The following is a 144,179-nucleotide window of genomic DNA, read 5'->3' as shown; positions in this document are numbered from 1 at the left end:
CACTACAGTCTCGATGGCGGCTGGTCGAGACACAAAAGCAAACATCTACCAGTATCCCAACAGGGGATCTTCCTGCACCCCATTCTTGCTGGCGGCTGGGTGAGACACAGGAAATAGGATCCATACGATCCGCAATCCACCATCCATGCTTGCTAACCCCACTTGCTAGCTGCAATCCACTGACCACTTCTCTGCCAACCAACCAACCACCTAGCCTAGCCACGGCAGTTATATTAGTGGCTAATGGCTAACTGGTCACAGCTGGTTGCCAGCTAGTTACAGCTGGTGGCCATCTACTACCCAAGTCAGCACCTTTCCGTGTGAGGCAGAGAGCCTGGAAACTGCTCTCTGGGCCTCTGTCCCCACACCATACATGCTTAAAAAGTTCACAAGGACCAAGAAAGAAAATCTGTGAAAGTGTTTGGCAATCTGAAAAAAACACATTGAATTATCACCACTAGTGGGGACAGAGTCCCCAGAGAGCAGTTTCTAGGCTCTCGCTGGCCTCCTGTAGGGAGGTGCTGGCTCGGGTAGTGAATGACCATCGGCTGTGATTGGTTGGCCATCAGCGGTAACCGGTTGGTTAGCCAATTGGCTACTGATGTAACTGCAGGGCTGCGTTGATTGGTTGGTTGGTTGGCAGGCAGAGAAGTGAATGGAGGACTGCGGATCATGCGGCTACTACTGCGTGTGTCTCCCCGGCTGCCAGAGAGTATATAGTGGTGTGACTCCCCTACCTATGGCGCCGTGGGTGTTCCTTATTGGCCTCACCATATCCTGCGTTCTTATGTGGGGACGGGGACCAGAGGCCCCGCAGGCCACCCCGCACGACAAATGGCGGAGCGAGCAGGGTCCCCTGCACAACACCACCATCATCTTCTTTCTCTTCCTCTTGTAATTTTACCTTTCTCTTGGTTCTTTCTTGTCAATTAGGGTTTTTTCCCCCTATCCAAAGTCCTATGCCTGCCTTGGTAACTGTTTCTTTCTTTCCTCAATTAGCACCTGAGCTACACTCTTCTCACTGAATTCGTCAGCTATGTGGTGCCAGATACATGCCCCCCTGTGTCTGAATCAGTTCAGACACATGATTCCATTGTATTGAACTTGCTAAGAAGAAATTATTTGCTGTGTTCATATTCTCTCCTACACCCAAGTTTGGAAGCTGGCATTTCCCTAAAGGAAAAGAGGAAAACCAGGAGGAGGACAAGTACTAGAAGAAAAGGAAGGGAAGAGAAGGAGAAACCAATGTTTGTAAGACCGTTCCCTGAATGCTAAAGTTATTTGAATAAATGGGCTGCTCTGTCACAAGGAATGACACATGCAACTGTACCTGAGTTCAGACTGATTCTCAGAAAACACAGAAGCCAAGACAGTGTGCAGAGATCTTGGTGAGGAACAGTATCCTACAGAGGCGGGTGTCAAAATTATTCTGCTGCAACCATCTTTTCTCATGTATCACTCTGTTCAAGAAAAATCCCCAAAAGATGGGGTAGGGCTAAGCTTGGGACATGGACTCTTCCCTTGACCAAGGAGCAGGAACGGGAGGTAGGGGAGAAGAGAACTATCACTGACGTTGTCACTAGAATCACAGAGAATGAACAAGGGTAGGTAGTTCCATAAAGGAAAATAAGGTGCTATTATCAAGAGAGAGGAAGAGAAAGAGAGAGAGAGAGAGAGAGAGAGAGAGAGAGAGAGAGAGAGAGAGAGAGAGAGAGAGAATATAAAGGAACAGATGCTGAACTGCCAAAAACACAAATTTCTACTTTGCCACACAAAAGACCTCCACCTCTGATCAATTTAGTGGTCTCTCTGTTTCCTTAGAAAAATAAATTGATTTAATTATTTTCTAATTAGTTCCAATTATGATCTAACATGTCTAAAATGCAGTGGGACTCATCTACCTTGTTTTGGCTTGTGCCTAAAATTGCATAAGCTTTTTTGACCACCACTTTACATTATTTGTTCACAAAGTCAGCAGAAGCCCCTAAGTCTGTTTCATATGAATTGTATTTAAGCCAGGACTTACTAGCATCCTTATATGTGCACAACTGATCTTTAACTTGAATGTAGAATTTTACTTTTATCCTTATTATTATGTTGCATCATTAGAGTCAGTCCACTAAGACCTTTTCAAAATCCTAACCCTGTCATTCAGTAATTTGCCACCTCTCCAAATGTGGAATGATCATGTGCTGATTTACAAGCTTCCGCAAAGGGTGGTGGTTTAGAAAAGGCTGGGAGGCAGATGGCCTTGATTTGTATCCACACTTCAGCCCTTACTAACTGTGCAAACTTGGGCACGTTTCTTAATCCTTTTGTGTCTCAGTTTTCTTATCTGTAAATTAGCGAAATTACTTGCCTTGTAGAGTCTTTTTTTAAAGAAGATTAAATGAGTTAATTCATGTAAAAAGCTAAGCACATAATTCATGCGTAGTAATTCTCAGTTACTATAATGTTGTCTATGTACACCTAAGTCAGTGATGAAAATGTACAGATTAGAGTCCTGGCAGAGCCTTCCTTCTATAGGGAATATTCTTTGCTTATCACTGAAAATTATTGACACATCATCCTCTGCTTTGTCAACTATAATCTAAAAACAGTATAATATTCAGCCAAGTTTTCCCATGTCTTTTTAATAGGATACTGGTCTGTGTATCTGATTCCGTTGCATCCAGGGCAATCTCTCCAATGGCTGTTTACAGACACAGTCAGAAGTCGCTGTTTCCAGTCCTCACCCTTCACCTCTTAGCTGAATGATTACAGGCCAGTCGCCTAATCTCTCCGGACCCCATGGGCCTCACTTAAAAAAAATGGAATGGTTGGATCAGATTTGATTTTCTTTTAAGTCCAGGTTACTTCTTAAATTCTTCATAAAATTCCTTCATATCTAAATGTAGTCCACAATACTCTTAAATCCCCGTGGCTGTGTATCCCTGAGCAGGACGTTTCTGGCTAGCCTTCTGTGGGGTTTTGCCATCATTTGTGTCACTGATGGGGGCCACTGAGACTCATGTGGCCATTGTGATTGAGTGATTTTCAGTGACGAATTTGCACTGTCCACACAGCACTTAAAACAGTGGTGTTAGGGAACCTAGGGTGTTTGTGAACATCTGGTATGAGAATCAGATTCCTAAACATGGCCCCAGATTTGCTGAATCAGTATTTCTGGGGACTGAATGGCAAAATTGGTGATTTCATCAGCTCCCGGATGATTCTCATGCACACCAAAGTTTGAGAACCACTGACTGACACAGGGTACATATCCCTCACAAAGGCTTGTGAGATGAGCTCATCCTCTGCCTGTGAAAAGGAAGCCTGCCAGATATGTTGTTAGGAATTGGACATGATCACTTTGTGTCTGCTTACTCAGAGCCACACAAAGTGGATAACACATGAATATCCATTCGCTCCTCAGACTATGCATCTGTGATACCTTCAGCAGAGACACTCAAACCACAGAATCTACTCTTAGAAATTAGCCTTGGAAAACACTTTCCAAAATAGAGATGAACGTCCCCATCAGGGATTTCATAAGTCACTTCTGCTTTAGAAAATAGATTATCTTTTCCCCTCTGGCTCCTGAAGGTACATTAGAGACCCCGCAACTAAAGCGAAACCATTTTCCAAAACCTCAGCCAAAGCACCATACAACAGTGAGTTAGTTACCCACATGCTGTACATGAAAGCAAGCACCCCAGGGGATGATGAAGGGGCTGAAGGAGAGACCCCTCCCAGAAAAGAACTGGTAGTTTGGGGAGGCGGGGTGGGGGGTGGGGAGGAAAGCATGGAGAAACTCTACAAAAGCCTAGTCAAAAGCTGAGAGTTGTAAAAACCCTATTGTTTATCCAATCTCTCATTTCCCCCACTTTGATGATCTGTTTCCTCATTTTATAATCAACACTCGAATATCATGAAAGGATGCTAAGTGTGCTACCTAATTGCTTTCCAGTGCTATGAATGCTGAGTTCTACTGTACATTTTTTTTTATACTTTTGAGCCTGTTCTATAGAGTGATGTCATATTTTCAGAGCTGTCAAAAGGACATTTCCATTCACATTACATTTCATTTTTTAAAAATTGCTTAGTAAAATTTTGTGAGCCTTTCCAATAGGTAAGAGAGGAAAAATGTTTATTAGTAGTTACGTCTTAATTCAGTCTGGGTAGGCAACAATGAAAGAAAACTGAACTCAGGGCACTCTCCTTTTAATGTTTTATTTTTTTTTATCATGCTAGTTAATCTTTACCAACACCCTCAAGTTCTTATATGCCTTTTCTCAAGGCAGATTGCTCTCTACTCAAATTCTAATTTTTGCTAGCATGCAGTCATGCCACTGGAAATAAAAAAGGGGCATTTTTTTTAAAGATGTTTGCATAATGAAACTTTGACTCTATTGTTGAGTGGTATACAAAATTGAAATAATTGAGTGGATTACCTAATCTTAATTGTTAAGTTTTTAGGAAAATATTTAATTTTATTGCTTTCAAGTAGATATGAGCTATATTTAACATATAGGCATACTTCAATGAATAGATGTTAGATGTTCATCATGTCTTCCTCTCTTTTAATAGTTGTTTGTATTCTTAAAAGGGTTTTAAATGGCACTCTCTGATCCTGTTTATACTATCAATTTTCTTGTTAAACACTTAATTCATTGATAATATAAAGACAAATTTAACCCCATGTATAATTATCATAAGTTACAAATAATTGGAGGAAATTTTTGAGAGAAATTTTGGAGATTTCTAAGCCTTATCATCTATGTATGAGGATACATATTATAACAAATTATTAGGTAAAATGTGTCAAAAGTTTAGATTTAGAGTCTTAAAAAGCTCAGAGACGGAAAGAAACTTAGAAATCCACAAAATTGACTGTGCTTCTTCACAAATGAGAAAAGGAAAGCTCAGACAGGTGAAACTAAGTGTACGAAGTATAATAAGCAGGTTCCAAGTGACAAAGGCCCAACTGAAACTATGGGGAGGTGCAGCCTAGCATGAAAAGGTATGTCCAGAATGACCAACTCCAGGGATTCAAAGGTGTGTCAGCCAGATCTGCTTCTCTCCAGGTGTTTCTCAGGTCAGCCTTCCTCCGGGTTGCCGTTATGTGGCAAAGATAGACTAGCGGCTATCACTGTTGATTACACTTTTGATTCATAATCCCATTGAAAAGCAAGTGCCTCTTTGCTGATAGTTTCAGCAAAATCCCACTCAAGACCCTAACTGGTCTTGCTTGGTCATATATTCATATTTGAGTCAATCACTGAGGCCAGAGAGGTAAGAGACTAACTCATGTGCCATAAATTTGGAGCCCAGCCAAGTGGAGGTGGGGTTAGGGGACTATTCCCTAAAAAATAGGTGCTGTCCAGGCAAAAAGTAACAAACACCCATCACCCACGGTCACACGGTTAGCTAGTGACAGTCAACAGTCCACTGTGTCCCTGACTTCTGGCGTTTCCTGCCACAAAGTTTTTGTTTCATTTTGTTTTGTTTTGCTTTGCTTTACTTGTAGAGTTCATTTGGCTGCTGTTTCTTTTGGCTTAATTTAGGGACTAGAAAACGGGTACGTCTTAACATCATCTTGTGCTTGGCAATATTTCTCATTTTTATTTTGAAAGAGTCAAACTGCCTCTCTCTCTGAGCCTTGCAGAAATAGATGCTCCTTTGAAGATGGAATGTCTCATGGGAGAGACGTTCAAGAGAAGATTCTTAATGTCTGTTTTTCTGGTTTTCAACATATGGTCCAACATGTGGCCAAAGAAATGCTGAGGGTGTCTGGTTCCCGACTGTGGCCTGCTGCCTAAAGTGGGGGAAAACACTGATATATGTCCCAAGTGACCCAAACCTTTAGAACCTTTTAACTCTTCTTCCAAGAGCCTCTCACAAAAGAGCCCATATTTGCCCTAAATGGGGCCTGTTTGAAAAGGGCCACCTCTGAGATCTGGCTGGTTTTCCCTGAGGCTGGCACACCGACTATTCACTAAGAGTAAAAGGGAGTAAGTGCTCTCCATCAGCCTTCGTCTCTTTTCTATCAAATGGAAGTGGTGTTATAATATTGATATGATCAAGACTAATGAGCCATTAATTCTAATTCAAAAAAAATGAGGTAACTGAACATGATCTTTTACAGTGCATTGATCTGATACGCTAGATGAAGGCAAGGTTACATTTCCTCTTGGAAATATGCCTGCTCTTCACAAGCAATTTTGAAATGTTCCCCATATGGATGTGTTTTTCTGCATGCCCAAAATAACTCTAATAGAGGGAGACAAATATAATGTCTGAGGAGAAAATATGCCCACCTTTTAGCATTTCTTCATCCTTCTCCTCCTTCCTCTAAGGGTCAGGCCTTGTGGCAAGTCACTTTGTGAGTTACCAAAATGTATTTGGGGGCGGCACTGATTTCTTAATGAACAAAAGTATATGCAAAAGTCAGAAAACGTGCGCACCTCTCCCCGCCCCCACCCCCCCATACCTACAACAGTGAACATGGGAGAATTGAGTTTTAATTAGTGACCGATAATACCATTTGGGGGATAACTTCACATGCCTGTGATTTAGTGTGGAGCTGACAAAAAAGACATTTTATTCTGCTGTGTTTAAGAGGCAATTTGCTATGCCAACTTGAGGCTGCAAAACAGATTTGGGGGGCATTTTCTTCTTTTGAAGGAACTAATAGTTATTTTTGAAGGAAAAAATATTTTTTAAGGAAAATGTTTTAAGGAAAACAACAAAATATGGTGTATACATTTGAAGATATTAGTTCTAATAACTAAAACAAGTAGAATGCTGAATGTTAATCCCATAAAAAACAATATTTTCAATGACAGTCACACTCTGACCTCCCAAGGCACTCTGATCAAACTACCTCGCACATACTTGAATAGCAACTTGAATATGTATACGTTATGAGCTGAACTGTGTCTCCCAAAAATTCAAATGTTGAAGTCCCAACCCCCAATACTTAGAATATGACTGTATTTGGAGATAGTGTCTTGAAAGAGGTAACTGAGTTAAAATGAGATCATTAGGGTGGGACCTAATCCAATTTAACTGGTGTTCTCATAAGAAGAGGAGATTAGGACACAGACGTGCACAGAGGAAAGACCATGTGAAGACAGGCAGAAAGTGGCGCTCTACAAGCCAAGGAGAGAGACCTCAGCAGATTCAACCCTGCAGACACCTTGATCTTGGACGTCTAGCCTTCAGAACTGTGAGGAAATAAATGTCTGTTGTTAAGCCACCCAGTTTGCAGTACTTTGTTATGGCAGTCCAGGCAAACTAATACACTAACAGAACTTTACTATAGCCCTAAATTTCTTACTATCTTTGGAAAGTGGATAAAACATTTTAAAAGAACCAAAAATGAATTATGTCAACAATACAGTGATCAGAATTATCTCTAAAAGTAGAAGAATCTAGTCTTCAAATGTCAACTCTACTTTTAAGAGCAAAGTCATTTAAAATACAGAAATGGATCACCCATGAATGTTTGAAAGAAAATTTTAAAGAACCAAAGCTTAACAGTAATACGGTCATCTACTAGACACTAATATTGGGGAAATATAATTAAAAACAAAATTTCCCAACCCAGAAATCCTTTCCACAAAGGTAGTAGAGAAAGAAAACGCTTCCATTATTGAATAAGCATAAAACCAGAAAGTGATCAATATCACAGGCAATCTGCTAAGACACTGCAAAGGCAGAAAGAAATCTCACCCTTTTACATAGTTGCACAGATACAACCCATGACATACATGTTCACAAAATAAACAATAACTAGTCCTCAAATCAGAGGACTTGATAGCACCATTTGTCACATATAAACCATCCTAACTTTACCTGGTAATTCGGGTGACTATCTGTGCTAGCTCATTGGCTTTATCCATTGGAAAAATTAATTTCTTACATCTTTATGGCAGAAGGTAATTTTTTTTATTAGTTTCAAGTGTACAAAACAATGTAATAATTAGACACTTACACCCTCACAAAGTGATAACCCTCCACCCCCAATCTATTGTATATCTATTACAATTCCATTGACTCCATTCCCTAAGCTATACTCCATATCCCGTGACTATGGAGGTAATTTTTAAAGTTTGAGCAATGCCCCCACTAGAAGTTAGGCTCCTACCCTCCCACAGAAACTGAAAGATTGGGGCACTAGCTCTCCTGATGTTTACATTTCAAAGAGATGGCTCTCAAGTCCTTGAGAAAGATATTCCCAGGTCAAAAAGCTGACGAAATACCAATTAAGTCTTCAAAAGGATTTATAGACATTTCAAAAGGAGGAGAAAGCATGTACAATTATAAGTTTTCTAAAGTAAATGCTGGAAGAAAAAGGAAGGGGGGATATCTTTTCAGCAGGGGGAATTAAGCCTCTTGTTTTTAATTTGTGTTTACCCTTACACTATCATTTGATAGATAAAATATAAAGAAATAACTCATGTTTTCACTGTTTCCCAGAAAGCACAATTTTTAGTGCATAGAAGTATTCAAACACTTATTTTAAAAATTCCACATGGATGTGGCTATCATCTTCCAAGCCTAAACAAAGCTTGGATTTAGAGACTCCATAATTGAAAGAACCAAGAATTCGACTTGAAAACAAGAGAACCCATGTTATGGCAAAATCATCTTTACTCTGAAATTCTGCTAATTCAAAATGTTACATCAACAACATAGTAGAAGACACACTCTGGATCCATTAAACATTGTATGTATATATTATTCAATGTAGGGGATTCCTCAAAATTCATAGATGGGTCTCAGTCACTTAAGATCATTTTTTTTTTATCCTGGTGTTAACTATTCACACAGTTTCAGGAATCAGTGAATACTATTGCCTGATAATAGAACCAGAGATTGGTTTAAAAATAAATAAAATGAGTGAAATCGAACCAAATCAGCCTTGAGGGAAGGAGAGGCTCACAAGACAGAACATCTAGGAGCCTGTCTCCACACCTTCTGGAAAGGAAGCTGGGTGATGACGTCCCCAGGACCTAACACTCTCTTGGAAATCTCACCGAACACCAGAGCTTTAAATGCCCCCTGCTCAATGTATATCTCTAGGACAGACCTTGCCCCAAACTACAGACTTCTATATCTAATGGTTTGCTTGACATCTCCGCTGGCACACCTCATCTTTCAAATGCCCAAAATTGAACTCCTGATAGTCCCCCCAAAACTACTCCATTTGCAGCTTTCCCCATCTCAGTTAACGGCAACCCCCAAACATCCAATTGTTCAGGCCAGAAACTGGAATCCTTTTTTACTTCTATGTTCCTCCCACATCATGATCTCCTTTGATCGTATCCAGATTCTGACCTCTTCTTATCACAGTTACCACGTCATCCAAGCCACCTCTCTCTCGGATTGTTGAGTAGCTTCCTAAATGTTCTCCTTGTTGTGACTTTTAATCCTCTATAGTCTATTCTTAACACAAGAGACAGAGTGATCCCCCAAGAACATAACTACTTTTAAAACAAATAATTCCTCTACTCAATTCACTATTCTTCATTTCACTCAGAGTTTAAGCGCCGAAATTCTCATAGTGCCTCATAAATGGGACCCTTTCCTTTTATTCTATTACTCCCTCTCTCTCACTTACTACAGTCCAGCCACATTAGCCTTTTGTTCTGTCCAAACTAAGTTTGTTCCTGCCACAGGGACTTTGCACTTGCTGTTCTGAGTACCTAGATGACTTCTCCTAAATCTTCACATGGCTAGTTCCTTTTCCCCCTCAGATTTCGCTCAAAAGGCATCTGTAAGAGAGAAATTCCCTAACCACCCTGTCTACATTTGTCCCCTACCCATCCTTTGTCACATCATCCTATTTAATTCTCTTTATAGCATATTTTTATTTAATGATTTGCCTGGTTATGGTCGTTTCACCCTGCTCACCTCACTCAACTAGAATTGAAGCTCCATGAGACTAGAGATCTTGCCTGTCTTTTTCACCACTGTACCCAACACATCACAGGCCCTCAGTGAATACTTCCTGAACTGCTTTGTGATGCCCTTTTGTGATACTAACCTGAAGCATTGACCCATATAGCACAACTAGTCTGTGGTATCATAAAAAAAGAAAATCTGGTTGCCTAACTATACATGCAAGGTGTTATATGAGGTCTGACAATTAAGTTCGCGAACTTGTTGCAACGATGTTGCTAACCTTTTTTTGATATCAGAGGGATTCTTCATTAGGAATTTGTACCTTTAGGACAAACAGTTAGCCAAGTTTACTATTTGGAAGAGCTGAAAAGGCTGTGTGATGAAGTTAGACGACCTGAACTTTTTGCCAACAATTCATGTCTCTTGCATCAGGACAATGCACCAGCTCACACGGCACTGTCTTTGAGGGAGTTTTTAGCCAGTAAACAAATAACTATTGGAACACCCTCCCTCCTCACCTGAGCTGGTCCCCAATGACTTCTTTCTTTACCCAAACATAAAGGAAATATTGAAAGGAAGACATTTTGATGACATTCGGGTCATCAAGGGTAATATGATGACAGCTCTGATGACCATTCCAGAAAAAGAGTTCCAAAATTGCTTTGAAGGGTGGACTAGGCACGGCGTCGGTGCATAGCTTCCCAAGGGGAGTACTTCAAAGGTGACAATAGTGATATTCAGCAATGAGGTATGGAGCACCTTTTCTAGGATAAGTTTGTGAACTTAATTGTCAGACCTCGTAGTTTCTTTAAATTTTTACCTAATTCATGTGTCTTCTTCTCCTAATTATCAAACTTAGGAAAATTCCCAAGAAGTTCCATCAATCCTCAATAAACACTCCTAAGAATAAAAATTTCAGTTTCCCCCTGGATTTCACTTGCAAAGAGGACATGGCCGAGCACAGGGGTATCAGCCTCACTACACAGCTTGTCAGAGATTTTTTGCCTCTCCCACCAGCAGACCAGAAGCAAGTCACTGATCTACTTTCTCCAGGTTTCCCACTGGAGAAATTCAAATTAAAGCACCTGGCTCTGTTTCATGTATGTTTGGATAAATTATACAGCCTAAATAGTTTTAACCATTCAATTAACAAAGAATTTAAGGGAAATTAGCATTGCTGTTATTTTTAACATGTTTTTGTTACCACTAGATTATAAACCCCTTAAAGGCAAAACCCGTTCATTACTCAGACACTACATGTTCATGATACCTATATACTGACATGTTTGACTGGATTCCGGAAGTAACCTGATATTTACAAACAACGCACTGCTCTTAAGGTGGCAGGCATATTTTGCCTCAAAATCTTTACCGAGATCTGTGAAGGGCAATAGGACAATCCATCTCCTTGAGACAGAGTCTGATAAATGAAACTTAAATAGGAATGATGGTAATGCAGAAATCATCCCCAAGTCAAAAAATGAAAAGATATTTCTACAAGTTCTAATTAATATATTTGGGACACTAGAAAGCTAAAACAAAAGCAGATATCTCAACTATACTGCTTGTGGTAGCCAGAATCAGGGATATTTATCAGAGCCGCATACAATACATCCTTAATAGCGTTTGAAAGACTTTAAATCATGTCACTTGGTGAAGGGAAGCCTAGAGCGTGTGATATACGAACAGTGGGAAAACATGGGTTTGGGAATCAAGTACAGGTAGAAACTGTAGTTCTACCACTTACCAGCTGTGTGCATTGGCCAAATTATTTAATATCTCTGTTCCTCAAGTTTCTCCTTCACATGAGGATAAGGACCCTGTGTTGATACCGTGACTGAACAGAGTGAGGGAATTAGAGACACTAGGGGCCTTCACAAGTGACAAGTAGTAGATGTGTCAGGCTGGATTTGGCTGTCCTGGGAAAAAGGGTAATTAGATTATGGAGTTGGAGGCTTGTTTTGTACCCAAAGCTAGAAAATCTATTTTGATGGGAATGAAAGCTAAGGTAGGATCTTAGGAGTCACAATATCAGCGTAATACCTTGAGAAGATAACACCTTGCCCATAGGAGAGGCTGAAGTACCTAGAGGCTGCAGGAAAGGGACTAATGTGGTGCAGAAGCCTGGATACATAATGATAATGGTGATGATAGCCCATGACTAATAGGATATGGCTATTTATATCACAGTGTTTTAGAGCAGCTAACTCGTGTCAGTCCCAGGGAGTCTTGGCACAGATTTTTATTGATGTGCTCAAGTTTGGGCACTTATGAGACACCATTTGTCTTTAGCTTTTAGTGACTTTTCTCTCACAATAGGAAAACATCACATTCAATAGCCAAAATAAAATCCCTGGCTAACACAAAGTCTTACTCAAAAAAAAAAAAAAAAGCCAGGATTTTCCATCAGGTAACCCATTTCAGCCAGCTCCTGAGTGAGGCCAAGGATGGATACAAGCCCACCGGTCTCCCTCAGCCCTTGTGTTCATGCCATTTCAAGCCAATACTTTTCTCATAAGATAAATTTCTCCTCAAAGGCAGTAAGACTTTCCTCTGAAAGTTTGGTAAGGCCTCATTATGCCTCAGACCTATTCTATATAAAATAACATCCCTTCATGCAGTCTTTTATGGTTTAGAATTTCAAATATAGATCCTACTTTTCCAGAGTTTTGAAAAAGCTTCATGGGCATTCTCTTATAAGGAGACCCACTTTTTCATAGATTAGGGATTTCAGAAAATACAAACATAATGACTAACTTTTGTCAACTGCTCACTATAAGCCAAACAGCTATATTAAATGGATTCGCTAAAGCGCCACACACACACACACACACACACACACACACACACACACACATACACTGAAGTATATTCCCTATACCCTAGATGAGGAAGCTTATCTTAGAACAGCAGCTCATCATTTTGGCTGCACAGTGTGATCACTTGAATGGTTTCTTACTTATAGCTCCATGCCTGGCTGCACGTCAGACCACTGACGGAGAATCTCTCAGGGAGAGTCCTAGCCATCAGTTCCTTTTAAAACGCTGCAGTCCAAGTTGAGCACCACTTTCATAATATCTCACCCAGGGTCATGCAGGTTGAAAGTTCTAGAGGACAGTCATTCTAGTCCGACGCCCATGACCCATACAATTATACTTGCCGTTCTTGAAACCCTGGCAGCACAGTTAGAATCATACGGGGAGACTTGTAAAACTGTCAGCAAAGAGCCCCAGCCCCAGGCATTCTGAGTCTATTGGTATAGACTGGGCTCAGCCGTGGTATTTTTTTAAAGTCTTCCCAAACTATTTTAATATGTAGCCAGGTTTTAGAATCATTGCTTTATATTATTCTTATCGGTTTAATAAAAAACAAACAAACAAAAAAAACCCTGTAATGTTTATTTTCCTACATACCTTGAAGGTTTTCCCAAACCAATCTATATTTCTACAAGGTCTCTCATTGGTCTTTTCTTGCCCTAAGGGAACATATTTAGAGTTTTTGACCTCCATCTGCTAATTAATATGATCAATGACTTTAATAATCAGTACCAATATATATTGAATATACCCAATGTAATACATATATCCGAACATCAGAAAGTGCCTCAAAATGTGGAAGCTTATAATATAAATATTTCACTTTTTTTTTTTTAATAATATACAGGTCTAAAAAAACAAAGTGAAAGAAATAGCCTAGGCCCAGTCTAAATTATTTCTGGAAGTGACCAGCATTAAAGAGAACCCTCAAAACAGAAATGTAAATAAAAGACAAATGTCACATATCTAGAGGGTCTCATAGAGGACCACTGGAGGTCATTAAGGCACTTTTATAAATGGAAAACATAACAGAAAGAAATCCTAAAATGGGGACAAGATTCTTAGTTGGAAAAATATGAATAAGCTTATAAAGTGCTAAACAACTGAAAATACTATGATATTTTTCAAAAAATTATTTTCTTGTTAATTTTTAGCCTTCTTTATACTTTTGTTTGGGGAGGTTAATGGCTTTATTGAGGTATTATTAACATATAATAAAGTGTACATAGTTAGAATTTATAACTTGATATAAATTTGATGTATCTATAGTCTGATGAAACCATAACCACAGTTAAGTTTCTTCAAGAAACCCCCAGAAGTTTCCTCATGCCCTGTTATAATTCCCCTCAAGACAGCTGTTGATCTGATTTCTATTAGTATGGTTTAAAAACTTCTAAAGTTTTAAATAAATGGAATCATATAGTATGTTCTATTGCATGGAATCATTCAGTATGTACTCTTTTTGATGGGGGAGTTTATTTCACTCAACGTAATTATTTTGAGGTTTACCCATTTTGCTACATATACAAATAGTTTATTCCTATGCTTTGCTGAGTACTAGTCCATTATATGGCCATTACCATCACTTGTTTATTCATTCATCTGTTGATAGATATTTGGGTTGTTTCCAGGTTTTTGCTATTACAGATAAAGCTACTATGAATGTTTGTATGAAAGTCTTCATATAGTCATGTTATTTTCTCTTAGGTAAATATATGAAACGTAAATGGCTAGGTTATATGGAAAGCATGTGTTTAACTTTTTAAGAAACTGCCAAACTCTTTCAAATGGTTGTACCACTTTACATTCTCACCTGCAGTGTGTGGAAGTTTCTGTTCCTCCACATGATATGGTCAATTAACTTGAGTTTTTAAAACATGAAATACAGCCATAAAAGTTTATGCTAATGTCCTTGTCTGTTATTCTAACATTTGTGTGAGTTCTGGGTTGGTTTTGATTCATTGACTTTTTTCTCCTCATTAATGGTTGTATTTTCCTGCCTCGTTCCATGCTTGGTGATCTTTGATTAGATGTCAGACATCGTGAATTTCCCCTTGTTGGATGTTGGATGTTTTGTTCTCCTATAAATATTAAATACTCTTGAACTTTGTTTTGGAATAAAGCTAAATCATGTGGAAACTGTCTGATCTTTTCAGGTCTTGCTTTTTAACATTTGTTAGTTGAGATCAGAGCTCTGTTTAGTGTAAGGCTAATTTTTCCCCACTCCTGAAGTAATCCCTTCTGAGTAGTCTACCGATATCTCATGAATTATAATGTTTTCCAGTCTGGCTGATGGAAACAGGCACTATTTCTAGCCCTGTGGGTGTACAAAGCATTTTTCCCTCTAAATCTTTCAGATGGTCCTTTCCCACTTGTGAGTAGTTTCTTCATATGCAATGATCAGTAGTCAGCTGAACAGTCAAAGAGGACACTCTGCAGATCTTGGGTCTTTCTCAAATACTCTGTCCTGTGAACTCCAGCTGCCTTGGTCTCTCCAGACTCACAGTTCTGTCTCCTCAATTCAGGGGGTCTGCCAGTTACAATCTGAGTTCCTCTTTTCTGAACCATAGCTTGGAAACTCTCTCCAAGCAGTTAGCTGGAGCAATCACAGAACTCATCTAATTTGTTTCCTGTCTCGTAGGAATTGTGTTGTCCTTTGTTATTTCAGACATTCTGTCTGGTTTATTTGGTTTCAGGTGGGAGGATAAAACTGATCCCTGTTATTCTATATTGGCTGAAATCAGAAGTATTATCTGGTTATATAAAATTCCCAATTCTAGATGTTTCAAGCAATCATGGAACTAGGATTGCATCGAGGAGATGGCAAATGCAAAATACATAAATAGAAGCACAATTCCTCTCGTAGTATGCAGCATCCACATAGACCATTTGGTCTATGCAGCTGCCTTATAAGTACCACAATGATAAAAATTTTGTCTTGCATTCTTCACGAATCCTTCCATTGTCCCTTGCTGTACCCTGAAGAAGCAGGATAAATGGTGGTAATTACTAATTTGCATTCTCCTTTCACAGTTTAAGTCTGTTTCTTTTGCCTTAGCTAAGACAATGTACCATCACAGAAGTTCACTAATGTGCCTTACTACATATATTTTGAAAGAATTTCTTCTTTAGCCTTTCTTAATAGGCAGAAATAAATCTTAATAAAAGATCCCACGTTTGGCTCCTTTTTAACCCATATGAAAGGACAGGAGCTAACTCAAATGCCTTTAAAATTCTCACTGTTGATCTGAGAAATGTTAGTATATAATGGTTGATTGGAGGACTTAAACATTGGTAATACATTGTGAGGTTTCTTTTGGAAGCCAGGGGAAAGGACATTGAGGCACCGTGGAGTTTCAGTGCAGCCTTGGGAGGAGGTGTGCCTCAGTTCCAATCCTGGTACCACAAACTGTGATGTTGAGCAAGGCTCTGAACCCCACTAAGCTTTGCTTGGATCGTCTCTAAATGAAAAGAGCAACACTACCTTGCAGAATTGGTGTGAGACTCAGAGAATTTCATAAAACACTTAGCAATGGCCCTGCCACCTAGTAGGACACATTTCAGAATTTGGAATCAGACTGTGTTGTTAATCAGCTATGGGGTGAATAGTCTTTTCAACATGAGGTTTAGTTCCTACTCATAGAGTTGGTGTGAGGATGATATAGGATAATAAGGTGAAAAGCACTTCGTAAATTGTCTGTAATAAATACTTGTTGATTAATCCCTGACTAGTACCAAGCACTTCGACAACCCATAAAACCTCTGTGGGATTCTTGAAGAAAATTAAAACACTTGGGGGTGAGAGGAGGTGACAGCTGATATTTCAGTCTCCCTCCAACCAAGTCTTCATTTCTCCCAAATCAACAGTACATTCTCCCCAGTACCAAAACACAGTTATTCAAGGACTGTCAAAATGAACACCCCAGTATTCATCAGACCTAATTAATTTTTGCATTATTATTTTTTAAATATTTTATGCATTTTCAATACAAATTGATACAATAAAAACCAAGCAAGCATACAGCATTTTGCATTATTATTTTATCAGGTCTCACATTTTGGCATTAAATAATGATATAAATCAACCAGAAAACAGCATGAAAACACCAATAAAGACAAATATTATCTTAACTTTTTCATATTGTTCTCTTATAATGTCTTGTGTTAGAAATGGTTAGGAGGAAAAGAAAAATACCTCTTAAAATGATCCCTACCATAAATATTTAAATTTTGATGCTGTTCACACTAGACCAAAAAAAAAAAAAGAAAAAAAAAATCTAGGAAAGGAAAATGCAATACTGTCTTCAGCAGTGATGTAGAGATAAACAGGAATAACAGCAGTGAGGCACCACATAATACATAGAGAAATAAAATTGATAAAGAATCAGAAAATAAAAGTCCCTCAAGAAACCTTTTCATAGAGTACATATAAACAGAGATTCCGGAACAGTTAGAAATCTTCTTTTATTTAATCCCATGTTGACTATACTCAGAACTGTCGTGAATGTGAAAGAACAAATCGTTTTTTTCTCTCACAATAGCAGTCACAGAATAAAATAACCCAAATATACTAAGTATTACAAATACCAATTTCAAAATGCAATTTTAAGGTATTAAGATAGTCTGCTACTAATTCTTGCGAAAGAGCCTCTGACACAACCAAACCTAGGTACACAGAGCTAAATGCATTCAGAGATTTTAAACCAAAAAGAAATCATTTGATAATTTTCCAATAATTTACAAAAAAATTGAAAATATTTGTGTTAAAAATACAGACTGAGACACACACCAGCATTTCTACTTCTTATTCTTTGAGTGTTGACACTGTGTCGGGGTGGAGGGGAGGGAATGTCAGAATTCTTGGGGGAACAGGATGGTCAGTGTTTAGAAAAAACAAACAAACAACAAACCAAAAACTTATTTGAAAGATCCTAATTTCCACCTACGTAATTATGGGCTCCTTCTAAGTAACTGTTAATATAATTGCTTTAGCCAAGTTAATTATTTACACTTTGACTTTGAAATGTTCCATATTAGAGAATGAACCCCCCCTCCCTTCCAAGAAAAAAGCTCTGTGCATGGGCTGGAGGGAGGTGGGGGGACGGGTGGCTGAGCAGGGTGAGCTGAAATCCTGGGCAAGCACAACTTCAGAGTAAAAAACAAGACAGTGATGCTCAGAACCTGAGTGTCTTGAAGCAGAAAGGGAATACCAAAGTGAGAGGAGGATGAAGGGGAAAGCGAGGAGGACCGGTTAGATGGGACTGTCCATGCTTAGGCATCAGAACTACAACGAAGAGTTCTCAGCCTCCCTCCTTCTCTTCCTTCCCTCAACATATTCTCCCATCTCCAAAAAAACTAGCATTTCCTAATAAGACAGAATCTATTCACGTTCTAAAAGAGAATCTGTATTTAATAAAATGACTACTATTGGGTCAGTCTTTAAACAACAGATAGAGAGGAAGAAAGGGAACTATCAAAGAATATTCTGCCCTAGAAGGCAGGAAAACAAGGATGATATAGCCTGATAGTCAACATACATCTTTGAGGATCTGCTATATCCAGAAACTGAGCTTGATTTTTTTTCTTAACGTGAATAACATTTATGGAACATGCTGGCATGTTCCATAAAAGTTCCTATAAGTTCTTGAACCATCTCATTTATCTACACAACCCTATAAGGAATGACTTTATCATTATTCCCATTTTATAGATTGAGTATCTAAGGCTCCGGAAACAAGCAACTCGCCTGATGTCACACAGCTGTTAGTGATGGAAGGCAAATTTATACCCATATAATCTGACTCCGGAGCTCTGTCTTTATCCACTATGGTATAGTGCAAACTAATGCTTTATTACAGAGCTTGATAAGGCTTGGGAGGATTGGATGGGTAATACTGACATCTTCCTCCATGTATGTGCTTTACTGTGGCCCTTATGCTGCCCTTCTGATTTTCTATAGCTTCATAGACTAGATGTAGGTTAAGTTTCAGTGTCCTTCATGTGGTGTTTCTCTGTATGTATCTGTTGCACACACATGCTCAACTTTCACATAGCTATGCTAATGAGGCCGAGGTGATTCAGAAGAAGGGATCTGAGTGTACTGTGCAAGATAGCATCAGTAGTTTCCCTCCTAATTAGGTATTCTTTATGGTATTGGTAAAAAGAACTTGATTCCCTAAGGCCATAGCAACTGATTATCAAGGAAGCCGCATGAGCACCCCACTAGGCAGCAAAGAGAAACCAGCACAGGGCACCATGCAGGGAGCCGGGGTGTAGTGTTTTGAATCTCAATTCTGTCGCTTAATTCCTGGGTGATCTCCAGACAGTCACAAACCTCTCTGAGGTTATTCGCCCATGCATAATAGGAAAGTAAGACACCTGCCCCCCTAAAAGTGGGAACTAAGTGGAACAATATATATAAAAGAATCTTAATGACGCTATGAGCCTGTTAGCCTGATTATTTCTTTTCCTCTTAAATTAAATGCAAAGACTGTTTGCAATGTGAAAATTCTATACTGGTAGATCTGATATTTTACTGTACATGAGTATCAAGTAGGGATATTGTTAAAAGATTCACTAAGATCTACTCAGAGATTCTGATTCAGAAAGTCTATGGTGGCGCCCAGGAATTTGCATATTTGGCAAGTCTGCTTAGAAAAATATACTTTGAACATTTACGGGTATATCAACATATATTATATATCATCTATGTCTTTAAAGTCCTCCATACGACGGACGTTATTTATTCAGTGTACACTGGTGCTGCAGTTGCTGCTAAGCCTCTTGTTGAGACTCTATCTTTAATTTCTTGATGACAGTTGAGAAGGCAGGCCACAGTGCCCATTAAAATGCAAACTATACTAACAAAGGATTTCTGAAACTTAATCTTGAAATAAAATATGATGAAATGCGGACAGTATCGTTGGGAATCTGTCGATGTATAGGAAAGTGTCAAAAAGTAGCTACCTAGATTATCACAGCATTTTTTTCCTTGAATGTGCTTTGGAAAAGGGACATAGGTATAACTCCGAAGGAAGCTTACACAGAGGGAAACCTTTTATTCATAAAAGATGTCAATGAAATTATAAAAGGAAGGCCAAGGAACCAGTCACTTGAAAGAAATTCTCAGTCCTTAACTATGTTTGGAAGTCTCTAAAAACACTTAGGTATGATCCTTCATTTTCAACAAGTATTGGCAGAATTTGTTAGCATTTCCATTATAGTTTTTCTGGACAGCTTTAGCATTCTGCAATTTTCCTTGGACTATGCAAAGATGTGTCTGTGTGGAAGTCACCAACGTTCATTAGAAAAAGATTTTACTTGTATCAAAGGAAATTATATTGAATAAATGATGAAAAAAGTATCAAGTTCTACTAAATAAATCTGTCCACATGGAGCCAAGTGCATGAGCAATACTTACAGAAGGTTTGGCCATAGATAGAAACTATCCCAAGAGTTCAAAAACTTGAAATTTAAGCGGAGTCAATACAAGCGTGTTAATTTCCTTGGCACAGAAAATCAGCCTTCAAACCATCAGTACCTTTTCAGTATTCCTACAGACATGATGTTCTGAGAGAATCCCCACTGAAATTCATCACTAAATTGTCCCATAAATTACAGAATAGACAGAGATTCATTATGTAACGCTGAGAAACTCTGCACCAAAATGTTTGCATTACATCCCCACGTCAGTCCCGTGATTTGCATCATTCACTGTCCCCCCAGAGTTGTCATTCCTATCCAACTCTTCCATTGGAAACCTGGCCTGATATGCCAGCCCATGGAGACCACTCTGGTGTCCTGTAACCCTGGATATCTGTGACTCTCATTCAGAATTTAGTCATTTAGCTTAGACTTTACCCTTATTTTTCTCCCTAACAAAATTGTACGGCCCTCTGAGGGCAGAAACTGTATCTTTCCTCTCTTCCGAATCCCCCATAATGCCTAGCCCACATCTTTGCACATAACAGCACTCAGTAAAGCTCTGTTGACAGGAATTGAACATGCTTAATATGGGTACCCCCCAAAGCGGCACGCTATTCCTGAAAGCCACCAGCCCCATTTGCTGGTACTGAGAGCCACCATGACTATGTAAGCTCAGGAGAGTGGTTTGGCATTATTGGAATCCTGCATTTTGTATGACGGAAATCCAGACCTGAGTCTGGACCCAATTTTATCCACATGTATCTGTAGGTAGTAGGGGAAAGAGAGAAAAATATCCTGCAGCCACTGTTGGTCTTTATTTTCCTCGGCATGGCTCCCACGAAGTATAGGCTAGTACTGCTGCCAGGCAGACAAACACCTGTATTTTCAATACATAAAAAATATGACCCAAAAAGCAATCTTCCATATTATTAAAACTTTAAAGTGAAAATAAGTAGAGTCTATCAAATGTGGAATATCAATTCACCCACTCATCATTAATAAAGCACAAGACCCAGTAGATCAAAGAAATAGGGAAGCAAGCCTCTCCTTTCTCAGGGCTTCATGGTACCTACATTCTCTCACCAGTAAAATCACAAGAGAAATTCATATTACCACCACTCACTGTAGCATGACATTATGTAAAGAGAAGTGTGTGTGTGTGTGTGTGTGTGTGTGTTTTGGCCCCATTCAAAAGGATTGGTTGTTTAACAGTTGACTGGGCTTATTATAAAGTTGTTTTGCCTACAAACGCTCTCCTACACCAAGAAAGCACAGGAAGAAATCATTGAGGAAAGCACCTGTTTTCTAAAATCAAAACTTGCTTTTTGTTCAGTATCTCAGACTTTCAAAGAAACAAACTTGGGGAAAAAAAAAGAAAAGAAACAAACTTGCTTGAGCCCATATGACAAGAAGAATTAAAAGGACAGTAAAACAGCGCTGTCTTGCATCAAGCAGTAGAGGCTTGAAACAGACAAATAAAAAGTTCCCTGGTAGCATCAATCAAGTTGAGTATTTGTTTTCTTTTTGACTAAACAATGAGACAGTGATTGCAATAATGAGAAACAACGCTGAAAAACAATAGAGATTTGCTGGCTCCCGCCCCCACCCCCCTCACAGCCACTTCCAAATAATAGCTATAATTCAGTAAAGATCATAGAGGCTGGCATTTATGTTGAACATCACTTCCTACCAGCCTTTTATTTACTAAATTCCTCCTAAATGAATATCTAGCTAAGGGGAGTAAATTGTATGTGAACATTCCTGTCAATAGCAAGCTAAAATATATTGGCATGATATCGAATAAATAGGGTGGATAAATATATTAGTCTGGTACAGGATTGCACATGGTGAGCTGTTTTATAGGCTTGCGGCAAAGGACTAGAAGACGTATTACAAATAAATGTATTGTCCTTAATATTACTGTCTCATGTGAGAAGGCTCAATCTCACTAAACCAAATAAGAACGTAAAGGAACTATTTGAGCCATACTCCTAAGTTTTTAAATCAGAAGGTAGCTCTCTTTCTAAGGAGGCAGGATTTCATATGTGAATGAAGAAGTTGAGTTGATACCGGCTGAAATAATGAAAGCTGAATCCAAAAGAAAGAGTTGTAGATTCTCTACAGAGAGACGTGGAAATGTTTGCTGATGAATAAATTTAAATTCATTATTGAAAACTAAAACAGCACAAAGCTGTTAACAAATAGCATTTATTAAAATTAGCCTACATCTTTGAATTGGTGGAGAAACTTTGTGCTCTATAGGGGAAAGGTGCTAATTTGTGCATTATTGACATTTTAACTCTCTCTTTACATGGTATGTCTTCAAAATCTGCAATAGATATAGAAATATGAGTCGTTTTTTCTTATTAATGTTTCCAGAAAGGAAGTCAGACAGAAGGAAAACATTTTTTCCTCAATTCAGAAGGCTTTTAAGTCTTTTTTCCTGAATTTCACCCATGCCTCATTTTGCCAAATCAATCATGTTGCTCTAGTATTGTATTAAAATATACTTCAATAACAAATGTTTGAAATCAGAAGTGACATTTTTCCTAAGATGCATTACTAATAAAGTAACACGCATTTTCATCCTGCGTGAAACAGCTGGACCATGACGAGATCACATTAGCACTAATTAAAATGATATTTTTTGTGCAGTTTTTGCTAACCCAGCTTCATTGGACTCAAAAGGATTTTTGAAATCCATAATAAAGGCTATTATGTAATCTTACCATGATTCTCTTGAATCAGGCTACTGTCTAATTTCTCTTTAACGATATTTTCTTAAAACTCTCAATAAAATCAATATTAAGTTTTTACTCTTATAGCTCTTTTTTCAATATATGATCCTCATTTAATTAAAAAAAATTAAAGCTTTAATTTATTTTGCTTGATGAACAAGAAAAATATAATATTAAAGGCAACATTTTGCAATGTTTCTCTTTTTCCTCACTTTACTGGGTCCCTGTTGTTCCCAACGTATAATTTGCAAAACATATTGCTTCAATACTTACAATGAGAGAGGCGGCCCAGCTGTGGGAGGGAGAGGACAGCAGTCTCCAATATTACCATAATAATCTGCCTAGAGTCCCATGAGCCCTCTGGTATATACAATTCTCTGTACTGCAGGCCCCAGCTGGAGAACATTCTCTTGACATGTATGCCAACCTTTGCCTGCAGGCAAAATAGAAAAAGGCAGAGAAGTAATCATGAAAATAAAAAATCTTGTCAACTGCATTAGGATGCAGTTCCCATGTTTTTGCTCACGTAGGCAGGCATTGTGCTAACAAAATGATACGAGACTTTAAAAGACTGCAGCTGGTATGTATTTGGATCTTTTTTAAAAATGGGCTACGTTAATTCTGCAATCCTAAAATTGAGGGGGGGAGGGGCTTGTGGGCAGTGATAGTTTAGTTATTACTGTCAATGTATATGACAACTTTATTTACCAACTATTACTCAGAAGATTGCTTATTACAGAAATTGAACAAGAAGGAGTAGCCTTCCGGTATTGAGGTTAACCATGGATGAAACTTTCAAACAAATATTATTTATACTCCTTGGCAAACGAATAGAAGAGGGACGTAAGCAGTTGTTGATTAATATCCTTTACAAATAATCCCACAAAAATGAATGCTATTATGTCTGCCCCGAAAAATTCAATCTCAAGCCAAAGAAATTACATTCACCTTTAAAATAATAAGGTAAAACAATCCAAAGAACATCTCGAAGAGAACGTATATGTTTTGAAACTGAAAATTCAGATTGGGTTGTTAAATTTTACTTTAAAAAAGCCAATAAAACTTACTGGGCTTAAAATAGTCCACAGTTAACATTGAAAGATCTGATATCCTTGTTATCACACTAAAAGTTCCCAAACTTATTTGTTGAAATAAGCAAGACCTCTGAAAACAAATTAATCCAGAATATTTGTGTAGTGACACACATGCTATGCACTTTAATCTGGGTGACATCTCACTGAATAAATATTCTGAACAGGTAATAAAATGCTTTTATAAATATAGGATCTTACCCTCTTTGTCAAATCCATTTTTCCAAATACTAGACAGACTAAAAGAGGGCAGCATAATGTTCTATTAGCTCTTAAACAGGTCTGTTTGCCAGGAAACGTTCAATTTTATTGTTTTTACCAATATGGTTTTGATAAGTCTCTCTACTTTGCAGATTAAGAGACAGATTTAGACAATTAAGAGTTTAAACGGTAAAGTGGGTTGTTAGTAGTTGTTGATCACTTACAAGGACAGGATACAGGCATAGGGTTTGTAATCACATATTTATGTGACTCTTTGATTAATATAATCAAATGTAAACTCACTTCAAATATGAACTACATGAGGGCAGGATCATGGAAATTTTATCCACCATTTCATCCCTAGTGCATGGCACTACTACCGTGTTTCCCCGAAAATAAGCCCTAGCATGATTTTTCAGGATGACATCCCCTGAACATAAGCCCTAATGTGTCTCTTGGAGCAAAAATTAATATAAGACCCGGTCTTATTTTGGGGAAATATGGTAGGTATTTGTTGAAAGAATGAGTGGAAGCATTTAATTATTCATTCATTCATTCATTCAACAAATATTTACTGAGAGACGGGATACAGCAATGAATGAAGCTAACAAAAATCCCTGCCTTCATCGCATAGGCAAAGAGAGATAATAGTTAAGAAAAATAAGTAAAATATATACTGTGTTTGATGATGATGGATATTAAAAAGAAAATTTAGCCGAGAAAGAGAGCAGAGAGTGCATCTGGGTGGGAAGCTGTTATTTTAGAAATAGTAGCCAGGGCATGTTTCCCCTAGAATGAAAGTGTGAAATGAACTAGTTCTCTCCACTGGGTAAAATTCAATAGGTTCCAGGTAAGAATCCAGGAAAAAAGCAAAGAAAGAAAAAACTCAAAATGCTGACCCTTTCATCATTTATGTAAATACCTGTATAACGCTCAAAATTAAAGCCCTCAAAACAAAGAGAGCAACTCTTTTTTAATCTTATCTATAGCACTTGGTACAGTGTCATATATATGTAGGTAGGTAGATAGATAGAGAGTAAATTCTCTACCAATTATGCTGAATTGACTTGGATTCCTATTAGAATAAAAGGACAACAGTAGAAATGTCTTCTCTGCCCCAGGATGTGGTAAAATAGCCAAGGATGGAGGAGAACCACACAGCACATTCTGGGGGGCTAGAGAGCAGTACAATGAGGCTGAGCAAGCACCATTGTGAAGTGTTTAGTGTGGTGCTGCCTGAAGCTTTCTACACTTAGCTGCCCAGCCCAGAGATGACCACCTTTGATCCCAAGAGAAAAACATGCAAATTTATAAAGAGTTTTGCACCTGTACCATTACAACTAGGAAGAATTATTCAATGCCCTTGCCCTACTATTGAGGGCTCACATTGGGTTCATTTTCATCTAAGAAAGAGAGCACACCTACGTCCCTCTTATGAAAGTGGTCCTGAAGTGGAAGTTCACGCTCCTTTGTATCTGGACATACGTGAGTAGCAAATCACATAGGCACTTGGGTAGATGCTGCCTGGAGAGGTCAAATGCTGCAGTGTCATAAAATATGAGTTAAAAAGCATTGCCTTTTCCCCACAATTAGGAAAATGTATTACTGGAAACAGAATGTGGGCTCTAGGGAAAACAAGTAACAGTAAGAAACAGATGCAAGAAGCACTGGCATAAAAAGAGGATGACACAAGTACAGGCCAAAGTTGTAGAAGAATGTGCAGATGGCCAAGCAAGAAAAAGTTATGACTAATACAATACTATGGAAGAAAGTTGTAATATCATGTTCTTCCTTCACCTCTCGCTGAATGCACAGGTTTTTCCTCATCTCCGGCCCATTGCATATGCTCCCATTGTCTCCTATTGTCTAGTACTGAAGGTTGAGGCTTTTCCATCACAGTGCTGGGGTTCACAGGTCTTTCCCATTGGATCCCAGAATCCTGGAAAGTGTCTGGGAAATGTAGCAACTCAACAAATATTTGTTGCTGGGAAGAAAGTCTTTGATTACATTGACCATTGACCTGGGTCTTTATTAAGTCACAACACTCACATGTATCAAGGGTAGGAAAAAACACACATCCAGTAAGTAACTTTTGAAAGTAGATGTTGGTTAACAGTGAAGAGAAACCATTAAGCTAATTCAGTAATATGTGCTTTGTTATTACCAGGAAAGTATAGATTGGCAGGTCACATCATTGCAGAGAATAATGCAAAACAGGGTAAGTGCATATAGTAAGTATAGTGAACAAGAAGTGAGTTAATTATAAGTTAGAAATTTGTTTGTTATTCTAATGGGGCTAAAATATTCACACAGGCCCCCAAGGCTCCATTCCTAGTGAATTACCACATAGGAGGTAACCGGATGTCCACATCGGTGTTGTTACTGCTCTTGATTTTCCTCTACTCTTTCTGGGTGTCCCAACCACACCCATGGCTATAAACAACTTCTCTCGACTGAGGTCCCCCATCTCCCTCCAGCTCACATGACTCTTCTGAGCTCCACATAGCCTGCCTCCTGGACATCTCCAGTTATGATCCGTAGACCTTCAAATTCAACACACTCATTATCCTCCCCCATCCGCCAAAACCTTTCTCTATATTCTTATCTTAGTAATGGGACGACTGATTACCCAAGCCAGAAACATGGAATTGATCTTTGACTTTCCTATCTCTCAAATTCTCTCCCCACAATATCATCAGCCCCCAAGTCCTAAAGAATTGTCCTCCTAAGTAACTTACACTTATCCCGTTATGGACAACTCATTATTAGTACCTCGTCTCAAAAACTCTATCTCAACTGGATTGCTACACATCTCCTGACTGATATTATCAAAGGAAGAACTTCCTTCCACCCCAATCAACACACACTCCTCAGCCGTACCTGAGTGACCTTTGGAAAATGCAAATATCTCCTCACTCACCTATTTAAAATGCTTCAATGCCCGCTAGTTTGGGTTAAAGTCCTCCTTCCTTTGGATTAAGTCCACATTCTCATCACGCAAGGCCAAGATGATGATTCTTTTCCATCTCATCTTCCCTGACCTCATGTTCCGCCAATGCTTCAGCCATACATAATGACCTTCCCTCATGTCACCTGCCTCTACCCCTTTGCTGATGTTCCACTGCTGACCTAAAATATGCTGTCCAGTCTTCTCCACCTTCACTAAATCTCCCTCATCCTTTAAGAATTCAGCTGAATTACGACTTCTTTCTTTCCTGACCCCCTCCCTCCCTTGGCTAAGTTATATGGCTCTTTCCTTATGTTCATGAAGCACTCAGTGCACGCATCGGGCATAGTACTTAACACACTGAATTGAGATTTCTGGTTTCTTGTCGTAGGCCCCATTTGACTATGGTTTCCACGAGCAACAGAGAGCATTTTTCATGTCTATACTTGCTATGTGTAACACAATGCTTATTGCATTATAGATGTTTAATCAATGTTTGTTTAGCATATGAATAAGAGAATGAGCTTCCAGGGCTAGGACTAGATTAGTGAAAGGAAAATACACCACCTATTTCTACATTAAAAATAATTTGTGAGAAAAGTTAAGTATATTAATATTTCCTGTGTAAAAAAAATGTATACAAGTGGACACTTTGGTCAATGTTACTGAAGCAGTAGTTCACCATAATCAGAAGAGTCTGGATGCTGATGGCAACCACTTTGAGCACCTCTTGTAATTGCAGAAGTCAAATGTGACTTGTGTTCACCTTTAGTTATCAGTATATATTGAGTATTATAATTTTAATACACTGTTCCTTACTTAAACTGTGTATACATTTTTCTGGCACCCTCTGTGTTTATACCCAGCACTGGATCTATTGTTTAGGAACTAAGGTGAGAGAAAGACATAGAGAGATAGAGAAATAGATAGATGATAGATAGATAGATAGATAGATAGATAGATAGATAGATAGATAGATAGATAGATAGATAGATCTATTTGTACCTCATCATTTGTTTACATGTTCCAGAAGTCTCGTGTACAAGACAAGATGGTTAAGAACAAATCCAGTAGACAAGGGCTTCATGGAGTGAGTGCTGCTTAGAACCCAAAATCAGCAGATTTTAAAGTGGAGCAGAAATCTGTGATTAAAAAAGAAACTGAACTGAGTACCAAAACAAATTCTCTAAAGGCCAATATGCACTTGCTAAAACTACCTGGTGTTAAGTGACATATTTTCAAGGTGCTATTTTAGAAAAATAATTCAGGTTTAGTCTATGATAAAGTATGTAACCTTGCCAATTTTTTAAAGGAAAAATAGAAACCGAACTAAAATATTACTTGTTTAGTCAAAGAAACATATCACATACGAGTACGTGTTGAAATCAAGATTGGTTCTAAAGCATTTGCAGAGTCTAATTGCAGAGCTAAAATTGTTCGAGTCAAACATTTTTAAATAAAGCCAATTCAGCCCCATCCCCAGAATCCCTTGCAGAATCCCGGCCCTTTTTGAAGTCCACCTGACAGACCCTTATGCTTATATGCTGCCAACTGCTTTTCATGAAGATACTCCATTAAGTCCTGCCTTCCTGGATAGAATCTTCCAATTCAGATCGCAGTCACACTGTCAAAACGGACCAGTTTTGTGTTCCATTGCCTCAGGCTGTTCTAACTAATGGTTTCTAAGAAAAATTCAGTGGACTTCAAATCATAATTTGTAAGTAGCAGCTCTCTCTACCCTGTTTAATTTCTTAATGATTAAGCTAGCTTTGCTCTTTCATCTTTTTCCACAGCCATTCTCTTCTAACCGAACTCATTCTCAATTCAGCCACGCAGGCATCTTTGAATGAGCACGTTAGTGCTCTGTCCACTGCGCTTGTTCCTAGGCACTCTACCTAACCTGAGCTACTCGTGTGTTCACACGACTGTATCCGTATTTCTGTTTGATCAGACCTAGGTGAACCCAGCAAGGGTAGACGAAAATAGCAGAATAGGACAGTTTTAAAGAGTAAGCCAATTAATTGAGTCTGATTTCATATTTGGAAACTATTTGGGGTACCTTAACATGGGGCCCCCGGACTTCATGGTAGCAATATGCCTCTAGACAGTTACTGTTTTCCCAATTTTAGTCTTTAGATCATGTTATCTCTCAAATATATCAAATAACTGGAAATTACAAACGCTACGTGATATTTACAAGCTGGTTTTACTATCTATAGCTTTCCTCCACTTTCTCAGAATAATGAATGTTTGTTTTTCTCTGGTTTTGCCTTTCAAGTAAAGAAAGGCAAATATTTCCTGTCACTCTTCTTTCTGATCACTTCACTCTCCTAAGAAATCTTTAAGAAGCTACTATTACAATACACCAGGCAAACTTGTTTTGGTTTTATAGGTTGAGTTTTTAAAAAATCTCTGAGGACTTCTTTTTTGAATTTTTCCAGAAGCAAAAGATCATCAGTAGAGTTGGAACACGAGAGCAATCATTTGCCTAAGGAAACGAAAGGTCCAAACTCTATTTGAAATTATAACATCCTAGTTTCCAAGTATCTCAGGCCCAGAAGGTTGGCAGCTCATGGACTCAGCCTGCAGACTTTGGAAGAAAAATTACACTTACAAGCACTGAATAAGATAAAAATTTTAAATTAAAAAAAGGAAGAATACCATAAAATGCTTTCAGTGTCAACTTAGATTTTTTTCCTTAAAAAATATTGCCTACATTTTTGTCATGTTAATTTTTGTGTTCATGATTTGAACAATTCGTTTCATTTTCAGTTTTATTTAAATATTATTATATTTATATGAATCACATATCCACATTTCATTATCTATAGAGAAAGTGGTCAATTAAATGGGCTCATATTATAATGTTACTGAGGAATAAACTTGACCTAAATTAGGCTAACTCATCTATACCATTTTTTCATTATAAAGATAGATATTTCATATTGTTTCTGAGTAGGAATTTAAAAATTGTAACAAATAATTTTTCCATGTTTTCTGCATTCCTTCCTTTTCTACCAAAAAAAAAGTGACTTGAAATGATAGAGGAAATATGTGAAAGGAAAACTAAGTAAAAGCTGATAAAGATGAGTACCTAAGAATCTACATGGCCTTCAGTATGACCCATCTTCTTCCAATTCAAAAGAAAAAAAAGGTAGGTTTATCCTCTATATGGGTCCCCTATTTAACTTGCGTCCTTCTGAAGACATGGCAGTGTCTGCATTATAATGCTAAAATCTAAATAAATCCTAGTGGCTGTGGCAGCCAGTGCCAGCACTACCCCTCAGTTTCCCTATGGGCAACAATGTCTCAGCACGTTTCCTGGCTGCACAGCTTTGGAAGCTGGCAGAGTCCCCATGAGTGAACAGCTGCAAAGGGAAGTTTAAGCTGAGGAAGACTCACTCTCTCTGCACTGGGAACAAAAAAAAGAGATATGTGGGAGCTCTTTTACTGCTCAATTTCTTAGTTTATCTTAGACTGTTTGTACATTCTTTGGAAAATATATTTGCACGTTCAGATTATTATACTGCAAGAATATCATGTATTCATAACATGATGATCTGATTGAATACTGAGAGGGAAGTGCTAGTGATTCTACAAAAAAAAAAAATCGTTGAAGCCAATCACTCAATTAACACTCACTCATTCAATCACGAGTTGTCCAAATGCTTGGTTATGTGCTGAGTGTATAGTTTTGAATAAGACAAAGAGCTTATGGTCTAATGGGGGAAATGAACAATTATGCAATTTAACAAAAACGTGTGACAAGATATTACAAAACGACTTTAAAAATGTGGAAAGGGGAAGGAAAGAGACTAACAATACTATCACGAGAGAGGATACAAAATGAAGAATCAAGTGAAGCAAAGCAAAGAATCTCTCTTGGTGTTTTCAAAATCTGTTTAAGTGAAAGAGGACAAGAGAATTACAAGAAACACTTCTCACTTGGATGTAGTTTTCCATCTACTGTAAACCACAGCCGCTGTCACTGGGCAACAGTAAACTTCCTGCTGTACTTGAATGTATGTTCTCTGCAAAGCTAACAGGTGATGCAGCAATAATATGTAAATTAACCAAGAGAAATGGAATACAAAGGCTATATTTGAAATTCTATGTGCAGAGCTAGTCGCCCAGTGACCTAACTGAAAAAAAAAGCAAACATTTCCTCCTCAGAGAAGGAACAATGCACAAACCAAAATAATCCATGCTACTCCGTCTTTTTTTGATCTGGAAGAAAGCCCTCAGAGGGAGGTAGACTGTACAGTCAACGCTACACCAGAAAGTCAAAACGGCATCATGAATAGGAACATCAAAGCATGCGATGTGTGTAAAGATAAACTCCCTCACACATTTTAGATTATGCAACATGATGACTCTGAAATGCTTTTATCCTTTAATAAAGAAACGCCATTTGCTATTGTATGGAGCAAGCCAATCCCATTTTTTTTTTTCATTAAATAACTTTTCCAGGGGCTCAAACCTAGCTATTTCATGTTTCATATCACTTCTACATTTTTAACCAAGTTTTGAATTAGCTGTATGAGTTGAAGTGAAGAAAGTGAGAGCCTCCATTCTTTCCTCTACACAATGGCCAACATAACTTTTACACCCCTAGCCAATGTACAAACCAAGGAGAAAGAAATGGGCTTTGTAGTTAGATAGACATGGGTGTAAAGCCAACTTCTATTACTTATTACCATGTAATCTTGAGCATGATGCTTCAGTTTCTTAATCCATAAAATGGGACGGAAAATAACTACCTAATTCAGTAGTTGCGAGAATTAACTGAGATAATGCAGGGGATGTACCAAGCACAGTGCACGGCGTAGGGTACACATTTAGTACGTGGTGGCGACACTTACACTGCTGGTGCTTCCAGTTCTTTTTCTTTATCCCTTTTTGGACTGCTTCTTCTTCCTCTTTCTAAGGCTGCTCTTACTTATGTTCATCATCAGATAATTGGATTTCATAATCTATTCATCTACTACTGCTACTAGTGTAATAAGTACCCAAACTACTTTTCTTTTAAGGTTGAGCTAAATCCTTTAACATTTTATCAACGTTATTTTAAAAGGTCTTTCTACATTCTTTATGAATAAGGTTAAGAGAATGTTACTTAGAAGACTAAATTTAAATTTGGAGTTCATCGAATTATCACAAAGTAAGAAATAAAATGGCTGCAGTTTTTCAGAAAAGAACACAACTAAAATAGCTCAGGAATTAATCAATCAATCATTTTAATACTCAGAAATTGTCTCTTCTATCAGGGACCAGGTGAGAGCGTGTTATAAATGGGGTTTATCAGATCCTTGGAAAGAGAACAAACTAAACAAGAAGCAATCTGAATTTGGCAGTAGAAAGACATAGTGAGGCTCTGGGTAAATCCTACAATTTCCTGACAACACAGAAAGGAGGTATTCAGATCATATGATTGGCATATGAACTAGGAAACCTAGAATATATTCCTAAAAATAAGTTTTGACCTTAAAAAAAGCAACCTCTGGAATTAAAAACCTATAAATCTATATAAAGCAACAAGGATGTTATTATGTTTTACTTCCTGGTCATTGAGGCCAGTTCAAACCCAAATAAAAGTCTATTTTGTCACATCAGAATCACATCTCAATCATCATAAAAAATCTAGGCATCTATTTTGTTACCAATTTTACCCAATAGATTTAATTGCCAAAAATGTTGGCTATTTCCAGAAATCAAAGCCATCCGAAAAGGAATTATTCCTGAGACTCCATGGAAGAGATGTAGAATAATATAATGAAGGCATGTCTGAAAGAAATCTCTCAAGAAAAGTTAGAAAGTCATGTAAAGTCTACCTAGATGATTGACTATCTTCAAGAGCACAACCCTTGGTTATATGCATTCCAGGGTATTTGTTTAAAAAAAAATAATAAATCTGTCAGATAAACTTTGCTCCTGATGTTATCCTGCTCTCCTTCCGACACCTGTAGATGGGAAGGAATTTTACGTATCCTGTGATAGATGTCCCTTTGTGCTCTGCTCCAGGCTTGCTCTCATCAGAATCCTGGTTACACTGTAGTTTCTGTGGTTGTGGAGCCAAATCAGCTTTCTGAGGGAACAGCAGCCAGCTGAGGAACAGAGGTAGCCATCTGCAAAAAGCTTATCTGTCTGGGGGAATGAATATTTATTGTCAGTCGAGTCGGGAATGAATCACAACATACATCAGTGGTGGTGGCAATGTTATTCATATAATATTTAATAAGTTTATGTAATTGGACCAAGTTTCATCAGGACTTGTTGCAATAAAACAACAAACATTTCTGAAAAAGCAGGGCATCCAGCTGGAGGATGTAGACTGTTTATTTAACGTTGGTGAATACATAGCCACAAGAGACTAGAAGGCAAAACAAAAATAAGCTAGAGCAGTAAAAAGTGCAGCAGCCAAAAGAGGGGCTGAGTGGGCAACAACAAAAACAGGAAACCTAGTAAAAACGCATCTTGCATTCAGTCATTTAATTCACAGAGGTCCACTGAGCAATCCCTATTAGCAAAACAGTTGTGCTGATCTCTTTCACTGTTTTTTTTTTTTTGCCCCCACCAAATGTTCATTGTTTTTTAATTAATTGTATGTGTCTTTGACTTGGTTTTTCTCACAAAATATGTCTTGAATACAAAGACAAGTTCTCCCAATATTGTTTCTCTGTTATAACACCTGACACAGTGTTTTATATTCCAGTTCTTATCAGGTTTTTTTCAGGTTTTTGCCAAATGTTGGAAAGTGTTTAAATGGAAAGAATACTGTCTTTAAGTAAAAAGACATGGGTGCAAATCTTGTTTTTCCACTCCATTGTGCAATTTGGGTTGGGCATCTAACAATTCCAACCTAAGTTCGTCAAATCTAATGTGAGGATAAATGTGCAAAGATACACCAGCAATAACCAATTTGAAGATACAAGGGGAAAAAAAGATATCAAAACTTTAAATAATCATTAGTTACCATGAAATAATCCAAATAAAAATATGTGTGATTTATGTAGATAAAATCTATAAGCACCTATTAAGAAATAAATATAAAGAATTAAAAGAAAAGATAATTACTTTTTCTGTTTGGGAACATCTGTTCTTTGTAAATTATTTTATGGATCATCAAAATTCTAAAAAACTCTCAATGAATTTTTAGGGCAACTTAACAAAATATTTTAAAGTTCACTCAAAGAATAAAGTAAAAATAGGTAGAAATTTTTATGAAGAAAAGATGTTAAGAGAAAGTTTCCCTACCAGTTATGATAAAATATTATAAAGCCAAAATCACTAAAATAATTTTGTACCAATGCAAATATGAAATATGTTAATGTTAATTCTGGGTAGTGGGACTATGAATATTATAATATTCTTTGGCTTTTTTATTTTAAATTTTCAAATATAATTTAAAGAAACTAAAAAATACATAATTATCATTTAGAAAATAAATGGATGAATCAATATAGATAGCCTATATAAACCTTAATATACTTAAAAATTTGATATGTGAAATATCATAAAACAATGGAGAAAAAAAGAAATATTCAAATTATGTCCCTGAGAATACTTAGTATTTAGAAACAGTTATTTAGATTCCTCATATCATACACTGAAATACATTTTAAGTTGCTTTCCAAATTCTATGTAAAAATGAAACTATTTTAAAATATAAGAAAATTAAAAAGAATATCTCATTTCTGCAAGAAGAAATGCTTCCTAACCATAAAACTAATGGGAGAACTAAAAAAATTTCAATATATTTTAAATAATTTTATACTTAGAACTTCTGTTTATCAAAAATATAAAGTTAAAAGACAAAGAACATATTCAGAAAAATATATGCCATGATATTGTAAAGAAGGAGTATTCTCAAAATGTAAACAATTCATGAAAATTGAATAATGAAATCATTCTCTAAGAGTCAACAATAACATGAGAAGTGAATATTGTGAAGTAATTAAATAAGGCCATTAAACTGAGGTGGCTCGAATGCCTTGGCAGGCTATGTAAGCAAACTGAATGAAAGCTAAGTCAGAGTCAATTCCTATAAATGCCTCAAGGTCAAGAAATCAAAACTTAAGAGCAACCAATCACAAACAGTCAAACAGGTTTTCCCAGATGAGGTAACCTTAAGCTAGCGCCAATTAAGTCATTTTCTTGCTTTGTTTCCATGTCATCTCTAGCCTTTCCCTTAGCTCCTGCTGGTGGGGCATTCCTGACACTTTCTGTTTGGCATTGCCCAATTTGAATCAATGTTTGTTCAAATAAACTCTTCAAAATTTAATGTGCCTCAGTTTATCTTTTTACAATACAAATAGCCAATTTATGGAAGAAGAATTTCATGTGTATGATAAAAATGAGAAAAATGATTCCATCTCATTAGTGATTTTTAAAAATGCAAATTGAAATAACAATATATTATTTTCACATAGTGAATAACAAATGTTAATTATCTTGGTAAGGGGGCAGGAACACACATTTTCCTACAGTGTCTGTGGACATATAATTAATATAACTTCATGGAAGCAATTTGTCAGTTTTAAGAGCCTTATGCTCCTGCTCAAATAATAACTTATTCTAGTAATCCATTCCTAAAGCAAAGGTCAGAAATGTGGTGAAAGATTTATATACAAAGATGTTCACTGCAGTACTACCTACCATAGCAAAAACCATTCAACAGTGAGAAAATGGCAAATTAAATCATGATAAAGGTATAATGGAATACTAGTCATTATTTTAAAATGTAATCATAGATGTACATCTTTTGACAAAGAAAGGCAATCACATACAAAAGTGAAAATAAGAGTATAATCTCAACCATATAAAGATATCCATATAGAAAAATGACGCAAAGTGCTGTCCCAAAATATGAATAGTGCTTATCTCTTGATTGGCAGAGTCACAGGTGAGGATACAAGTTCAACTTCTGCATAAAGCCCCAAAACTGAGCATAAACAGTTTTTGGCTGGTATAGTGGCTTTACACTTCAGGGACCCCAGCTCCTTACATCTGTTTCTCCAATATCCGTACCGTTGCTCACATCTTCTTGATGTGAATGAAAAGTGTTGCCTCCATTCACATCGAAATGGGCTCAGCCCCACAATCACATTCCAAATAGCAGGAAGAAAAACGGGAAACATGATGGCGACACTCCTTCCTTTAAGGGTACAACTCCAAGATTCCATACATCACATTCAGTTTTATCCTATTGGCCAGAGCTTCACCACAAGGCCATATTTAGGCGGAAGTGAGGCTGGAAAATAAAGTCATAAATTGGATGATTTTGTGACTAATTGAAAAATCTTATTGTTGTGTAAAGAGGAATAACTGAATACTAGGCGACAATTTCTGCCAAGGCCCACCTCTTTGGCTACTCAAAGATCCAGGTGCTCTTTCTTCACATACATAGAACATGTTCACCCACTTACCAAAAAAGACAACCCCAAAATTTCATCTAGTTTTTAAATGTAGTATAAAGTCCAGAAATTCTGGGATATTCCCAGTTTTTTCCATCACATTGATATGAAGTTCCTCTTAGTCTGACATCCTATAAATAAAACACAAGCTCTCTGCCCCCTCCACCCAACACACATAATATACAATGACGGGATAGAAACACGAAACTTCACTAAAAAATCCTGTTTATACAATTTCTCCAAAGAAAGTAAAATCCTTTGGTATAAACTTAACAATACATGTATACAATCTGCAAGCCGAAAATGACATGTTCATGACAGAAATAAAAGGAGATGTAAATAAATAAATAGACTGTGTTCATGGATTGAAAGACTCAACATAACAAAGATGTCAACTCTCCCTGGATTGATGTATAAGCTTAATGCTCCTATCAAAATTCCAGCAAGGGGATTTTGCCTATGTTTTCATGGACATAGACAAGCTTATTCTAACATTTATATGGAAAGGCACAGGCGCTAGAATAGCTAATACGAGTCAGACAATTAAGTTTGTAAACTCACCCTAGAAAAAGTGCTACACACCTCATTGCTGAATATCACTATGGTCACCTTCGAAGTATTCCCTTTGGGAAGCTATGCACCAATGCCAGCACCTAGTCCACCCTTCAAAGCAATTTTGGAACTCTTTTTCTGGAATGGTCATCAGACCTGTCATCATATTACCCTTGATGTCCTGAATGTCATCAAAATGTGTTCCTTTCAATATTTCCTTTATCTTCTGGGTAAAGGAAGAAGTCATGGGGGGCCATATCAGGTGAGTAGGGAGGGTGTTCCAATACAGTTATTTGTTTACTGATTAAAAACTCCCTCACAGACAGTGCCGTGTGAGCTGGTGCACTGTCGTGATGCAAGAGCCATGAATTGTTGGCAAAAAGTTCAGGTCATCTAACTTTTTCACACAGCCTTTTCAGCACTTCCAAATAATAAATGAGTCAACTGTTTGCCCAGTTGGTACAAATTCACAATGAATAATCCCTCTAATAACAAAAACAGGTAACAACAGCCTTGCAACAAGTTTGCGAAATTAATTGTCAGACCTCATACATTCTTAAAAAATAAGAATAAAATGGGAAGAATCACTCTGTCCAATATTATGGCTGACAATATGGCCATATCATCAATTTATGTGGTGTTGGTGGAGGGATAGACACAGATCAATGGAATAGAATATAGAACTTAGAAATAAACCCACACAAATATGCCCAATTCATTATTGACAAAGACACAAAAGCAACTCAGTGAAAAAAAAGGTATCCTTTCAACAAATGGTGCTAGAACAACTGGACATCCATAGACAAAGAAGAAAAGAAAGAAAGAGCTTTGACTTAAACCTCACACTTTACACAAAAACTAACTCAAAAATGGATCATAGATTTAAATGTATAACATCAAACTATAAAACTTAGGATAAAAAGTTAGATAGATAAAAAGTTAGTTAGATTAAAAAAAAAACTTAGGTAAAAGCTTAGAAAACATAGGATAAAAATTTCAAGATCTAGGGTTAGGCAAAGAGTTCTTAAACTTGACACCAAACCATTATCGCTAAAAAGAAAACCTGGTTTTAGACTTCAATGAAATGTTTGCTCTGTGAAAGGCCTTGTTAAGAGGATACAAAGACAAACTGCAACCTGGGAAAAAATGTTTGCAAAACACATTAAATCCTACAAAGGACTAGTCTCTAGAATATATAAGAAACACTCAAAACTGAACAGCCAAAAGACCAATCAGAAAATGGGCAAAAAACATGAACAAATATCTCACCAAAGAGAATATATATGCATATATGACAAATAAACACCTGAAAAGAAGTTCAATATCACTAACCATTAGAGAAGTACAAATTAATATCTCAAACTACAATCAGATATTACTACATATTTATCAAAATGTCTAAAATAAAAAATAATCACAACACCAAATGCTTAAGAGGCTATAGAAAAACTGTATTAGTCACACATTGTTAGTGGGAATGTAAAACAGCACAGTTACTCTGGAAAATGATTGAGGAGTTTCTTATAAAACTAAACTTGCAATGAAACTACATACAACCCGGCAAGTGTACTCTTGAGCATCTATCCCAGAGAAATGAAAGTTTATGCTCAAATAAAAGCCTGTGCACAAATGTTTGTAGCAGCTTTGTTTATAACAGCCAAAAAAAGGAATCAGCCCAGATATCCTATAGCAGGTGAATGGTTAAACAAGTTATGGTATCTCCATACCATGGACTACTCAGCAATAAAAAGGAACAGATCATTGAAACATGAGAAAATTGGATGACTCTCCAGATAATTATGCTCAGTGAATAAAGCCAATCCCATTACATTTTGTTTTTGATAATAGCTGAAAATCTGAAAACAACCCAAATGTCTATCAACAGAAGAATGAATGAACAAATTGAGGTATCATCCATACAAATAGAATACTACTCCAAAATGAAAAAAAGGACTACTGATACACACAACATAGATGGACCTCAAAAATACTGTTAAGTGAAAGAAGTCACACATCTACCTGTATGAAATAGAAACCAGATTCCATTTACGTGAAATCTAATTAATCTGTAGAAGAGTCCAGGAGAGTCCAGAGTGGGCATGGGGTGGGGTAGACAGAGTAGAAAGGGGTATGCGAGAACTTTCTGAAATGATTAAATTATCTATATCTTTTGGGGACAGTGGTTACATAGGTCTACCGAATGTCAAACTTACTGAACGCTGAATAGCTATGCTTTTATATCATATTAATTATAAATCCATTTTAAAAAACGTAACAGGTTAGATTGAACACAGTCTTTATATAACTCACCTTGGTGTGTACATGGTCGCGCTAAGAGCCTGGGATTGCTGCCTTCTTAAGCTTCCAATTGCATTTAGATATTTCCATGTTCATCTCACAGCCCCTGAGTTATTCATTTACTCAGTAAACATTACTTGAATCCCTACTGTGTGCCAGGCACTATTGCTGGCATTTTCTCCCCTCTCCCGATATTTCAAGATTGGTGGAATCTGGAGAGAGAACTTGTTCAGGAACAGTGTCCTGGCTGTCCTGACACAAATTAGTCATCCTCCCAAATCCAGAAAGAAACACTGAAGACATCAAAAGAGCATGCGTTGCTTTATGTCCTTTTGTTGTGACTAGTGACTGACTTAGAAGCATGTCACTAAATATATTACCACCTTCTGTAGCATATGCAATGGCTGAGCACATCCACTGGCCTTGTGGGCTGTTTAAAAACACAACAGAGATTCTGCACAGGATGCCCAGGCTGGAGAAGAATGCCAAAGATACCCAGTCTTGCAGAAACACAGAATGAAGTTTTCAAAATCTTCTTTGCCTCTTCTCTCTCTCTTTTATTTTCCTTTCATTGTTCGCTTTTGATATTTTTTTCCCCTTTACAAAACAATTTTGCTCCCAGCCTCTCATTTCCTGTTTTGAATTTAAAACATTTTAAGTATCATAAAATAGAAGATGGTGGATTAGGTCAATGCTATGCTTACTACATCCCAGAATCACACCAAAATTACAAATAAATTATAGAGCAATGAACCTCAAGAATCATCAGGAGACAAGCTGAACAGAGCCCCTATAACTAAGGATATAAAGAAGAGGCTACATCGAGACTGAAAAGAAAATAAATAAATAAATAAATAAATAAATAAATAAATAAATATCATAAAATAGAAAAATTTTTTAAAGTTGTAAATGTCCTTTACACAGCTTTACTCCTCTAAAAGGAAGCACTGATATCTGAACACATTTTCTTAGTAAATACAACCATATGAGAAGGGTCTCGACATGAAAAGAAAGCACAAAATACAAATTTTGACAATAAGACAAATTGGGGAAAGTATAGGTGAGGAGAAATGGTGACTTTCTGTCAAAGGTTAAAAATGAGAAGTTAAAAGGGTAAAACTAAGCAAGGCCTTCCATAGCTCAGTTGGTAGAGCGGAGGACTGTAGTGGGTAAAAGGATAAAACTATTAACATCATTGCAAACAAAAAGTCATGTTCTGGAACTGTAGCAACAATGACACATTGCATAAAATGTAATAATACTAAGTTTTAAAAGTAGAGGTAATGTTTAACGACAACAAAAGGCCAATGAAAACTATGAGCCTCATATTGTCAGTAATTTCAATAGGTAGACGTGAAATCAGATACAATTAAAGTTTCAAGAAACAAACTTCAGGAAAAAAAAACATGCCAAGACATTGCTATAAATAGTAATTTCTTAATACTTTGCTTATTTGCATATTTGGAAGGTAAGCATTCCCATAGAAAATGGCACAGGGTCTTAATGACTTGCTTTCATGATTAGACAATAAGTGAATCATGAATAGAACCTAGACTTTCCAGCTCGTGCAGTAATGGCCTGGCAGCAAACCAAAGAAATATACCTGGTATTTTAAAAGATACTTTTGCATTTAAGAGTTCTCCAAATTATTTCATGGATCACCTCTAGCTAACAGCAATTTAAATATTACTTCCCATTGTATCAAACTAGCAGCTCTTCTAAGCAATACATGTTTAATAGTTGTTGTTCATTTCTCATTTGACTCAAAGGAGATCATTTAATATTGAATTTTAAAAATAATTTTATGCTGTTAGGATTCCTGTCATGAATTCAAGAAAGATAAATCAGCACATTATTTTTTTAAAAAAATCAGAAGCTTGTGTTTTAATATGTAGAATACAATAAAGCCATTCTCAGATCATAATATCAGTATTGATTTATGGATTAGTTGTTGTAGATAATCATCCAAAGAGCTCAGAGACCTCCAAATCATTCTATAGGAGGCAAACTGTCGGTTTCTTTAGAATCCACTCGTTCTTGCCCAGCAGGAAATCATGCCCTAAATAGGGACAGAAAGCTTGCCTTAATAAACGCAATATTTCATATAAGCCAAAGATGGGATTATTTAATTTAACAGGAAACAAGTGTTACAATAATATAGGAAGCTAGCACAATCTGCGATATTGAGAGTGTTACCATTCATATTAATAAACAGAATTTTGGCCCACGTCAAACAGTGCCAGCCTGTAACAATGGTGGCATAATTTTGAAACTGATATACAATGGAGGACGCCACTTCATGGGAAGTCTTGCCCAGGTGAATTTCATCTGTCCTTAAAGGTTTTTATTTTTCTCTCTTATCTGGAAACACAGTAAGTATTAAGAACTATCATCCAGAAGTTGGTTTACTAGCATTTGTGAGAGAAATCCACATAATTATCAACAAAGTACATAAATCCATCAAAGGTATCGATGTGGGTGACTTAGGAAGAAAGAAGGAGCTATAACCATCATTCATATAGATGTGAATCAGTTCAATTCTATCCCATTTTGCCTTAAGAGTGAATAAACTATTTTTATGGATTATTAGGGAATAATCTATTTCTTAGTAATATTCTACTTTAAAAGTCCATATTTTGTAAAGTGTTAATAAGAATCGAAAAATATGGCTACATAAGAATGGCCAGAAATTGAAAGTGCTTTTTTACATCCATAATTTCAGAAAAATGAATATACTTCAGCTTTGTTAGTAAATTAGCATGGACATCTACCAGGCAGAAGATAGAATAACAACATTGCCAGGCAGAGGAGGGCAAAGGTAACACATATAAGATGCTTAAAACACCCTGTCCAAGAAGTATTCCTGGAGTAACTCTAACTCAGGTTAATTTTTCTAGAATCCCATCAAGATTTACATATTAGTCTATAAAAGCTGTGACTATGGCAAAATGTCTAAATGTACTAGTATGCTTTCTTTCTAATGGAAAAGGTTTTGATACAAGAGACCTGAGTTTGAATCCTGGTTTGCCTCTAATAAGCTATGCAATTTTGAATGACTTTTATGAGGTTCAGCTTTTCCATCTATAAACAGAAATAATAATTCCTACTTCAGAGGCTTGTTGTATGGCTTATTTGGGATAACATGAATATAACCTACTGCTAAGTGGAAAGTAGATAATTCATAAATGGTAGTTCTCTCTCTGTTCCCCTCAGGCTAGGCATCAAGGTTTCTTTAATTTTTATGATTCCTCCACAACTTAAAGAATTCTACATACAATGGACACTCAATAATTACTAATGACTAATTACTCATCAAAATATCTCAGCTATGAATACACAGGTTTTAGTCACCACTCACTCCATGTAAACTGGATTTCTACCTGATTGCAACTATCCACATAAAAGATTAACAATCAAATTAAAGAGCAGTAGATATTTATGGCTTATATTGAAATAAATTTTAATGGTTCTAGAAAAAAAATCTCTGAATTGGTTATATAAGATCAAGAGCTCTCTTCCCATTATATGTAAGTTAAATAATGTCCAAATATACAAGCATACAGTAGACTAACAATAGAATTCCATATTGATTTGTTTGTCCAAAACACATGAAAAGCAAATAATATGGAGAGCTTTATGATGTTAATAGTTTGCCTAATCACATCATTTGGAATACAACACTTTCTCTTTCTACTTTAAAATGAGTGTTAAAAAAAAAAAAATCAATATTCTCTCCCTGCACTATCTGTATGCTGTCACCACACGATGCCCTCATAATTTTCTAACAGTAAATTCAAATCAAAATTGCACCAAAGTGCCACTTACATTGGCTTCATTCGGACCTGTCATGAGATTATTGTTACAATATGAACTATATTTGCATACATTAAAATACAGCAGAAAAAGTTGCCACTATGCATGCTAAATAGTTGTTTCTCCTAAACTTAAATATCTCAGGTGGCTCACTGTTATTCCCCAAGTCCCTAAGGGCATTTTTCTACATTAAAAATTGCCTGCATCGAGGCAATTATTTGCAAAAACTCAAATCAACAATACCTTTGCTTATTTGTGATATTGTCTCTATTTTTCTATGTCTGTTTTCAAGCTGCAAGGCTGCCATGAAAGCTGAATCTTTATGAGTTCATACTCTCCTGCTGTTTCCCTTTCACCTCAAGTCAGCCTCCCCTGTTGCAAAGGGCATGTGCTAATGATCCAAGTCACATGTGAGTATATAAAAGAAAAAAATGAAAAGGCTGTTATCACATTAATGAAATGAACAAGGGAGGTTTTAGACAGAAAAGCTACCAGGCTTTGAGCAGTAGCCCTGTTATCCTTCACAGTAACTCTTCTGCTCCTTACCTCTACCTGTCTTCTATCTGCAGCCTGGTTGATTCATGACCACGAGCTTGTAGATGCTGCTAGCCTGAGAGAGCACCAAAACCCACATGTGGAAGTTGTTATTCATAAAATATGCAGTTCTATTTTAAACCACACCTCTGACTGGAGGCGGGTATTTGCCTGAAGGTAGGTCATTGAGAGTCAGTGCAAATGAAGGCAGTTCCCCAGCAGGGAAAAAAAAAAAAAATTAGCTTAGGGATCTTTGTGGACATAGGTCTTTCCCAAAGCAGCACCAATGGTGCTCTTCATGATGGAGTCCCATCAGCCGGGTGCTGAGCCAACGCCTCCACACTGATTACAGAGCGGAGGTTCTCAGTAGACAGTTCACCTGCCTTCCACTGACTCTGGGCTGCCATCCTTGTAAATGAAAATAAGGGTTACAGTGAGAGACACAGGATACACCGTACAATGTGGTAATTACATTGCTAGTTACTCTTCTACCTACAGTAACATTCACTAGAAACTCTCAAACACAAATCACATTAGAGGAGATACCATCTCTAACTTACCCTAGCTTATGAGTATTTTAAAATCATGGAAAATACTTTAAAATCACAGAAAGTGTTGAATGCCTGAGTCTCTGGGGAACCTGGGTCTTAAGTTCCATACAGAATGGCACCTCTTTTCTCTAGTCTTGGTGGCTTCCAGCTAAGATACTGCCCTTGCTCACAAACTCCAACTTGAAAATGGTGGTGGTAGGGGGTGGGGGTTAGGGAGTGTTTGTCTTTGAAGATTTCTCAGCTGGCTCTAGACCACTGGTTCTCAAACTCTGCTGGAATCACATAAGGAGTTTTCAAAAATACAGAGGTCTTGGGTTCCACCTTCAGAGAATCTGGTTTACTTGGTATGGGGTTGGCTAGGCAAAGACTTACTAGATGATTCGATTGTACAGAAAAGTTGTTCAAGAGCCATTGCACTAGACCAGTGGTTCTCAAAATGTAATGCACATGTGACTCACCTAGGGATCTTATTAAAATGCAGGTTTGTTTCAGTAGGTTTTGGTAGGGGTTAGAGACTCCACTTTACTGTTGAGATCCCAAGTAATGCCAATATTCCTGATATGCAGACCAAGCTTTAAGTAGAAAGACTTTAGACCTATGGGTAATACAGGCAATGAGATCATAAATCAATAACCTGAGAATTTACCTTTGATGAGAGCAGCAACCCATTCTGGTGAATGCATAGTAATGGTATATGCAAATTATATGTATTTCCATTTACATGCACTTGAAAAAGATACTGGATCATCATTGCGAGTCACTACATCTGGCGCTGGGTGTCATCTGAACCTAAATATGATTCTGTTCTTCATCCAAATTGACATATAAAAGAAAAGTATTTATTTTGATATCAGGCAATCAAGAATTGTCCCTCTAGGTACAAGTGTTTTATATATATATATATATATATATATATATATATATATATATATATATAATATATATATAAAATCAAATTGTGTGCCTGCTTCCCCACCTCCAGGTTTTCTGATTCCTATAGAACCCTTCAATTCCAAGTGGAGAGGAATCAGAAAGGATTTAGTTGGCTACAGGATTTCTAAAACAATTGGTATCAACAGTTCCCAGATTACTGGAAGTGCGAAGAAGAGTGGCCCTTGGGTCCTGAAAAGCAATAGAATAATTGTTCTCAGAGATTCTTAATCCAAGGGAAGGGAAGAGAGTCAAGGCAGGAGTACGTGGTTCTCAGGTGTTCTGCCAAATGACAGAAATAGTAGAAGCCTCTAATAATTGAGGGACTTCATTTTCTCTGGAGCCTCTGGTGAATGTAGAATTTTCAGCAGCTAAAGACTGGATTGATTTTTGTGGTCTGGATATACTGCTGAAGAGTACAAAAATACCAGAGAGAGATGCCAAGTTAATGGCTGCTTCCAGCAAAAATTCTAAGACATGCTTAGAAAATTAAACTTAATGCTTGAAGACCTATCCTGGTATCTAGGTGCTGAAATTTATCAGAATCAAAGATTAGTGGTATTCCTATTCAAATCAGGAAACAGCCATTCCGAACAATAATTCACTGTAACCTACAAATAGAAAGAAGCACTCTCACCGAGTTAAAAGTTTATTTTAGGAGCTAAGGATAAAAATCATTCTAAATGATAAAACACTAGACCCTTGGTAATTAAACACAAACTAGAGAAATGCTAACTATCATTGCTATTTTTAACAGTGTGCTGGAAATCTTAGCTAACATAAAAACATAATAAAAAAACATAAAAACATAATAAAAAAAACACTGCAAAGGAAAGAAATAGGGAAAGAGAAAACTGTCCTCATTTGAAGATGACAAGATGATGAGAAGGAATCTATAAATCAATAGAAAAACTCTTGAAATTATTCAGAGATTTCAGTGAGTGATAATATTTACTAAATAAAATGTTAAAATCTGTGTATGCTGCAAACTATACAAATAGCAGATTAGAGGAAAACAGACAAAAAGGTATTATAAGCCTTAATATATAAAAAGCTTTTACAAATGAATAACACAAATAAAAGCATTTTGATAGCATAGGCCAAGTGAATAAACATAAACAATCCAATTGAGTATATAAGAATCTCTTAAATAGAAATAAAAATGTAAATTTTAAAATAGGAGACAGATTTCTGGTCAGGATGGCAAAGTACGTCAATGATGTGCTCACTTCCTTTCAGGACCACATCAATTACAACTAAACAGAACAACCATCATTGAGAATCAGCTGAAGTCTAGCTAAACCGAAGCCCTACATCTATGGACATAGAGAAGGAGCCACCTCGAGACTGGTAGAAGGGGCAGGGACTCAGAACGAGCTGGTCCCACACCTGCATGTGACCATTAAAAATTGGGAGAGATATCTTGGCTGAGGAGTTCCCCCCTTGAAGAACAAGGGGTCCCAGCCCCACACCAGAATCCCTAGACTAGGGTTACAGTGCCAGAGAGAGAAGTTCCCATAAATTCTGGCTATGAAAACCAGCAGAGGCTGTGGCTGAGTGAGACAAAGGACGGCTGTATTCCTAAGCACTTCTCTTTAAAAGCCCACAAACAGATTTACTCCCCGCTATGAACTCCAGCGCTGGGGCAGCAGCTCGAAAGTCACCAGGGACAGACAGGGAGGAGTTGAATTATCTAGCTTCAGATTGAGAGTTAGAGGGGCAGCTTTTTCTGGGATGGAGTTGCTGGTGGAATCCATTGTTTCTTTGTTGAGCCCTTCCCCTCCCGGTGTGCAGATGCACGCAAACACCAATCTGAGTCTCCATCAAACTGGCTATCACCTTTCATCTGCCCCACCCTACGGATTTCCTGAGACCCCTCCCCACCCAACTTTTGGGAACACCCAAGCTGCTTCCAGTGGCTTTTCTGTGCAAACAATCTGTCTTAGCTCATGGTGTGGACTTTCATAAAATCTCTCCAAAGTTCACAAAACCAAAACAAGCAGCATCTGGCTCCAACGTGTCCCATACGTCTGGCTGAACAAACCTAAGCCCAGCACTAGTGACAGCTGGCCTTGATTCACAGATTGGCCTCTTGAGGCAACTACAAGCCCAGTGCAGGTGGTGGTCATCTGTGAATTGCTTTACAGCTCATACCAGCTGACCCCAGGCAGGACACAGATTGTGGCTAAACTTGGCCTTCAGTGTGGCCCCTCTCAGCTGGCTCCAGGGCTTGCATGCCTGGTGGCCAGTTTTGGACCAAGCCGGAGCATTACCAAGCCTCCTCCAAGGACTAGATACCCAAAGTGCAGATGGGGCAGGTTCCAGAGCCCCAGTAAAGTGAACCCTGCTCTACAGGGTCAGTCCCTGAAACACAGATCCTCCACTGTCGTCACAGCCAGTCCTCAAACCAATCAGCATGAGGGTGAATACCTCCCATTGATGCGCAAACAGCTACCAAGACTGAACTACAATAGGAGGGCACACACACGCCACACAAGGGACACACTTGGAGCACCTGATTCTGATGACCAGGGAGACTACACCCCTGGGTTGCACAGAACACCTACTACATAAGGCTACTCTACTAAGATGGGGAGGCACAGTAGCTCTACCTAATACACAGAAACAAACACAGGGAGGCAGCCAAAATAGGGAGACAAAGAAATGTGTCCCAAATAAGAAAACAAAACTCCAGAAAAAGGACTAAACAAAATGGAGACAAACAACCTACCAGATACAGAGTTCCAAACACTGGTTATAAGGATGCTCAGTGATCTCAGGGAGAACTTCAACAAAGAGATAGGAAACATAAAAATGAAGATAGACAACCCAAAAAAGAACCAGTCAGAAATGAAAAATACAATAACTGAAATGAAGAATACATTAGAGGGAATCAACAGTAGATTAGATGAAGGAGAGGATTGAATCAGCAATTTAGAAGATAAGGTAGCAAAAAACACCCAATCAGAACAGCAAAAAGAAAAAAAGAATACAAAAAAATGAGATTAGTTTAAGGGGTCTCTGGGACAACATCAAGCATGTCAACATTTGTATTGTGGGGATACCAGAAGGATAAGAGAGAGAACAAGCAATTGAAAACCTATTTGAAGAAATAATGACTCAAAACTTCCCTAATCTGGTGAAAGAAACAGATATACAAGCCCAGGAAGAAGAGAGAGTCCCAAAAAAGATGAACCCAAACAGGCCAACACCAAGACACATAACAATTAAAATGCCAAAGGTTAAAGACAAAGAAAGAATCCTAAAAGCAGCAAGAGAAAAGCAGTTGGTTACCTACAGGAGAGCTCCTCTAAGACTGCCAGCTGATTTCTCAACAGAAACTTTGTAGACCAGAAAGGACTGTCAGGAAATATTCGATCAAAGCGATGGAAAGCAAGAACTTACACCCAAGATTACTCTACCCCGCAAAACTATCATTTAGAATCGAAGGACACACAAAGAGCTTCCCAGACAAGAAAAAGCTAAAGCAGTTCCTCACCACCAAACCAGTATTATAAGGAATATTAGAGGGTCTTCTTTAAGATGAAAATAAAAAAAATAAAAAATATGAATAATAAAATGGCAATAACTACATATCTATCAACAATTACTCTACACGTAAATGGATTAAATGCTCAAATCAAAAGACACAGTGTGGCTGATGGATAAAGAAAACAAGACTCTTACATATGCTGCCTACAAGAGGCACACAAGGACAGAAAATAAAGAGATGGGAAAAAGATATTTCATGAAAATGGAAACAAACAAACAAGCAAAGCTAAAGTAACAATACTTATATCAGACAAAATAGACTTTAAAACAAAGGCTATAACAAGAGACAAAGAAGGGCCCAGTAATCCCACTTCTGGGTATTTACCCAAAGAAACTGAAAATGCTACTTCGAGGGGATCTGTGCATCCATATGTTCATTGCCTCATTATTTACAATGGCCAAGATGTGGAAGCAGCCTGGGTGTCCTTTGATGGATGAATGGATAAAATGGAGATGGTACATTTATAGAGTGGGATATTGCTTGGCCATGGATGGGAGGGGGTTCTTGCCATCAGCGGTGACAGGGATGGATTTGGAAGTATTGTACTAAGTGGAGTATACCAGACAGAGAAAGACAGATGCAATGTGATTTCGCTTATATGTGGAATCTAAAGAACAAAATAAACAAACAAAATAGAAGCAAATTCATAGATACAGAAAATATTTTAATGGATGCCAGATGGAAGGGGGGTGGGAGGGTGAGTGGAAAGTGGGAAGGAATTAAGAAGTACAAATTGATTCTTACAAAGTAATCATGGGGGTGTAAGGTATAGCATAAGAAATATAGTCAATAATTTGTAATAACTATGTATGATGTCAAATGGGTACTAGATTTATCAGGGTGATAGATGGGATGGGCATTGGGTGACGGTGAAAAAGGTGAAAGAATTAAATTAAATTAAAGAATACAAATTGGTAATTACAAATTAGTCATGGGAATGTAAAGTAAAGCAGAGAGAATATAGTGAATAATATGGTAATAAATATGCATAGTGCCAGGTGGGTACTAGAGTAGTCAGGGAGATCACTTAAATTATATAAATATCGAATCACTATGCTGTACACCTGAAATTAATATAAAATAACATTGAATGTCAAAATAAATAAAGTATAAAAAATAGGAGACAGTAATACCAATTTGATACAAAAATATTTTTTAAAATATAACATTTGTCAACAACTATAGACAGTACAGCATGAAGAGTACACCCTAACATAAACTATGGACTTTGGTGATAATTATGATTCAATACATGTTCATTGATTGTAACAAATGTACCACTGTGGTGCAGGATGTTGACAGTGGAGGAGATTATGGGTGTATGAGGACAAGGGGCATGTGAGAACTCTGTGCTTTCCCTGCTTCCCACTCATTTCCATGTGAACTTAAAAGAGCTCTAAGAAAAGTTTACTGATTAAAAGAAGAGATCATGACAAAAACACTCTTATACACTGATAAAGAGTGATTTGGCATCAGCAATTTGAAAGATATTGATACACTAGGATACTATCATTTGCTTCTAGGAATGAATTTAATTTGTTAAGAATTAGCAAACACTTATGTATGAGAATGTTTAATATGACTTAAAAATAAACAACAAACAAACAAAACAAAACAGAACCTAATTGCCAATGAGTATTCCAAACTAAAGGAAGTGCAAAGTCGCTGAGGCAATAGCATGCCTGGAATATTTAACAATTTAAAATGGTCAAGGTAAAATATAACATAAAAAAGGAAGATGATATGGTTTTAATCTTAACTCTATAAAAATATAAATATATAAACTCTTCTTAAAATGGATCGAAGACCCTCAAAAAATTAAAAATAGAACCACCATATTAGTCAGTAATTCCACTTCTAGGAATATATCCAAAGGAAACAAAAACACTAACTCAAAAAGATATCTCACCCCTATGTTCATAGCAGCATTGTTTACAATAGCCAATACATGAAAACAACCTAAGTGTCCATCAATGGATGAATTGATAAAGGAATTATGATATATATACCTTGACCATTTTAAATATAATATATATTATATATATAAAATATTATATATTATTTTATATATATATATGTTTCCCTTGAAGGCACTACGCTAAGTGAAATAAGTCAGACAGAAAAAGACAAATACTGTATGATCTCATTTACATGTGGAATCTTAAAAAAAAAAAAAAAAAAAACATAGAAAAGGAGATCAGTCTAGTGATTACCAGAGGTGGAGGGTGGAGGAAGGGGAGGAAGGTGGTCCAAAGTACAAGCTTCTGGTATAAGATAAATAAGTACTAAGGACGCAATACAGCTAATAGTGCTGTATGATATATAGGAACGTTGTTAAGAGAATAAATCTTAAGAGTTCTCATCACTAGGAGAATATTTTTCTACTTTTTAATTTTCTTCTTTCTTTTCTTTTTATTGGACCCATATGAGAAGATGAAAGTTAGCTGAACCTGTTGCAGCAATATCCTCGTATGTTAATTAAACATCATGTTGTATGCTTTAAATCTGCACAGTAATGTATGTCAATTATTTCTCAATAAAACAGGGGGGTGGGGTAGGGAATAGAGAGTCCTGGACAGGTGCTATAAAAAAAAACGTATAGCATTGTACAAATATAGTAACAATACTATTTCTGGGTGGTAAGATTTTGAGTGATTTTTACATTTTTTTTTCTTTTTTCCAAATGTTCTTCAATAAACACATATTACATACAGAATTTAAACACAAAATAAATATTATTAAAAATTATTACTCAAGGCTAGCTCAATATTTTTAAAGTTGATCTATCTAATTATCACATTAGCAGTCCATAAAAAAAATAACTACATGCTTATATCAATTCATGCAGAAAAAGTATTTTACAAAATTCAGCATTTCTTCATTGTTAAAACTCTCAGCAAACTATGAATAGAAGGGAACTTCTTTAACTTAATAAAAGGTATTTACAAAATAACTACAGCTAACATCATACTTCATGGTGGAAGACTGAATACTTCCCCCTAAGTTCAGGAAGAAGGCAACTTAAGACTTCTACCATATGTGTTAAGGGAAACAACGTAATACCTTGCTACTCAAAGTGTGTTCCAGGAAGCAATACTATGGGCAACACCTGGAAATATGTCAGAAGTGCAGAATTTCAGGCCAAGTCCAAGACTTACTGAACCAGACTCTACAGCTTCAAGGTACCCAGACAGTCCATACGCACATTACGGTGGGAGAAACCCTGTGTGTACCAGAGCAAGCTTTGGAGCTAGACAACCTTGGGTTTCAATCTCATCTCCACTAATGCGTGGCTTTGGGCAGGTCACCTAATCTATCTGGGTTTCAGATTCCTTCCTCCTCTAAAAAAAATGGAGAAAACATCTGCCCTGCCAGGTTGTCATAAGGGTAAAGATAATGGACCCGGTGAAATCATGCTCAAAATGTGCTAGTGTTATCAAGAATGTTCCTTTAAGAAGCCTGAGACATATCTGCTACTCCTTTATAATAACCATAGCTTGCTAGTGAATAACAAGTGCAGAGGTGTAAATGCAGAGACAGAAAGCTATCATTACCCAAACTGATAGAGGAAAAGCAAAAACAAGAGCTCAGCTCTCCTGAGTGCCAGACTATCTATCACACACTGTGTTTTACTTGGCTGGGCCCTTATCACGAAGCTCACACTTCCCGCACCCCCAAGCTGTTTCCAGAATTGCTGAGTTGTGTATTCCTATGATATACAATATCACAGTCATAGGTAATATTAGCCTGTGTGTATAGAGACGTAGTATTGCTGTCATTTCTAAAGGCCAAATTGAGACGTAGGTAGGACATCTCCCTTCTCAATCTACCGTGTGTTTCCAAACTTTAAAAAAAGGAAGTTCCTTATTTCAATCTTATAGATAGCTTGTTTGGTTTGCAAACTGGCCTCCTTACACACAGAGGGCAAGGAGAGACTGAAGAAAGAGGCAGACCACTCCAGATTGGTAGATGACAGTTTAAATAAGCAAGGGAACTTATGAGGATCGTCTTCTGGCCCCCGCTGCCAGAACCTTAAATGTTTATATAGGGGCTCAGTCATATACATAGCCCAAACGGTCGCAAAAACACCTTACTCTCTCAAGGCTAAGTCTTTGAAACAGCTCCTAGTGTGGGAATGGTGGGCAGAATGTGCATTCCAAGAATGGGGACAAGGTGAGAAGCTTCCAGTTGCCTGGGTCCAGCTCTCGAATCAACCAGTGGTCAGATCCCCTGGATGACCTCTTCCAACAATAGCTCTGGAAAAGAAAACGTAAAAATAGTCCATCGGAGTGAAAAATGTAAAGTGGAAGTGTTAAAGACATGTGCGAGAACTCGTTTTAGCTCTAAATAGCAATGAGAAGATCAGAAAAATGAATTCCATCCTTCATATTGGTCAACAGCAAAGAGTTAATGAGGCTGAGTCAGAACAGGGCTTCTTACTCCTAATTCCAATATTTCAGAACCTGACTGTCATCATGTGCTCATGTCTGATTTATTGCCTTCCTGCTGCTATTTTAGCCAATGTCCCCTTTCTGTCCTTAATGAGGATATAGAACATTTGGTCACCAGTTATCTTTGCAAAAAGTTCCCGTGTCCTTATTCAATCATCGCTCACGTTTGTCTTCATCAGCTTTGCTAAATTTTATCTCATGAACAAACCATTTTTCCTGTTGCCTTTCACTCAAACAAGATACCAAATCCATCTCTTCTCTTCGTAGTTGCTTTAAATTCCTTTCATCCCTTGTCGTCTGTGCTCTGGGCGTTTGAATAATGGTGGTTCTAGGAAGAGCTGTATAGTTCTCATCAGCTACTCAAATTCTGTGTCTGTCTATAATCCTGGAGCATGTCCTCCTGTAGGGCCTGACCCCACATCCTGAGCAGGGCCACTAGGTACCAGGGCTCTTTATCCTTTCTCAGAACTGCCATGTTGCCACACAGCAATCCCAGACCCATGCACATCAGACACCACCCACTGTAACAGGAGAAAAATGAGGGCACTACAGCGAGTTTTCATAAAACTGCATTTATGTCCCTAGAAATAGTTGCCCTGTATTCTAAGATTACATCTTTCTGACTTCTGTGTTTTTTTTCAAATATCTTCTGTTGGAATAACATTGCCCTCCTTTTCAGTCTTACTTTGCAAAACTAAATTTGTGGCAGCCCTCAGTCAAGCTCTTCATCTCTGCTATTTTTGTTGTTGTTTATAAGGTTGTGAAGAGCACACACCTCCATCTCTATGGTCAGAGCTGGATTCTTTCTGCCCTGCTTTCTGTTGATGAAGTAACCATAGACAAGTTGCTAAAGCTCTCTAAGCTTTTGTTTATTTGTATTACAATGGAGATAACAGTACCTACATTGTCAAAAAGGTAATAAATAAGATAGTATATGCTAAGTGCATAACATAGTACCTAGTTCAGAGTAACGAATCAATAAATAGTAAGTATGATTATTACTTACTAACCCCTTGAGGGTTATTTGGCCAAACATTTAAAATAAGCTCCCATCTGTTGTCAAGATCTCATTTTTCCTTCTGAGAGAAAGACCAACATCCAACCAACCTCAGAACCTCACCTTGCATTGCAGGTCAGACCTACAGAACAGAGCTGTATGACTGAAGCAGAGCCAGTGTATTAATCATGGTTTTTATTTTCTATATTTTAACATCCGTTGGCATCTGGGAGGCTTTGTGGACCAGAGAAGGACCTACCTTTTGCAGAATTTGCCAATTCTTATGCAAACCAACCAATTCAAAACCCATAACTCCAACCACCTCCTTTAACTAACTCTCCACCACCAAGCCAATATTTGCCCTGAATCACCCCGGGGCCAGGTACCCAAACATTAGACCACCCTTACAGCCTCAAGCCATTGAAAGTATTCGAAGTAGCCAACCTTAAACTGCTTACCTTGCCCTGCCTTGTCATTCTTGCAGAAACGACAATAAACGCTTGCTCCTTCGGGCTCCTGACAGACCCAGGTGCTTCCACATGTGGCCCTGTGGGCTATACCTCCTTTTTCTAGGGAATTGTTGAGTAAAAGCTTCTTCCTTCTTGACAGTTGTCTCCTGATCTGTTGGCCTCATCATACCTGATTAAAACAAATCTAGGGTATATTTTAAAACAGTCAGCAAATCAGATGATTTGGGGTGGTGATGAATAAACACCCCCTTAAATTTGTATAAACCAAGGTATCACTATCAGAGTGCTACTATATTCCTTACTGATAGATCCCTCCCATCTCCACTCCAAATCCACTTGGTACTAGATGTGAATATCCAGAATGGCTAGAGAATTGATTTGGCTTCCCAAGGATGACTTCCAGGATTGAATATCATCCACGTGATATGTGAGGCCAGGTTCAGACCCACTTCTAAATTGCAGGAATAGGGTATTCACTTCAGAGAATTTTTAAAAACCAGGCCTCAGTTATCTTACAACTGTCCCTTTATTTTCTTGGAATCAATAACAGGGCAGAACAAGCAGTATATAATTAAGAAGAAGCCTGGCCACTGTTTTAAATACAAGCTACAATGGAGCAAAAATCACGTTTTGCTTGTTTCCTGGGAAGAAATTAATTTCTTATTATTTACTTTCAATGCTTTGATGATAGTAAAGTTTCCTTTCTTTCAGTTCTTAAGTTATATGATTTTATATGTATTCCCATCATTTTATTTTCTCACCAATTTTGATATAGTTCACTGAGATACTAGGACACATGAATTATTATTGTTAACTAACAGATGAGACTAAATAAAGTACGTGTATTTGTTCCATACAAGAAATAACTCTGTGAAGTTCAGAAACTTAAAGCTTTGTTTCTTCTTATACCACCGACTCGCCTAGAAAAACGTCTTCTTGGCCAAAAAAAAAGTTCCTCGCAATCACCTAAGAAATTGCTCATTCTCCAGAGGGTCAAATATCCCCACCCTGCATCACCATTGAGGATGATAAAATGGAGCATAGACTTTTAGTGGCTCTGAATTCCTGACTTTCTTGATTCATTCTGGACATTGACCAGAATAACCTGCTGGGAGACCCCAATAAAAAGACTGCCTTTACAAACACTTTGCCTTTCCCTTCATTTATAATTGAGGTTGAGCTTGTCAATAAAGCTTTCCAAAGGCCATTCACCACAATACTCTTAGACAAGTATTTACATTCTTTCCTCCTCCCCTATCGAAAGCAAGACGATTTCTGCTACCTTAAAAAAAAAAAAAAAAAAAGAATAGGAGTAGAAGGCAATTGGAAGCAGAGCTTAGCTTTTCTATCCCGGTATTGGCTTTTAAAGCTTCCCACTATAACAGAAATACATCTTGGACAATGAGAACTTGTCCCACTTTTTATCCCTACTGTAGCTCTTAGGATGTGGTCTAAAGGAATTTCTAAAACAGGGTCCTGAAGTCCTTTGCTCCTTGCTTCTCCCGCTGTGGCTATTCTGTTGAGCATTCCACGGCTTTCTTGTTCTTCTTCTTCTTCTCTTTTTTTTCCTTCTTTTTCTTTTTCTTTTTCTTTTTTCTTTTTTTGGTAACAAATGAAATGAGAAATTACTGGACATAGACCAGCTATGTTCCAAACATCCATTTTTCTTATTGGGTTTCTGTGCTTGTGTTTACATTTCTGAAAATGATCCTTTGTAGACGCCTGTAAAAAAAAAAAAAAAAAAGGTAAAGTAAAAGAGAAAACAGCTACACTATTGAGACCATTCCTTGCCTCCATCTTGTCAGTCATTATCACCATTTCCCACTGCATGCCTAATCACCAAATACCAAAAGTAGCTCTTTTCTCTACTTGTAATATTTACTTTATTTTACCTCACAACTTATGCAAATAAAGATTAATTGTACCCAGACTATGTAGATCATTTTTTAATTAGCAGAGTTCACTGTGCTTAGAGAATATGGTGATTAAATTGGACAGCAAAATGGTTAATTCATCATAAAATTTATAAGTTCCTCGCCCCCAAAAATTTCAACTTAAGATGCTTTTATTCATTTGAACAACTCAGCCTTGCAGTAAAAGACACGAAGGCAACTAATGTGAGCTAAAGCTGCATATTTGCATTAGCATCAGTCAATGGAAGAAAACAACACAACCTATGTTTAATTACATCCAAGGTGTTTGTCCTATTAATCTGAACATTAAACATGCAAAAGTAAATTTCACTGATGAAACATTACTTTCCAGTATATTAGAAAAAGAAATAAAATCACACTGGATATAAAGCAATGTGTGGTGAACCCTTCTTACAAACTCTTGCATGGTGGTTTCCCGGGAAACCAAAACTCTGCAGATGTACAAACTGAAATGCAGAGGTGCACATTTCAAAGAACTAAATCCAGTTTTCATTCCTAATGAAGCCAATTCATTTTCCGTTTTACACAGAATACCGTGTCCCTCAAAATTAGAATAAAAGTCTGATCTCCTAAATATGAACATTGATGCTGTTTGAAGATTAACATTTATTCAATCAAATTTGATTTTTAAACCCATATAATATATGGGTTAATATATTATCTATGTAATATATAATATATGATCTCCATAGACTGGCAACTAGTGAACTACTAGGTAACCTTGCTCTTTCGTATCTCACCAGGGGCCCTGCTGAATCATCACCTTACAGGTTGTGTGCCAACTCTGGCACAAACACAAATGTGTATTTCCTCTCCAAATGCTCCACTTCTGCCAGGAAACTAACAGATGCACCAACAAATGTTGCAAGTCTGCCTATTAAACGTGGAGCTCATTGAATTTCTATTGCATTTCTCCAGCACAAGTGCATTTGGAGCAAAGAAAGAAATTAAAATGAAGTCAGGTGTCATTCAAGAAAATTACAGTCCCACGGAGGATAGTTTTGAGTTGCAGCTTTGAGTTGCCATGCTGTGCCTTTCACAGCTGCCTACCGTTCTTGTCATTAATAATCAGTAAATAAGATCTGCAGGTGGGCCTGGAAGGCACCCCAGCCAAGAAGATGATAGTTAGGGCTTCTGTCTCTAAGATGGGTGGCCAGACTCATTTGCACAACCCAGCTTATGTTTCCACACAAAAGTGCAACCCTACTTAGCATAGCTTCAGGGAAGCTGCCACAATATAGGGAATGCTAATTACTGTAACCAACTGGCAACGATGCATCCAAAATTAAATGGCCTGTGACTGAGCAGATGAACAATTTTTATGGCCCAAAGATCAGGGAACAGGGATAGTTTGTTAAATTAACTGACAGCCTCTTTGGTCTAAGTAGGTGAGTTGAAGTCATTTGAAAGCTGTGTTTGCGTGCAGTTACATACCAGAGTCTCTCCTGTGTAAGTACAGTTCCCCCTGCAGTTTTATGTGGGAGTATGGCTACATTTAGTACATAAAATTCAAAAAGTTCCCCAGTTCAATTCATAACTGACCAGGAGAAGCCATTCTGAATCTCTGTGGGATTGATTTTTTACACACAAAGGCTTGATCTTTTAAAATTTACCTGAAACGAATTCAAATAGTTGCAGAGAGAGGTTTTTAGTAAGCCTACAGAACCCTGCATGAACAAAAGCTTTTAACTTCTAATTTCCAACATTGATCACACTTAGGAACCACGCCGTTTCACTAGCATATCAGAAGTTGCCGTTATTATAAGTTCATTCCCAACTGTTAATGCATATCTAAGTCTTCCTGAACAAATAAATCACAGATGAGAGCATAGGCTTGAAAATTTCCGAAGCATTGCTTTTAGCAAATAATACTTCTCTGTACCACAATTTAAGCCAATATTTCTCAACTTCAGCATTATCAACATTTTGAAGTGGATAATTATTTGTTCTGAGATGCGGGGGTGTGGGGGGGAAGACTGTCCAGTGCATTATAAAGTGTTTATCAGCATCCCCGACCTCTACCCACCAGATACCAGTAGCAACCCCCTTCCCCAATTGGGGACAATCAAAAATCTTTTCAAGCACTGTTAAATGAACCCTGAAGAACAAAATCACCCCCTGGCTAAAACAGAAGTATGGACAGGGTGCTCTGGAAACACAGAGGAGAGGCAAGTCAACTCCTACTGGTTCTGATGAGATTTCCTAGAGGAAACTGTGAGCTGGAGCTTCAGGAATGAATTAAAGCGGCCAAGTCATGAAAGAAAGAGCATTCCAGAGGGCCCTGCATGAGCGAAAACACAGACACGTGAAACAGCAGGGGGTATGTGTGGTACCACATCCTGTTCTAAGCAGTTCCATCCACTGACACTAGTTTTAAAAGTATGATGAAAAACAAAAGAAAAGAATGTTCAGAGGTAGGAATGGAGTATATCATGTTTTCTTGATGTTATAAGAAAGTTCCTAATCATTAATTCAGCAAACATTAGTCTACTGTCAACTAGAAATTCAAAGATATATGTGAGACTCTTTGCCCTCTACATGCTCACCATCTGGTGAGATATGAGAAGCACAGGTATGATTCAAATATGTTCTACATTGCAGATTAGAATATAACTCTGTGTGTAACTCCAGCCTCTAGAAACTTCTCTTCGTATATTTAATTTCACTAGGAAACATTAGAATTGCCAGATTTCTATGACAGCTTTATGGGGTCATGTGAAGAAGTAGAAGACATAACCTGCAAGAAGCTTACAATTTGGTTGGGAAGATAAAGCTCATGAAAAGATAATGAACCATGCAAATTATGAAAAATGCCAATGAAGAGGTACAGACTCCTACAGTTGCAGAAGAGGCAGATAATGGTAGACTTCCCTGGCCAGGCAAGAACTTCAGAAAGACATGAGATTTATTCTGGATCTTAAAATATAGGTTGTATTAAAATAGCAGAAGAGGGAAAAACCATTTTAGACAATGGGAAAAATAGCAAATCTAAGAAAACAGATGTTGGCCAGTGCCTGGCATTATAAGGACAGTGATGAGACGTACCTGGGCAAAGGAATGAGTTCCCGCAGGAAGAAAGAGCTCAAAGTAGACAGTAGCAAGCTGTGGAGAATCTTTAAGCTGGAGGATGGAGGAGAGGAATAGGGATGAGGTTAGATAGTACCCGGTGTTTATGACTACCATTGAAAGATGGATAGAATGTCCATAAGAATTAGAGGAATATACATAGACAAGGGCAAAGAGTTGGGGAATTGCAGTGTATCTCCAATATGGCTGCAAAGTTCCACTGGCTTTGGATGGTCTCACGCGGTGGACGAAAGGGATGTCTTACTTGCCCACAGTTTTTCGTATTTCATGGCAAACACCATTTCTTTTTGAGCATTGTGCTAACATACTAATTACCACAAACAATTACAAGGTTTGTATTTTGTTAGGGAAAAAAATGTAAAAGTCACGCTTCAATATGTGTTATACCTCTGCAACCCAATGCCAAAGCTCTCGGAAGTGACTTCTGCCATTCTCCCCCCACATTCGGACTTCAATAAAATGACATCCACTTTTCTCAGCCCCACAGAATAGGCAGTAAATAATGCCTCCCAACCACAGATGCCTCTGTCCCACGCCCCTTAGGGACTCCGTTGCCTGCAGCCAATAGACTTAGGTGCATTCCTGCCTAGAGCAGGTAATAATCTAGCCCTGCTAGTTAGCACCCTGGAAGTTAACTCCTCCTCTCCCAGAGGCAGGCATGTTTCCCTGACGTGTTGTTTGGAAGCACATAATTCTGATTGTAAAAGGCAAGAGATATGCTATAAATTCTGCCTTCCAATGATCCTTTGGCCCCAGCACAGAGACCAGCATTAGTATTATATTACTGATTGAACATATAAAACAGACATTTCTGGCCATGGTTCTCAAATTTGGGTGTACATAAGAATCACACAGAGACTGGCTGCTAGACATTGTGATTCAGTAAGCGTGGGGTTGGAAACAAATATCAACTTAGTTGGTTCTGACACAGGAACACATTTTTATTATTAGAAGAGCATGAAGTATACTTTTTTAAAGGATATTTCAGATATCTTTCTGGAAATTAAGGCCAGTTGCTCTTAGCTTTGAATTTTTATCACAAGGCTCAGAATCAAATCCTCCATTTCTATATTAGTCACATTTCTCAAGAGATACAAGAGACTCCAAAAAGACACTTGTCAAGAAATCTGCTTTCGTTGAATAGAAAATCCTCAAAATCTTTTGGAGTGGGTTGAGTGCCAGTCTTAGGTAAACTTAAGATCTGATGATAGTTCCCATAAAACCTCCACCTTCCCCAGTCATCTTTTACTCTATCCCTCCATTCTTTGCCACAGAAACCATGGAGTTACAAACTATAGAAAACGGAATGTTGAACTAAATTTGGAAACAAGTTGGCATGGCCCTGCTTGAACATCAGCCAAGATGGGCCAAAAGAATCTGCCTCACTCCTGGACTTGAAAACATCAGAGAGATCAGGGAAAGAGACAGAAAAATCTTCATGAAAATTAAAAGTGTTTCTTCTTAAAAGACACTGTTATAAAAATAAAAAGAGAAATCACAAACTGGGGGGAAAAATATTTGCGAAGCATAAGTCTGACCACAGACTTGTATCTAGAATATATAAAAACTCTTACAACTAAAAAAAAAGGAGACACCTTTAAATACGGGCAAGAGATTAGAGCAGATACTTCACCAAAAAAGATGTATGATGGCAAATAAGCACATGAAACGATCCCTTAGGGAAATGCAAATTAACACCATAACAGACACCCCTACATACCTATTAGAATGACTAAACTTATAAAAGCTTAACCATACCAACTGCTGGAGAGCATATGGAGCAACTGGAATTCCAATACACTGCTGGTGGGAATGTAAAATGATAAACCACCATAGACAACATTGTGGCAATTTCGTAAACAAAAGCACTAACAAACCAAAAACTGTCCATGGCAGGAGGGTTGCTGTGTACATAGCAATGGCATATAAGACCTAAGAAACTCAAAATGAAGCCTCCTAATCTTCTTTTGAAACAAGAAGGATAATCTGCTGGCATTTTTCCTTCCTGGGCAAGTGAAATACAATAAGTCAACCAGCAGAGAGGTCTGCCTCTAATGTGTGTCTCGGGATTGGCCTGCAAGGCTCAGTGGCCCAGTGCTTAGCCTTGCAGATTTCATGTCACTTCTGCTGGTACTGAGCAGGCCTGTCACTAGCAGCAGCATGCCAGCGGGGGCTGTCAGTTGCAGCTGTTTCCCAGCTGTTTACAGCAGATCTACATTGCTTCAGGCAGAGCGTCTGTGCTTTGTCCAGCCACCTGGTCTGATTTCTTCTACCTATTCTCTATACATCTAATGATGATTGTTTAAGTTTCGATGCTATTGGGAACACCATAAAGTCTGATATTCTCATTAAGAGTTGAATTACAGTGTCGCGGCCCCAGAGTGGTGCTAGGCATCCCCCCATGGCTTAAACTTACCCTAAGATTAGGTCATGCAGCCCAGGAAGCATACCTGGCCCCTAACTCTGCATCCTGGGTTGATTGCAGAGCTTTCTGCACCGTTGGATTCACTCTGGGGGCACTCCTGTTTATTCACTTTGCTGTTCAAAGAGTATAAGTCTTTTTATTCCTAAAATGACCAGAGCCTTGATGAGAGTGAATGCTAAAATCTCACTCATCCTCATCCTCATCTACCAAAACCTCCGTTTAGCAAATTTGACCATTCCTCCAAGCCCAGACCAAGTCATCCCTGCTCTAAGAAATCTTTCAATATTCTAGCCTATAAAGATTCATCTCTCTTATTCCCGCTGCATGCAGCATGCATAATAGTCTGCCCTTCTTATTCCGCAATCCAATCCAGTTTATATACGGTTGATAGGTCAGATTTTCTGAAGCATAACTGATCACGCACACTCTTGGTCAGAAATTTCCATTGGCTCCCAAGAGCTTACAGAGCAAAGTTCAACAGCCTGGGGAACTCGACCACTGGCCTCAGCCCACCTGACGGACGGGCATCTGTACGGCTGCCCTTACCCAGCTAAACTGCGCTGCGGGCTGTTTCCGAGTGCTTCCCTATTTGTATAATTTAGCGTATGCTATCACTTCCACCTAGAATTCCCTTCCTCCTACTCCACACATCTATATATGACAAGCTCAAATGGTGTTTTCCTATGAAGTCTTCCCTTTTATGCCCATTTAAAATAACCTTTTCCACTAACCGCTTCCCATTGTCACATATTTGAATCTCTCTTAAGACTCTTGCCATTTTCTTTCTATTTAGGAGTTCTCTGTGTATAAGTATTCTCCGTCCCCCTGCTGATCTACAAGTGCTTTAGGAACAGTTGGACCCACGTTCCATGTGTCTTTGTTCATAGTGTCTTGAATATAGTAAGAGGTTAATAAACAACTCTTTCCAAGACAAGCTCAACCGTGTCCTCCAAATAGAGACAGCTGGGCCAGAATTTGTGAGAATTTGAGTCTTTGTCCCAATGTTTGTAGTTCCGTGTCCTAGCGCAGCCACTGAGCTTCAGTGTCTTCAAATGTAAAACTGAAATAATGGCATCTCTTCAGTCTGCTCACTGGGTCATGATGATGAGCTAATCAGATAATATGTTAACAGAGCTGTGAAAACTATAAAATTCTAGACAAGGCTTACATTCCCCAAAGTCAGCATCTGGTATATGCTTTTGGAGTGCATACATTTTTATACACTGCATCTTAAAGTTGTAGGCACATAAAACTATTATGACATTAGAGTGACTCAGTGACATCTCATCCAGTAGCTGTAAGGCCAGAGAAGCTTGGGAACTCGCCCCTAAATAGTGTCAGAAACACAACTAAAGGTTGCCTAACTCTCAGTCTTGTGCTATTTCCATTAAGCCATGTACAATAGACACCCAGAAACACTTACTGAACCATAAATTCTGAAACATAAATTCTGTGACATTTTGACTTAAAAGCTCAAAAGGCACTATAGATTGAAGTTCTCCTTAGAACTTCCATGACTGAGAAAATAATGCTGGAACAGTAGTTAGGAGCACATGCTCTACGTCCCACCCCACAATAAATGTCCTATTTTTGAACAAGGTCTCAAAACCTCTCTGAGCCTCCACGGGAACATACTCATAAACTCTAAGAGTATGGGGACTTTATGTCTATTTTATGCGTTGCTCTGTACTCAAACCTAGTTCAGTCCCTGGCACATAATATGTGTTTGATCTATATTTGTAAAATGAATGAATGAATCTCCATTTTCTCAGAAGTAAAATAGTAACAATCTCACTGGGATGTACTGTGAATTAAATGAACAGAAGCACTTACAGCTCTTAACAGTGACTGGAGTCCAGTAAGTGGAATCCAGTAAACTGATCATTTATTACTCACCTGAAAACAAATCTCTCATCATTCCTTCCAATTGGGGATGGGAAAAAGGAGAGGGCTCCAAAAGAATGGGTTCTCTAATCTGAACACTCAATCTTGGTTACCAGGGATGGCAAATCCAGAGAGAATTAAAAAGCACATCCTGGCCAATGTTGATTGCCTAGAGATGCCTCTACCAAACCAAGCATGATCACTGAAGATCAGAACTTGGAACAACTAGAGACAAATAGAGTTACAGAACAAAATCTAGAGAACGAAACACTACACTGGAGAATGAAAAGGGCTCACTGATGCCATACACTAACATTCTATGTCAACATTTTTCATAAAGCAAAAAAAGATCTTTTTTCTACCAAATACCTCAAAAATTAAATGTAGAAGCAAACATATAAATGAGGCAGCAGTGAGGCATGTAGATTATGTTGTTTTTATATTAAAGGGATATTTTATTAAATGCCACATTTGTACTGACAGCTAAAGACCAGTTATGAAATCAAATGTGCATGTTAGCTCACTTTTTCACAAATACTCACATACAGAAAATTAAAACATAGTCAATTAACTGTTTAGGTCAAATGACAGCAACAATGTATCACACAGAGGGATAACCAATATCCAAATCATATAGCAAAATTGAATTAACAATAATATTGACCTTGACATAATTTAATATACCCTTTGGGATGCCACAAGCATCTCAAGATCCTTCAGAGTGACAGAATCATCATTAAAAATTTCAATTATAATCATGTAATATAGATTCTGGTTATCCAAGCTTTCCAGTTATTTGAATTTTGTACAATAGATATTTGTTATATGGGTATATAAAAGCAGGCATGTGGATGGGGGTGTGTATACATACAGCATAAATACAGTGTGAATGCAGAATGTGTACATTTCCTTAATGCCTTGCTTTCCTTTTCTAGAACATTGCCTCCATTTTTCCATAAAAAGCACAGCATATTCTAAATAAAACATTTTCATCAGTTTAAAAGAGGCGTTTAGGCAGTACTTCAAAATTTTCCCATTTAGCACATGCTTTGACTCTTAAAAACTTGTGCTTTCATACTTCTTTTAAAAAGTTTATTTTAAAACAATGATGTTTTATCCTTTGTAGATCCACCCAAATAATGGTCAAAAATGACAAAATAATGACTGAGCTACAGAAAGATCAATGAATTCAAAATGTACTTTTAACAGTATCCTGTTATCACTCAACAAGATTGCATTTTCTGGTGATCACCTATCCATTATCCACACACTGCATTGGTTTCTCGTACCTATATAAACATTCTAAATCTGAACTCTCCTATTTCACTAATTTTTAGGCATAGATTTTAAATCGAGTCCTTCATGAAAAGATTTGCATATTGAAGTATACTGAGATATATTCTGGTTTTCCAAGATAAATTCCTGCAACAAAAAAATACCTGATTTTAATTCAGTCATCTTTTCCCACAACTTAGTTATTTATGACAAATCTAAACTTAACAGTTTAGAAAGTGTTCATTCTTCCAGACAGAAAGTATCTATGTTAAAATCACAATTCTGAATCTTGAGTGAACTTATAAAATTCAGTCATTGCCTGTCTGTCCCATACCACCCCCTTGCTGTCCAAGCTACAAATTCTGGAATATTTCTGCTTCTCTTTCCCCCCTCCCACAGCCAAACTCTTGCACCCATCCTGATAACAGAAGACTCTCTTTCACCTAGTCGGTTCCTCTGCACACACACACCACTGTTCTAAGGGGCTTTGCTGTCCCCTCTGGTTGCTGGATATTCTAACTATCCTTTCTCCATGATGGAAAAACCTAGCTGATCCCTCTCTGAAAGCAACTTTCTCCTTTGGGTCCCCAAAGAACGGTGCAGACCTCACACCTAACCCAGAATAAGTGTTCCATAAGTGGTGGCTATTATGGCTATATTGTCTTGCTATAATGATCACGTTTTAAGTGTATCTCTAGCCCCAGAGTGATTCAAGCTCCTTGAGAGCAGACACCGTGTCTTGTTCACTTTAATATCCTCCAGGTATAATACATGTTTTCTGGAACATAGTGTAGTCTTGACAAGTGATTGTTGAATGAACAGCCACTGGAACACAAGTTAGAAAATCCATTACAGCATCTAATAGCTATGGAGTTTTGCTACCTCTCTGACCTTCAACTTTCTAACTATAAAACAGGAAGAATGGCGGGCTATGGGGGTTGTTGTAAGGAACACATAGTACACACTCCAGAAAAGTCTGCTGAGCTGATTACTATTTTTATTGGGTTACCTTTTACAGCTCTGCTAGAGTTACGTGTCTGAGAAAGAAATTCCCATAAAAGTTAGACCCTTCCCTTTCGCTTCCCCTTAGTTTTTGCAAAGCCAGAGCTATGTTGATATTATTTTTTGAAAACATAAGATGTTTAACTGTATGCTTTGGTGAATGAGGTAAGAAGAGGAGGGAATGAGGGCAGAGAAGGAAAGCATTCATCAAAGCCCCTTTGGGTTGGTAATATCCCTTCTTGCTTAGCATGGGAGTCTGGGGGAGGACTAGAAGACTCTTTTGGCCCAAGTCTTAAGTTTATCATATGACTGAAATATTGACTTTTAACATTATCTCAGAAAGAATGTAAATATTTCGTCATAGACACACTAATGATATTAAAAGGAGACATCCATCATTCAGCCTAAACATGTATATTAGGAAACATGTATATTAGGATCACAACCCAGCACAAAATAATATTTATCATTACCATATGCAATGTATTGCATATTTGTGCTCAGTTGAAAATTTCTTAAAGTGTTGGTTGCAACCAGGACAGATGGAGGTGAAGGTGAAGGGATGGGGAAAGAGAAGAAAGTCAGAATAAATTACCAAGACCCTGTGGGCCAGAAGGGGGCAAACACAAATCCCACAGAAAGACGTTTCTCCAATTCAACCTGGAGGGAGAAAGAGAAGGTGCAGGTGTTTTTCACACCTTGGTTGCCCTGCTCTTCACCCACTAATTGGTTTCATGACACACTAATGGTGACGAGACCCATGGATCAAAAACAAAAACAGAAAACAAAAGTTTTATAAGACAACATTGCCTATAGTGCCAGGAATTAATATTCTATAATGAATTCTATAATTATTTTGGGCAGTGAAAGTAATTGTATTGTATTTGTGTGCTAAAGGAATTAATGTGTTAAACGTAAATTTTCAAAATATACCACAGTATTTGTGAGACTCTTTTGGCATTTTTTCATTTTTTCAATATACTGAAAAATATTAAAAACAAATAAAGAGAAACACAAACAAAGTGGTCCAGCCTCTTGACCTCTGAAAAGAAGTTCCTTCTTATACCAGTGACTTTAAACAAAAAAACTAGGTCACCCGGTGAAAGTTAAACTTGCACATTTGACATATCCACTGGAAGAAGGCAGACGTCTCTGAGGCCCACAAGAGCGAAGTCTGACTACAGCTACTTGGCATTAATGGCATATTGACAGAACAAAACAAGGAATGGGAGGAGACACCAAGGCACAGAGAGCCATTGGCAGTGTATATGAGGTCGGACAATTATGTTTGCGAACTCATCCTAGAAAAAGTGCTACCTACCTCACTGCTGAATATCACCATGGTCACCTTTGAAGTACTCCCCTTGGGAAGCTATGCATGGACGCCAGTGCCTAGTCCACCTTTCAAAGCAATTTTGGAACTCTTTTTCTGCAATGGCCATCAGAGCTGTCGTCAAATTATCCTTGATGTCCTGAATGTCATCAAAATATCTTCCTTTCAATATTTCCTTTATCTTCGGGTAAAGAAAGAAGCCATCGGGGGCCAGATCAGGTGAGTAGGGAGGGTGTTCCAATACAGTGATTTGTTTAGTGACTAAAAACTCCCTCACAGACAGGGCCGTGTGAGCTGGTACATTGTCGTGATGCAAGAGCCATGAATCATTGGCAAAAAGTTCAGGTCATCTAACTTTTTCATGCAGCCTTTTCAGCACTTCCAAATAGTAAACTTGGTTAACTGTTTGTCCAGTTGGTACACATTCATAATGAATAATCCCTCTGATATCAAAAAAGGTTAGCAACAGTGTTGCAACAAGGTCGCAAACTTAATTGTCAGACCTTGTAAGTGCGCGTGTGTGTACACACACACACACACACACACACACACACCTTATTTTTTTTAAAGATAGACATGTTGCTGCAGGTTGGGTTCTGTGGGCAAAAGCCTCTGAAACAGAGTTGAGCACGTAGGAGGTTTGTCAGGAAGTGCCCTTGTGACCAACACCTGTAGAGGGGAAGGGAGAAAGTAGGGCTGGGCAAAGGAAGAAGTCAAGCTAATGCTGGCCCATCAACACCTCAGCAGACCCCATGGGGAGCTCTAGAGCTGAATGGCCACCCTCAGAGTTGTCCTTTATATCCCTACCTCTGTCAGTAACCAGATGAGGGCCATCCTCAGAAGACAGGACCTCCGTTGAAACAGTTGTCTCTCTGTAGCTGAGGCAAACTCTGAAGGGACCGAGCGCTGAAGGACGTCTGCTGACAATACTCTCAACACTGAGGACTGAAGAGCCCTCTGAAAGGGAGAACGGAGTGGGTTATCTCTGTGTCTATCACACATGTAGTCCCACGAAAGGGTTAGCCTGTGCTGTGTGCACAGACATACACCGCAGAGTCTCACACAAAGTGAGCCCTTAGAGAGCAGGGCTGTTGTATCTGTGAGGAAGGGCTAGGATTTGCAGCTATAAAAAAATACTCCAAAATCTCAGTGGCTTATAACAACAAAGACTTATTTCTAGCTCACGTTTCAAATCTATGGTACATGACCTGAAGCTCTGCTCCGTGTTGTCTTCACTGCAGGACCAAGGCTTAGAGAGCAGTTGCCTCTGCAAGACGTCCAGTAGCTATGGGAAAGGAAAAAGAGGCGTGAGGAAGCAGGGACAGCTTCAGCATGGAAACAAGCTGTGTTACTCCTGCTCACATTTCATTGGTCAAAGAAAGTCACCTGATCAAGCCCAACATCAATACAATTCTAAAATATAATCTTCTCCCAGGAAGTGGAAGGGACATTGATTTTGGTGAACAGTCATACAAATTACCAGGTAATCACCATTGAAGTTCATGAAGCACAGAAATGATGTTTACTATCATTAAAAGTCTAACTGCAGAAAGGGAAGTAGGAGGTTTGTGTGAGATCCTTAAAATAGTGGCCTGAGAGCAGTGGCTGGACACTCAAAACTTTTCTATGAAATTGAATTAAACTGAGATTTGAATTTAGTTCATTATAAAGACAACCTAGGTAGTACATCCACTAAAATATATGGTATAATGATGCAAGTTTTGAAGGATATATTTTAATGTTAAAACTTTTATGGTTATAAAAGTAACACGTGTTATAGTATAAAAAAACATAAATAAGAAAAATCATAAGAAAGTCATCTAAATAAGTATAAGTAAGAAAATATAAGTATTAATTTTTAAAAAAGTGTCTTAGTGTGCAGACACTTAGTGTACCATAACAAAATACCATAGACTACAAGGCTTAACTAACAGAAATTTATGTAATCACTGTTGAGACTAGAAGTCCTAGATCAGGGTGCTAGGTCTAGTTGGGTTCTCTTCCTGGCCTGTAGATAGCCACTGTCTTGCTGTGTCCCCCACATGTGGTGTGTGTGGGGAGAGAGACAGAGAGAGGGAATGAGAATCTTCTCTTTACAAAGCCACAGTCCTATCAGATTGGGGTCCCACCTTTATGACCTCATTTAACCTTAATTGCCTCCTAAAGACTCTCTCTCTAGATACAGTCACATTGAGAGGTTTGGGCTTCAACATGTAAATTTTAGGAGACACAATTCAGTCCATGGCAAAAAGTACAAACAAAATAAAAATAAATCATAGGACCCAAAGTTATATCAGGGGAGACTAAATTTTGCTATGATAACATCCCTTAGTCACATATAATAATAAAGGTTAAGTTCCCTTTCAGGCTATTTGCCTATCAAGAGTCAAGCAGGGGCTTTGTCTCATATTGCTTCACTCCGGAACTGAAACTAAATAGCGAAGCATGGACTGTCTTAAATGTTACTGGTCACCATGGCAGACGAAGAGAGCTCTCAACAACCTCCAACAGGCAACAAAATGCTTCAGCCAAAAGGTAACCAGATTACTTCTATTTGCATCTTATTTGCCAAACTACGAGCTTGTAGAACCAGAGCCCTGCCACAGACAAGAGGGCCAGGCAGGACAGACCAACCACGTGCTCAGGAGGCAGGGACTTGGACATCACTATAAACAGGATTGGTGGCTACTGTTATAGGTTGAATTGTGTCCCCCCTCCCCAATTCATATTGAAGTCCTAACTCCCTAACCCCCAAAATGAGACCTTTTTTCAGAAATAAAATCATCACATATGTAATTAATTAAAATGAGGCCATACTGAAGTAGGGCAGACCCCTAATCAAATATGACTGTTATCCTTATAAAAAGGGGAAATCTGGAAACAGACATGCACACAAGGAGAACACCGCGTGACAACGAAGACAGGGATCAGAGTGATGCTTCTATAAGCCAAGAAACACCAAAGATTGCCAACAAAGCAAGAAGAAGGTTCAGCTAGGAACATTGAGAAAGGCTTCGTGAAGAGGTGACCTTTAAGATGGAGATTTAAGGGTGGATAAAATTTCTACTGCTAAAGATTAGGGAAGGCATTTTATGCAGAGGAAATAGCATGAACTCAAGTTTACAGGTAGGAACACACAAAGCTAGGAGAGAAGCATGGAACTGATTCTGCCTCACAGCCCTCAGAAGGAACCAACCCTACCGACACCTTAATCTCAGACTTCCAGCCCCCAGAAATGTGAGATAATACATTTCGATTGTTTAGGTCACCCAGTTTCTGGTCATTTGTTATGGCAGCCCTTGCAAACAAATACAGCTCTCCTTAAATTCAGTCTCGGTGAACAGTAATACTTGCTCACTGCAAAATGACCTTCAATTACACTGTTAAATTATGGTGGATTACAGTGTGTATTTGTTCATGCCTTTGCCCCCACTGGATATCATCTTCTCTAGTCACACAAGTTGAACTCTAATAAAATAGCCAGACCTTCACTATTAAGCCATGTCGAAGAAGGAGAGAACTCTAAGTGTTCCTAGATAACTATGATTTGACCATCAAACTACCACAGCTTCAGAATCGTTTTGTGTGTATGTGATAGTTCTAAAGTGATCACATAATTTCATGCCTTCTTTGAATGGCAATCAGACTCAGCTACTCAGAAGGAGTCCACTGGCCTTGTGGAGGCCACTTCCAGCCACTTTCTGGGGCTAGAAGGCCAGCACTCTCTAAGGGAGGGGAATGGAGACAGTGGATGCAGTTGGTGGAGAAAGGGTGAAGGAAAGGTGTTTTGATGCTACAATCCTCCCAGCTGTTTCTGAGGCAACATCGTTCATTACCTGTTTTGTGATGTGGATGCACCTTTTCCTCTAAGTTTAATTTAAACGCTGTACAGCAGAAGAGGCCATTCCCCTAGCTTACCCCACAGGGCTCTTGACCATCGCCTTGCTATTCTGGACAGATCCTCCTATTTCTTGCAAAGAAACATAAAATTGTTTGATGGGTTGAAAATATCATTCTTAAGTAAGAATACACACACACACACACACACACACACACACACACACTTACTTGTTCTCTCTAATCCTAAAAACTGCTCAAATGAATGAATATACATTCTAAAATGGTTACATGGCAATAGAGATAGAAAGACCTAGAGCCAGAGCTAAAGAAGGGATAGCTTGCCAAACAGTCAGCCATTATTTGCTGAGATCCACTGTGTGCTTAGCACTATGCCACCCATGTACCTTCTGTCTGGTCTGGGAAAGATTTTTCAGACATGGAGAGCCCAGTAGAGGTGTCTGTGTCTCTGTGCATGGCGAAGGTAGGTGCTTTCCCTCCTACTCTTGCACGAATTAACTCACGACATAATTGGTGACTTTCTCATATTTTTGTTTTCCTGCATTTAGACTACAAACTTCACCAGGATAAGGCTGGACCTTCCTTTCAACTTTTTAGCTTTAGCATTTGTCACAGTACTTGACCTACAGTAGATGTTAAATAAGGGTTTGTAGCATAAATGCATAAGGAAAAAAAATTGGTTCATATAGAACCTACATGATAAAGAATTTGAAAGGCAAGGGGATTAAGAATGGACAGGAAAAGTATCATGAAAAAGATGAAACTTGAGACTTGGTCATAATAAATTGTGTGAGGGGGGAAAGAAAGAAAAGTCATAGATCAAAGTGTTGAGGATAGTGATGTGAGGAAATGAAGCCATATCTTAAATAACACTTGTAATGAATGATTCAGCTGCTAAAACAATGACTGGGGGTGTTGAGTGTATAAAGGAGGTGTCGATGTCTTACCTAAAGAGGTAATGCAACCTGGCAAGACTCCAGCCAGCTGCTGAGGACATGGTCAAGTGTAGGATGCCTTCCGGGGAGAGGTGCCCTGAGAGAGAAGGCAAATATTTACAGGGTTTCAGTAAATAGGATGAAAACAGGGACCTGACTTTAAGATTCTATGGCAGGATCTTACTTTGGAAGGTCTGCTCACACCTACCCTAAGAGCAGGAAGAAGTGCTCTGTCAGCAATTTAAAGACAAAAACAGTCAGGATGTCAGAGGTGGATTCCCTATTCTGCTACTCTGGAAAATCCCAGACCCTCTCTGTTTAAGTGGTTCCTCTTACGATATTCCAGAAGATGATATTTGCTTCATTTATTCTCTAGCAATCAACAAACATTTGTAAAGTACCACTTAGCCTTAGGCGGAACTAAAATATTCTTTTAAAAATTACCTAATTTAAAACAATCATCCAATTTGCAACATTTTTAAATATTTAAAATTATAACTTGCTGTGTCACAGTCCCAGGGGCTAACCAACAATAAGAGCATCCAGAAGAAAAATTACTGTAGAAATAGACATTTTATGCTGGAAGAGAAGAGTTGGGTCATTTACAAAGTGGCTCATTAATAGTACAGTGGCTGGCAGATCATTGGTAGTCAGTAAAATATTTTTTGAATGAATAAATGCAGGCAGTGACCCTCTTTGTCTCATCCACAGCTGTATATAACCAACCATTAGACCAGTGCTTAGCACATAAAAAATATTTATATTTTGGTGGAATAACAAATAACTAATTACATGCATTTATTTCTTCTGCAATCACTTATATTGTGATCACATACAAACTTGATGTGCAAATTCAGTATTAAAACCGTAAGTGCTACTCAGGAGGCTGGGATTTGGTGCCAAGCCAGTGCAGCGTAACTTTTCTACTAGAATGTATCCTCCATGAGACAGAACTTTGCCTGAGTTACTTGTTCCTTAACGTTTTTAATAAAAATACATTAAATGAATGAATGTTAACTTTTGGCAGTATATTAAAAAGAAAAACTGTGCAAGAAAAAGCCAAGCTACTCTGCTATAGTAACAAGCATCTTTCATGCCATGATCTTCAGACATTTTAGCTCACAATTTCCAGCCTGTGAGAAGATGGTACCATGCCTGATGTCCATGCAACTGGGCCAGAACCTCTGATTAATTTTTAATACAACTTTTATGAGTTTTCTCAGTGTTAACCACAATCCAAGTGGGGGTGTATAAATTCAAAACAAACAAACAAAAAAAGATTGTCTTTCAGGAATGAAAAATAAATGTAATCTGAAATCAATATTTATGAAGTTGTGATTAATTGACTGATGACCAAATGATTACAAAATGTCTGTCTGAAACATCTACTCAAATTTATTAGCTTTGACCAAAAAAAAATTAAAAAAACAATCTGAACTGGGTCAATGAAAGAATAATGCATTCCTAATCAATTTTTAATAGCACTTAAGATTTTATATTTTTTTAAGCTTGCTTTTAAATAATTTATCATAAAAATGAATCTGATTTAAACAAGGGGTAAAAGGTGTTCCATAGCTATTTGATGGTTTTCTTAGGAAAGAAATTCAATTATGACTGACTTTTTTATTACTGAATTACTTTATTAATAACAATACATCTTGCACTTACATGAAGGCAGTGGGCCAACTATCTCAGAGAGCACAAGTAAGATCGAGGATTTAGCTCTAATTCCACAATTATCTGGTGGTTTGCCTTATCTATGCCTCAGTTTCCTCATCTGTAAAATGAAAGTCCCACATAAAAACCCCCAAGATCCTTTCTAGTTCTAAAAGTTCGTAATTCTAAGGATTTAGGAGGATTTAGCCCATTCCAGGTGCAATATCTGCTAGAACTCCACAGGTCACAGGACTCCCCACTAAGGCTACTAACCAGTTGAGAAAGAAATGAAGCAGAAAGTTAGGGAGCCATGTAATCTTTGTTTTCCTATTAGAGTAATGGCAACATTATTTAACAATTTTGGCCAAATAATGACTAAATGGACATGATTTGTCAAAAGAGCAAATGCCCTTCATAGAGCAGAGGGAAGACATAGTTCCTGGCCTTAAATCATCTGCATTATTAAAAGCAAAGCCGTGGAATTGGCCTGGAATCAGTCTGGATCTAGAGCGAGTCCTAATCAGCTGGTATTGCTAACAATATCCTTTAGATGTGTGTGTGTGTGTGTGTGTGTGTGTGTGTGTGTGTGTGTGTCTGTGTGTGTGCTTCTCTATAAAGCATTAGTGAACAGAGCAGGTATGCTATTGTATGATCCTATTTGTGCTTATGCACACAGTAATATATCAATTAAAATGTTTGTAAGGATATGCTCTAGCATGTTAATGGTGATTACTGCACAGGACAGAGAGTTGAGGCATAAGTGTAGAGGAACTTCTACTTACTATTTTATATATGTATAAATGGCTTAATTTTCTTAAGATGAGCCTTATTATTTTTACAATTAGCCAAAAGCAATACAGTCTTCCATTCTGAAGTAAAAAAAAAAAAAAAAAAACAAGTAAAGACAATCAATGTTTAAAACATCCTGGGTCTGTTGTTAAATATTATGGTTTATAGCTAAAGAAAATATTATGGTTTGCGGAATAGTCACTTGATACCAGATACTAGATAAATCAGATGCAATCCCTGACCTCAAGAAACAGACGGGTCTGTTGTAGAGGCAAACAGATAAACAATAAACTCTAATACAATGTAATCAGCACAGAAATATATGGATCAGATAGATGTATGGACAGAGCATTAAAACAGCTCTGACAAGCTGTGACAATGACAGTAAATGTGGAAAGAGATGCTGGAAATAGTCTAGATTTTAATATTCTACTTAAAGTGTTGGTTATGATTTTTAAAATTTATCTTTGTGACTGAGAACACCAATCACCAGAATGGTTAACAAGAAACGAACTTGCCTCAGTAGCAATGGATAAGTCTTTCAAAGGAAAATTGTCTTCAACGTGTCTCCCATTTCCAGGGATGGATGTGAGAGGCAGGACATTCTCAATCCTCCATCCTATTCAGAGGATGGGAATGACAGGCCCTAAAATACGACCTTAGGTATAAGCAAGATGAGAACAGGGAATGGGCAAGATGAGAATAGGGGAGAACACACTAAGATGGGGAAATCTGAATGGCAGTAGAGTTTTCTCAATCTGAAGCCTGAGTTCTACAGCCAGGAAATGTGAAAGATGCATTCGCAAACATGTGTACTCTAGTCCCCATATAAATATGACTGCAAACAGCCAGGAAATAGCCAAACCAGATGACTTTTATGCCAGGAATTTTGAAAAAAGTGACCATTAAAGAATCAATATGACTATTTTGCTCAGTACTCCAATTCCAAGCACACGATAGTCTCCAATTCCTAGGAAATGAACTTATTGAGCTATGTGGAAGAATTCTTACTATCCCCGGTGAGGACTTGGGCTCCTTCAAGTGAACTACTAGATGCTCCAATCTTACTGTCTGTTCCTTTTATAGACATGGTAGTAAGCATACATTGACCTCATTAATACACACACGTTTTATCAAGGAGGGAGCTAAAAAGCAGAGAGGTTAAACAAATTGTCTGAAGCCCGGAGAGCCAGAAAATTGTTCCAACAGGGATTTCTACTCTCACAGTCCAGGTGCAGACCCTATTTCTTTTAACCAGGAGGCTGCTTCTGTGATAATGCTGCCTCTTCTTCCAGAAAGATTAGTAAAATTAGTTCCGTTGGTTTTGTTTCTAAATCTCCCTACTCCTAGATTGTATTTGTTTGCATAAATTGATCACACTGGCTCTTCCTCACTTAAAAGTTGCAGTTGAATTCCTAATCTGTTATATTCAAGATTCACTGAGGAACTTTTATTAGAGTTTTCCTTTTTCATTGGTAGGACATGGGAACTTACAACCTCACATATTCCCCTTCGGAGTTCAGCAGCACAGTGGTACATTTCATAACCAACCTTGCACCTTATGAAATAAGGGCTTTAAACTCGAGTGCTTTCGGGGCGTGTGGAAGACTCACTATTTGCAGCTTCCTCACCTGTGGGTGTTAATCAGTCTGTGGTTCCGTCCCTTAAATCTCATCGTGGATGGAAAACCACAGACGGGCCAACAGTGAAAGCGTGTCTTCAGGGGAAGCTGCGATGAGTGTGTCCACATCGTCTGCTGAACAGATAAAGGGGGACCATCACAGTGTGTTGTTTTTAATGACATAACATCACTGAAGGCTACAAAGAGAGCTGAGAGTGGCCACGTTGTTTTGAAAAATTAAAATGTAGAGATCGTCTTTTCTCTTCCTGTTTTGACGGCACTGTGTGTCTGCAGAGTGTGTAGGGAGAGACTCGGGAATTTAAAACTCAGCTTTCCTTCTCTTCCTCTCCCCTCACCACTACGACGCTTCCATTTAAAGTTTGAAGATGCTCCATAGCTGTAGTAAACCGCCTTCCCTTTCACTCTCAGGAGCCTTGCAGCTCCCGAACAGCAGAAAGTTTTTTTTTTGGTTTTTCTTTAATGAAAAGAATGCAGAGCGGGCGAGCCCTGGGCGACCGCGCGCCCCGAAAGCGCGTTTCCGCGTCGGGCCCGGAGGCCGTGGCCCCGCCGGGTTGCCGTAGCCGCCCTCGCGCGCCCCCGTCGCAGCCGGATCGGCCGGCGGCGGGACTTCCGTGTTGGCGGGCTTCTGAACGCTGCCATGGCTCAGGCGGTGCAGAACGTTACATTGTCGCTCACTCTGCCCATCACGTGCCACATTTGCCTGGGGAAGGTAATGGGCGACGCCGGGCGCGGCTGCGAAGCGGGATCGGGTCGGAAGGAGCTCGCCGGAGCCGAGGGCGGGCTCGGGGTGGAGCGGGGACGCGGCGTGCGGCGCGGAGACGGCGAAGACGCCGCACCGGTGTTCTCCCCGGGCGACGGGAGGCCGCGTCCTGGGCGGGGGCTGCAGGCAGCGCGCCGGGAGGAGTGGGCTCCTCGGTGCGCCTCTCGGAGGAGGATGACAGCGGCCTGGGGGTTGCAGGGAGGCTGCCGAGGCGGCTCTGCCACGTCCAGCGCCCCCGCTCCCGCCGGCCGCGCCAGCCGGCCAGCGCCGACCTCCGAGGTGGCCTCGTCAGACACGAATCGCGACGATATTTTACGCCTCTGGCGCAACCCCGTCTGGCATGTAGTGAAGCCCATGAAAGCACGTTTCCTAGGGACCTCACCGAAGGTTCTTTCGTCCCCTACACAAGTAGGAGGGTCATGGTATTGGGCCTGCAGTGCTAGTCAGGGAATCTTCCACGTCCCAGATCCTCCTTTTTGCTTCACCCGACCTTGAATGGCCTTTGCTCCGGGTGCAGAATTTGAAAAGTAAATAGAACGTGTCCCTGAGTGGTGGTTAGCATGAGAGGTGTGGTCTTGAATTCCAAGAACGGATGAGTCACGCGATGGAATACCCTCTCTTTGTGATGCAAGAGGTGCCTAAAATGGGTGTGAAACAAGGTGGAGAAAGTTTTGAATTAGAAATGGGAGTTTGGAGTGTTGTGTTGCATTCCTCTCTCCTTTCCGTTGGTGCCTCCCATTCGGTTTTCAAAAGAGCATTTCTTTACCATGTGCATCAAGAATGGAGAAGATACTGTGAACAACCAGATTTTTTTTTCCACTCTCAATTTTTCTTACGTTTGGGGTGTCAGTGTGTTCCCCTCCCCACCCCCCAATTGCAGACTGAACCTACAGCCGCAGGCTTAGCCTTGAGAAATACAAACTTCATAGAGCAAATGTTTGAGTGCCAGCCAATACGATCAACTGCCTTTGGTGTTTGGGGTTCTGTGTGAATTTGCTAAGTTCAAGAAGTAGTAGAAAGTCAGGCATGAAAGCAACTAATAACGCTTGATACCAATCAGAATGAAACGCCAACAAAATGTGCTGTGAGAGCATATAGGGAATGGCTTGATCAATTCTGACTGGAGAGATCAAGGAGGGTCTGGCGGAGGGTGGTATTTGAGCTGGCATTTGCTACCACTGCCTGTGTACATGGCTGGGAGCAGGAGGAGATGACATATCTATTTGCTACCATCTACATTTGGCCCTTGCCGTGAGTGCCCACACGTATGTGTTCAATTCTGAGTGCATTTCCTAAAGGCTGATAAAAATATCCTTGAGAAATAAGTTTCATTCGGTCTTAGTTGTGTACCTTATATCTAGTTTCCATTAGTTAATAGTTGTGTTGCCTTTTTCAGTTGTGTTGAAAATGTGTTCTCTCTGGTTGATTTTCCATACCTATGCTTTTTGTGTTTAACAAGAAAATGATACCTAATAGAATATAGTGATTTGCAGATTACAGAATGCTTTTGTATGCATTTCATTATTCTTTCACTCCTGTCACCAGTGCTATAAGATAGAGGGGGCTGATTTCCCCATTTTTTGAATAAGAAGACAGACTTAGTTGCCGCCATTTGAACCTCTATTGCTACCATTGTCCTGAGTAGATTACTTAAAAACTCACTTGAGCTCATCCTTGACAGCAGACCCTTTTGGGGTCCTATTTTTTCCTTCCTATATTAGTGAGCTGTATTGTAAAATTAAATATGATAATAAAAGATGAACAAATTGTAAACAGGCATTTTTATCTGTCTACTATGAAGGCAGGAAGGTGTTGTGGTTGAGGGCCGGCCTGATTTCTGTGTTCGTACTGCATGAATTCTAATCTAGGCTCTTTCACCTGTTAGTTGTATGACCTTACGTAGGACAAGTTACTGATCTCTCAGAGCATTTTCCTTATCCATAAAATGGGAATGGCAATAGTATCAATACCCATCCTTGTGTTTGGAGGAAGATTAAATGAAGTAATTCGTATGTAGTGCTTCGCATAAAGTCTGGCACATAACAATATTCAATAAATGTTAACCTTTACTATGGGCACTGAGGCAGGCCCTCCAACTGAGGAAATCAGCCTCTTCTAGTAACTGTTCTTCCCATTTGCTTTGTGAGGCCATTGCACTGACTGGATGACTTGCATTCCTGACAGAGTGGGAGACCTGTTTTGTCTGGGAATTACCACAGTACAACCCGGGCTTCTAATTGGTTCCATGTGACTGTTGCCTGTCGTACAGTTGAAGCAAATCTGATTTGCTTGTGCTCCTCACCCTCCCACACACACAACTCTATTTGTAGGGTACTGGAGACGCCATGGCCTGGAGTAGCGCCATGTTCCAATGTCACTTCCACTTCTCTAACGTACAGCATCTCCAGCCACCTCTGAGGTCTGCTTTAAGGTCCTTCTTGCCTGTCCCCCTTCCAGATAATGACTGTTGTGCTGCCCTCAAGATTTTGTCCCCAGATCTTGCCATCAGCAATCTTCACTTTTGAGTGTTCAACAGAATTAGGGGCCATTATTTCTGGAGGGTCACTATGGAGGCGGGAAGGTGTATATTACAGTAAAAGAGATGGGGGTGGGGGACACTGAATCTGAAGAGATCATCTAGATACTGATGGGATGGGGGGTGGGGAAGAATGAAGAGGAAAGAAGTAGTGGAGATAGCAAGTATGCATTTGGTCAGTGCTTTGTTTTTTGAATACAAATGTAGAACTTAAAATTGGAAAGTTGAAACATTTTGCATTTACTACTTCTGTCTTTACCTTAGTCGTAAAGGTGAATTCTCTCTGCCCATTAATGTTTATCAACCTTGCCAGTGTTGTAAGAGCTCTGTGTGGCCTGAAGAAGTTAGGTACAGATCCTATGGGATGATTTATGTATGACATTGTCTTGCCTCTTTCTCCTTAATTTTTTCCCATGCTTTGGATTAGTGAGCTAGCAGAAATAAAGGAATGGTCTAGCCCAGGATATCTGTTAAGGGACATTTTGGTACTGCCACCGGAATGCTGGCAGACCAGTTTATCTCTAGATAATTCCAGGCATTTATGGCTTCAATTAGGATTCAAGCTGAAACCAAATTGTTGTTGCATGGAATACTTTAATTGACCATGTCTGTGTTTTGCCATGACAACCAAATGTGGGCCAGTTTTATGAAAGGATGAATTACAGATTATAGGGTTAATCTTTCTGCACCTAGGACTGCCCCCCTCAGGCCCATTCCAGTGAGAAGAGCCCACTTTCATATGTTGCTTTCTCTTCTCTCCCTGTCCTGCTCCTCCCCTCCCCCACTCCCTCCCTCCTCCTCCTCACTGGCCTCAGGGGTCATTACCTAGGATGTCATTTCAGCCTGCTTACTCCAGATGAGTTTGGAATTGTACATGTCGCTTACCCTTGCCATTGTCATCTTGCATTTTTATTTCGTAAGAATACTGTTTTATTACCACAGCTCATACGAGATTAAATTAGATATAAAGTCTAATAACATAGGCAAATGATGACTGTTTCCATCATAATTAGATCTTATTAAAATCATGTGTGTATTTTGGTGTTGTATACAGCAGAATCTGGGTCGAGGGAGGTGGGTGGACAGCAGTCGAGGGAGGGCTAGATTTTTTGTATTTTGCTCCTAGAGTCAAATAACAAGTGCTGTAATTTGGTTTAATAGTTCTTTCTCCTCTATAGGTTTCTATTCTCCTAAGCTAAATTTAAACCTAAAAATCATCATCCGATAAGTACTTGGTCCAAAGAAATGAGTCAGTCAAGTGTTTTAGAAATCCGATCCAATGACAATAGCAGATACTGAACAGTGAAAATCATTCTCCTGTAGGTGGCATTGCCAGTGGCTCTTAGATTCAAGTAGTCTGCCTGCGGTGGTTCTTCTGTATCATTGTGACAGATTAAAGGGAAAGGTTCAACTTTCGCTTTTTCAGTTTCACAGTGGCCATTGACCTTTTGCTTCTTGAAATGCTTTCAGGAGCATTATCTCAGCCTTTCATTTTAAAACATCAGGATTCACTTTTATTAATGTTAGAATGTGCAAGGCATGGTACCAGGTGCTGTAGGTGGAGACAAAGATGGGCAGGACGCTGCCACTGCCCCCAAGGAGCCTGAAATCTAGTAGGGAAGGTGGGATATAAACTGTTTTCTAAGCCCTGCACAACACAGAAAGCAGCGAACATTACGTCGGTACAGAAGGAGTACCCTTATGAGGATCAGACAAAGACCCAGTCGCTTCTAAAAAGCATCAGTAAGGCCTTGCAGAGGAGATAATATTTGATTTTCATCTTAAAATGTAGGAGAGATTTTGTTTTGATCGGGGAAGCTGGAGATAAGCAGAACAAATCAAGCTAAGTCTCTACTATTCATATTCTTTTTGGTGAACGTCAAGTAGGCCTGTGTGGTTGCTGTAGGTTATGTGAAGTATGGAAATAGCAGATCAAGGGAAATAGCTATTTAAGAACAAGAGTATGTTGCTCTTTGAGTGCTATACTTAAAACTGTGAGTAGGGAAAAACCATTGCTGTTCTGCAGGAGAGCAATGAGAGCTGCTTGTCTACATTTTAGGACGATAGCTCTGGCATCAGTACGAAAGGTGACCAGAAGTGAACATTTGGAAGCAAGGACTCTTGGGAAGGGGTCATTATAATAGATGAGAGATAAAAGAATGAGAACCTGACTCACTGAGGTTAAGATGGAAAAGAAGGCATTGATGATAGGGAAAGAACATTTAGAGGTAGATTCGCCATATTTCAAGTCTTCCGGGATGCACCTTTTTGCACATTGTAACATCTCCGAAGTCTGGTGTGTCCTACAAGCGATAAAGCCTTGCACTCCTAATGGGCAGCATTTTAAATGCATTGTACTTACTGATACATGACATACTGTTGTATCTTCAAATCTCTTGATAGATGTCCCAGCATTTGTTGACAGATTGCATGGTGAGAAGTAAAAAGGGTGAGTCAGACAGCTCTGAGTATTCTAGCCCAAGTGGTAAGGGGCGGTGGTGCCGTTACGTAGACAGGAGGGGGAATAGGAGGAGGTGCGGCGAGCCTGTGGAGGCCAGGTTTGGTTTTGTGCCTGTGGTTACAGGATCCTCATAAGGAGGATCGGACCGGCTCCCCAGCACTGTTTCAGCCTCACCCCGACCAGTCTTTGACTCTGGGACTCTCTCACTTTTTCACTGTCATTACCGTTCAAGTGCTCATTTCCCTTATTAGCCATGGTCATTTATTATCATCAGGCCCTTATCTCTGTCTCCCTCCTTGGCAAAACTCCAACTCTGGGTAAACCCAGCTACTCATTTACTTCCTGCCTGAACCTGAGCAGCTAAAAGTTGGTAAGAAAAATATACACCTACATTACTGTGTTTCCCCGAAAACAAGGCCTTACCGGACAATCAGCTCTAATCTGTCTTTTGGAGCAAAAATTAATAAAAGACCCAGTATTCTATTCTATTCTATTCTATTCTATTCTATTCTATTCTATTCTATTCTGTCTGGTATTATAGTAAAATAACACCGGGTCTTATATTAATTTTGCTCCACAAGACGCATTAGAGCTGATTGCCCGGCTAGGTCTTATTTTTGGAGAAACACAGTAATTGGTCTTATTTTAACGTCAAAACTGCAGACCTCAAATAGGAACTCATCAGTGTTTGGCAATCCTGCTACATATCCCTAGTAAATTTATTTTCTCACTTTTCAAAATAACTGCTTTATTCGCCTGTTTTTTTCAAGTCCATGTCCCTGTCCGCTTCTCACTTTCACCTGGTAACCTCACCTCGTGTTCAATGAGAAAATATAAGCAATTGAAGAAGCAGCTGCAACATGAGTTCACTAATCTTTCCATCAGCAGATCTGCCAGCTCCTCCCTTTGTGTTAATTATCGTTCCCTGGGTCTTCCCTTCTGTTACAATGGAACGCAGACCCTCAGACCTGTACAAACCACAATCTCCCCTTGTGCTGTATGCGTCATTCCAGCTCTTGACTTCGGAACTTGGCTGTGTGGCTCCCTCCCTCCCCTCCTTCTTTCTCCATCATTAATAGCTCTCTTTGCTGTATTGTTCCCATTGGCATTCCTTAACATGGCCTCATTTTTATGTTTTCTCCTTTACAGCAAAACATGACAGAATTGTCTATATTCTCTGTCTTCACCTCCAATCAAGTTTCCATCCCTGCCATTCACTAAAACAGTGCTTGTCAGTGAGCGATCACAGTGACTTCCATGCTCTTAAGTCCCATGGCCACTTCTCTGTCTGCATCACCCTCAGTCCCTCCTCAATCTGTGACATCCTTGGCCACTGTCTGCCTCGTAAATTCTCTTTTCTCTCAGCTTCTGTGAGACTGTCCTCTCCTGTCCTCCACCACAGGCCCCGCCTTGGTTCCTTTCGCTGATGGCGCCTCCTCTTCCTCTGCTTGCTGGAATGCCATGTCTCAGCTTTCTGCCTGTGCAGGGGATTTCCTCCCGTCCTGTGGTTTAAATGCCATCATTTCTTGTGCCATTGATTTTCAGAACCCGCCTTGTCCACTTGAAAGTCAGCGTGGCCTCACAAATTTAATGTGGCCAAGACAGAATTCTGGATTTTCACTATGTGTCTTTCTCACCTTAGTTAATAATGGCACCAACCACGGAGTTGTTCAAAAAACCATGTTTTTTTCCCAGACGGGGAGATATTTAACCTTTGTTGTGGGCGCAGTTACATAGAAAATACTGATTGCCTTTAAATGAGAGCTTCTCATAAGGGAATCCTGTAAGGGGTGGTAGAGCATCTTGAATCCCCTTAAATAATGTGCACAGTTTTATGTTTTCAGCATTAGCTTTCATCCATTTTCAGATGGGTTCGTGACTTAAAAAAGGAAATTAAATCACTATTCTAAAAGTCCAAGGAGATAAGTCTTCTTTCTTTAGCTCAGCTTCTTAACTTTCGGAGTGTACGTATTTCTAAGAGCATTGTGAGAACTCAGTGTATGTCCTTGTGGGGGTACGTGCATGTGTTTGGGGAGCTACAGGACAGACACAGCAATATCTTCTTGGTACTTAGTTTGAGACTTTTTGTTCTTAAAACATCTCATGACTTAAAGATGAAATTAAAACACATGAATATATATGGTCTAGACTTTCGAATCACATGAATTTTTAGGGAAAAAAACAGAATCTGCAATGAAAATTCAAGTTTCTCTGCCTCTTGAGACGCTGACTAGGCAAACCTCTCTGCAAGCTCCCGGACCGATGTGTGTATGTGTGCACGTGTGCGCTTCCCCTCACCAGCAGGCACTTCTCAGAAGCCACTAGGTTGTCTGAGAAATCAACTCTCTTCTGGCACTATCTACCCAGACATAGAATCAGATGCCACAGGTAAAGGGCTGAGTCCCCCAAAACCACTGTCCACGTTTTAGAAGCCTGGGCTGTTCCCTGCACTTCTGACTGACTGACTCTAAATCAGAGGTTGCCATGACCCCCTCCTCGGGGTTCGATTAGTTTGTTCGAACAGCTTACAGAACTGAAGAAAACCCATTTACCCACTAGATTACCGATGTATTACATAGAATATTAAAAAATATGAATCAGTAGCCAGGTAAAGAGACACATAGGGTGAGGGCTCAAACAAAGGAGCTTCTGTCCTCTTGGAGCTTGGGGCCTGGTGCAGTGGCACGTGGAAGCTCTCCAGAAGAGACCAGCAGGCTGTCCTGTTGGGTTTTGATGGAGGCTTCATTACTACTAGTCATGACTGACTGAGTCATTGACCATTGGTGATTAACTCAACCTCAAGCCCCTCTCCCCTCCCTGGAAATCAGGGGGTAGGACTGACACCTCTAACCATAAAGTTGGCTTCTACCAGCAGCCAGCCCGCACCATTGGGTGGAATCCAAAAGTCTCCTCATTAATAGAGACGCCATTGTTGCTCTCATCACTTAGAAAATTCCAAGGATTTTGGGAGCTGTGAGCCAGGGCCTCTTGATGAAGACCAAATATATCTGAAGAATATATGGTACTTAGGTCATCTGAATGACAATATATATATATTTGGTATATACATGCATACGTGACACACACACATATATGTATTTCTTATAAATCACACTCAATTCACTTCTGGCTGTTGGTAGGAATACTTGAGAAGAAGAGTTTGAGAAGCTGTGCTTCCTGATCTGTCTTATTTATTTATTTACTTACTTCAGTTCTATCAAGTCAGTTGAACTGAACGGATTAGAATTGGTTTCTCCAAGAAGAAGTTTAAATCCATGTTGAATTACCTTCTTTGTTTAGTTTCTTGTTAGGGTTCGTAATCCAGGAAGCATCTAAATGTTTGGAAAGGCAGACTAAGACCAGAGAGCACTTTGTAGTAAGACTCGAACTGCTTACGTGCCTGACATGGACCGCCATATGTCTGTGATTTCTTTGAGGGTAGGGACCCCTTTAAAATTAATACTCATATTCTGAGTATTCACATACTGAGGTGGACATACAGCAGCACACGTGTTTTCACTGCGGAAAGCAGTCTGTGGTGGTTCTGTCTCTTCCTCCCTTTGCTTCCTCTGCTTTCCTGTGATCTTCCAGTCGATAGTATTATTATCATTAGGACAGGAAAATACTGAAAATTCCTATAAACGTTTTTAAGTCCCACAGTAAAACTACCATAAATCAAGTGAAAGCCTAAGCATTTCTGTCTTTTTTTGGTTGTTTTTATTGTTAAATTTGTGCTATGCGAAGAACATTAAGTCATTATTCGCTCTGTCAAGTTCCCCAACTGATTGAATGTTAAGTACTGTCTTAATAGCAAATTACTTCATTCACCAAACCTTTATTGAGTACCTACCGTGTATTAGGCTGTCTTCTAGGCACCAGGAATTGAGGAAGGAATGAAACTAAGGAAGTTCTCGCCCTCATGGAGCTTTCATTCTAATAGGGGAGATAGAGAACAAATATGTAAATAAATATATATCAGGTAGAAAACTAAAACAACTTTTCTATTTTCCTTCTCGGGAGATAGATAATAACCATATAAGCAACCCCAGCAAAACATCAGGTATAAAACGAAAGCAACCTCTTTTCTGTTTTCGATCTAGATAACCCTGAGCCAGCCACCTACATTTTTCCCATCTTGCTTTCCTTATTTGTAAACTATATTTACTCTGTTTATCTCACAGGGTTATTTCAAAAACAAAACAAACACACACACAGAAAATGCATGTGAAGGCCCTTTGTAAAATATAAGACTATATACATGTAAAGTATTACTAATTTGTACTTGGTTAAATGGAGTCAAAGATTTATGTCAATATTTCTGTCAGCATTGTTTGCTGTTTAGATTACATACCACTTGAGAGTGGGACTCATGTCTTTTAGGGTTGTTTTAGCTTTCATGCCTCTGGTTTGGGGGATTTTCTAGTAAGATGTGAATGCTAGTAAAGGTGTAATTTGCTGTTGCTCTGTAATGTACTAGTAGAGTGAATTGAGGGGAGGAGTCAAGCATCAGATGGGTGTTAAAAGAACCCTCCAGTCCTCATTCATAATTCTAAAATGGAATAGTTAAAGGAAAATTGTCCCAGCCTTAGTGGAACAAAATGTATTTTCTTTATGGCTATGAGTATGGTTTGGAATAAAATAAAACCATTTCATAATGTCAAGAGTTTCAGTCTCTACGACAGGGTATCTCAGGTAGTATCTCTGTTAAACATAGATAAGAAACAATGCGGTAGCAGAAGCAGCTTCTCTGCTTCTAATCTTACTCTGCTGTACTCTAGAGAAGCAATTTGTTTGCTCTTAACTAAACCTACTGGGATTCTAGTTACCACTTTTGCTGTGTCTTAAAAATAACGTTTCTTTTTTCAAAGGTGCGCCAGCCTGTCATATGCATCAACAACCATGTATTTTGTTCAATTTGTATCGATCTGTGGTTGAAGAATAATAGCCAGTGTCCAGCATGCAGAGTCCCCATCACTCCGGAAAATCCTTGCAAAGAGATTATTGGTAAGGGCCTATTTTATAAACACATAGAAATAGATAAGAAACAGTCTGTAAATAGTGTATATTTAGAAGAAGACCAAAATAGACAACTTTCAATGATGTTATTTTGCAATATCATACTGGATGGATTGGTCATTTATATCATCCATAAGTGGAAGAACTGAGGAGCACAAGTCAGTATGAGAAATCTTAGAGCTTCTTGGAACTTACATTCTGGTAGAGGTTGTGCATGCAGACCAAAATATTAATAGTTTAAAACAGCAAATGTTTAAAGGCCAAGAAAAGACCCACAGAGTTCAGGCAAGCAGGTTCAATTAGGAACATAGAGAAAGACTTCATGAAGAGGTGGCCTTTAAGGTAGAGATTTAAGTATGGATAAAATTTCAACTTCTAAAGATTAGGGAAGGCATTTTATGCAGAGGAAATAGCGTGAACTAAAGTTTAGAGGTAGGAAAACATAAAGCATGTTGTTGGAAATGATCAGTAGTCTAGTTTGGGTCTGACTACTGAAATAAGACTGAAAAGGTAAATTAAGACTTCAGTGCAGAGACTCTTGAGTGACAGATTCAACCGGGGACTTGCTGTATGGATGAGAAGGATGAGGTGGGCATGATGGTTTTGAGCAAGGAAGTGGCATGACCCAAAATATGCTTGAAGAACATTACTCAGGTGATGATATGTAGGTTGGGCTGTAGGGGAGAGACAGGATGTGAGCAGTTCAGGTAGGAGGCTCTTGCCTAGGTGAGGGAGAATGTGAGTCTGGATTCAGGTAAAGAAAAGAACATTCAGGGCCATGCTAGTATGGGTAAGAGGGGGGTTAAGAATTGAACTAGAAGATCCTTGAAAAACATTTAAAGAGCTTTTTTAGTGTTGGGTTTTTGTTCTGCTCATATAAATTATTTTTCTCAGGTTGCAACAATTAAAATTATTTTTATTTGGTTTTGCTTTAGGAAAAATTGAAAGTAAATATATCATTAGCTATGTATAGAAAACCACCTTTCTGAAAACTTAAATCATTGTAGTAGTCCCAAATTAGGGGAAATAGACTTAAATAAGATTTTCACAATGGAAAGGGAAAAGAAGATATAAGCTAGAATAAAAGAACCAGTGGGACTTTGGAACTAAGAGCTCTGAAGGAGGACGCAGAGATAGCTCCGAGGTTTCTTTCTTGGGTGACGGGGTGAAGTCTGATAGAGGAATATTTCTCTGTCTGCTGCACACTGCAGCGTTAACCTCTGCTGCGAGTTTTCTAAGTGATTTTTCATGAATTCTTTCAAGTAAAATAGTTCTCTATCCTTGCATTTGGATAGAACGTCCTGAAAAAGAACATCTGTAAAATGCCTTTGGTATGATGATGCTAAGAAACATAAAGTCACCACAGCAATAAGGGAAGAGCTCTCAGGAAAAACTCATTTTGAGTATTTGTAAGGAGTCATTACTGGTAGACGATAATCCATTATAACTGAGTTGTTAGAATCAGTGAAAACACACGTTAATCTGTTAGTGTGTTACCAGTACCTAGATATGTTAGAATGAATATATTGGTTATGATAATATATATCAGAATGAATGTATCTATTATATGTTATGATGCGTAGGTAATTATATGTGAAATATATAGATACTATTGATAACATTATTTTTCTAATGTATCGGTATATATACACGTGTGTGTGTATATATACACACACACACGTATATATGTGTGTGTGTGTGTGTGTGTGTGTGTGTGTGTGTGTGTGTGTATGTATATATATATCGTGTTTCCCCGAAAATGAGACCTACCTGGACAATCAGCTCTAATGCGTCTTTTGGAGCCAAAAATAATATAAGACCTAGTCTTATATTGTGTTATATTTTATAAGATCCAGTCCTATAGTAAAATTAGACCGGGTGTTATATTAATTTTTGCTCCAAAAGACGCATTAGAGCTGATGGTCTGGCTACGTCATATTTTCGGGGAAACATGATATATACATATAATCATTGGTTTTATCATTATTTAACAATTATCTGGTATTAATATTTGCAGTAGTCTAAATGTGATAATTAATAAAATATAGTATTTGCCTTCATTAAGTTTGCTATAATAAGATGCAGATTTACTTACCTTTATAGGTAGGTAAAATTCAACATATTTTACTGAAGGTATTTCTCATGATGTTATTTGATATTTATCTTTTCTTAGGTTTGAGATAGAGAAAAGGCCAAGAAGGCAGCCCGAAGTATGCATATAAGTAGAAATCAGCTGGAGAACTGTATAAAACAATAAAAAAAGGGTTCATTTTTATTTTCATTCTGCCCAAATGAGAATGAAGTTAGATTTTTTTTTCCTGTAGGAGGGACCAGTGAAAGTGAACCTATGCTGAGCCATATAGTCCGGAAGCACCTTCGGAAAACTAGGCTTGAGTTACTCCACAAAGAATATGAGGTAAATAATAATTGAAATTTAAAATGATGACAACATTGAATTCAAGGTAAAACTGAGCTATCTCAGTTCCTGGACTTCTTAAACATCCAATGAAATCTTATTTTAATGTCAATTTAAAAATGCCTTATTTGATAAATTCTTTTTTCCTTTTCTGTTTCAAATAGAAGAAAGAAACAGATAGAAGTATTTTCTTTTTTTCTTTCTTTTATTTAAAATTTGTCCTCAACAGATCATTTTGTAAGTATTTACTCCCTCAAGAAGTTGGGAGATAAAAGAAAACCTCTTATAAAAGTCCAAACCCCACAAGAAATTAGGAGTGCTCTGGTGAATAATGACTACAGTGCTCATTCTGTTTTTGTTTTTGCCTATAAAGTTTTTGTTTTTGCCTATCACATCAGTTCTGAAAGTAAATATATTTATGTCAACTACCAGCAGAGAGAGTCTAATTCTTTTTTTTGTGTGTTTTTTAATAAAAATTGTATATAACATGATGTTTTGCTATACATATACATAGAGAAATTATTACATCAGTGAAGCCAATTAACATGTCCATCTCCTGACAAGGTTACTGTGCTTTTGTGGGTGTGCGCGTGCGCATGTGGTAAGAGCACCTTAAATCTCTTAGCAAATTTCCAGTATACAACACCATATTATTAACCATGGTCATCATGCTGGATATTACCTCTCCAGACTTATTTGTCCTACATAATTACAACATTGTACCCTTCAACCCCATCTCCCCATTTCCCCTCACCACCCCACCCCTGGTAACCAATGTATAACTCTCTGCTTCTATGTATTTTAGACTTTCTTAGATTCCCTGTATAAGTAAGATCGTGTAGTTTTCTTTCTGTGAAGGTGATATGATATAGTGATGGAATTTTTCCAAATTAGCCTCATGCTGGTAGAATACATATACTTTTGAATAGTAAACATTAAGCCCAGCTTTCATTTTATGTAGACTAAAAGGGGGATATTATGGATCTCTTCTTTTGATATGAAATATCTTTAAGTTAAACTACATACATGAAAACTACTTCAGGTGCCTCAAATTTTTTTCGAATAGAGTAGGGCATAAATAAATGACTGATAAACATTCATTCATATATGTGTTTTTCTGCTTGTATTTGTTTATTCATTAATGTATTAATTCAAACGAATGAAGTGATTTTCTCATTTTATAATTGTATTTAACTTGAAATGAACTATGATTTAAATAGTAAGTAATACTATCTGTGTTAATTCTAAAATGTATTCTTACAAACTTAATGAATATTTATCATACTTAGGTACTAATCAAATTAATCTTTTAGAAGATCACTGGCATATTGAGGTACTTGGAATTTATTTTCTAACAACAGAATTATTCAGTCTTAGTTTAAGAAGAAGTATCCATTATAGATGAATAAGTGGTATCACAGAAAAAAATTCCAGTCCAAATGTGTAATAATGGGATTTAAGATAATAAGCATCTAATGTATGGAGATGGAAAGAGAACCGACTCTGGGTGGTGAACACACAATGTGAGATATAGATAATGTATTACAGAATTGTACACCTCAAACCTATGTAACTTTACTAACAATTGTCTCCCCAATAAACTTTAATTAAAAAAAAAAGATAATAAGCAGTTCCAGATGGGGAAATCTAATACTTGGAATAGTCACGGGAGTAATTGAAGAAACAGAACGTAGAAAGTTAAAAATTAACTACAGGTATTATTCTGAAATGGAAAGTGGAAGGAAATGGTATATGGTTTCAACTCGTCAACTATAGAAGCAAAAACACAAACATGAAACAAAACTATAATATAATAGATCACCTTCATCAGCACTGTATTTTTAAATTTCCCTCAGTAAAGCAATTAAATACACCTCAGAATTTTTTTCTGAGGAATCTACTTCCTTTTTGAATTCATACGACTTTCGTTTCCTGGACATTTTACATAGAATCAAAGAGTTTACAGCTTTATTTTTAAAAAACTACAAACTATCACTGAATCTAAATGAAAAAAGCAGTGGGAATGCCAGTTTTTCTCAGAGTCAGAATACATTTTGAGAATTTCAACTGTGTGTGACTTTCTACCTACAAAACTGTTCTGATGCATACAGAATCTGTATCTACAGAATTTTGAGTATATAATTTAAAAACGCATCGGCCTCAGATTAGCTTATGTATGTGCTTAATGTCTGTGTCTACCTAATGGCTTTGCAATACTTTTTTAGGACGAAATAGATTGTCTGCAGAAAGAGGTAGAAGAACTCAAAAGTAAAAATGTCAGCTTGGAGTCACAGATCAAAACTATTCTGGATCCTTTAACCTTAATGCAGGGCAACCAAAATGAAGACAAACATCCAGTTGCAAATAATCCAAGTAAAACTGATCCAGAAACTGTAGCAGAGTGGAAGAAAAAACTTAGAACAGCTAATGAAATCTATGAAAAAATGAAAGATGATGTAGATAAGTTAAAGGAGGTAAGTTGTGGTTGTTTATAAAATTCTATTATAATTTTTTAAATTTCTATTACAGTTGCTTTTAAAATTCTGTAATATTGTAATTTCCTTCAAAAGTATAAATATCCATTTTATCTTGACTCTCATCATTAGATGATTTGTGGTGAAAGGACAGAATCCCTGGATGAGTACTTATCATCCAAGCAAGAGGAAAACTTTTTCTCCTTAAATGTCATTAGCCGCCAAGAAATATCAGGTGGTTCAATTTGTGACTATAATTGGAGACTCTATAGTGCTTCTGTATGAGTTTGCATCTTGTAGGAGAGTGACATCAATTTAAAGGATGTGTTTCTATTTCCCTTCTTTGTGGTTTACCTTAATTTTTTTTTAAGCTTTTGTCAGTGACTGCCCTGTATGCATAAAAACAAACACATATCCATTTCCCTACCTATAAAATGAAAGACTTGGACTGTATCTTTTCTAGCATTACCATTCTCTGATTTTTCAGATTGTAAGTAGTTAAAGGCTTAAGGAAGAATTCCAAGAGAGCTGTGAGTAGCCTCTTTAGACTACTTCATACAAAAGGATATTGTGGCTTATGAGACGGGTTCATTTTTTTCAATTATTCTTCCATCCATCCAATAAGATAGAGATGGCATACCGTAGGTGAAAAAGCCAAATCTCTAGAATTTTCCATTCTAGAAAAGGAGATAAGATCCATGCAGTCAGCACTAGAGATTATAAGCAAGTGCTGTATGTCTTTGTTTGCCAGACGGACCAGCCTGTAGCTTGACTTCAGCTTTATCCACAATGGAGTCTTGTTGTGCAGAGTGGAGATCATTTTGTGGTATCCAGGTCTACCACCACGCATTCAACCTATCTGCATTCCCTTTAAATACTGTAACTGTACTGAATTACTAAATCCTGCCTCCTAAAATCATTAATGAGCTCCATATGATACTTTAAAGAAGTACCACCACATACTGGCCCTTTGGTCCCCATGTGGTTAAGTAGCAGAGAAGTATCTGCAACTTAGTGTAAATACTAAGCCATTTTCAAATACCTACATATAAAAGAAATGCCATTTGGGCTCAGAAAAAAGAAAAAAAAACTACAGACATAATTGTACTGAGTTTGTGACAAGTTTAGGGGAATTGAATATTGATGGCCCACATTAGCATGTTGGTTTGTCTAAGAAAAGGACACAAAAAGGAAAGGCAGCTGGGACAGTATAGTATTTGTCTCTGCCATGTCCCCGTTAACTTCCCTTCCTCTTTTTGAGCCATCAGTAAGTTTTATGTGGCCTCCTTTATAGTTACTAAACTTCATTTAAGTTTCTGGCATTAAATGCTTCTTACAGCATGTGGCTTGGTCTCATAAGAGTGGTGTAGGGGATGTATGTAAAGGGAAAGTATAGAAAGCACAGTTTTTCTTCTCCCTTTTAAAGGTCACATGTTAAATTCAATGTCCAAAGCTACCGTGAGACCTCAGAATTATTTGGGATATGTAATAAGCCCATTTTGGGTGCCTAGCGATGGTATTAGGTAGTACTGGGCAATAAACTGCGGCACAAATGAATTAGAAACCACGGTTTGTAGGGCAAAATCTGAATGTGAAGGACAAAACAATAACGTACTATCAATTAAATGCAGGTGTTCAAAATTCAGAGTAAAGGAGTACTTAGAGTGAGGAAAATGGACCTTTTTTCTGATGTTTTCAGGGCTGAGTGAGTTTTGAACCGTTACGAGGCCATACCCAACAGTGTTGAGAATGCAAAATAGCTGAAGACATCATTACTCTTTTAGATGCAACAAATAGACAGAACTCTGCCCTTTGTAGTCTTTATGACCCTAACACTCCTGAATTTGAAAATATCTCCGGATAGTTGAGGAATTAGCCAGCCCTTAAAGAGAATGTTAGAGAAACCCGGGCCTGGTGAGAGACCTTGAAATACAGTGATATAGTATAGAGGGGAAAAGAAATCTCAAATGAGTTTCTAATTTAAGCTTATCGTCATCAAAAAGTATTCACTTAAGTGCCTCCTCTTATGGTGCTATGCTTGAGAGATTAATTCATTGTCTGTGTGTATGAGGAAGTAAATGACTCTTCTTATGTCTTCAGAGGGGCAGTAATGGTGTTTATCAGTCACTTAAGGAATTAACCCTCCACAATCCAGGTTGTGTTGCAACCATGAAGATAAGCAGGTGCTCAGAGCCCAAAAGGAACCTGCATGAATCTAGGAGAGTTAGACTTTGTTCTCTGCCTTGCTTCTCTGGCCATCCTCCGGGGCATTTTTGTGTGGATGGGCAAGTAATATAGTCAGAAGTTCTGGAAATTAGTCAAATACATTGGTCCAATGTTTGAAATCTGTTTGTTTAAATCTTATTGGTTTAAACCTTTCAGTTGACGGTTCTTGTGACCCATTACTTTGAATGTTAATGTTCTAGTCAAACAATGAATTTCTCTTGCCAAGTAGGTGAGATTGGTTTCCATTCTAGAAAGTCTTATATTTCTTCAGAATTCAAAAAATGCAATGACGAGGCAATTTAAAGGCAGCAGCTTTTAAGAAAACTCTAAAATTTATATATACTACTTTTCAGGCTGTCCAGAATCAATATTAAGCCTCTAGATTTTCCCGCAATTAATGTTTTGTTAGGTAATTTTTAAGTATCATACAATTAAAAAAATAAAGTCAATCTTGGGATTTTTTTTTTAATCAAAAGAGAATCCATAGAATTTATTACAAAATATTAGCTCAGTTTTGAGAGTCTCAGAAGTTGTGAGCCAGGGCATTTGGGAAAGCCTTTTGAAGAAAGAAATCAAGTGATTTAATCATATTAGATTTGTTATCACTAAAAAAACTTTTTAAGTAGCAACCAAAAATCAGTCTCAAAGTCAAGAATTAACTCAGCATAAGTTTTGCAAATAATTGCATGTGGTATAATGTTATCATGCTTAGAGTATTCCGTTATGTAAAAAAGGGGAAAAAATGTCATTAGTATAGTCCCTTAATGACGCTAAGCTAACTAACATAGCTCCGTTTATTTCCCTGGATAGAAGATTTGCAGAGTGCTTGGGGAATACTGATTTCAAATGCTTGGAATACTGATTTCAAATTCACAGTTTCACAAGTCATTCCCAGTGATGATTTTAGGTTTCTGAAGGCCATGCTCTAGCATTCAGTTTTCTGGTATTATTACTCTAAAAAAATACTGATGGCTCATGTCATAGTTTTTACAAGGCACTTTCATTTTAGCTTGTGCTTGATTATTTTCAACTCTTTTTTTTTTTAAGGCAAATAAAAAATTGAAATTGGAAAATGGTGGCCTGGTGAGGGAGAATTTACGACTGAAGGCTGAACTTGATAACAGATCACCCCAGAAGTATGTATTTTGTTCACAGAGCAATGTTTCAGATTATGTCAGTGTTTTAGAATAAGTTTTTATTGTATGTGTTCTGCATTTGATTCTTTATTGAAGCATGTAGTTTTAAGAAGAATGTCTTGCTTCTAAACGTCAAGTGTAAAGCGATGGTATTGAGACTAAACTCTTAGTCTTAATTAAGACTAATTTTGAAGAAAGGATTTCATTCTTATCGTTTTACCTTATCTGATTAGCAAGAGGATTGTTTTGTGACCTAAAACAGGTGAACTTTCACTTGGTTTTACATGTAACTGTTTAATAGTACTAAAAAACAGTAGGGAGACTAACATAATGCCCTTTAGAAGTCTTCTGAAATAATCTTAATAATAGTTAATGTTCATATAGTGCTTTCTCTTTGCCCGGTATAACAACCTGTGATGTAGAACTATTTTCATTTACGGATGAGGAAGTGGAGGCATAGAGAGAAATTAAGTTGATTTATCAAAATCTGCACAGCTAATAAGTAGTGGAAATTGGACTTGAACACAGGTAGTTCAGACCCAGATTCTGTCTTCTGTGCCATTACACTGAAAATCATTACACTTTTACACTACCCATTAGACTAAAAAGCCTATCTGAAATAGAATTTAAGGCATTAATTGTTCATTTTTACTGATCTGAACTATACAACTAAGTGATTTTATTCTTCCTGTTATGATTGGATAGTTTTAATTCAGTTCCCAAATGTAAGAGATTGCAGGTATTGACCCGCTTAACAATCTGTTTAAAATTCTAAGAAACAGTTGAGACTTAAGAGTTGAATATGGAGAAAAGATGGGATATGGCACTTGAAATTTTTCTAGGGAAAAAAATGACAAGTGAGAAGAGAATATGGCCCCCATCCCTCTCTGAGGGGTGGCACGCCACACTTTCTTCCCATCCATCCACTAGATTTCATTCCTAGTGGAAAAACACAAGGCAGGCGTAAGCAAACAAGGGATATTTGGCCTACTTGAAATAGCTCTCTGCTTGTCATTTGAAAAGGAGAAAATGTTGCCTTCAGTAAAACCAAGTGTGGTAACAGGAAATGGTAGAAGCAAACCATAATTACTCAAAACAGAGATAACTAACCAATAGGAAAAGAAGCATAGCTTTTACTTTTCAATAGTTCCTTCCCCTGTCTTCTCCAACCTCATTTTGCTTTCACTCCAGATAATGTCCTTCTTTGACAAATGAGTGAAATAAGCTTAGGAAGTGTTGCTGTTATGTGGTGGTTTTGAATCTCTGCTCCTCTCATTTATTGGCAGTGCGCCTTGCCAGTCATAGTAATGCTTGTCCATTAGCCATTTCCCACAGCATGCTGAATGGAACTAAAGCTATTTTGTTTGTAGCTTTTATTTCTTGAAAAGTTGCCCACCCACATTTCAGATTTAATGCCAGCTCCCAGAATGTGTGTTTTTAAATATCCATGGCTCCAGCCTGATAAGTAACTGACGAACCTCACCTGAAAAAACCTGGCCTCTGCCTATTCTAACAAGCAGCCACACTTCTGAATCCCATGTAACTTTAGGATTTGCTATCTTTAACTTCCATGCCTTCCCTTCAGGGGAAGGCGATAGTTTCACTTAAAAAAATGATACTAACTGACCCCTATTCCAGATCAATTTGCAATGCACTGAGGTATTAAATGCACTGCATTTGATTTATAGCCTTGTTCACCCTGCGTCACCAAACCCTAGTGGAATTCAGAGAGAAACTGACCACTACTGAAAATACCCAGATCTGGTTCACTTGAAGAGAGCCTCTATTTGTATTGAAAAGAAGACGAAAATTCAGTTTAAAAGTACCTGTAAGCAAGTAAAAACCATTCTATTTTGTTCCCTTGATTAGGAAGCATCTTGACCAATTATTTTCTGTTGTCTACTTAGTTAGATGTCAAGGAATGCTTTTTATTCACATGGCCTTAGTTTCTGATGTATCCTTCAGATTATGCAGATATATTCTATAAATCATGCAGGCGAGGTTTAAAATTTAGACACTAGAGAATTTAAAGTAGGAAGTCATATTTGCCACCTTGGGCTGCCATAACAAAATACTATCGATGGGGTGGCTTCAACAAAGGATATTTATTTTCTCACAGTTCTGGAAGCTAAAAGTCCGAGATCAAGGTTCAGCAGTTTGGGTTTCTGGCGAGGACTGTTGGCTTACACACAGCCAGCCACCTTCTCACTATGCTTTCACATGTCAGAGAGAAAGAGATGTCTGGCCTCTCTTCCTCCTCTTATAAGGACACCAATCCTCTCAGATTAGGGCCTCATCCTTATGATCTAATGTAACCTTAATTACCTCCTAAAATTCCTCTTAAGTATGGTCACATTGAGCGTTAGGGCTTCAGCATATGAATTTGGCAGGTGGGGGTGAAGAGGTGGGAAAAACAATTCAGTCCATACTGGAATTTATTTCTTTTCAAGATACTCAAACAAGTATCATGCTAGTGCTCCAAAATTAGAATTGATGTGTTTAGAAAGAGGGGAACTTAAACGTTTACATTGTTCTCAAGTAGACAGTATTGTACAAAAGTAATACATTGCAAACAGTGCTCTAATCTTTTAAAATGAAGATCTGGATTATCATTTATCTCCTCTGTTACTGTTTTTCTATTCTATCTTTTACCCTCCATTATATCCAGTCTTAAAGTGTACCTGGATACTTTTCCTTCCTCGACTTTAACTTAAAATCCCTTTGGAGCAGTGTGGCAGATATCCTACAAAGTTTCAATATCCATTCTATTCCTCGTCCGAAATTCATTGTGCTAATATCTAAACTGGCGGTCAGGAAATTTGATCTTTTTCTTTGACTTTATTTAGCCACTTCCTGAATTCTTCTTTCTGTTCTAAAATAAGTTATTTCACCTGGGAAAAACCATCTGTTTGCCCTTTCAGTTTTCTCCTAACATGAATTCCTAAGAGAATCAGATTTGATATTCAGAACTCAGGAAGTGGTGCCATATCCTTTAGTTGAAAGGCTGATATCTGAAGAAAACTCACTCTCCCAGCCAACCCAGAAATACTGAATGCTGATTTACTTAACGTTGTCTAAGATACTTTGAACTATACAAAATAAATACTCTTCCTGACCCCTAAAGTAGGTTAGATTTCCTTACTGTATATAATTTCTCTTACTAATGTGTGCTTTCCCTTCTTAGCACATACCACAATTGCTAATAATTAATATTTTGTGTAATTATTTGTTTTATGGCTTTCTTCTGTTTGAGCTAGGGCTGTAGTTGTATTCACTGTTGTAGCCACTGTATTTCCTAGAGTTCTGGCTCATATTCTGCTCCTGATAACACATTTGTTGAGTAAATGAATGAAAAACATAGCCCCTTGGACTGTGAGGAAGCAGACAGACAAATCCAGAATGTGGGACACTCAATGGGAAAAACGACGAGATTCAGTCATTAAATCATTGGCACAGTGGGAGGGGGAGGCCGCTTTACAGTAAAAAGAACTAAGAGACACGATAACCAAATGCAGTACAGTTCACCCTTGAAAAACATGGGTTTGAACTGCATGGATCCGCATACTGTGTACTTTTTTCAATAAATATACAGTTGGTTCGCCATACACCCTGGGGTTTCACATCTTGCATTCAGCCAATCGCAGATTGAAAACAGCATTTTCGACGCGCTGTTAGGAATCCCTGGATGTGGAGGGCTGACTGTGGGTTGTTCTGTGCCGTTTTATATAAGGAACCCATCCGCCACAGATACCAATGGATGGCAATAGTTAAGTTTTGGGGGAGTCAAAAGTTAGTTTATATAAGGGAATTGAGTATCCACAGATTTTTCAACTGTGAGGGGGATGAACACCCCTAACCCCCACGTTGTTCAGGGGTCTACTGTATATGGATTATGTTTGGATATTGATTAATAACAAATGTCCAGACATTTTTGAGGTAATTATGTAAATTTAAATATGAATTAGATATTAGATTATTCTAAGGAATTATTGTTAATTTTGTTTAGGTATTGCAGTTGCTTAAGAAAATGTCTTTTTTTAAAGAAATGCAAACTAAAATATGGACTATAAAATGTTTTAACAAAATAAAGGGATATATATATACACATATATATATATGTGTGTGTGTGTGTATATATATATATATATATATATATATGAAATGAGTCAAAATCCTGATAAGTGTTGAAAGTGGGTGATGAATATATGGGAGTTTGTTACATATTTCTCCCTACTTCTGTGAATGCTTGAACATTTTTATAATAAAAAATCAAAACCAACAAAACATGGTTCCTGCCTCCAAGAAGCTCATAATCTAATGAACTTGAGAGACAAAAATATATGAAACAATGAAATACTAAACAGATATGAAGCGAAAAAGCAGAGACTGCAATGTGAGTTCAGAGAATGGCAGGTGGGTTGTAGTGATGACAGTCTTTCTCAAAGAAGCAGGATTTGAGCCCAGCTTTGAAGGATGGAGATTTCAATGAGGAAGAAGGCATTCTGAGCAACAGGAAGAATGTGAGCTGTTAGAAGTACTGTGGTCCCTCTAGCTCCAGTCCCTTCTCTCTGGTAACAGCTACAGGTCATGCTCAAGAAAGATGGTGGCTTCCCTCCCAAACTCATCAGAGCAGAAGTCCTCTGTGTAATTTGCACAGCTCTCTATTGTGACCATCATCAATAACCCTAGTAAATAGCTGGTTGGCATGACTCCACTGTCTCCACTACTCTGCTCTCAGGAGAAAGGCCTGTTCCCGGTCCACTGTTTAGTGGGGAATGCCAACAGTGTCACACCTCCATGTGGTAAGAAACAAGAACAGGAAGGAAAGACTTAAGTATTGCGTTTCTCATATTCCTAAGTTCCCTTGGCTTTACTTTCTATTCCTGAACTGTTCCAGGAAATGTGGATACATTTGTCCTTGATAGAATTAGGAGTTCTTTAGTGATATGTTAGCTTGAAGAAGTATGAAGAATTTACTTGTAAAGCATTTGAAAGTTCCATACCCTCTCACCAAGTTCTCTCTGTTCAGTTGTGCCATTTTTTTGCTCCTGGCATGCGTGATAAGCAGGGTTTGTTCCATGTTGTCAGCTATTAGGAGGCTTTAGCAGAGCAGTTCTTGCATTCAGCTACTAACTCACCTTAATAGCATAGGGTATAAAACTTCATAGGTCATTATATCAAACTTGGTTATAATTGGATTAATGACCTTCCTTTCTATAAATATGTATTCAGGAATGTTACGTATTCTTGTGATTGTGTCGTTAGTGAGATCTATGGGTTTGATAATCTCTCCTTGCATGCAGCACCTCTTTTACTGCACAGCAACTCCAAGGCTTGTCATTATGGACCAGTCTTCACCCTTGCCCCAGCTTCTTCTGGGGGAGGATAAAGGCTGCAGATACTCTCCAGACAGTCAGCAGTATTTCCTGTTACAGCATGTGAAAAGAAATGCCCTGAGGAAGAAAGAATAGGCTTCATAGATTAGGGTCTGGCTTCCTTCCCTTTTTGCTGTTATTTGTGTTCCTTGAGCCATCTCGTCTATTCCCATGGCTTTAATAATAATCTACCTGTATGTCAAAGATTACAAAAGAAAATTTAAATCATTGGCCTCACCTTTTCTCCTGAACTATGGATTCACGTTCCCATCTGTCCACTTTATACGTTTACCTGAGATCCTATACCTTACATTTAGAGCAAAGAGGTTAAGTACAGTCTTGTGCTGCATAACGTTGATTAAGTCAATGAACGACCATATATACAACAGTGGACCCATAAAATTATAATGGAACCGAAAACTTCTTATCGCCGATGACATCACAGCTGTTGTGACCTAGCACAGCACATTAATCACGTGTTTGTGGGGATGCTCGTGTAAACAAACCTACTGCGCTGCCAGCTGTTCAAAAGTATTGCGCATACAATTAATTACAGTACTGGGTTATACCACCCAGGTTTGTGTAAGTACAGTATGATGTTCGCACAAAGGTGAAATCTGCCTAACATCGCATGTCTCAGAACATGTCCCCATCTTAAGTGGTGAATGACTGTACAGTAGCCCGCCACCTGCTCTTACCTGCAGTTTTGCTTTCCACAGTTTTAGTTACCTGTGGTTACCAGTGGTCTAAAAATATTAAATGGAAAATTCCAGAAATAAACAATTCATAAGTTTTAAATTGCACGCCATTCTTAGTAGCATGATGAACTCTCACGCTGTCCGGCTCCCTCTTCCCAGGAACTGGTTATCCCTTTGTCCAGCATGTTCAGCATGGATGTGCTCCCGCCCCTCAGTTACTTAGTAGCCATCTCAGTTATCAGTGTGGCAGTGTGGCTGTACTGTGTCAATATAGCGGTGCTGGCACTCAAGTAACTGTTCCTTAATGATGACCCCAAAGTCATTCATATAAATTTTATTACAGTATATTTATTATATTATAGTTATTCTATTTTATTATTGTTGTTAATCTTTCATTGTGCCTAATTTATACATTAACGTTTAGCATAGGTATGTATGTATGGGAGAAAACATGGTATGTATAGGGTTTGGTACTATCCGTGATTTCAGGCGCCCTCCAAGGGGCTTGGAACGTATGCCTTGCAGATGAAGGGGAACTACTGTAAATGCTTAGCTCTGGAGACACAATATCTGGATTCAAATTTCCCTGCTTTTGCTTTGCCTCTTCTTCCCTTACCCAATTCATTCATTTTCACCTTTTTATAACGTATAAATTAAGTTTAAATCTCCTACCTAAAACTATCCAGAGTTTTCCTGAAATAAAGTTCAGGTACTTCACAAGCTAGTCTACGCTTGCCTGTTCTTCTTCATCTCATTCCCATTCCCCTAGCTCATCCTGCTCTGGCCATACTGACTTTTTTCTGTGTCTATTAGGTTGGTGCAAAAGTAACTGCAGTTTAAAAGGCTAAAAATAATTGCAAAAACCACAGTTCCTTTGCACCAACCTAATGAAACATGCTAGACTTTCCCTCTCTGCTTAGAATGTTCTGCTTCCAGATCTTTATGTGGCTGTCTCCTGTCATCGATGCAGAGAGACCTTTCCTGATCATTCAATCAAAAGCAGCTCTCTGCTTTAGCACCTTCTACTTCCCCGCTCTGTCTTACAGTGACACCATCGTAACAAAATCATGGTGGGGTGAAGCAGTTCAGTGTGGTTATGAGCTCTCCTAGGAGCCAGGCACCCTCGGACTGAACGCTGGCTTTGTTTGCTTACTACCTCTGATTTGGAGGAAGATGTTTTAACCTTTCTGCATCTCAGTTTCTGTCTTCTGTGAAATGGGGACAATAGTACTACCTATCTAGTTGTAGTGAGAGTGAAGGGAAATAAAACTTGAAATGCACTTAGAGCCCATGGTTAATGCTCAGTGTTACAATATTACTGTCTTCTTAGCCCTTACCACTGTCTTAAATTATCTTGTTCGCTTAATTGCTTGACTTGTTTCTTGTCTGTCTCCTTCTTTCTAAACTTTAAGCTCCACAAGGGGTAGAACCTAGCTGTTAGCTCCCTCACTTGCAAAACCCCAGCACCTGAAAGGCACCTGATGAATATTTGTTGAATAATTAAATTAATAAATAACCTCTTGGAGCCTTCGTTTTCTTTGTGTAAAATGTCGATAATATGGTATTGTAAGGTTTAAAAGAAATAATTTTATGTTTGGCATGATATGTAGCACAAAGAACTGGTAGACGTGTCTGTGTGTGTGTGTGTGTGTGTGTGTAAATAATTGTATCTGTATCTATCCCACGTAAAAGATTGTTTCTCCTCTTGCTTTGTTCCTATTCTTCTTAATGGCTTCACTGCTCATCTGGTGGCCTAAGATAAAAACCCCAGTCTTCCTATGTTTCTCCACCACTTCTCCTCATTCCACACTTAATTGTTCACTATATTCTATGCATCCTACCTCTTAAATGCCTTTGAAATCCATCTTCTTCTCATTCCCACTGGTTTAGATCCACATGATTTTGTGCTTGGTCTATTTTAACAACCTTCCTGCTTGCTCTTCTTTTCTACTCTCAACCCTGAACATCTGCTGTATCGTTGCCTCAGTTCTAGAATATAAATTTGATCGTCTCACTCTCCTGCTTAATAATCTTTGGTGATTCCCCCTTGCCTGTAAATTAAAACCCAAATTTCTTAGTATCGTACATGTGAGGCTCCTTACTAATATGACTTAAGTTTGGCCTTCTCGTCTCCTCTCCAGCCTCCCCTTTCTTGCACTCTGCTTTGGCCATGCTGAATTTCTCACTGGGCCCAGATTCGCCGTGTTGTGACAGGTCTTTGTATCTTTGCCTTTTCCTTTGCCTTCCCTGGTCCTCTCCATTAGTCTCTCCTTTTTATTCTGCCTGGTGCATAATACCCATCCTTTGAGATCTAGCCAGGTTGTGTCTATCTGTAAGGCCCTCCATGATTTCTCGAGACAGAAGGAACACTATCCTCTTGTTCCTCCCATTGTTCTATCATATTGTTTTAAGGATCACACTATATACTGACCAGTTCCATGACTGTCATGCTAAGTTAATCTACCAGCTCCTTGGAGCTAAGACGTATTTTTAAAAATGCATGCATATATACATCTATATAAAAATACGTGCGCGTGGATGCATGTGCTTTCCCATGGCAGAAGGAAGGAGTCCTTATACTCTAGTCCTCTATCCTGCCACTGGGAGGGAACTGACCAGGGAATTGCGATTTTCAGCTTTCTTGAAACTCAAAGACCAAAAGGTTTAAGAGGGCAAGAAACCAGATTCCTGGCATTTTCTCCAAGTGAGGAGAGCAGAAGGATTTCCTGAAGTTGACGCCTAGTCACTAGGAGTCAGAAAGGGGAAAGGAGGAGGTGCTGTTAGGGCTTGCCTGGCTCCCAGACAAGGTTTCTTGTCTGAGTCGCCTCATTTGAACTGGGTGTCCTGCCCTTAAGATGTCTCCGTGCTGACTCTGTGCTGTGGCCCCTTCCTCGTCCACGGGTCTGCTCTTCCTAAGCTGTGTTTTAGGCCAGGCCTGCATCACTGGGACGGCTCCTGGCTTTCGAGTTTCTCGGCAGCACCTCTGGTCTTGCTGACCTTGCCTGTTGTCCCTTCTTGACCTATTCTGGCCTTTTTTGTTTCTCGTGATTCTGCTCTGACAAACGCCATGATTCCTGGTATTTGACCCCAGCCTGATCCAATGAGTGATTCTGTTGTGCCCTTTGGTTTTCCCGGAAGGGGAACTTGTAGACTGTCAGGGGAGCCTGATCATACCCTGGGGCCAGACTGTGACAGCCAGGTGTGCTCAGGCCCCTCAGCTGCCTGAGGGGCCCTTCTCTGGATGTGCAGCTAATTGGGGGTGGACAGTTACTGCAGGTTTCTGTCAGCTTGTCTTTATTGTATTGATAAGATATTTCAAGAGCCTGCAGTGCATGCTAATGACTGAGCAACTGGGTTTCCAGAAAGATTATGAACTGCTTCGGAACAAGGATGATGTCTTTTACTCCTTTTGTTTCCCTTCCTCATAGCCCCTCAGTGTGCATTAGTCCTCAGTAACTGTTATCTGAGTACTAATTACAGGGTGGTTGGATCACAGTTTTCAGTTTTGTTTTATTTTGTTTCAGATTGTTCCTTGTGCTGGGAGAGATTGATTTAACTATAGGGAAAAATATATCGATAGATACTAGTCCAGAGATTTTAAAGTATGCTTTTTTCACCAAAGCATAGTTGTACTCTTACATTATTGAGATTTTGTTGTTATTAAGGTTATTGTATTTTGGGGAAAAGTGTAAGTCCTTTATTCCTCTTGGAACTGTAAAAAGATATGAAATAGCATGTCTTCAGGTTCTCTCCTTCCATGAAAGATCGGGATCCCCACTGATGTCATGTAAACAAGGTTGATCTTTTCAGAAAGAAAATAAGGGCATTTCTGAGATTGAAATGAAATATGTTTATTAAATAGAATGGACTTTATTCCACAGTAAGTTAGCCCACCTTCACAGGCAGTATATACATATGGGGAAGCCCTTTTAAGAGACCGACCACAAACGGGAATCTGTTCTTCATTTTATACCTGCTGCCCAATACTCGGGTTGTTTTTAGTAAGAATTTCCAGGTATCTCAGCAAGAATTTTCGACACCACAATTTTTGACTACACATGCCTGGTAAGTTTAATAAAATAAACATACACACACATAAAACTTACCTTAAAATTGTGTTATAATATGAGCTACTATTTTTAAATTCTGCTCTCCATTTGAAAGCTTGCAAAGCAAACGTTACCTTAATTTTTAAACAGTGCTTTTAGAAGGCATAGGGAGGAGAAATGGCCGCAAAGGCCTCGATTCTTGATTCTTTGTCTAGTTCCACTGTCATGTGACCTTTGTTTTGAAGGGGGAAAAGTGTGACTTTTTTTTTTTAATTCTTGCAAATAATGAAACACTTTAGAATTTATGATTAAACTAAGATGCAACATAACATACTTGCATTTTTCCCCCTCAATATTATACCCTGAAAGAAGTACCTATGTGATGTTTAGGCCTTAAAATTTTGTTTTTAAATTTTTGCCTGTTTCACGTAAGTAGCATTGTTTCCTCATAGCTGAAGACACCTGCTGATTGTGCATGAGGTAGATAAGATGATCCCGTATACTTTCTATACTTAGCACACTTATAGGTGGGGCTTTCAGTTCATAGCTCTGGTTCAGATTTAATCTTCATGTCTCTGGTTAAAATAGCCACCCTCTTTGGGTTGGCATTTGCCAGGGTGATCTGTTTGTGCTGTAGTTTTCTGCAATACTGCTGTAAAAAAATGATCTTTGGAAGTTTCAAAATATTCTTGAGCTTGTGTTTAAAACATAGTAGGTGTTTGATAAATATTTATCAACTTTGTATTTATCAGCATACATACCTGCATGTCTTCCCACATCTTGTTTCCTTATTTTCTCTCCATGTTTCTATTAGCAGTGTACTAATAAATATTGCAACACTGCTAGTCCCTTGACTGTGTATGTAGACTTTGTACTCAGTAAATCTAGCTTGCATTTTATACCATTACATCGTATAAATAGGTGCTGATATTACTTATGAAGGGAACTCGTGTTCAAACACTTCATATGAGTTCAAACATGGTATTTGGACTGAAACAGACTTGAATTCAAATCCTTTCCTGCTGTTCACTTTCTGTGTAACCTTGAACAAGAGACAACCTTTTTAAGCTTCTTGTTTCTCATCTTTAAAACAAAAATAACATATCTTGCTTGACATGACAATTGTTGTCGTGTCAACAATAAAGTTGACAATTAAATTAGATAATATATCAAGAATATAGTAATGTGCTTGACACAAGGAAACATCAATAAGTTGCGGCTGCTGCTGTTATTACTGTCATCGTTGTCAATTGTTGTCACTTAGACGACTGTTAAAGATTTATCTGTTACCCATACTCTTGGTAAGTTCCATCCCAAAAGTTCACTTTCCTTTTTTTTTTTTAATGGGCCAAAGAACAAAAATTTTATCTTGAGTCTTCGGGCGGGGGGGGGGGGGGGGGAAAATTTGTTTCTGTTGTCTCTCAGTCTGCCTCCTGTTAATTAATACATTTTTTTGTGGAACCAATTTGTGTGACTAAGATTGGCCATAGACAGAACACTTATGATTAACAGATTCTCTAGGAATGTAGCATGTTTATAACTGTTTAATTTTAAAAAGAGAAACCTCTCTTGAAGAAACACTGCAAGTCCGATGGCTCAGTAGCAGATAAAGATGTATAGGCCACTTCCGTAGCTTCCGTAGTAGTTTAAAGACAGGTGCTCCCGCATCCTCCTAACACACACACAGGGTGAGGCAGATAGGAGTAATACACAAACAACTCGTTGGAAGCAGGTGAGAGAAGAAGGCCCCTCCACCAAATACAGTTTTGAGCTCCCCATAGTCCTGGTTCTTCCTGTCCTCTTTCCCCCAAATTTTCCCCCTGCCTACCTTGTACACAAAAGACATAGCAGAGCACAGCACTGGGACTTCTCCCTTTTCATCCACTCCTAGCAAAACTCAGGTTCCTGAGGAGCTCATGTTACAAGCTACTTGCTTAAATCAAAGCAGAGTTTGCAAACTAAAGGAAACTCTACCTAGTGGATTACGCTTTAGGAGAAAATACTTAGGAAAGGGAAAGAAAAAATGGAAAGTTCTATCTGAAACTCTACCTCTCCTCCATGTTTAAAATAAAGAAGATACGGGGCAGCCAGATGGCTCAGTTGGTTAGAGCGCAAGCTCTGAACAACAGGGTTGCCGGTTCAATTCCCACATGGGCCAGTGAGCTGCACCCTCCACAATTAGATTAAAGACAACGAGCTGCCGCTGAGCTACCGGAGGTTGCTTGTGCAATTCCCGCATGGGATGGTGGGCTGCGCCCCCTGCAACTAAAGATTGAAAGGGCAACTGGACTTGGAGCTGAGCTGCGCCCTCCACAACTAGTTTGAAGGACAATGACTTGGAGCTGATGGGCCCTGGAAAAACAACACTGTTCCCCAATATACCCCAATAAAATTTAAAAAAATAAAATAAAGAAAATACTTTCCTAACATCTCTGAAAGTCCAGGAATGAGAAGATATGCAACTACAACTATGTAGAAGGCAATAAAATCCACTCTATATGAATGGGTCTTAACAATAAAATCCACTCTATATGAGTGAGTCATTCTTAGGGTAAGTATGGCAGTTCTTTAAAAAAAATGATTTTGAGACCCACATAAATTTACTTGGTTTTCTCACATACCAACCCCTAGGTAAGCCTGTGCTTGCATCAGCAGCACATATACTAAAATTGGTAATCCTCACTTTGCATGGTTCTATAGGACCATAAAAAGGACCATTCAAATGAAAACCACGCAAAACAATCTTAATATTCAATGGGAAAAATCTAATTGTTCTATAACCTTTAACAATTTTTGTCAAAACATTAAATCTCTTACTGTCAATTATAAATATATGTGAAAATGAGAAAAACAGTAAAAGTAATACGTATTTCGTATGCTAATATTTATGTAATACAGTTGAAAACATTGAGAATTAAAGTGTTTTATTTCTTTGTAACAAACTTATGGAGAATAATCTGAATAGTGCTTGCCGCCTGATCGGATGAGTTACGATAGGAAGCTCTAGCATCTTTTCTAACGCCTTAACGAACTGCCACACTCCTAAGTTTGCATCTGCTTCCAGCATTTTGTCCTTTGTGCTTTCAATGTTGTGAAATATCTCCATGTTGCTTTAATGTGAAGTTTTTTGCCAGCCTGTCACTTCCTCTAGACATCTTTCGCCTTTTCGTCACAATCACGATCCTCATTTATGTCACTAAGTTGGCCTCTCCCAAATTCCTCTGGCATAATCTAGGGTCTCTCGAATGGTGGTAGTTTCAGCTAGTCTTGTATAACTACATTTACATTTGATTCTAATTTCACTTCTAACATAATCACTTCTCATCTTTGCTGCACCTTCATCTCTGCTGGCTAATTATCCACCTTTGTAAAATACCATGTGGCAGCACAGCTCCATGTTTTACTGTGTAAGATAAACTGAATAACAGACGAATAACACTGGCCACTTTCAGACTTTGAAAGACGTGATTGGCCACTGATCACCATGAACATCTGTTATTTACATAGTGTTTTGTGAACTGAAAAGCTAGCAGTGAAGTTTTTACCTTATGCAGTTGCTCACAGTTCATATAATGTGGTATGTTGAACCATGTTGTTAAGTGACTGGTGTTATTCAATTAAACTGTGGTAACTGAAATTTGTGTGTATCAGAACCATATACAGCAAGGATATCAACACTGAAAATCTGTCAGGCCAGATTCAAAGATTGCTTTCAGTTTGTTTCACTGTTACGTCAGCTAGTAAGTAAGGAGAAGATATAAAACCAAAGATACAATGGGAGGCAGGAGGGCTCACTTCACCAGTGTCCCCCTTGTACCTCAAGCTGATGTTTCTGAAGTTTGGTGGTCTCAGCAACCCACTGGGCTTCCCGCATTTATCCCTTTTGTTGGGGATGCCATTGAGAATTAGAGGCAAAATAAATTGCTCAGTGTTTCACCACTAGTTAACGGCAGCATACCACTAGAGGTTAGTTCTTTTGATACTTGATTCTGACATTTATTCTTTTATCACGTTTGCTTTCTTCTGACCCCCTTCAAACACATTCTGTTCCTCCTATGCGATGGGCTATGAGAACATGTGATCTTGGGAACGTTTCTTTGTTGGAGACACCCTTACAATAGTCATAATATCTCAAAGGTGAAGCCAATAGGACTTTCATTTCTCTTACTTCTAGTAGGGACAGAAACAGTCTTGTACTCTGTAGCTTTTTGGACAAGGGGAGCCCTCAACCAGATTGTACACCTCAGTTAACATTCCAAGATCAAAAATCCTTTAAGCTTCTCCTAGATTCTAGCAGGACACACTTCCGATATCAGCTGCAGCTCCCATACTGCTCTACGATGTTTTCTCTAACATAATGAAGTCTTTGGTACCATCACTGCTACTTTGAAAATCAAAGCCTTTTGGTCTCTAATGGAATGATTCTGAAAATATTCCATTTTGAAATTTGCTCGGGAAAAGGAAGTACGTATGGCAAATGATGTTAGAAATCCCTCCAGCTTGCCTTGGCTCTGATTCATTTAATGATATGTACTCTGGAAATACCTGGAATTTCCAGACCATCTGGAAATAAGATGGTCAATAAGTGTGAATAAGTGTATTGAGACCCAAAGTTAAATAAGTTCTTAGCCTCATTGTGTTCTTCCATGGAAGTATAGCATCAGATATATGCATTCGTAGCTGTTATTTCCGTATGATCAAGTAAATTGCCCTTTGCCAAATTTAACATAGGTATCTAGGGTAAACTACAAATCCCTAATCCCTACGTCAAAAGGCTCATCTGTTTGCATTCTTTTGCTAGGATGAAAATGAAAGTTTTTTTGGATGGAGTAGAATGGCAAGCCTGTATTTAAAAAACTATACTGTGTATAGTCATTCTCTGTGGCTTTCCTTGGTGTCAGTGAAAAAAAGAAAGTAGTCAAATATATGAAACATTTAATTTAGTAACATAGTGACTCGTAATACTTGTGTGTAAAAGAGGCCTAAGGAATCTGGTGGTGTTGACGCTGCCTTGATGTAAGGCTTCGGTGTGTATGTTAAAGTAAGGAAATAATATTTATTCAAGAAATATTTAATGAGGGGCTGCTGTATACCAGCAATTGTTCTAGGGAGCTGGCAGTAAATATAAGATGGTCAAACTCCTTACTTTCCTGGAGCTTATAGTCTAGTGGGGAAGAGAGAGACGGAAAACAAATAAATTGTGTGGGTTGGTTAATTAATTGATCAGTTCCATGGCTTTCACTCTATGTTTCTCTTCCTTTGCCCATCAGCCCAGGTCCCTTACTAGCATGGTAAAACCATCTGATCACTCAAAGTATTAGAGACTTGCAAAATATTGAAATGGAACTTTGGGGAATTGAGGGCAATGACCTTTTCGAAAAAGCCAGCCTCCATCAGTGACTTCTGCTTGCTTGTTCCTCTCAGATATGGCTGGCCTTGGTTGTTAGTTCTCATGGTACTTCAGCTTTCTCTTGGAAGTAACACAAGAAATATGGTGAAGGCTATCATTTTGACTTCAACTCAAGACCATTTGTTAATTTATGTCTTTTAAAAAAGAATTTTAAAAAACACGTGGGGCAAATGTAGCATCTTTAAAGACGTTATGCTTGAAATTTTAGGCTAAAACCTGGAATAAGAGGCTGCTTGTATTTTGGGTAATGTTTCTTATTTGTCACTAGTCTTTCCTTATGTAAACCTCTCAGTTCCCAAGGACATCCTTTGGTAACAGACTTACTGTCTAGTGACATTATTTGATTTTAAATTGTTTGATATTTTTCATCTGAAAATATCTTTATTAGAAAAATTGCTCTTAAGGAAAAACAAATTTTATCTTGGTAAACAAATTGAAGACTGTCACTTCTGCTGTGTGCATTAAATAAACATACTGCATAGTTTTTCCATTGAAAAATATGGGGGTTATTTGATTATACCAGGGTAGTTATAATCAAGAACTCACATTTTTGCTGAATGCACTAAAGATCTTTGTCACTTTTTAAAATTCTATTACAGAAACTACAGCTCTGTCAAATACTACATTTACAAACCAAAATATTTTTCTTTAACAAAGAAGAAAAAACTCCCATTTTTCATTTAACCAAATACTCATTTAACCAAAAACTTTGTCTTTGAAACAGGGAGGCTTGTTATTGTGGCTACTTTTGTTTTTGTTATATCTATGCTTTTTTCTTTCGCCTTTTAGAGGTTGAAGGGAGTGTGCTTTTTCTGAAAGTTCAGTTAATTGCAGTGAATAGATCAATATTTGGCAACAAGTCTCTGAAGGCCCTTTCTAAGTCTGGGATTTTCTGAATCTATACTTGCCTTTGCCCCTGCTTTTCTCCCTTAGTGGCAAGAGCAGGGACCGTGTCAGGAGTCAGCTGGACAGTGAATTGGGCTGTAATTTACGAGGAGGTGATGGGCATTGTGTGGGACTCACAGAGTATGCAGTGGTTGGCTCTGAGAGATGCAGTTACTATTGGTCCCTTCCCCTTTATAGTTTTTATTTGTTAAATACTAGTCCATTTTATTAATTGTAATCATTTTTATTGTTGGGGGGGAGAAAAAGATAAAACTATTTTAAGAAGTCAACTTCTCAAGTACCTTCCCCCAAAGAGAAAACACCTGAATTCTTCAAGATGGAAAAAAAAAAATGATTTTAAATAGCCTTTTTAAAAGAAGTTTCATGGAGAGAAGTTATTTTTCATGGGGTTAGAATGTAAGGCTTGTGTTTACTGGCTCATAAGAAGCAGTTTCCTGAAAGATGGGATTTTCCTTGATAGTCAGATGGAATTTAATGTCCCTTGAAGCTGGATGAGTGAGTCTTTTTGATCTTTGTATCCCCAGTTCCAAATATACTACCAGCCCATACTAGGTGCTGAAAAATTGTTTTCTGAGCTAAACCCAATACCTATTCTTAAGAGAATAATGAAAACAAGATAATCCCGAGTAAAAAGAGTGAATTTTTGATGTGTTCTTTTTCAGTTTCTCTCCAAAATGTTCCTTTTCAGAAAATGTGAAAATGTTTGTATGTGTAAAATATTGGAACCACAAGCACTGACTTTGTATTTCAGAGTTGGAGGAAATGAGATTGATGTTTCACACAGTTGTAAAATGCCAAAACTAAATAGAACTGAAATGAATTAAAGCCCAGTGTTCAGAACGGCCAAGTCAAAGCTTCAGATCAAGGGTGGCTATCATGGGAAGGGTCCAAATAAGTATTTAAAACCACCCCTGCTGAGACTGCTAAGATTTCTGAATTTCAAATTGGCATTTTATGTTTGACAAGGTGACATTGTATAAGAAATGTATTATAAAACAGTACTGTGCGATAGGAAAATGATTGAATGTAAATATTTCAAGATGTGGACCACTGTTCAAATGTTATCATAAATCTCTGCCATTGTTTTAGGGGATAACTCTCCGTGCATATATGAGCTGAATTGATAGAGCTAGCTAGGTCTTGGAAGGGAAATCTTCAGTGAGTTTCTGCCTCTTTGCTACCACCAGTTTGATTTGACCACAAAAATATTCTATTAGATCTTTGCCATTATTATCATACGCTCATTATTACATAAGTGAGAAAACCCTTTTTTTTTTTTGGAAGATATTACATCTGATTTAGCTCTTGTCCTATTCATCGAGTGGTCTGAAATGTCACTGTCATCTGAAATTAGAATGGGCTGAGACAATTGGCAGTTAAATTTTGAAAAGGAAAGAAAAAAGCTTGAACTGTAAGGTTAACTATCCTTCCGTTCCTTGCAGGTTTGGAAGGTTTACAGTAGCTGCTCTTCAGTCCAAAGTAGAACAGTATGAACGTGAAACCAATCGCCTCAAAAAAGCCCTGGAACGAAGTGATAAGTACATAGAGGAACTAGAATCTCAAATCGCACAGTTGAAAAATTCAAGTGAGGAGAAGGAATCTATGAATTCCATTTGCCAGAGAGCACTTTCTGCAGACGGCCAGGGGAGCGAAGGCAGTGGGGAGGATATGCCATCAAAGAATCAAGGTGACGGTGCCGGAAAGCAGCTCAGCTCATCCAGCTCGAGTGCTCACCTGGCACAGCCTTCTAACAGTTCTGCCCGGCAGGAAAGCACCAGCAGAGCAGAACCAAACTGTTCTAAGAACAAAGACCTATATCAAAAACAGGTGGAAATAATGTTAGATGGGACAGATACAAGTATGGATACCTATTTGGAAAGAGAATGGGGTAATAAGCCAAGTGATTGTGCGCCCCACAAAGATGAAGAACTGTATGATCTCCCAGCTCCCTGTACCCCCTTGTCCCTTAGTTGCCTTCAGCTCAGTACTCCAGAAAATAGAGAGAGCTCTGTGGTCAAAGCAGGAGGCTCCAAAATGCCCTCAAACCATCTCAGAAAATTGGTGTTTGATGATTTTTGTGATTCTCCGAATGTCTGTAGTAAAGATTCTTCAGAAGATGATAGAAGTGAAAATGAAAAGAAATCAGAATGTTTTCCTTCCCCAAAGACAGGGTTTTGGGGTTGTTCCACAAGCTATGCCCAAAGCTTGGATTTTGAAAACTCAGAGGGGAACACAATAGCAATTTCTGTTGGAGAAACTTCTTCAAAATTGAGTGAGAAATCAGGTTCATGTTTATCCAAGAGGTTGAATTCTATTCGCTCTTTTGAGATGAATCGGACAAGAACATCCAGCGAAGCTTCAATGGACGCGGCTTACCTTGACAAAATCTCTGAGCTGGATTCCATGATGTCAGAGTCTGACAACAGTAAGAGCCCTTGTAATAACGGTTTCAAGTCAGTGGATTTGGATGGGTCATCAAAGTCGTCTCAAGGCAGTGACTTTCTTGAGGAACCAGATAAGTTAGAAGAAAGAACTAAGCCAAACCTTTCCAAAGATTCTCTAACTACTGGTCAGTTAGTGAATGGAAATGAATGGAAACCCACTTCATTTTTCCTCCTCTCTCCATCTGACCAAGGAATGGATGAAGATTTTTCACTCCATCCCTGTTCTGACTCAGGAACTAATGAAATCAAACCCCCAAGCTGTTTGTTTCAGACTGAGTTTTCCCAGGGTGTTCTGTTAAGTGGTTCACACCGGCTGTTTGAAGATCAAAGGTTTGGGTCATCTGTGTTTAAGATGTCCTCAGACATGCGTGGTCTCCATAACCACCTTCAGTCTCCTTGGTCTGCTTCTTTCGTGCCTGAAAAGAAGAATAAAAATGTGAATCAATCGACCAAAAGAAAAATCCAGAGCAGCCTTTCCAATGCCAGTCCATCAAAAGCAACTAAAAGTTGACTCATTAGGAAGATCTCATTTATGTTTTTGTCCTGAGAGGAATATAAGTTTTTAAAGTTACTTTTTTCCCCTCATAAAAGTTTTTTGAATTGGTCATCTTTAGTCAAGTGTCAAGTCAAAATGGTGGATTGCCTGTACTTAGAATACTTTGTGCATTTTGAAGAGTTTGTTCTTTTTCATTTTCATTAGGGAATCTTTTTGACCAGAAAAGGTAGAGAAAGGGTTTCTTTTTAATGAATAGTGTATGTATCCGGTTTGGGTATATTTTGTTTTCAATCTCGATTACACTGTTAGATACAATGGCCTATTAGTGAGCCTCAGTCATCTCGGAACGTTTATTTCTTAAATATTATAAAACTTTATGTTTTATCTACACAATGCTCGTAGGACACTTGAGTTTCTTTAAAGCTTTTCCATTATTTTGCCTGCCCCCTTTTATTTATGTTTAGTGGTGGCCTTTTATGCAAGGCCATGATGGAGAAATAGCACTCTAACCTTAGCCCAGTCAATATTCATTTACCTTTTTTTAGGTTTTACATAGATGTTTGCATTTTTAATATGTTTGTTCAGTTTTTGTAAAAACGTTTTGCTAGTATGAAAGAATACGTTTCTATGTGTATGTTTTATGTCAGATAACTTTCATTTGTTCATCTTTTTGTGTGTGTTGAAAATCGGAAATTGAGCCCACTTTGAAAAAAAAGGCATAGAACAGTTAGGGTTGGGGACCCTAAACACGGTAACGTCATACTGCCAGACTTACCGGTACAGAATCACTCACTGACAAGTTCTTGATCCACTGACATCCCAGGAGAGCTTTTTGGAGTGATGAAGTTCTTGTTTGCATGTCATTGTTCTTTGTGAAAACATGACGCATGGTAGCATTCTTGCTTGCACTGTTTTCTCTTACTTAAGAAAAAGAAGTTTTAGTTCGCTAATAGAATATTTTTTATGTAGGACAAAATTTTGTTTTGTTTTTCATCAAGAGTATTGGGATGAGAACAGGTCAGCTAAGCACAATTTTTAATTTAAGCTCTGAAAAAGCCTATTCTAAACATGTTGGGTAGGCCGGTATCGGCTTTTAAAAATGATTTGTATGCTAATGACTTGTTTATCTAATGCGCACTGAACATTTTACGTTAATACTGTACCGTTTTACATTACTACTGCATGCTTTTCTATGTGAATTGAATAAAGGATGTCATAAGCACTGTAATCTTGTTGTTTTCTCAGATATTGAATTAGCCTATGAAGACCAATCAAACTTACCATTCTTAACTGATCTTAGGACATGGGGGTTGACACACTATGGCCCATGGACCAGAGCTGGCCAGCACCTGTTTTTGGGAAAGGCCAAAGAACTAAAAATGGATTTTTTAATGTTTTTTTAAAATTCAAAGACTATTTCATAACACAGGGAAATATATGAAATTCAGATTTCAGTGTTTCTAAATAAAGTCTTATTGGAGCACAGCTGTACTCATTTGTGGATTATCTATGGCTGCTTTTGCACTTGCGTGGCAGGGTTGAATAGTGACAGAGACCATGTTGTCCGCAAAGCCTAAAATATCTCACAGAAAATTTTGCTGACTCCTGTTACAAAATACTCTAAGGATTCAACGAAACTATAGATGTGTACTAAATCACTTTTGATGTGGAGAATCATGCCCTCCACTTTCAGAAGTAATAAGAACCAAAATAAAGAGTTTTGAAAAGCTAATGTAAAGCATATGTTTTTGGTTTTAGCATATATTTTCCAATAAGTATTTGTGCATCATTGTATCTTTGTGATACAGAAAAAGCCAATGGATACTTTCAGAGATATTAGCAGTTTAAATATCTTTGAGAGTATTGTTATATACTTGAAATTAAATGTAGAAATATAAAATTTTTCTAAACTAATAGAGTAAATTTGGGGGTAAGTCTCACTCTCATTCTGTATGTAACTCTTCTTTACCATGAATGTATCAATTTTCAATCCAAATGTATACTGACACTCTGCCATGGAAATCCAGCGTGTAACCTGATTTACTAATGCCTACCCGGGGTGAGAGTGTCTGTATTGGACCAGGTTACTTCCTCTCTGCTTTAGAAACAGTGTTCCATCCTCCCCAAAACTGTGTTTCATATATTAAATTAATCAATCCTGTGACATTCCTTAGATGAAGGGAATAATCTATGCAGGATTTGATTTTAATCACACATTTTCATTTGTCCTTTTTACCGTAATCTATCATGACAAATACGGTGGGCTCACATATTTTTAAATATATACACACACTCTAAAAAAGAAAAACACTACCTTTTATTGAAACCAAGTACTTTGCTAACCTCTATCTCATCTAATCCTCTTCAAATTCTGTGAGCCAACTATGGTCCCTTTACAAATAAGTGAATTGAGGATTAGTGGTCACACACTGCTGGAATGGGATAGTACTGTGTCTTGGAACTGGGTCTCTGACTCCAGAGCTTGTACTCTTCATCCCCCATGCTTGGGGGCTCACGTTTGTAGACCAAAGGACCCATGGATTTGAAGTTTCCAAGGATTCTTTTGGATTTGAAGTGTCTAAGGATTCTTTTAGATTTGAAGTTTCCAAGGATTCTTTTTAAAGTAGTATTTTGGAAGTATTAGCATGTTTCTTTTTCAAGTAACATTTAATTCCTGCCTATGTTCCTGGATCTCACTCTACTACTAAGTGACAGCTCAGTGATGGGAGTGTGTGTGTGTGTGTGTGTGTGTGTGTATGTGTGTGTGTGCAACTTTTAAGTTTATAAAATTCACATTAATGCTGACATTTAGATGATTTTTAAAATAGCACTAAGGCTATGTTAGAGAAAGATGCACTACTGAAAGGAAGCAGACACCAGTTCATGTCTTTATAAAAACAGCATCTATTGACTGTTCACCTTTCTAAAATGCTATGGCTAAGAGAATGTGACATAATGCTAGATTGTTTTTATGACAGGACCTGTAGTGTTCATCTTTTAATTTTCAAAATCATCCCATCCAAAATGACAAGTCTTTTCCCTGTTTTAATGGATTAACTAAGACCAAAACTTGAAGATGTATAGCCCCTTAATTTCAAATTTACTTTGTTTTTCTATAATCTCTCAATCTATTTACTTTGGTTTGAAACAATTAAAGGTACCACTGAACAAGGGAAGAACTTCGGTCTTGAACCCTAAGATGTTTCAGGAACTTGTTTCTATATAGTTAAATGGTTTTGATTTTTCAAAGTAATACATGCACTAGATTTTTTTCCCCCCCGCTCACTTTTGTACCTATGAATGATACTTGTAGAGGACATCAAACTGACATTAACAGTTTAACTTTATGGAATGTGATCTATTAGATTAGAAGGGTTTCCCAAGCCTCCTAAGGCCTTTCATTCCTATTTGTGGGAGTCCTGCAACACAGTCGGCCTGTCATGATGTAATCTGATCCTTCTAATAATACTTGGCAGAGAGAAAACCTTTTAAGCAATGATCTCAGAGTGCATAGTGAACATTTATTGTCTAATTCTCGGAACCCCACTCCGAGGAGGAAGCATCTATTAAATGCAGATTTAAGAACTCATCTGGAGCTCAGGCTAGGGTGATTTTCAGTTTTATGACAGAGGCAGTCTAGAATACCTTGAATTAAAGCTCTTCAAAGACAGTAGATTCCTAGGTCTGCTGTGTCTTAACAGGGAGCAGATCCCCTCTAATAAATGTTAGTTGGAGTACCCAAATGTGTAGACCTGTGCGCCTTGTGTGACACTTATAATTTGGGGGGGGGGGGGTAAAGATCCAGTCCCCAAGGGCAAGGATTTGATAGGCATTTACTGAAACTTCCTGTGAGGAGGGAGGACCTAGTTCTGGTCCATTAAGATTCTTACAACATTGGTGAGTGGAAACGTGTCCGTGTTGGAGATAGCGTGGGGCAGACAGGAAACCAAGCGGCCTCACGGAGGTACTATTTGTATTGGGTCTTTAAGGATGAATACGAGTTCAGTATGGAGGAGGACATTTCTTCTGTGTCCGCTCTCCTGGAGAGGGCGCCTGTTCAGACAACGTCTTAGAAAAGGTGCAGAAGGAACCATTCCCTAACGTCAGGGCTTCTGATTTAAAAAGGTTTCCAGATTGCTCCAGCCTGAGCTTGCGAGTTTGGCTTTGCCCCGCCTTCTCTCTCTGAGCGTCCCCCGAGACTCCAGGCTCGCCCTAGCCGGTAGGGCCGGCAGCCTGATGGCGAGACACTGACTCCCCAGGCGCTGGAAGGCTCAGGAGGTGGCAGGGCTGGCCCATCATCTGTCCATTAGGCCGAGGCTTTGCGCTTCAAAGGCCGGAAGGTGCGACCTCGTCCTACTCACGGGGTTATCTTTGTGCTGACGGTGGAGGAGTGAGGTCTTGCCCGCTGGCCTCGGCTCTGAGCCGTGTTTCCTCCTGATGCTAGCAAAACCAGCCTTCCGGGATTCCCGCAGCCGCTGCCTACCCACCCCCCTCCACCCCCCAGTCTACCAGGAGGACTGTCCCGCCCAGGCCCCACCCGAAGAAGCGACTAGCTCTGCGGTTTCCTTTCATTTTATTACCACTCACGAAACCTGGAGATTAAGACGCGAAACCAACAAAGAGTTTTCTTTCCACCTTAACCTTGCACACAATCCTTTAACAAATTAATTAATCCTAATGAATTAACACTTCATTTATTTAAACGCGCTACAGTCCATGAATTAAATTTTCATGCAGTGATTAAAGGCTGTTAAAATATGCATGATTTCGTTAAAATTTTATAATAAATCAGGGCAATGTGTTACATGACAAGGCAACTATTTCCCAGTCCCTCGCAAGGGGCTTTGATTTGTGCGGGTGGCGGGGAGGAGGGGCGGCTGGCGGCGGCGCCGGCGAGCGTTGCAGCCGGGCGACAGGACCCAGCTCCACACTGGCGTTTGGACTCGCGGATTCGCGCTTTCCTCCGCGGCTTCTGGACCCTTTAATGATCCTGCTCCTGGAGGCAGAGCTGAGACTACCAAGGGCAACGGAGCTCGCCACTCGGTGCTCCGAACTGCACTCGTGGGAGTGGGGTGGGGAGAGCTCCCTCCAACCACGGCGTGCATGCATCTGGGTCGCAGCGGTGGGCAGGCGGCTATCTGGGGAGAAGGAAGGAGACAATTCCATCTCCTCGCGTGGGGTCATGGGCGGGCGTCTGTTGTAGAGTTGGTTTGTTCGTTGTTGTTTTTATCCCGGGGACCTCGAAGCCTCTTCTCTGACCAGCGCGCTCTTTGAAGGTGCCTGGGCAGGGCAGGGACGGCTCTGCTCCTCTTGGGATCTAAACCGCAGGGGACCGTGACCATATTTAGTGGCACAACATTGTCCCCTTGGGCAACGAAACTGGTTCTGGCAACTAGCCGGCGGGGGAGGCGTGCCGGTTAGCTTCCAGACATAGTTATCTGGTATCACCCATAGGGCTTTCACAAGGTAGGTGGATTTTGAGTCCACAGAGATATTAGAGTGGAGATATATATATATAGATCTCTACATATGTAGCACCAAGAGTGATAATGACCTGCAGTGAACTTTACAGGGAAGCATCATTCGGGTTGCAAGGGTATCTGCGACATTTCGGGGTGGGGTGGTCCACATCCAGGAAAATGATCCCAATGGAAGTTGCATTTGAATTAAACGTCCAGAAGAAAGAAAACTGGGTTTTCCGCCGGTTTATTCAAGAATTGCCTCGGCTGGTCCCAGCTGAAACCCAGTCTGAATGCGGGGCTGAGAGACTCAGATCAATACCGGCCCCAGTAACTCACCCACCTTGGCTTTGGGGATCGAGGGAGACGAGCGGCCCCGGGTACCGCAGGGCGAGGTAGAAAGGAAGGACCCTGGCCTCCTGGAGATCTCCAAGACCCCGCCCCCAAGACCGTGGCTCTGGACGCAGTACCTTGGGCTGATCTGGGCCCTGGGGGAGGCAAAGGGCAGGGCTACCGCCCAGGACCCGAAGAGGTGGGCGCTGCGGCCTTGCGGGCTATTGGAGGAAGATCTGAGGGCCCCTGGCAGGGCCCGCGAGGGGCCTGGTCTTTTCTCTTGGCGAAGGACAGGGCGGGAATACGCGATAGGTAGCATTGAGAGAGGCGGAGGATCAAAGCAATCTAAGCCTGGCCTGGGGAAGGCGGCCCCAAGACGTATCGAAAGTACCTCAACAGTCCTTCCTTTCGCTCACTCCTGGACAGTGTCGTAGCTGGAGTTCACGGAGACCGACCTAGTGCAGCCGCTCTTCCGAGAACCGACTCCCCCATCCCACCCCACCCCTGAACACACAAGTGGGCCTGTTCCTCCCTGCCTGCCCCTTCCCACTGCTTAAAACAACCCAAGCCGCTTCTAAAGCCGGCTGACTCAGGACTCGGGGCTTCTCCTGCACGCGGTGAATGCCTAGTTTCCAACGGGGCTACTGCACCCAGGAAACCTGGCGCCCCAAGTCTGAGAGGGCAGAGCTCTCTCTTGGGCCGCCTGAACCCGAGGTGGCCCGGCTGACGGGTAGGGCCAGATTCCTGAGTTCAGGCAAGAACGTGTGGCCAGATCTTCTCCCCCTGTGCACACAAAACCTCCACACTTCAGTGGATGCTCCTCAGGGCCAAAACCCTGTCCCTGAATCCGGACAAATAACTCGATCCAATCCCAGGGTTGTGGGTGGGGGTGTTGGTGCGTGCAGGTAGCGGCTCCTGAGTCCAGCGCAAACTTTCCCGGAGCCCCTTCGGAAGGAGAAAGACAGCCTGATCCTGCAGCCGCTGTCTGGCGCACTCTCCGGAACTCGGTGTGTGTGGGGGTGGCGGGGAGAGGGTGGGGTAAGGTGGTCAAAGGCTTGTAGGGTTCACCCGCAACGCTGCCGGCCCTTGCACAGCGCCTCTGTCGCCGGTCCTCCCTCCAACCAAGGAATGTCTCCTCCCGGAGCTTGGGAAGCAGGCACTGCCAAAGGAAATGTAAAGTGGGGCCTGCCAAAGGAGGAGGAGAAAATTAATTAATGAAGGAAAGAAATGTGTCTCTGATCCAGATGATAGACTCCCTATCCCTGGAGGCGGAAATTCCTTGGAAATCAATAGCTGTGCATTCATTATCCCCCTCTTGATAAAACGCAAAGCTATGAGATGGGGGGAGGAGGTCTGTGTTGGTCATTAAACAAGGAAGAGGGGAAAACCTGCCTAGGAATCTATGCCAAGGTTCAGACCCCATGTGGGCATCATTAGCACAGGCAGGGACCAACCAGTTACTGCACTTGCCAAACTGGGAAAACAAAGCAGTGACATATTGGTGGGCTGAGCCCTGGCCCACCACTCTTTCCTTTCACTGCCTTGGGGCAAGTAGGGAAAGGCTAGATGTGGTCCAAGAAACTGCCTGCAGATCTACCTCTGCGCCTCAATCTCTAGCCTGGGGCTAAGGCCCAGCAGGGATGTGGCAGGACAAATCTCAAAGTGTCAACCCCCACTCCCTCCCATATTTCTCTACACCTCCCTCTCGTTGCACCTGTCACACCTGTATCATAAACACCTCCACCTGTAGCTGCCTCAACCCCAGAGACTGCCACTTCCTGGAGGACAGGTACCCATATTTTAGACCTCATTTTATCTCCCGTGTCTTACCCTGGCCCAGACTTGTGTGCAGCAAGCATTTGAGGAAGGAAGGTAAAGTAGAAAGTAAATGAGAGAGGGATGAAATAATCGACTTCCGAAATACCCCCCAGGTCCAGTCTCCATCTCCTTTTTTCAGGGAGAGAAGAGACCACTCCAGAGACCTTCCTGCTTGCCACCCATTAGCCCTGGCTTGTTGAACTCTCTGGTTTTGCTCCTGGCTCTCACCATCTGCCTTCTCTTCCTCCCTACACATACATATTGTTTTATGAGGCATTTTTATTCTGTGACAAGCACCTTTTGTAAGTGCCACCGTGGACACAGATATGCCCCAAATGGACTTCCAATCCATTGGTTGGGGGTGGGTTGGAAATTGTACTCACAGCCCTCATATTTCTAGCCCCAGGAAAAGCAAGATATTCTGGGCCAAGATGTGACCCCATCTTGAAGCGAGAAGGGACTTGGTGTCCAAAGAAAGGTAAGCTAAGAGTGTAGTCTCCGTGAGGCAGTGAACTCTTAACCTCAGGCTGGGTGACTGCCCCCTAGCTTTACTGGTGCCCTCCCACTGTGGGAGGATAAACCGAGATAGATGAGCTTCAGGTACTCTGGAGTTCACCTCGCTCTCTGGAGTTCCACCTGGGCCCAAACCTGTGCTGTTTGCGTTTCTGCCCCCTGCACCAGGATCCTTGATGGCCATGGTTTCCCTGGGGAGCGGGCAGGATCCAGGCGCTCGCCCTCTGCAGGGCTCTGCCTTCACTCTAGGGAAAACTCAGGGAACCGCCCCCGCCCCGAAGGGTTTCAGGAAGGATTAGGTTAAGCCTGGACACCCGGCGCGACGACTACGTAGGACTCACTCGCTCCCGCCAGCGATGTCCTGCTCTTGGTCCGTTCGTCGTAGAGATAAAGTTGCATTTAGCACTCCCAGGGGACCGCGTAATGGATGGAAAAGCGGCTCCTTCTCGCACCAGCAAATGAACATCCTTCTTATTCCCCTCTCGGGCTGCAAGGGGTGTGGGGGGTAGAGGGAAAAGAAAAGAAAGAAAAAGCCATGGTGACGCCTGTGGGCTCCTCTTGGAATTTGAGTAATGAATGGGTATGCTAAACACACTCGCGTTTGTCCAAAGCAATGATAAAAATCAACACGAACACGAATTTAGGTTTATAGAAATGAGATCTGCTCTTTGGTGGAAATACAGACCTCTCTGGTGTGGAAGAGACCAGAAATATTATTTGTCTGATCTCTGCCTCCCATAAGCAGCCCATCACCGCTCTCCAGCTCTCTCGCCGCAGATGTGATAACATCTGGGCTGTTATTATCACCCCAGGCAAGCGCAGCGTCCCTGGGGACTCAGGCACCTGAACTGTGGTCCCCGGGAGGCCCTTGATCTGCCTGCCACATAAGGGCTATATAATAGGTTGAGTAATTAATTTATTCTTCTTATTAGGTTTTGATTTTTACAATAATTAAAATAAATAAATAGTGTAAAGGCCGGACCAGCGCTTGGTTTGAATTAATATTTTAATCACTTTTTTAAATAAAATAACTTGATTTTATAAAATGACTTGATCCTGTTTCCTATTAAAGAAAAAACAATACATATATTCAGTAGAGATAGAGTCGAGAAAGCCAAAACTATGAAAGGGAAAATAAAGTTCTCTTTTCGACATCTTATTCCCTTTTCTCTGAAGCGATTTCCTTTTCCTGGAGTTTCCAGGATAAAGTGTGTGTGTGTGTGTGTGTGTGTGTGTGTTTGCACGCGCGCGCGCGCGCGCGCGCACACACACACATTGAGGAGAGGAAAGGACCCCAACTACACCCTGTTAACTATTTTTCCTTTTGTTTACTAGAAGCCTCAGATCACCCGGAGCTCGTTTGAAACGTGGGTTTGTACACAGTTAAAGGAGACAAACAATACGAGAAATCCACAATTTCATTTCAACAGGCATTCCCTAGTAGAAAGCACACGCTTCTTGTGGCTCCTAAGTGGCTGTCACTGTCGGTGCCTGACAGTTATATTCACAACAATAACAACAACAACAACAAAGTAGGCGGGGGAAATTAAATTATATGGAAATCAATAGCGTCTGACTGCTTCAAACAAATGTCTGTCACCGTGATTATTCTTCAAGAACCTATTTATAAACCTTGAAAGAAACAGGTTCTCGCAGCAAAAGACAGCACCTCCTGCATTTTTGTGTTATTTATACTGTATACAGAGAAATGCACGGGCATAATTTAACATACAAATGCCCAGCTGTATACATTATATAACAGCTTGTTAGACGTCCCGGAGAGGAGGTGTGCCTAAGTAATAAGCATATATTCAGGGCTTGAGCTGGGGCGGGAGAAGACGGGAAACTACAGAGCTGCGTGCGAACATCTTGTCTTTTTCTGCTTAAAAGATGCCTACCCTCAGACAATAGCTGGCCCTTTTGATCTTCCTAGACCCGCGGTGGGGAAGGTGAAGCGTGCAGTGCGCATGCCCCGGCAGCTACAGGTGCAACACCTGCGCTGTCCTTGCTGGTGGTCACTATAAGAGCGGCTCCCACGCGCGGGTAGCTGCTGGGCGAGCGCGCGCGCGCGCAGACGCACGGTGCCGCCGAAAGAGAGCGCGCGTCAGACAGACGAAGACAGCTGATGCCTGTCAGCGCGGCTGGGCCGCGAGTTCTCGCGAGAGCTCCCCGGGCCGGCCGCGAGAAGTAGGGCTCAGGTGTAAGAGGAGTGCATCCCGTCCGCGCGCGGGGCTAGAGCTCTTGGAGAACTGGGATCGCGAGGCCGGTGCGCGGCGCTCTGCGCGGTCAAAGCGAGCGCGGGGCGGCAGCGGCGGCAGCAGGAGCGCAGCAGCCCCCCGCGCGGCCGCCGCTTCCGTGCCGCCAGCTGCGGCGGCTGCAGCCTGGGAAGCGAGGCCGGGAGAGCCGGCGTGCGCACTTTCCCGCGGACTTTCGGAGTGTTTGTGGATTTACATGCCAAGCCATCAAGATGATGTCCATGAACAGCAAGCAGCCTCACTTTGCCATGCATCCCACCCTCCCTGAGCACAAGTACCCGTCGTTGCACTCCAGCTCCGAGGCCATCCGGCGGGCCTGCCTGCCCACGCCGCCGGTAAGCGCCCCACGCCCGCGGTTCCAGCCCGCGCACCCGCCCCCTCCCCGTTTCCGAGACGCTGCATGTCGGGTGCTGGTGTGTGCAAAAGTCCCGGTCCGGGGATTTGCGGGCAGGGGTTTTTAGAGGAATCCCGCTGCTTGGCACGTTTTGTACAGTGGGGCTGAATGTCGTGTTTCTGTCGCCCCTGCCTCCGTGTCCGGAGCCTGCGATGAGTGGGGAGCGCTGGGGCCATGACTCTCGACTTTCCTCCACTTTCTCTGTTAATTTCATGCCTCAGAAAGGCGATCTCTGCGTGTGCGGGTGCGCGACACGGGTCCCCAGCTGCGAGTTACATCTCCATTTCTTCTTTCCTTCCTCCTTTTTCGTCTCCCACGCCCGTTCCCGGAATGTGTTCCTGTGTCCCTCTCCTTACATCTGTCCACCTACCCACACTCCGGACCCTTCTCGTCTGTCTCCCTGTCTCATCTCCAATGTGTCCCCCATTCCGCCTTTCCCGGTCTCCACTACCCCCACCCCCGTTGTTGTTATTTTGGTTGCTTTGTGTTTGTCCTTTGCTTGTGCTTTCTGGCTTGTGTGTGGTTTTGTTTTGTGTTGTGTTTTGCTTTTTTGGTTTTGTGGTTTTTTTGGTTTGGTTTGTGTCGCCTGCAGCTGCAGAGCAACCTCTTCGCCAGCCTAGACGAAACGCTGCTGGCGCGGGCCGAGGCGCTGGCGGCCGTGGACATCGCCGTGTCCCAGGGCAAGAGCCACCCGTTCAAGCCGGACGCCACGTACCACACGATGAACAGCGTGCCCTGCACGTCCACGTCCACCGTGCCGCTGGCGCACCACCACCACCACCACCACCATCACCAGGCGCTCGAGCCGGGCGACCTGCTGGACCACATCTCGTCGCCCTCCCTCGCGCTCATGGCTGGCGCGGGCGGCGCGGGCGCGGCGGGCGGCGGCGGTGGTGCCCACGACGGTCCGGGGGGAGGTGGCGGCCCAGGGGGCGGCGGCGGCCCAGGCGGTGGCGGCCCGGGGGGCGGCGGCGGCGGCGGTGGCCCGGGGGGCGGTGGCGGCGGCCCCGGCAGCGGGCTGCTGGGCGGCTCGGCGCACCCGCATCCGCACATGCACGGCCTGGGCCACCTGTCGCACCCCGCGGCGGCGGCCGCCATGAACATGCCGTCGGGGCTGCCGCACCCAGGGCTGGTGGCGGCGGCGGCGCACCACGGCGCGGCGGCAGCGGCGGCAGCGGCAGCGGCCGGGCAGGTGGCGGCGGCGTCGGCGGCTGCGGCGGTGGTGGGCGCCGCGGGCCTGGCGTCCATCTGCGACTCGGACACGGACCCGCGCGAGCTCGAGGCGTTCGCCGAGCGCTTCAAGCAGCGGCGCATCAAGCTGGGCGTGACGCAGGCCGACGTGGGCTCGGCGCTGGCCAACCTCAAGATCCCGGGCGTGGGCTCGCTCAGCCAGAGCACCATCTGCAGGTTCGAGTCGCTCACGCTCTCGCACAACAACATGATCGCGCTCAAGCCCATACTGCAGGCATGGCTCGAGGAGGCCGAGGGTGCGCAGCGCGAGAAAATGAACAAGCCGGAGCTCTTCAACGGCGGCGAGAAGAAGCGCAAGCGGACTTCCATCGCAGCGCCTGAGAAGCGCTCCCTCGAGGCCTACTTCGCGGTACAACCTCGGCCCTCGTCTGAGAAGATCGCCGCCATCGCCGAGAAACTGGACCTCAAAAAGAACGTAGTGCGGGTGTGGTTTTGCAACCAGAGACAGAAGCAGAAGCGGATGAAATTCTCCGCCACTTACTGAGGGGGGTAGGAGGTGCCGGGTGGGACAGAGCGGGGAGCTGAATGGGGCATTGAGCGGGCTTTTCCCGGGCCTGCTTCCCCACCAGCCCATTTGGAGTGTCGGTTATCCTGCTTGCATTAGGAGAGTTCTTCCTTTTGCGCTCTCTTCCGCCCCCTTTCTGCTCTCCCTGCCTTAATCCTCCCCTAGCCTAGAAGACTAGGGTGTTGGGTGTGGACACTGGAGAGGATGGTGGGGAGAAGAGGGAGCATTTGGGTGATCGGGGAGTGGGGGGAAATAAAGCGGAGACTGGAGGGTTTTGAGGAGCAGGATGGTTCTGGGGGTTAGGGTGGGGGGAGACTCGGGAAGGGTAGGGAAATGGATTGTTTTGGACCAGAGACACCTATCAAAATCTCCTGGGGACCAAGGAACTATGTACAAAAAACTACCGACCACCAAAAACTAGGCAAATAAGGACAAACTAAAACAAAACAGAACAAAAGCAAATAAAAGATGCTTTAGAAATTTTAACTCCTGAGAGCCGTATTCTGCAGCTTCATTTCCCCCTAACGAAGAGAAAAAAAGAGCACCATCATTATTTACCACTGACCCCCCCACACACACACACGAACCCAGTCAAAAACCGAAAAAGAAAGGTAAAATTCTGGGTAGCGAAGCTAGTTGTTCTGTGTGTTTAATATTAATTTTCCCTCTAAATCTCACTTCCACCCCATCCATGTTCTCTTTAATTTCTTCGTTCCAATGAGACTCCGATGGCTGCTCTCCATTGCCAGAAAGTGAGTGGGGGGAACTGATGGGGGGGCGGTTGACTGCCACTTTAGTTGGGGTCTAAATTTTCCAGTGACCTGGCCTATCCTCCTGTGGCCTGGGCCTAATTGGGGGGCGGGGGGTGTTTAAGGAGAGAGAGGTAGTCTTTGAACTGATTAAAAAGCAGAACTTAGGAGCTCCGAAATAAATATTTTATTCTAGGAAAATAAAATAATTTTAACAAGGTTTTTCTCTTTTCAGTTTTGCTCTTATATCTAAGATCTAGAAACAGACTATTTCAAAATCAGCTCCCTCCCCCCACTCATAGAACTTGCTTGCCCTTTATTTTTCTGAGTGTGGTTTACTTTAAACTACCTACTGAATTTTATTTCCTATTGATTCAAATAGACTGATGGGATGGAAGACACTAGGAGAAATACTCTGTCTCCTTTTCTCCACAGAACAAAATCCATCTAGCTCTTCTAGGTCCACTTTCCTTCTCTCTTGGAGAACATGAAATCAATGAAATATTGAGAAGTTTCTGCTTTCAGTGCGAGTAGGACTTGGCTATGAGAAAAATCAACTAAATCCCAAATGAGAGGAAGGCAGGTTTAAAGTCCTCCATTTATTTCAAAAGGGTCTGCATGTTGGGGGGGTAGGGGAAGCAGAACAACTGTGTTTCATTATTATTATTATTATTATTATTATTATTAAAAAGTAATTTATTGATGGGGATAAATGTTGGGTAGCAAGAACTTTAATTTGCACTATCAGTCTCCCAAATAGAAAATCATGTACAGTATTTCATAGTAATAATCAAGATATTTGATTGCAGATGAATTTAAAAAATGAGAAAGACAGTTGAAGGTGGTTAGGTAAAATGCCTGCTTGGTGCACAAGGTACTCTTTTGATCTTGTGTGTAGGGATGGCTTATTCTCATCCTTTAATAATAACTAAAAAATTGAAAACAGAAGAAATGAGAAAAGAAAAAACCTGCCATTTAACAAGACTGAAATCATGCATGATCTAAAAGGTACAGAAAGAAACACAATTAGGTCTCACTCTGGTTAGGCATTATTTATTTAATTATGTTGTATATCATTGTTTGCAGCGCAAACATTCTATGCATTTGAAACTGAGCACTAAACTGGGCTAGCTTTCTGATAGACCGTTTTGTGGATAGAGTGATTTCACAGTCTACTGCCTGTTTTCACTGAAAACACAACATTCTTGTCATATTCTTGTATTTAGAGGAAAAGTAAAAAGGGAAGATTATTGTAAATATTTTCTTTAATACACACACTCACACAGTGGTTACAAACTGCCAGTGTTAATCCTGAAATGTCTCATGGATTTATCTACCTGTCCATGTATGTTTGCTGAGCTTTCTCATTGGTTATGTCTTTGCTCTATTACCTTTTCCCCTCCCCACTTCTATCAGAACCATTTCTGTGCGCCAAAATACAACAGGGGGATGTGTCCCGGTACACTTACAAATAAAACATAACTGAAAGAAGAGCAGTTTTATGATTTGGGTGCATTTTTGTGTCTATACTGGGCCAAGTCCTGGTAAAGCGGGTCAGCAAATGAGACTCAATTCAACCAAAAATATAGGGGAGGATGTTGAAAGGGGGATGAAAAGGAGAAAGGGTGAGAATGATGTATTTTTCTGCTGAATCAGAATTCACTTTCAGACAACTCATGAGAAAAGTGGTGCTCTGAATAAAATGAGTTCTATATTAGTTATCTGTGTTATCAAAGTTTTTTTTTAAAACTGCAGAAACTCTTAAACCACAGCCCTAACTTCAGAGTGGTGGAAGCTAATAACCAGGCACCCCTAAAATATTTAAATTGAGGTTCAGGGACAGAGGCATTTGGAGATTTATGTGTGTTGTTCTAGCCTAAAAAACGTTTCTTTAAAAATATAACTAAATAACTTTTTTTGGAGGATAATAAATGTAAAAAACATCCGCTAATCTGTCCTGCCACCATGTCAAATGCCTCTGTTCATTTGGAACATTTAGTGTGCCACCTACTGCTCCAGAGGAACCAGAGATTCTTTATTTTTTTGGTGACTTGGGACTAGATCAGATGCCAAATGTACAAAGTTACTTTATTAGCTGGGATTATATCTTCTGAAATCATCATACTTTAGCCAAATCTTTTTAATTTCACCGGCAAATCTGTGAAACAAAACACTTGATGTTCAACAACGAATAGTACCTTTAAAAAGCTGTGATTTTAAACAGATGTTAATGTTTAAAAAAAAAAAAGCACTTAGAGGTATTTTTAAAAATAGATCTCTTCCATCAAAATTGATTTTTTTCTGTTGTTACAGACTTGAAATGTCATCAACGTTTTTAAATAAAATGCATTTGTAAAAAAAAAAACAAAACACGTTATTTTATAGAAAAGTATGACCGGATTTCATTGTTGGAGAACCAGGAATGAACAAACGAAAAGCCTGCTTTAAAAAAAATCTGCCCCAAACGAAGTGTTGCAGGCAAATGCATTTATGTTATATAATGATGACCGATGTATGTAATAGGAAGTTAAACATTTGTTTTGTATTAAGTAAAATGAAAAGAAGACAATATTATGCTAATAAAACAGATTATGAAAATACATGCTTTGCAGAGTTTCCTATTTTCTGTAGTAGGAAACTATGCAAAACAAGAAAATGCTTTGCTCTCTGGTGAGTGAATTTGTGTACCGCCGCAAGGAATAATAAGACTATTCTAAGACACCTTTAACTGTCAATTCGTGAAGAAACAAACAACCAAGCAAACAAATGTCCTGGAGAGAATGCAAAAGCTTGTCACTCAGCGATAGTTGGCCTTGTTAAAGTTTTCTGGTTCAGAAGAGCAGAATTTCACTCTAAGCGGATTCACGGCTCCAGTCAGTGTGTGGAAATCTTAAGATGTATGGCTCCGGTTCTCTTAAAGAATATCTCAAAATAATTTGGAGAGAGTTGGGGGAGATTGGTCTCCGTTTGCATTTCAGCTTCTCAGGAAATCCTGGCGGTGGTGGAGTAGGAAAGGCAAAAGAAAAATAAGCATGAAATACACCTGCTACGTTTGTGCCATCCATTCGTTTTAAATTTTCTTTTTTTCCCAGTCCTAGCTCTAGGTCCTGCTCCTTCGGTAGGTCTAAGAAATGATGTCCTCAAGACACAGCAACTAACTTCTGAATAGATTTTTGTTTAATGCGTGTTCTGAAATTGCTCTCAACTTCGACTACACTCTCATAAATAAACCGTAGGCATCCACTGCCATGATTGTATCGATTTTTACTTTCTCGTGAAGCACTACGTCGGTCCCGTTCCTACAGGTGTTCTCGCCCCAGGACTCACCTGGCCAGCTCTCGCCCGTGGCCCCAGGCCCTGTCGCCCCGGCCTTTCCCGCCAACCCTGCGAGAAGCATCCCTGCTCCATCTTTCACGTGGATGGGCTTTCATAGTCTAGCCTGTGAAGCTGGAATTGTGACTTCTGACCCTATCTAAAAACAACGTTCCCCACCCCATTCAAACGACCTTGGTGGCCACCGGGAAGATAAAGGTGATGACAACAATTATCTGGTATGGTTCTAGTTATCGGTGTTATTGCCGCCGTAGTCTTACCCCACCATGAGAGCCACAGTCCTCGCGGGCGGTTTCAAAGGAGACCGCAAGCTTAATTGATTTTTTAAAAATAGCAGCCGAATTCTAATTCTCTCGGGGGACTCTTTTCCACCTGCGAGATAAGTCTTGTCGCAATAATTACGTTATTTAATATTTGATCAAACCTTCGCGCCACCGCGGCTGGCAGCACCCGGTGGGCTCACGTCCTCCGGAGCAGCGGCGAGCCGCGCGGCCGCAGCCGGACTGGGAACGTGCGGCGGGGGCGCGCGGCCGCCCCGCTCGGGTTGGCTTGCCTTGCCTTTTGAATAATTCATGGCCTGAGAGTTCTGGAAATTAACAAAATGAATGATAACAAGAAACTAATTTAAAACTTTCCTAATTGTTTCCAAATCGGCTTGATGGGGGACAGGCACCCCCCCCCCCCCCGAAATCTGGTAGATCAACAGGGCTGGGCGCTGGCCAGGAAGGTCCTCGAAACTCGAGCGGCCAAACGCTCCTCGGACTCGGGGAGCGATTTCGGAGGCAACCTCGAGTGGCTGCTGCCTCCCCTCCAGCCGCCGCCATCTGCAGCTTGCTCGACTCCCCAGCGTAACTTTGGACTTCGGGGCGGGTGGGTTGGCGGGTGCCACTTCAAACCGCAGGCAGAGCTGATTGGGTTAGAATTTGCAGCCAGGAGGGGATCCGCCCTCCCTCGACCCATGCCGGGTGCTCGCTCTGCCATGGAAACACCCACCCAGCCCGGGCCGACCACGCGGGGAATCCCAGCGCCCCAGGAGTGTGAGCCGCGGCCAAACGACCGCGTTGCGTCGGGTTTGCGCCCCTCCGCCGCCGGCCAGGACACTCGCGGCCCGGAGGCTTCTAGCTGCGGGAGGCCGCAGCTCTTCACCGCTGGCGAGACAGCCATCGGCCTGTCGCCCCGGCCGGGACTTGGCCTGGCTGCGGAAAACCGGAGCTGGACAACGGCCCGAGGCCCCGGGTCCCGCGCGCCTGCGCAGGTGTCGCCGGCGGGGCGCGGACCGCGGGGAACGCGGGCGGACGCGGCGCGCTCCGAGCGCGGAGGGCGCGCAGAGCGTGCACATGCGCGTTACGTGCGCCGAGTCCCCTCAGAGGCAGCCGGGGTTCCGCGCCTGGTAATTATGCGCTCCCGTAGGTGCCGTTAAGTGTGTCCTGAAAGAAAAGGGAAGGGACCGGTATCTCACAGAGCTTAAAAGTGCTTCCCTCACCGCTGTGTGCCTAAGTCAACGGACGTCGAAAACACCACGGAACTTTCAAAACTGGTTTACATTTTTTTGGAAAAGAATTGAGAGCAAAAAGACGTTGGCTTTTGTTGTTAGGTGCACACCACCAAAGCCCTGCTACGGATTTGAATTTAGTAGGCAACGATTTATACGCGGGGCGGGAGGAGCGCTGGCCACTGGGCCTTCGTCCCGCAGAAGTCGGTAGAATACTGGATCGTAAAGCGGAGGCTGAAACTCTCGGTCGGAGAGAAGCCGGCAAAGCCCGAGTAGTGAGACAAGCGTCCTGCTCCTGCAAACCCAGGGATGGGGCGCAACGCGCCCGCGTCCCCTCCCCTCCCCTAAGCCCCAAAGCCCCGGAGGACGCTTCTCTCCGTAGAAAAGGAAGAGGATAGGAACAGGAGGAGGGAGGCTGAAGGTGCTCAAAGTCAGCCTGGAGAGAGAAGTGGCTGAAGGGGGAATAGGGAGGAAGAGAGACAGACTGTTTGCATTGATTAGCTAAAACGAATTACAAACAAAAGTTAGGTAACTCTGACTCCTGGCTTCCGTGCAGCATAACGTACACAAACTTTTGTAGGCACGGATCAGAATAAAACAAAATGTTGACAATTTCCAGCCGTGGAAATTCACTTACGCCAGTCTCCCCCCTTCTTCGCCCCCGCCAAGTGTTGACAATAAACATTTAATGAAGGCAGGGACCTGGCTGTCTCCAGTCAGTGTCAGAATACTTTAAGCAGACCATTAGCACGGCTTCTTCCACTTCAAACGTCGCGCGCTACACTCTAACATTATATAAAATATACGAAGTGTGAGACAAATAATACGTTTATATAGATATTTTAAGTGGTCTGCAGTAGTTTTGATACCCCCTGTATTTAATAACAGAAACACACTCATTGCAGATTACTCGCGCTTAAAAAATGTTAAATACAGTTAATGCAATATTAATCGCCCTTTGGTGATATAAAATGCAATATTTTCAGGCAGCTATCGAGCTTTTCTGAAGGAAGAGCTGATGAAAAGAGTCACAGCTGAATAGTGGAGAGGAAAAGCCCGGTATTTATTGCTTTTGTTTGGCTTTTGGCTACAGAGACAGGAACCTTCTAATGGGGTAAGGACATTTATTTTATCTGCAATCTATTGCTGCGAGAGCAGGGGCGGCAGATGGGGCTGGTGCGATATTCACAGTGTAATTTAGAGCAAATCCTAATAACTAATAATGATTTATGTTAATTTTGACCACTTATGCGACTTTACCAAAGCTTTGTGATGAAAGAGAAGCAGAATGTGACAAGGAGCTCTGAGACTGAGACTGGAGCTCGACAATCCTGTTTAAAATGTGTTTTATGAGTTAGCAATGGAAATACAGGCATTTTTTAAAAGCAGGTAGGATCCATTTGCCGCCGGGTAGAGGCATCTTCCCCGGGTTTGCATTTCTTATGAAAACAAACCCAAAGGAGAGAGGAACCCTGAAGCCTTTGAGCGGGAGACTGTTTTATCCCAGTTTTAAAGAAAACAGACCTATTTCAATTATTTCATTTGCTTATATTCAACCAAGGATGTGTGTTTCTGTGTGTGGGGGTGGGGTGGGGGGAGTGTGTGTGTGTGTGTGTGTGTGTGTGTGTGTGTGTGTGTGTGTGTGAGGTAATCAACCGTGTGCGGGCAGGAGTGCGCGCCAGGGTCCTCCCTCCCAAAGTGTAACCTGAGCCTGAGGTTTGAAATCACCCTTAGCGCCTATGAGCTGGCTCCGGCGCACCGCCGCCACGCCTTATGCAAAAGTTTTGTGTCTGGCGGCTTAAACCACTTGCCGTTTCTGAATCTTCACTTCCCCTCTGATATTTGTTTGCCTAGAATCAACTTTTTGGGAAGTTTTGCCTTCGCTACCTCCCGTCTTTCCCCTCCCCCAAGGGATCCAGGGCTTTTCAACTTAAAAGTGCCTCCTCTCTCCTCATCTCCCTGGTAACGTGGCAAGGGTTCAGACCCCCAGGGGCTGCCAACCGGACGCAGTTCTGCACAGGAACAGGAGATTTTCGACTGCCATGCAGTGCACTCCAGAAGGTCGGAGAGATTTTGAAAGGGAGGGTGCGTGCTCCTTGCTCGTGGTAATTTACTTTTTTCACTTACCTCTTGCGCGTTTTAACGCCTCGAGGCTATAGTTTGAAAGTAAAACAGCATCAAAGCACCTCCTTATTACCTCTGTATTTCAGAAATCCGAAGATGAAACACCTAAAAGCCTTAATAGGGCGGAACAGCACTTATTTGCCAAGCAAACAATCAGAGGACAGTTCAAAAGGGGGGTACAGTGGTTTATCAGCAGGAGGTTGGAAGGAGAAGAACGATGGGCAAAGCGAATTTCAAGCTTCAGTTACAAGGTTAAAGTGAATTAAATAAGCTTCAAGTGGGATGTCTGCTTTTATTTTGAATATCGTCTCCCTCGTAAAAACTTTATACACACACACACACACACACACACACACACACACACTCATGCATATGTGTGCATCCAAAGGCTTTACCCACCCTTCAGAATTGTTGTTAAGACTTTGCGTGAAAACTTTCAGGTTTTGTAGAGTAAGAATAGTTACCTATCCAGGGATTTGATCTGCAAATGTATGATCAAATCTTTCAAAGTTAAACCTTTCATTATTTTCTTCCTTTTTTTTTTATTGGAGGGTTGCAGATGTAAAAATGCACTTACTTTGTTTTACTAGGGAACAACATTAAGCTACATGATTGAGAGTAGTTTCTTAAACGTTATACTGTATTTTGTTTTTGCTTTTGAATCATCTCTATCAATAACTGTACTGTTATTGTACTGTTAGTATTCATGACATAAAGAAGACTTTAAACAAAGTAAATCTTGAAACAAAATAAATCCAGGCAGCTGACGTTAGCTGTTTACCGATAATACTCAGGAGCTGGTGGGTTTGTGAGCTTGAAGCTTCGCCTCCACGTGTGTATCTATCTATAAACAGATGTAAGCACAGTTTTTACTGTTGTTGGTGAATGTAACTGAGTCTCATTTCTCAACTTTATTCCGATTCTGTCCCAGTGTTTCAGCACCAGAAGCAACTCCCTTAAAATTGCATTATTGAAACTCTCTATCAAACAGCTCTGGGGTGCAGCCTTTCTGAAAACACCCGCTCTCGATGAGGTCTGACTGTCTGACTGCACATAAGCCCCTAATATGTTAATGGCCGTAGGGGATGCCTAAGGTACTATCTCAAGCTGCTTCGCACACCATATGTCAGGCCGTTAGCCACATGGATCTATTAATCAAAAAGAGCCGGAGAGGGAAAAGAGGGTCTTCGAAAGAGGGAGAATGAGAGTGATGGGGGAGGGGAAGAGAGAGAAAGCGTTTTAAACCTATACCATTCTCATTTCTTTTACTTAAAAAAATGAATAAAAATGCCTAAAGAAGACTCAACCAAGACAGATTTCCTTTCTGTCAAGTTAAAGACTTCATAAATCCCTACCAAAATAATTGAAATAGTACCTGGTTCTATTAAAATGGAAGGAAATTTTACCTGGAGGGTCCTGTTTAGAGTTCCTTTATTGCAAAACTTTTATAAGCAAGACTCTTTGATACAAAAAAGTTGTTTTTGTAATGTAGGTTGTAAATGAGCTTTATTAAAAGTAGTGGGGGAGGGGGAAGGGCAAAGGTATTTTTAGAGGATGTAGGGGGAGCAGGGAGGGAAGCGCCTGGAGGATTTGTAATGAATATATAATTTATTAAAATGTATCTGCACAGACAGTAGAGTTTTCAGCACTTTAAGTTCTTCTGATAGTAAATATAAATTGTTTACACTTTTATCCCTTCCTTTAAGCTGGTTTTATGATAAATGAGACTGCAGAGTCTCCGGGGTGCAAAAAGTATTTAATTCTTTTAGGATGAGAGGAAATGAGAAAACACTTTAAACCCTTATCTTTCTCATTTCTGCTTTGTTAATAAGTATCTCTTGTTCTTCTCTGAATGTTTAAAAAATATTCCATTAGATAAATAGTTTAGAAAGTTTGCACAGCCTTAGATGTGATTATATACTCAACATAGAGATGGTATAAATAAGTACATTGAGTCTATAAAAAATTAGATTCTTTCTTGAAATGATGACTATATTTATGTACCTTAAACTCACTATGTTTAGGAAATCAAATGAAAGTACTGATTTTAAAATGTCAGAAACTCTCAGAAACAGGGCAATGAAATGAACATATTAAGGCACTTAGATATAAAAGTTGCATTCTTTTCATGTGTGATGCTACCTGGGGATACAGAAAATACGAAATCAATGTCAATTCAGGTTTGTCATTGTTTTAATTGGTAGTTAGTGATGATGAACCATATGAATACTTAATTTCTGTATTACAATTTTCAGTTTTAAAATCTATAATTAATGATAACATTTAGGAAATTTGAAAATAATTTTTAATCTCACGATTAGTTGGCATGATTTTTAATAGTTTCATGATTATACTGCAGTAGGCTTATACTACAGTAGTTAATTTATAGGATAAAAGAATGACTGACAAGTTTATTGATGTTAGGTTTTTAAAAATATATATGCAAATGATTCACTACTTATATATATATTTGAAAGCACAGATTATTCAACTACACCACAAACCCTCTGTCATTAACATAGATTCATGGTATTCTATTATGTTGGACTTGTAAAAGAGAGAGGCAGCAGAATGTTCTTATTTATGATTTAAAAATACATTAAAGAAAAAAATTGTGAAACTGTACTCAATGATAAACAAAAATTATATAACTGACCCATTACATTATTTATATGATATAAGCGGGGTACTTTGTACTGTATATTAGATTGGATTTATTAAATAGTCTTTATTTTCACAAAGCCATATATTTGTGTTTATATAGAAGTTCTCAGTTACAGGAAAGGTTAACATTGGTAGGTGCCTATGATTACAAACACCAGCACATTAGATTATTTGGTTTGGCTGGAAAGTCATCTGTAACTCTTTTAGTAAAACCAACCAACCAACCAGCCAACAAACAAAAAACAGCTTTTAAAAAACAACTGTATTGTATTGTAGAGAACTGCAGTCACTGTAAACATGAGGGGTTCTAAAGCACTGCATTTTGTCCTACAGATGATGAATATATAAAGACAGCATCATTCTGAATTTCAATAGTAGCTGGGTAGAGAAAAACACTTATCTTTAAATTTTGGTGCATGGTACACTAGCCTCCATTTCTTCTCCTGTAGTTAAAAGGTAGCCCATATATCTGTCGCTTTGGGTTTCCAAAGACTCGTAACTTAATTCCTTCAGGCTATTCATCAGCACAGTAATTAAACTAGCAAATGGATGTAAATAAAGTGAAATTGGTTTCATGACAGATGAGGTGAAGAGGCCTCTGACATGAAACAAGGCAGGACAATAATGATTTCAGCAGCATTGGGCTACGGAAGGAACCCCAGCTGGATTTATTAGGTGCTGCAAGTGATTTGCTGGAAGCGGGCAAGACCTGACCACTCTCTAATTTGACAGGAATTTTGCATCCTAAAGAGCATAATGAAACATAAATCCAGAAGCAAATTCAGGCTAACTGTAAACAGAGGTATTGTTTGACTGAAGGTACTATTCAGTATTTAAAAAGGAGGAAAAATGGAGACTACACCCCCCCCCCCACACACACACCCTACTAGAAGGGCTTCAGTTGCACAACTTATTATTTAATCCTGGATAGTGGCAAAATAATTATGAAACATTCCTTTCTACTTGTGAATTCTATTGCTATTTTAGGGTTAGCAAATTTGTATTACCAGTTTATTTATTTGTGAAAACAACTAATACAATAAATGATTTAAAAACTTGCATGATGAAAACATCTATAGAAATTATTGGTATATGCATACGTGAGAGGAATATGAAAAACTGGGAGAGAAGCCAGGACAGGCAACTTATTTTACAGAGTGCAATTACTACTTCATTTAAATAAAATCTGGGATAAAAATCTAGTACAAGTTTATTGCCTCTAGCGGTGCCTGGATACCCAGAAAGCAAAATTCTAGCTCAAAGAGAAATTGTCTCAAGCCCTTGATCAGATGAAACCTTAAAATCAAATATAGATTTGTCCTTGTAAAATAAGCAGTTCTAGGAGGAACTAAACTGTAGCTGAAAACCGCGGAATAAGAGAAGAAAAATGGAAGGAATGAGTTCTCGGCTGGCTCAACAAGACTGAAGTGGAAACTGAGCCACCAATTCCACTACAGTAAGGAAGTTACACATAGAGTAAATAAAGGCTATAGGGACAGGTTATTCCCTTTTCTCCATGAAAAGATGAGAAATGAACTCCTTTATGCTTAAATGTAATCTCAGTTATTTAAGCACCCTTTTCACGAATAGCAAAAGCCTCCATGAATAGTGTGCTTCCTTCTCGCAAGATTTACGCGGGATTTTCAGCACCGTGGCCAGCTCCCAGAGGGTGGAAGGCGCGTCGGCAGAGGGGTTGGGGGAGGGTAGCCATTGCCCTAGGAAAGGTGAAATCTAAATACTCTTGAAATTCTATGGGCAGTTTAATTAGTTAGCAGTGGATTCGGATCCCCGAGTGGGGTTCTAAGGTGGCCAAAGTCCTCAAATCTTTTAGAAAGTGGTGTTTTAAAGGAAAAGGGGGAAAGGTAGGAGAAGAGTTATCAAAAACTCTTAATGGAAGTAAGATCTTTGAAAATCAAAAGTAAACTAAACACCCACTGTATGCTCCGTCCCTCTGTAATAGTGGATGGCTTGCAGGACACGAAGGAATTTATAATGAAACTCAATTGGCTTTTTCCCTGAGCCTGTCCTTTTTTTTTTTTAACAGAAAAAATATGCCTAATTATTTTAAAGTTCTTTTGCAATCGCAAGTCATAGACAAGTCCTTTAATTACAATACAGTCTGAATAGGGGGAGCATATGGAAGAGAATGTCAAGAAGAGGGTGCCAGGGGCAGATCCTCAGAAATCTGTATTCATTTCTGGCTTTTATTTGTTCAGTAATCTCTACCATCATAACTAAATCTTGAAGCACTGATGTAGTTCGAGTTGTTGTTGACTTAACGTCAGAATTCAATCACTGGGGGTTTTGCATCAGCCGGGCTACTTATTTGTCTAATAAATCCGTCATTTTGTAAGAAAAATATTTGAGCAGCCGTACTTGACCTCTTGGTATCCACAAGTCACATTTATTTCTCCCAGTTTACAAATGCAAAATCGAGATGATCATCTAATGCCTGGAGGAACTGTGTTGATTTCTGATTGGATTTTAGATGGAAATGTCTATTTTAAATACCTTGTGATTAAATTGTACATATAATAGAATCCATGCATTTTAAGCTGATTCCTGCTTGGAAACTTAACAACCTGCACTGCTAGTCACACATTAAATACACACAAACACACACACACACACACACACACGAAATACCAAACCCACACTTTCCAAACAAACTCTTAAATTCAGCATCAATTGTAAGACTTTATTAAAACCAGTCTTATTTTCTTAATCATAAAATAGTTCTTTAGTGGATGGCTCCCTCCACCCCACAAACACACACACCACAAATGTTTTCATTCCTGGAGGGTAGAGCTTTTTATCTCAATCCCAGAGACAACACACACAGGAGAAACCATGGCTGACACTTCAATCTCAGGGCTGCAGTGTTGAGTCTACTGCCAAACTGTAACTCAAGTCCAAGGAAACCCATATCAGCACTCTGAGTATTATTAGTTAAGGAAAATAATGTGTTATGTTTGAGTGAATTAATTTGATTCTCTAGTATAGTAGTGTGTTTGGAGATTGCTTGAAACTCTTTGTTCTATACCTCTTGTACCCCTTCTGCTTTGAGCGCCGTTTAGGGTTTAGACCCCTTCGCAACTCGAGGATCTTTCTGAAATCTTTGGCTAAGGCACAACGTTCATTTTGAGAGTTTCTCTATGTAGTGTTGGGGAGAGTGAGGTACCACAAGGACCCCATGTCTGTGGCAAGTGCTTGACTAAAAAGAGACGTTTTCCAGAAGTCATACTGGAAAACTGATTTTGCCATTTGGTGATGACATTGGGCTGAGAGGCCTCGGAAACTTAAAAAACTGAATGCACGCATTTATCCGCCAGGTGTGTCCTATAGATGCAGTCCCTCCCGCTTGGCGGGATGGGTGGGGTGTAGACAGGTAGCATCTTGGTGAGGGAGGAGCAGGGCCTGGCTGTCCACTTAGGTTTGGACCCCTCCCCCCTTGCTTTTGCTTTCTTGCTGGAGGACGCGCGCGCGCGCGCGAACTATTCAATAACTAGGGGACGCGTAGAGAAAGTGTTACTCAAGCTTGTTTGTATCTGAAACCATCGCGGTGGTTCGACCTCATATACAGGAATTTTCAAGCGAAAGGTGGCCCATATAGGGAGGGGGAGGGTCCCTGAGACTCCTCTGACTCCGCCCTCGCTGTGCCCTGGGTTTCACAAGCTCGGAGACTCGCGTGGATTTCACTTGAGTTTGGTGTTGCTATGTTTTCCCTCTCCTGCTCAGTTTACGCTCGGGATGCCCAAAATTTCGGCTTCTCTATGGTGGTGATGAGAGGTGTTCTTTCGACACGTCTCCTCACTCCCCTGCCTGGGCCGCCCGGGAGCTCGATCCCTGAGTGGGGCTCTGGCGCCACATCTAGGCAAGGCAGGGCTGGCGGGAGGCTTGCGGCGCTCGGTGATGAGATGTCTGACTGGAGCGACCCTCCCAAAGGTGCTCGGATCCTCGCCCGGGGCGTCCGGGGTGCACTCCTGCGTCAGCTTGTTTCCCCCTGAGACCTGCAGGGATCGCTAGTGAGCATCTTCGCGCGCAGCAAAAAGCCACCGGAGGTATTAGGACTTCCTGCCTCGACTTGCTGTGGGAGTGCACTCCCTACATTTAGTAGGTGACTGTTTCTCATGAACATTTAACTTCCATTTCCTAGCTGGCCTTCCCAAATCTGATTACTTCATTTTCCCCTCATAATATCTTAAGGCATTTAATACATTCAGAGCAAGAAAACAAACAAAAAAACCACCGTCAACTCTAGGCCCACCCTTCAGTATGAAAACAACAATCTACACCACTCTACTTCCAGTTCCAAGGCTTGTGGAGGATGGAAGGACCAGATTATGTCTCTTTGTGGTTTATGCCATGGATCTGGCTGGATTTCCAGTTTAAGTATGAGAAGGTGAAGGAGTAATTCTTTAGTATGTGACAAAACCAGTCAAACTGAATTGGCAAATTTGTCCAATATTTGTTTCTGTTAAACATACTGATGGGGCTTTCAGAGTCATTAATCCTTCCTGTTTTCTTGTTTCACTCCTCTCCTTCCAACTGTCCCTTCAGTTCTTGAGAGAAATAGGAAGGAAGATTCCGTGGACTTTCTACGAGTTGATTCTCTGCTTTGACTTCAGATGGAGATTTCTGAGAGAACTTTATTCTTTGAATGTGGTTAGGAAGAGCAGAGAAGGAAAGTATCTGGAAAGACCCAATTCCATGAGCTTTGTTGCCGGGCAAAGTTTGCTTGGACCTCCCCTTGGCTGTGGGATTCTTCTTCACCCTCATGTAATGTCGAGGAAAGGACTTCTGAATTTACATTGGTTTCCTTTGGTTTCCCAGAATTAGTCACTCAATCAGAAGCTGGTATTATGTGCAAGAACTGCCCTAGCCAGCCTGGAAGGCAGTTGTGGTAGGTGGTATAGTTAGGAAAGGGAGGAAGGCAAGGTATTTCAGAGATATATTTTTAAACTCAGATGATCCTAAATTTACACATGTATTAGACATCATTTCTCAGAGAAACCTTATTTAAATTCTCAAAACTTCCACCTATAGGGTTCTGAAGTTAGCCTTCACCTGCATAAAGTAGTTACAAGTTTGTAAACTTTTAAATGAGAGCAAAATGAGTAAAACCAAGGAAAAGTTTTGGCACTTTAAAAATATTAATGTTGGCTTGTGGAAATAGATGTACTACACTGTAGATATTAACAACTTATAACATCTTAAATCAATACACATTAATTTAATTATGATTTGTAATTGCATTATGCATGATCAATTTGAAACACTACATTAAAGATAATTAGAGCTGGGCGCCATCATTCCTCACTCCCCTAATGGCTTAATGAAAAGGAATGTCGTGTATCACCTTTGGGTTAAACCTGTAAATTAGGATAAATGCTTGTTTTCCAATAAAAATGTGACAAAATAATTGTACACTTAATAGACATTTTTACGACTCAGTTGTGAACGTGTAATGGATTTTTTGGGGGGATTGTATTATTATTTTTTCCATGGATCTAGTTAAGTATTTATTAAGGTTGATTGAGCTGTCAGTGTTTTTTTCAGGATCAGACCTCAAGGATTTGAATGAAGACTAACTTTTATGTAAAAATATCATGCTGTCCTCGAAGCTTGTGCCAAGAGGTCACTGCAGATGGAGGTCCTAACTTAGCATAATGGGTTTAACATTTCCATGACATCATCAGGGAATCTGAAAGGAGTCTAAGGATAATCAGAGTGGTCATTCAGAAGAACAGTAAATATTTTATGAGGATATATAGAAGATAGGAAAGATGGTCAGAAAGGTGATTCTAAGCTCCTTGGAGTTCTGTGAAAGAGGTTTCTCAGTTACTCACAGTTAAAAGAGCCACTGCATATTCTTATATTAGTGAGACACATTCTAGGTGCTCAGAATAGGACCCAGATTAGGAATTAGTTTGTATTTGATCGTTTTTGTTTCCTGAACTCTTCATGTTTTCTTAAGACACCTGTATTTATCCTTTGTGTACAGGAATACACATTCATTATTCCTGGGACTACTTTAGTATGCTGATTTCCCAATATTATCTTCATGACAGGTTCTTTACTTTTAAGATGATAATTGAAATTACCAGAAGCACATCAGAAGTACTTGTGAATTAGATCAATTCAGGAAACTCTGTTAAATATTTGTTTTATTTTCTATCCTTTATTAAATAATATTTGAATTCTTATATTACGACAGGTTTTTGTTGAAATTCACTTGTATCCACTACCAAATTTCCATCTCCAACCCCAGGTCGGCATTGAATTATATATACATATAAATATCAATAAAAATTCACTGAAATACAAAATTCAAAGTTTTAAACATGTTCAATAAATTGTGATCATTTTTTGTTTCCAGTCAGAGTTTACATGAA

General features: G+C 39.8%; 2 protein-coding genes and 1 long non-coding RNA gene across 3 annotated transcripts; 2 read left to right on the top strand and 1 right to left on the bottom strand.

The window, feature by feature from the left end:
* Positions 1–35,990: 35,990 nt before the first annotated feature.
* Positions 35,991–55,354, bottom strand: LOC117021512 (uncharacterized). Its single transcript, XR_004422876.1, has 3 exons — positions 54,660–55,354; positions 52,848–53,009; positions 35,991–36,359 (listed from the first exon to the last, which is right to left on the bottom strand). It is a non-coding gene; the product is annotated as an uncharacterized LOC117021512 (long non-coding RNA).
* Positions 55,355–77,047: 21,693 nt separating this feature from the next.
* Positions 77,048–115,908, top strand: OBI1 (ORC ubiquitin ligase 1). Its single transcript, XM_033105007.1, has 6 exons — positions 77,048–77,200; positions 87,117–87,252; positions 89,589–89,680; positions 91,906–92,154; positions 95,428–95,516; positions 113,397–115,908. The coding sequence occupies exons 1-6, from the start codon at positions 77,129–77,131 to the stop codon at positions 114,907–114,909; spliced, it is 2,151 nt and encodes a 716-aa protein (XP_032960898.1). The 5' UTR covers positions 77,048–77,128; the 3' UTR covers positions 114,910–115,908.
* A 9,344-nt stretch (positions 115,909–125,252) lies between these two features.
* POU4F1 (POU class 4 homeobox 1) lies at positions 125,253–127,608 on the top strand. The gene is made up of 2 exons (XM_033104674.1): positions 125,253–125,607; positions 126,259–127,608. Exons 1-2 carry the CDS (start codon positions 125,485–125,487, stop codon positions 127,399–127,401), a joined length of 1,266 nt encoding a protein of 421 aa, XP_032960565.1. The 5' UTR covers positions 125,253–125,484; the 3' UTR covers positions 127,402–127,608.
* Positions 127,609–144,179: the final 16,571 nt, after the last annotated feature.

This window comes from Rhinolophus ferrumequinum, chromosome 4 (assembly GCF_004115265.2).
Source record: "Rhinolophus ferrumequinum isolate MPI-CBG mRhiFer1 chromosome 4, mRhiFer1_v1.p, whole genome shotgun sequence".
Taxonomy (NCBI): Eukaryota; Metazoa; Chordata; class Mammalia; order Chiroptera; family Rhinolophidae; genus Rhinolophus; species Rhinolophus ferrumequinum.
This window is presented reverse-complemented; position numbering and strand designations above follow the sequence as displayed.

What these genes read in the sequence shown, in the direction of transcription:
- OBI1 (XM_033105007.1), top strand. Translation starts at nt 77,129, where the DNA reads ATGGCTCAGGCGGTGCAGAACGTTACATTGTCGCTCACTCTGCCCATC. An exon ending in TCCTTGCAAAGAGATTATTG is followed by an intron (nt 87,253 to 89,588) that starts GTAAGGGCCTAT and finishes TTTTTCCTGTAG; the next exon opens with GAGGGACCAGTGAAAGTGAA. An exon ending in GATAACAGATCACCCCAGAA is followed by an intron (nt 95,517 to 113,396) that starts GTATGTATTTTG and finishes CGTTCCTTGCAG; the next exon opens with GTTTGGAAGGTTTACAGTAG.
- POU4F1 (XM_033104674.1), top strand. Translation starts at nt 125,485, where the DNA reads ATGATGTCCATGAACAGCAAGCAGCCTCACTTTGCCATGCATCCCACC. An exon ending in CCTGCCTGCCCACGCCGCCG is followed by an intron (nt 125,608 to 126,258) that starts GTAAGCGCCCCA and finishes TGTCGCCTGCAG; the next exon opens with CTGCAGAGCAACCTCTTCGC.